Source organism: Ranitomeya variabilis, chromosome 4 (genome assembly GCF_051348905.1).
Source record: "Ranitomeya variabilis isolate aRanVar5 chromosome 4, aRanVar5.hap1, whole genome shotgun sequence".
Classification (NCBI taxonomy): Eukaryota; Metazoa; Chordata; class Amphibia; order Anura; family Dendrobatidae; genus Ranitomeya; species Ranitomeya variabilis.
This window is the reverse complement of record NC_135235.1, coordinates 606,332,949-606,476,412: the sequence shown is the minus strand read 5'-3', so window position 1 is coordinate 606,476,412 and position 143,464 is coordinate 606,332,949. Positions and strand designations below refer to the sequence as shown.

The following is a 143,464-nucleotide window of genomic DNA, read 5'->3' as shown; positions in this document are numbered from 1 at the left end:
TGATAGAAAATACCCATGTGTGACACCATTCTAAAAACTGCACCCCTCAACGTGCTCAAAACCATATTCAAGAAGTTTATTAACCCTTCTGGTGCTTCACAGGAATTTTTGGAATGTTTAAATAAAAATGAACATTTAACTTTTTTTCACAAAAAATTTACTTCAGCTCCAATTTGTTTTATTTTACCAAGGGTAACAGGAGAAAATGGACCCCAAAAGTTGTTGTACAATTTGTCCTGAGTATGCCGATACCCCATATGTGGGGGTAAACCACTGTTTGGGCGCATGACAGAGCTCGGAAGCGAAGGAGCGCCATTTGACTTTTCAATGCAAAATTGACTGGAATTGAGATGGGACGCCATGTTGCGTTTGGGGAGCCCCTGATGTGCCTAAACATTGAAACCCCCCACAAGTGATACCATTTTGGAAAGTAGACCCCCTAAGGAACTTATCTAGAGGTGTGGTGAGCACTTTGACCCACCAAGTACTTCACAGAAGTTTATAATGCAGAACCGTAAAAATAAAAAATCATATTTTTTCACAAAAATTATTTTTCGCCCCCAATTTTTTATTTTCCCAAGGGTAAGAGAAGAAATTGGACCCCAACAGTTGTTGTACAATTTGTCCTGAGTACGCTGATACCCCATATGTGGCGATAAACCACTGTTTGGGCGCATGGGAGAGCTCGGAAGGGAAGTAGCACCGTTTGACTTTTCAATGCAAAATTGACAGGAATTGAGATGGGACGCCATGTTGCGTTTGGAGAGCCACTGATGTGCCTAAACATTGAAACCCCCCACAAGTGACACCATTTTGGAAAGTAGACCCCCTAAGGAACTTATCTAGATGTGTTTTGAGCGCTTTGACCCACCAAGGGCTTCACAGAAGTTAATAATGCAGAGCCGTAAAAATAAAACAAAAATTTTTTCCCACAAAAATTATTTTTTTAGCCCCCAGTTTTGTATTTTCCCGAGGGTAGCAGGAGAAATTGGACCCCAAAATCTGTTGTCCAAGTTGTCCTGAGTGCGATGATATACCATATGTGGGGAGAACCACTGTTTGGGCGCATGGGAGGGCTCGGAAAGGAAGGAGCGCCATTTGGAATGCAGACTTAGATGGAATGGTCTGCAGGCGTCACATTGCGTTTGCAGAGCCCCTAATGTACCTAAACAGTAGAAACCCCCCACAAGTGACACCATGTTGGAAAGTAGACCCCCTAAGGAACTTATCTAGATGTGTGGTGAGCGCTTTGACCCACCAAGGGCTTCACAGAAGTTTATAATGCAGAGCCGTAAAAATAAAACAAAAATTTTTTACCACAAAAATTATTTTTCAGCCCCCAGTTTTGTATTTTCCCGAGGGTAACAGGAGAAATTGGACCCCAAAAGTTGTTGTCCAATTTGTCCTGAGTGCGCTGATACCCCATATGTGGGGGGAAACCACCGTTTGGACGCATGGAAGGGCTCGGAAGTGAAGGAGCGCCATTTGGAATGCAGACTTAGATGGAATGGTCTGCAGGCGTCACATTGCGTTTGCAGAGCCCCTAATGTACCTAAACAGTAGAAACCCCCCACAAGTGACACCATGTTAGAAAGTAGACCCCCTAAGGAACTTATCTAGATGTGTGGTGAGCGCTTTGACCCACCAAGGGCTTCACAGAAGTTTATAATGCAGAGCCGTAAAAATAAAACAAAATTTTTTTCCCACAAAAATTATTTTTCAGCCCCCAGTTTTGTATTTTCCCGAGGGTAACAGGAGAAATTGGACCCCAAAAGTTGTTGTCCAATTTGTCCTGAGTGCGCTGATACCCCATATGTGGGGGGAAACCACCGTTTGGACGCATGGAAGGGCTCGGAAGTGAAGGAGCGCCATTTGGAATGCAGACTTAGATGGAATGGTCTGCAGGCGTCACATTGCGTTTGCAGAGCCCCTAATGTACCTAAACAGTAGAAGCCCCGCACAAGTGACCCCATTTTGGAAACTAGACCCCCCAAGGAACTTATCTAGATGTGTTGTAAGAACTTTGAACCCCCAAGTGTTTCACTACAGTTTATAACGCAGAGCCGTGAAAATAAAAAATCTTTTTTTTTCCCACAAAAATTATTTTTTAGCCCCCAGTTTTGTATTTTCCTAGGGGTAACAGGAGAAATTGGACCCCAAAGGTTGTTGTCCTATTTGTCCTGAGTACGCTGATACCCCATATGTTGGGGTAAACCCCTGTTTGGGCACACGGGAGAGCTCGGAAGGGAAGGAGCACTGTTTTACTTTTTCAACGCAGAATTGGCTGGAATTGAGATCGGACGCCATGTCGCGTTTGGAGAGCCCCTGATGTGCCGAAACAGTGGAAACCCCCCAATTATAACTGAAACCCTAATCCAAACACACCCCTAACCCTAATCCCAACAGTAACCCTAACCACACCCCTAACCCTGACACACCCCTAACCCTAATCCCAACCCTATTCCCAACCGTAAATGTAATCTAAACCCTAACCGTAACTTTAGCCCCAACCCTAACCCTAACTTTAGCCCCAACCCTAACTGTAGCCTTAACCCTAGCCCCAACCCTAGCCCTAACCCTAGCCCTAATGGGAAAATGGAAATAAATACATTTTTTTTATTTTTCCCTAACTAAGGGGGTGATGAAGGGGGGTTTGATTTACTTTTATAGCGAGTTTTTTAGCGGATTTTTATGATTGGCAGCCGTCACACACTGAAAGACGCTTTTTATTGCAAAAAATATTTTTTGCGTTACCACATTTTGAGAGCTATAAATTTTCCATATTTTGGTCCACAGAGTCATGTGAGGTCTTGTTTTTTGCGGGACAAGTTGACGTTTTTATTGGTAACATTTTTGGGCACGTCACATTTTTTGATCGCTTTTTATTCCGATTTTTGTGAGGCAGAATGACCAAAAACCAGCTATTCATGAATTTCTTTTGGGGGAGGCGTTTATACCGTTCCGCGTTTGGTAAAATTGATAAAGCAGTTTTATTCTTCAGGTCAGTACGATTACAGCGATATCTCATTTATATTATTTTTTTTATGCTTTGGCGCTTTTATACGATAAAAACTATTTTATAGAAAAAATAATTATTTTGGTATCGCTTTATTCTCAAGACTATAACTTTTTTATTTTTTTGCTGATGATGCTGTATGGCGACTTGTTTTTTGCGGGACAAGATGACGTTTTCAGCGGTACCATGGTTATTTATATCTGTCTTTTTGATCGCGTGTTATTCCACTTTTTGTTCGGCGGTATGATAATAAAGCGTTGTTTTTTGCCTCGTTTTTTTTTTTTTTTTTCTTACGGTGTTTACTGAAGGGGTTAACTAGTGGGCCAGTTTTATAGGTCGGGTCGTTACGGACGCGGCGATACTAAATATGTGTACTTTTATTGTTTGTTTTTTTTTCTTAGATAAAGAAATGTATTTATGGGAATAATATTTTATTTTTTTTTTCATTATTTTGGAATATTTTTTTTTTTTTTTTTTTTACACATTTGGAAAATTTTTTTTTTACTTTTTTACTTTGCCCCAGGGGGGGACAATACAGATCGGTGATCTGTCAGTTTGCATAGCACTCTGACAGATCACCGATCTGCGAGAAGTGCAGGCTGCTTCACAGTGCCTGCTCTGAGCAGGCTTCTGTGAAGCCACCTCCCTCCCTGCAGGACCCGGATCCGCGGCCATCTTGGATCCAGGTCTGGAGCAGGCAGGGAGGGAGGTAAGACCCTCGCAGCAACGCGATCACATCGCGTTGCTGCGGGGGGCTCAGGGAAGCCCGCAGGGAGCCCTCTCCCTGCGCGATGCTTCCCTGCATCGCCGGCACATCGCGATCATGTTTGATCGCGGTGTGCCGGGGGTTAGTGTGCTGGGGGCGGTCCGTGACCGCTCCTGGCACATAGTGCCGGATGTCAGCTGCGATAGTCAGCTGACACCCGGCCGCGATCGGCCGCGCTCCCCCCGTGAGCGCGGCCGATCGGCTATGACGTACTATCCCGTCAAGGGTCAGATAGGCCCAGGTCACCTCGACGGGATAGTACGTCAAAGGTCACAGAGGGGTTAATCTAGCTAATGTAGGAAAAGATATTTTAATTAATCATAGGAAAATTTTAAGTTTTTTGGAGAATAACAGGTTGACGAGTACAATAGATCGTTTTTCATCCCAAGTATCGAAAGAAATATGGCTGCGTGTTAATGTGCCCTTTGTGCTAAACGAGCAGAAAGATTTGTTATGGGGTATTGTTAAAAAGTGTCTTCCCACTAAGGACTTTAATCATAGGAGAGGGCTAGTGAGAAATGCTCAGTGTCCGAGATATGGATGTATAGAGGATGAGACATGTGTACATATCTTTTGGAATTGCGATTTTGCACAACAAGTATGGAGGAAGATTAGTACTTTGGTGGGTGTTTTAAGTGGCCTTAGGTCTTTTGATTTTAACCTAGTATTTTATGGAATTGGGATAAGAAATATTGATTTTAAAATTGTGTGGTTAATAATCTCTGTGACTAAAATGGCATTATGGAAATGTAGGAATATTTTATTGTTTAAGAGGACCGTATTATCTGTAAATGATTGTATCCAGCTTGGTCTTAGTTATTTATTTACATACTATTGGAAGGATAGGAAAGATCAAGGAGTAGAGGAAGCAGATCGAATATGGAGACAGAAAGAATGGAATAGGATTCTTAATTTGTAATATGTCGGTCTTAATGTTTTTTGCATATTCCTACTTACTTTTGTTTCACGATGATGATTTCTTGGTTTTTGGTCTTAATCCTATGAAATATGGAAGACATAAAACTTTTTAATTAGAAATCTGAGTGGAAAAAAAAAAAAAAAAAAAAAAATCTGTTCTTATCAGTTTAATATCTGATACGTCCCCTATTTGGGGACCATATATTAAATGGATTTTTGGAACAGGGAGATGGAAGAAGAGCTTGCTCTGTCCACTCCACGCATTGACCCGTTATTGCAGTATCTCCGGGACCAGTGCACTCCTTCTCTGATCCAGTTTCTAAAAACAGATTGAATTGAAATCAGCGCAAGTTGTCTTTTAACCCTTTATGTGAATTGATTTCAGGGTCAAAGAAGCACTTTTCTCAGGCCAAGTGTAGCATTTTGTTTGATTTCTCCTGGCCAATTGCAACATTTTCTGTGCCTTGCCTGGCCTTGCTTTCACCTATGTCTGTCAAACATTGCATTGCATTCAATATGCAATCAATCAATCAATCAATCAATCAATCAATTTGTCTTTACTGGTTGCTGCAACAGGTGTGTTAAGATATAGGCCTCTATTAGGCCTTTCTTACAGTGTTGCAAATATACTGTGTCGGCTACCAAACTAGGCCCCTGCTGTCTGTCAGCACTTGCTATTTAAATTGAAGTATCCAATGAGTAGTTCTGCCATACATACTGCATTTCTGACCGCAGGAATTCTTTTTTGAAACATTGTCTCCCTCTTGTGGACCACCGGCTTTTCAATGCGTTGTATTATATGCATTTTTAAAAGAAAAAAATAAGTAAAAATGGTGCCTGTGCTGATCTTGAATAGGCTTGTCTTGTCCATCTACACCTGTGTGTGTGAGCATTCTAATGCTTTTCACCAACCAGGTGCGCTGCCTGCAGTAGATAGAATCTTAGCACGGAACATTCATGTGCTGTCACAATGGGGCTGGCTGGAGGGTGTGGTCAAAGTAGGCGGAGTTATGCAGATTCAAAACGCGTCGTGCACAGCTTGAACAAACACTCACACACAGACAGACAGACAGACAGACACACACACTCACTCTCCGTCTCTCACACACAGACACACATACACAGCAGAACTGTCATTGACAGCAGAACTGTCATTGAGAAGGCCTCCAGAGTTTCTGAAAATGTCCTCCCTGCGGCAATCTTTTGCTCTGTCTCCACAATGGGTATTGGTGGTAGGCCTTGGTGCGGCGCACGGGGCACAGCGGGTTCAGGATTGCTTCTCGGCCTTTTGGCTACGACCAAGTGTTGTGGCTGGAAGTCTCTAAAGCCTATCGCACCTTCGGCCTTGAGGCATCGGCAGTTTAACTGTCTTAAGCCTCCTGCTGCTATAGGAGGTGTGCGTGCTCAGGAGAACCAAGAAGGCGATCGACCCGCTTGAATATGGCGATGGCGACATCGGCTACTCTCCGTTCCGCTGGAGCTGACGAATTGAAGATCAAGAACTCCTTCAAGATTGAAGTTGAAGAGCGAGCCCGTGACAAGTTTTCCCTGTCTTTCTTCGTGAGGAAGGTCCTGTTTGAGATCCTGCAGGTGAAAAGGGAGAATATTCTGGCACTTCAAGATGCTCCAGGACGCTTTGTTCTCACCCTGACCTCTGAAGTGGCATCTCAGAATTTTTACCATCAGATCAAGCTGAGGCTGCAAGAGGAAGAACTTAGAGGACTCCACTTTGTGACCCTCTGTCTGGCAGAAGAGAAATCTGTTGTGGTTCATATGAACAATCCCCATGTCTCTCAAGGAGATGTGGCAGCTTTTCTGTGGATCTATTGCTCTGAGGTTCGCTTCTCTCACAAAATCATGAATGCTGAGAAATTGTGGACTGGAAAATATAAGTTCACCGTGAAATTAAGAGAAGGTCTGGGAATTGGTGGACTGTGTCATCCGCCTCAGAACTTCCTAATTGGCAGAGAGAGAGGAAGACTCTTCTATCCTGGGATGCCTATCTTCTGCAGGAAGTGTATGGACTTTGGGCACTCTTTCGAGAGCTGCAAAGAGGAAAACGCTCTTTGCAAGAAATGCTATCAGAAGGGACATGCCACTCTAAACTGCCCAAATGAGATGATCTGCAATATGTGTCGTGTTTCTGGACATTCTTTCAGGGATTGTCCATTAAGAAAGACTTTCAGTTATGCAGATGCCGCTCGGGGGGAACCCTTTACGAAGCGGACTAACTCTGATGAGCAAAAAGGCAAGCCCAAAGACTCTTCTAAGGACCCTCCCGGGAACCCTCCAGGGGATCCCCCAGCGGAGAGTAAGGTTCCCAGTGACTTGTCAGGCAGTCCAGTTGGTCAAGTGGTGGAGGTGGAGCCAGCTGGGACTGTGGTTGAAATGGAGTCCAAGGAGGCAGGTGATAAAGATGAAGAGGAGGACATGGACATGGAGGCTTTGAGGAAAAGGAAAAAGGAGCAAGACTCAAGTGTGCAAAAAGGGGAGAGCGTAAAAAAAAAACCTGCTGGGCGCCCTAAAATAACCCTCCCTAAGTACTCACCAAGACCTTTGGAGCCTGTTCCTCAACTTGTAAACCCTTCGGATCCAGTAAACATCAAGGAGTTCTCGGACACTGATGTTTCTGAGGGTCCTCCTACTCCTGTGGGATTCATGTCAGATACGGACTCAAGCTCTGCCTAAATGACCTATGGCATTGCTTAAAATTGCCTCACTGAATGTGAGGAGCTTGAAGGGCTCTGTCAAGAGAGCTGCTTTATTTTCTTATTTGAGAACTTTAGATGCTGACATTTTTCTACTACAAGAATGCGGTATTGACCATGACCCCAATTATAACAAACTAAGGAATGATTGGGCGAACGGACCTTCCATCTGGTCTGGTGAAAATGGATCACGTGCTACTGGAGTTGGAATCCTGTTCAAAAACAATGACTTTAAAGTTGTATCGTTTACTGAAGTCGAACCTGGACGTGCACTGGTGGTGAATGTGAATTACTGCGGATCTGAGTTTAAGCTTCTTAATGTTTATGCATCTCCGATTAAAGAAGAAAGATTTTGTCTGTTTGACACTATAAAACTTTTTATACCTGGGCCTACACCAACTGTGGTTGGCGGCGACTTCAATTGTATCCTGGCCAATGAAAATAGGGCATCAGGTACTAAAAGAAAAGATAAAACAGAGATGCAGTTAAAAAACCTGATTGAGGATACTCATCTGAAAGACGTTTGGAGAGAGAAGAATACTTCAGATCCAGGATATACTTGGGAGAACAATCTCATAAAATCAAGGATTGACTTTGTGCTGACATCACGGAGTCTCAATGTTAATTATGTGGGTCTAACAGGTAACATCTTTTCTGACCACAAAACTTTCATTACTCATTTGCAATTGCCCTCTCTGGAGAAAGGGCGAGGAGTCTGGAAGTTGAACACTCTGCTGCTAGAAGATGAAAGCATAAAAGTAGAATTTTTAAGATTTTACAAAAAACTACAAGGGAAAAAATATAACTACAAAACAATTCTAGAATGGTGGGAGTTTGTGAAGACTCGAATTAGATTTTTTTTTCTCTTGGCTGGTAGGAAAAAAGCCAGACAGAATCAAAAATGGTTTAAAGACCTGAACACAAAACTGCAAACAGGTTACAAACTCAGGAATGCTGGAATAGATATGGATGATGTTATTTTACAAGTTAAAGAAGATATCAGAAAAGCAATAGAACGGAAAGGCAAAGAAATAATTTTTAATGCCAAGGTAGAACAAATGGAAAAAAATGAAACATGTTCCAGGTTCTTTTTAAAAAAATCTTTTGAACATAAAGAATTGATTAAGGAACTTGACGGTGAAACAACAAAAGATGGACTGTTAGACAAAGCGCAACAATTTTATCATAACCTTTTTAGTGAAAAAAAAATTGATAATGACTTTTTACCTGATGTTTTAAATTCTTTGCAGAGTCACCTTGAGAAGGAAGACCAAGACTTGTTAGTTGAAGATATCTGCGAAGCTGAAATAGTAAGTGCAATTAAAAGCTTTTCTAGAGGAAAAACGCCGGGTGCTGATGGTTTACAAATTGAATTTTATTTAACTTTTTGGGAGATTTTAAAGGATGACCTGTTTGAAATTTTTAAAGCTGCCTTTCAATGTGATAAACTGCCAGAGTCTTGGAGAAGTGGTGTGGTCACTCTACTTTTTAAAAAAGGTGACAAGACGAATCTTGAAAACTGGAGACCAATTACATTGCTCAATGTGGACTATAAAATTATGGCAAAAATTATTGTTAATAGAATGAAGAAAGTCATCGGAAAGGTCGTGCATCCTGACCAGGTATGTGGTGTGCCTGGTCGTACAATTGCTGAAAACTTAAATATAATACGGGACGCAATATGGTACCAGCAAGAGCGGAAGCAAAAATTAGCTCTTTTGTCCTTAGACTTTCAGAAAGCATATGACAGAGTCTCCCATAAGTACTTGTATTCTGTTTTAAAGAAAATGAAATTCCCAGCTGTTTTTATTAAGCACATTGCACTTTTGTACGAAGGAAGTTTTAGCAAGATTTTAATTAATGGCTTTTTATCTGCAGAAGTTTTTTTAAAGTCTGGCGTTAAACAAGGATGCCCTCTCTCACCTTTGCTTTTTATCTGCGCAATTGAGCCCTTATTGGCGATGCTGAGGAAGGAGAAAATGGTGAAAGGTGTGCCTATACCAGGCGGAAATGGTCTGAGTACAAAATCTTTAGGCTACATGGATGATATCACAATCCTGTGTGACTCAGAACAGTCGCTAAGAAGAGCGGTAAGAATTACTGACTTCTTTTGTTTAGCATCGGCCTTCAAACTGAACCTAGAGAAGAGTGAATGTCTTGGCTTTGGTGATTGGTCAGATGCGCAGATCCCTCAACTTAAAATCAGAAATGACCAAATTAAAATCCTAGGTGTAGTGTTTACTAAGAAAAATGATGGAGAAGAAAGCTGCCAGTCGGTGAAAGAGAGAATACAGAAGAAGATAAGTCTATGGAAACTAAGAAAATTATCAATGGAAGGTAAAAATCTAATAATTAAGTCTCTATTGCTGCCGATAATGTTGTTTTTAAATATGGTGTACCCCCCGAATGAGAATACAGTGAAGTTTCTGCAGAGACAAATTTTTCTTTTTTTGTGGGGATCTAAAATGGAGAAGGTCCGAAGAGAAATAATGTACAAACAACACAAGTATGGTGGAAAGAATATCCCAAATATAAAAAAATTTTTGTACTTGAAATTCTTCAGTTTTTGCTTTAAAATGATTAACATAAGGACTCATTGGTCTTTTTATTGAAAGTATGCAGCTGGAGATATCTTCAGAAAGAGAAAGTGGATAACTTTGTCACAAAATTCTCCAGTCTTAATTACACCACCTAAACAATATGTTCTGTTAGAGAAAATAATAAGAATTTTTAACTTACCTGAAATAGACATTGAGATGTTGTCAAATTCAAGAAGGCTGGCTCTAGAAACAAGGAGAAAAGAAACAATGACTGCAGTGGCAAATTTTACATACAGTAAAAGTGGAAGAATTTGGAGAATGACTTATGCACCTTATCTAACAAATGAATATAAAGACTTGGCTTGGGCTATAGTGCAAGAATGTGTTCCTGTTAGGTTTTTTCAACACAGAAGGGGACTGTGCAATACTGCAAGATGTCCTAGGACAGGCTGTGCTCAAGAAGAGACTGTTTTACACACTTTCTGGAACTGTTTTTATGCCCAAAATATATGGAGAGAAGTTGGAAGTCTTTTAAAGTTTGTTACTGGTCTTAAGTTTTTAAATCATGAAGTGGTTTTATATGGAAATTTTACATGTCAGTCCAAAGAAAAAGAAAGAGTCATCTGGATAATGATAAATGGAATAAAAAATGCGCTTTGGAAAGTCCGAAATATATTGCTTTTCAAACAAGATCACATAAGTGAAAATGAGTGTATAAAATTAGCACTAAGTGAAATATATATTTATTACCTGTTAGACCTGAAGAGAATTGGAAAAAAGAAGGCAAAGAGTCTATGGAACTTTCATCTGTGGAACCTTGTAACATGAACAGATTATAAACAAGAGAAATACAAGAAAGAATGCAAACTGAAATAATAGAACAAATAAAAAAGAAAAAATCTGTTCTTATCAGTTTAATATCTGATACGTCCCCTATTTGGGGACCATATATTAAATGGATTTTTGGAACAGGGAGATGGAAGAAGAGCTTGCTCTGTCCACTCCACGCATTGACCCGTTATTGCAGTATCTCCGGGACCAGTGCACTCCTTCTCTGATCCAGTTTCTAAAAACAGATTGAATTGAAATCAGCGCAAGTTGTCTTTTAACCCTTTATGTGAATTGATTTCAGGGTCAAAGAAGCACTTTTCTCAGGCCAAGTGTAGCATTTTGTTTGATTTCTCCTGGCCAATTGCAACATTTTCTGTGCCTTGCCTGGCCTTGCTTTCACCTATGTCTGTCAAACATTGCATTGCATTCAATATGCAATCAATCAATCAATCAATCAATTTGTCTTTACTGGTTGCTGCAACAGGTGTGTTAAGATATAGGCCTCTATTAGGCCTTTCTTACAGTGTTGCAAATATACTGTGTCGGCTACCAAACTAGGCCCCTGCTGTCTGTCAGCACTTGCTATTTAAATTGAAGTATCCAATGAGTAGTTCTGCCATACATACTGCATTTCTGACCGCAGGAATTCTTTTTTGAAACATTGTCTCCCTCTTGTGGACCACCGGCTTTTCAATGCGTTGTATTATATGCATTTTTAAAAGAAAAAAATAAGTAAAAATGGTGCCTGTGCTGATCTTGAATAGGCTTGTCTTGTCCATCTACACCTGTGTGTGTGAGCATTCTAATGCTTTTCACCAACCAGGTGCGCTGCCTGCAGTAGATAGAATCTTAGCACGGAACATTCATGTGCTGTCACAATGGGGCTGGCTGGAGGGTGTGGTCAAAGTAGGCGGAGTTATGCAGATTCAAAACGCGTCGTGCACAGCTTGAACAAACACTCACACACAGACAGACAGACACACACACTCACTCTCCGTCTCTCACACACAGACACACATACACAGCAGAACTGTCATTGACAGCAGAACTGTCATTGAGAAGGCCTCCAGAGTTTCTGAAAATGTCCTCCCTGCGGCAATCTTTTGCTCTGTCTCCACAATGGGTATTGGTGGTAGGCCTTGGTGCGGCCCACGGGGCACAGCGGGTTCAGGATCGCTTCTCGGCCTTTTGGCTAAGATCAAGTGTAGTGGCTTGACTGTTGCTGCACTTGGTCTGGCCTAAGGTGTCTGGGGTACCCGGTTCGTCGGCCTTGGGGGATCGTCCTCACTTAACGGTGGGGACTTCACCCCCTTGCTGCTATAGGCGTCCGGCTTAGTCCCCAGACAACGAGAGGCGATCACCTACCTGACACTTTGGTGTTGAAGGGTCCTTTTGAGGAGGAGTGGAGACTTTTCGTGAGGAAAATGGCTGCAACTTCGCAGGATAGAGGATCGGAGGATGTTCCTGGATTTTCTAAAGTGCAGAATTCCATTCGGCTGTATGTGCAAGAGAACTTTCGTGTTCAGAAGGACTTCCAGTATGTGATGCGGGAGATTCTGCTGGATCTTTTTAAGGTAAAAACAGAAGATGTGTTGGCGATTATGGATTATCCTAAGAGAGGAGTGTATGACATTGTTTTGGTGGATAGAGACTTATTTGAAGATTATCTAAGAAGAATGGTTGCAACTCAGGATAAAAGAATGGAGGGAGTGAAGGTTATACCTCACTTTCCTCCTAAAGAGAAATGGGTGATAATTAAAATGTACTCTCCATTAGTAGATGAGGAGGATATAATTACTTTTTTGAAGTTTTATTGTACCTCTGTAGTGCCAAATGGGAAGATTTTCAATGAATTTGGTTTTTGGACTTCTAAGTGGAAATTTTTGGTTCGTTTTAAAGAGGATCATCAGGGAAGACTTGTGTTTCCACCAGCTAGGTTTAAGTTGGGCAATGTAAATGGAGACTTTTTTTTCAGTGGTATGCCTAGGTTTTGTCGAAATTGTGGAAGATACGGGCATGAAAAAGAAGATTGCACAGGTGGCATATGTGGTTTTTGTAAAGGAGAAGATCATGAGTCAAAGGATTGTAAAAATCGCAGGAAGTGTAATTTGTGTCATGATATTACGCATATTTTTAAGGATTGTCCAAGTAGGAAGAAAAATCAGGAAAAGGTGGAAGTAAAAGTGATTACTGTTTCTAAGGATAAAGAGAGGAAAGGTGAAGAAAAAGTGTTGGTGCCAGAAAAAAAGGTGAAAATAAGTGAACAAAAACTAGAAGAAAAAAAGGAGAAGCCTGAAGGTAAAATAGGATCTCCATTGGATTGGGGGTCAGAGGTAGAAAGTGAGATAGAAGAAGTAAGTCAAATCGAGGAAATTATGGAGGAAGAGCAAGTGGTAAAGATGAAGAGAAAGGTTGGTGTGTTTCTTGTTCGGGAGAATAGTGAAGATAAAGTAGAGGAAAAAAAGCCGGTAATTGTTACAGAATCTTCAATGGATTGTGGATCAGAGGTAGAAAGTAATGAGGGAGGGGTTAGTCAAATGGAAGGGACTATACAGGGAGGAGAAGTACATGTGGAAAAGGAGAAGAAAGAAGAAAGAAAGGTTAGGGATATGAAATATTTTGATAAAATAGTACAGAAGTTACGTAAGGAAAAACGTTTGTCATATTTAGTGGAAAGTGTTAAGAAAGAATTAAGTAGAGATAAGGTTTCTTTTATTAAGAAATATAGGGTATCAAAATCTTTATATGAAAGGTTGGATGTACCCAGTTTGTATGAAGAGACTTTAAACTATGTTGCGGCTATAGCTTTTGATGGAGGTTACAAGTATTATACTTGAGTATTATGTAAAGATGTGAACAGTCTTGTTATGTTAATATGTATTTTGGAAAAAAGAGAGAAAATTTTCCGATGATGATGGGAACGGCTTTTTGTGTTTGAATTTTGACACAGCTATTTGGGTATGTTTCTTCGGTTATGGTTTTCTAGACTGTGAAATTCCCCATCTGAGGGAGAAAAAAAAAAAAAAAAAAAAAAAAATCTGTTCTTATCAGTTTAATATCTGATACGTCCCCTATTTGGGGACCATATATTAAATGGATTTTTGGAACAAGGAGATGGAAGAAGAGCTTGCTCTGTCCACTCCACGCATTGACCCGTTATTGCAGTATCTCCGGGACCAGTGCACTCCTTCTCTGATCCAGTTTCTAAAAACAGATTGAATTGAAATCAGCGCAAGTTGTCTTTTAACCCTTTATGTGAATTGATTTCAGGGTCAAAGAAGCACTTTTCTCAGGCCAAGTGTAGCATTTTGTTTGATTTCTCCTGGCCAATTGCAACATTTTCTGTGCCTTGCCTGGCCTTGCTTTCACCTATGTCTGTCAAACATTGCATTGCATTCAATATGCAATCAATCAATCAATCAATCAATCAATTTGTCTTTACTGGTTGCTGCAACAGGTGTGTTAAGATATAGGCCTCTATTAGGCCTTTCTTACAGTGTTGCAAATATACTGTGTCGGCTACCAAACTAGGCCCCTGCTGTCTGTCAGCACTTGCTATTTAAATTGAAGTATCCAATGAGTAGTTCTGCCATACATACTGCATTTCTGACCGCAGGAATTCTTTTTTGAAACATTGTCTCCCTCTTGTGGACCACCGGCTTTTCAATGCGTTGTATTATATGCATTTTTAAAAGAAAAAAATAAGTAAAAATGGTGCCTGTGCTGATCTTGAATAGGCTTGTCTTGTCCATCTACACCTGTGTGTGTGAGCATTCTAATGCTTTTCACCAACCAGGTGCAGTAGATAGAATCTTAGCACGGAACATTCATGTGCTGTCACAATGGGGCTGGCTGGAGGGTGTGGTCAAAGTAGGCGGAGTTATGCAGATTCAAAACGCGTCGTGCACAGCTTGAACAAACACACACAGACAGACAGACAGACAGACACACACACTCTCTGTCTCTCACACACAGACACACATACACAGCAGAACTGTCATTGACAGCAGAACTGTCATTGAGAAGGCCTCCAGAGTTTCTGAAAATGTCCTCCCTGCGGCAATCTTTTGCTCTGTCTCCACAATGGGTATTGGTGGTAGGCCTTGGTGCGGCCAACGGGGCACAGCGGGTTCAGGATCGCTTCTCGGCCTTTTGGCTAAGATCAAGTGCAGTGACCTTACAGTCGCTGCCTTGGTCTTGGCTGAGAGGTGCTTGGGGTACCCGGCTCCTTGGCCTGGGGGGATTGTCTCACCTCTGGTGGGACTTCACCCCCCTGCTGCTATTAGGGAGTCGGATTAGTCCCCTGGCATCCGGCTGCGATCCCCGGCTATAGGCCGTGTCCGAGTGACGTCCCTCGTGGGAAGTTTTCTTCTTTTGCTGTGGTAGGATATACCGACAGTCCTGCATCATGAGCTTCGTAAAGAACACCATCCGGTTGACCGTGGACCCGAGCAATTCAGCAAAGAACAACGTTGTCTTCATCATCCGGGATCTTATTGAAGGAAAGGCTGGAGCAAGGCGTGCGGAGATCTTCAGTTGTAATGAATTTCCTCGACAAGGTAACTACGATGTGACTTTTGTGGACCAAAACATCTGCCTGAATGTGTTCGAGTGGCTTCGGGGTAATGCTGAGGATCCTCTTCTGGAAGGAGTTGGCTGAATACCGTTGTTTGGTTTGCAAGAAAAGGAGGTAACGGTAACTGTATATAATCCTTTCACAGAGCCTGCCTTATTGCAGAGTTTTCTTTCGCAGTATTGTGACTACGTGAAAGTAGGAGAGCGACAGGTAAACATTTTAGGAATCTTCAACTGCAAATATGTTTTTCGAGTGAAGTTGAAGAGGGATCCTGACTGTGTGGGTGGCTTCAGGCACCCTCCTGCAAATTTCTCTGTGGCAGGTCACCGGGGTTTTTTGACCTACCCAGGACAGCCTCGTTTTTGCAGGAGATGTTTTTGTTTTGGTCATGTACAGGCAGAATGTACTAAGGGTCAGTGCTGTCGAAATTGCAGGGAAGAGGGGCATGCTGCAAATCAATGCCCTTTGCCAAAGACCTGTGATGTCTGTGGGAGTAGTACGCATATGTACAAGGACTGTCCCATGAGTGCTCCTAGGCGGTCCGACAAGGAGCAAATGGAGGAAGAGTTGGCTAGGAGGGAAAGGGCAAGAGTTGTAAAAGTGCTTGCAAAATTGAAGAGGGAGGAGGAAGAGGAAAGGAGGCGGAGTGCGAGTGGAGCCATGCCCCCTCCAGAGAGTGTGAGCCTAAGGCCGAGTTGTTCGGTAGAGAGAGAGGAGAAGAAGAAGGAGGAAAAGAAGAAGAAGAAGGAGAGGAGGGAAGACAAGGAGTTTTGGAGGGAAGTTGCACGGGTGGAGGCGCAGCTTCCTGAGATGGAAGTGCAGGTGTCTGATGTAAAGGGGCAGATGCCTGAAATGATGGCCTTGAGTGAGGCAATGGATGCCGTAGAAAGTGATGTGCGAATTTCTGGGGTTGATAGTCCTGAACATTTATCAAATCCTGAGCATATTGAGGAGTTTGAGTCTGAAGACGATAGAGCTGCAAAGAAGAGCCGGCGGGAGGGTGATGAAGGTGATGAGGAGGCGGAAAATAGTGCTCCTCAGAGAAAGATTGGCCCTGCAAGAAGAAGGAATGAGGGTGGTGAGATTAGCGGGTCAGATACTTGTTGTTCTGTCCAGATGGCGGAGGAGGATAGTGGTGATAGTGGATAAGGGTTTGCCATATAGTACACTGAATGTGTTATTTTGTGAGCTTTGGCTTAGGCCAAAGGCTTTTATTTTTTTGTATAGTTAGTTGAAGTGTTTGTAATATGGGGTTTATTATAATTTCTCAAAATGTGAGAGTGTTTAAAAGTAGGTACAGAAGGGCTGCAATTTTTGACTTTTTAGCTTTGAAAAACGCATCAATTTTTTGTTTGCAAGAGTGTGGGGTGGTGGATGGTGTGAAAGGGGATGAATGGCCTTATGGAGCATCTGTATGGTCTGGGAGTGCATGTAATAAGAATGATGGTGTGGGATTTTTGGTTAAGGGGCGGGAGGTTGTTTTGAATGATTATGTGGTTATTGAGGTGGGTAGGTGTATATTAGCAAATTTTGTGTATAGAAATGTTAAATTTTGCGTTATTAATGTTTATGCACCGGTGGATAAGAATGAGCGGAAAAATCTATTTGAAAAAATTAAGTTTTTTGTGCCGGGGAGAATGCCTGTGGTGATTGTGGGTGATATGAATTGTGATGTGGGGAAAGCGAATGTGGATGCGTCTGGGAAGGTTTTATTAGATTTGGTTGGTGATTTTGGGTTGAGAGATATGCAGCGCTTGTGTAAGGTGAACCCTTTGTTAAATACTTTTTTTTCTGAGAGTGGTAAAATACAGTCTAGGTTGGATTATTGTTTTGTTTCCAAAAATATGGCTTCTATTAGTTATAAGCAGGAGAGTGTTTTGTTTTCAGATCATGTGTGCGTGTCATGTGAGGTGGATATAGATGTAAATGGGGTGTTTGGTAGAGGCTTATGGAAATTAAATAGTAGCTTGTTGGAGAATGTGGAAGTGAGAAAGATGTATGCAAGACAATATAAGGAGTGGTGTAAGGGTAAGAGTGGTTTTCGGGATGTGTGTGATTGGTGGGATTGGGTTAAAAAACAGACAAAATCTTTCTTTAAAGATTTAGGTTATAAGGTTGCTGCAAGTAAAAGAGGAAAATTTGCAGGTTTAAATGCGCGTTCAAATTTATTATATAAATTAAGGGAAGGTGGAGTGGTGGTGGAGGAGGAAATTTTGTCGGTTAAAAAGGAAATTCATGAATTTTTGATGGAGAGGGGAAGGAGTATTGTTTTTAGGTCTAAGGTTGATAAATTGGAGCATGATGAGAAATGCTCATGGTTTTTTTTCAAAAAGGTTTTTGGGGAGAAACAAAGTATGAATGTGCTGTGTGGGGCTGATGGGAGGGAAGTATGTGGGGAGGATATGTGTGAGGAAGTAGCAAAGTTTTATGAGGATCTGTATGCGGTGAAGTGGAGGGATGGAAATTTGGAAAATGAAGTGTTGAGTGTGCTAGAAAATAAGTTGAGTGAGGTAGAGAAAGGGAGTGTGATGAGTGAGTTGACTGATGATGAGGTATGGAAGGTGATGAATAGTATGGCGTTAAATAAAACGCCAGGGGAAGATGGTCTTCCGGTAGAGTTTTATCGAGTGATGTGGGAGGTGATTGGTAAGGATTTTGTGGAAGTTTGTAAATATATGTGGGCAAATGTGAAGGTAGCTGAGAGTATGCGTGCGGGAATGGTTGTGTTAATACCAAAGAAAGGTGATCTGAGAAATATAAAGAATTGGAGACCGATAACGTTATTAAACTGCGATTATAAGATCTATGCAAAAATAATGGCAAATAGAATGCGTGATGTGATAGGGAGTGTGATTGGGGATGAACAGTGTTGTGCGGTGCCTGGAAGACGTATACATGAGTGTGTGTGCATGTTGAGGGATTGTTTGTGGGATTGTAAGAGTCGCAAGAGAGGCGTGTTTTTGTTAAGTTTAGATTTTGAAAAAGCGTATGATAGGTTGTCGCATAGTTTTTTGTTTAGAGTGTTGTTAAAAATGGGTTTTCCGGCTGAGTTTGTTGGGAGAGTGAGAAGTCTATATAAGAATACTTATAGCTGTGTTTTGATGAATGGTTCTGTTGGGAGGAGAGTGAATGTTTTTTCGGGTGTGCGTCAGGGGTGCCCTTTGTCCCCTGTGGCTTTTATTTGTGCTATTGAGCCATTGCTGTGTATGTTGAGAAAGGATAAGGTGATTCGGGGTGTACAAGTGCCGGGTGGAGGGGGTAGGGAATGGAAGGTTAGTGGCTATATGGATGACGTGTGTGTATTATGTGATTTGGAATGTTCAGTGGGGCGGGTAAAATTGTTAGTGTCTATTTTTTGTGGTGCGTCTGCTTTTAAAGTTAATTGGGAGAAGAGTGAATGTAAGAGTTTTGGGGGAGGATCTTTGAGTAAGGATGTTGGTGTGAATGAAGTAAAAGGGCCTATCAAGGTGTTGGGTGTAAAGTTTTCTGAGAGTCTGGATGGGAAGGAATGTTGGGATGATGCGAAAGAGAAAGTTGAAAGGAAGTTGTGTTTTTGGAGGTTGAGAAACCTTACCTTTTTTGGGAAAATTTTGATTATAAAGAGTGTGGTGTGGCTATTTTTTTGTATATCGCTCTGGTTTTTCCACCAGGGCATATGTGTCTGAGGGGGTTAAATAGGGTATTGTTTGTTTTTTTATGGAATTCTAGAATGGAGAGGGCTAAGAGAGAAACTTTGATGAAGCATTTGGAGAAAGGTGGTTTGAATTTTCCTAACCTTGAAGTGTTTTTTGGTGTAAATAGCGTGGTGTATGTGTTGAGGATGATTAGGGCGGATGGAAAATATTCATGTATGTGTAGATATTTGTTTGGGGTTTATTTGTTTCGTTTAAAGTGGTGGGAGAGAGATTTGCGGTGTCCGGTGGCTTTTGAAGTGCCTGTATGGTATGTGTGGGTTTATAAATTCTTGGTGAAGTATGAGCTGTGTGATGTGGATATTAGGTTGTTGAGTAATAAGAAGGCTGTGTATAGGATGATTGGGTGTAGAGAGATGGAGTGTGGAATAAATATGGTTAGAGGGTCGGATGTACAGGAGGTGTGGAAGAGGGTACGAATGGATGGTATGACAAACAGACAGAGTGAGATTGTGTGGCAGTCATTGCATGGAGTGTTACCTGTTAGAGAATTTCAAAGGAACCGTGGTTTGGTGAGAAGTGAGATGTGTCCGAGAGAGGGTTGTGGTGGAAGTGAGAGTGTGATACATGTTTTTTGGAATTGTAAGTATGCTAGGAATGTGATTGCAAGAATGGGGCCTTTATGTAAAGAATTGGGTGGTGTGAGTCTGTTAACTTTTGAGGTGTTCATGTTTGGTTTGGGAATGTGTGATGGGGAGAGAGGAAGAGTGTTGTGGTTAATGCTTGTGTGTATAAAGGAAGTGTTATGGGATGTAAGGAATGTGTATGTTTTCAAGAGAAAAGCTATTTTAGTTAAGGATTGTGTGAAGGTGATTTTGGGGAAATTGTATGTTTGTTATTTGTGGGAGGTGAAGAAGAGAGGAGAGCTTGATGCTGAGGGCATTTGGAAGGTAAAGAAGTGGAGATATTTTGTTAATACTTCTTGATTTGTTTTTTCTGTTTTGTGTAAATATGTATTTTGTAAAAGAAAGAATTTTTCCGATGATGATGGGAACGGTTTTTTGTGTTTGTTTTTTGACACAGCTGTTTGGGTATGTTTCTTCGGTTATGGTTTTCTAGACCGTGAAATTCCCCATCTGAGGGAGATATAAAAAAAAAAAAAAAAAAAAATCTGTTCTTATCAGTTTAATATCTGATACGTCCCCTATTTGGGGACCATATATTAAATGGATTTTTGGAACAGGGAGATGGAAGAAGAGCTTGCTCTGTCCACTCCACGCATTGACCCGTTATTGCAGTATCTCCGGGACCAGTGCACTCCTTCTCTGATCCAGTTTCTAAAAACAGATTGAATTGAAATCAGCGCAAGTTGTCTTTTAACCCTTTATGGGAATTGATTTCAGGGTCAAAGAAGCACTTTTCTCAGGCCAAGTGTAGCATTTTGTTTGATTTCTCCTGGCCAATTGCAACATTTTCTGTGCCTTGCCTGGCCTTGCTTTCACCTATGTCTGTCAAACATTGCATTGCATTCAATATGCAATCAATCAATCAATCAATTTGTCTTTACTGGTTGCTGCAACAGGTGTGTTAAGATATAGGCCTCTATTAGGCCTTTCTTACAGTGTTGCAAATATACTGTGTCGGCTACCAAACTAGGCCCCTGCTGTCTGTCAGCCCTTGCTATTTAAATTGAAGTATCCAATGAGTAGTTCTGCCATACATACTGCATTTCTGACCGCAGGAATTCTTTTTTGAAACATTGTCTCCCTCTTGTGGACCACCGGCTTTTCAATGCGTTGTATTATATGCATTTTTAAAAGAAAAAAATAAGTAAAAATGGTGCCTGTGCTGATCTTGAATAGGCTTGTCTTGTCCATCTACACCTGTGTGTGTGAGCATTCTAATGCTTTTCAACAACCAGGTGCGCTGCCTGCAGTAGATAGAATCTTAGCACGGAACATTCATGTGCTGTCACAATGGGGCTGGCTGGAGGGTGTGGTCAAAGTAGGCGGAGTTATGCAGATTCAAAACGCGTCTTGCACAGCTTGAACAAACACACACAGACAGACAGACACACACACTCTCTGTCTCTCACACACAGACACACATACACAGCAGAACTGTCATTGAGAAGGCCTCCAGAGTTTCTGAAAATGTCCTCCCTGCGGCAATCTTTTGCTCTGTCTCCACAATGGGTATTGGTGGTAGGCCTTGGTGCGGCCCACGGGGCACAGCGGGTTCAGGATCGCTTCTCGGCCTTTTGGCTAAGATCAAGTGTAGTGGCTTGATTGTTGCTGCACTTGGTCTGGCCTGAGGTGCCCAGGGTACCCGACTCCTTGGCCTGGGGGGATCGTTGCATGTAACAGTGTGGCTTCACCCCCCTGCTGCTATTGGGGAGTTGGCTTAGTCCCTGGGCAACGAGGAGCGATCAACCTACCTGCAATTTTTTCCTGTGGGTGAGGTTTTGCTGGAGTTCTTGGAGGAGAAGATGGAAGAGCAGAGGTCGTATGATGTGCCGCCCTATGCAAGGGTGAAGAATGGTGTCCGTTTTTTGTTTGAAGATCCAGGAAAGAGAGGAATTGGATTATCTTTTTTGGTGGAGAAAATTTTTTTTGTCCTTTTAGGTGTGCAGAAGGAGGATGTCCTGTCTATGCTGGAGTTTCCAAAGCGAGGTTTTTTTGATGTTTTTTTTTGTTCTGAAGATAAATACTCTGATTTTTGGAGAAGAGTGGACCTGGTAAAAGGTGATCCTATTTTGGAGGGTGTGAGGATAGTGCCACACTTTCCCAGAAGGGAGAGACTGGTAATTATAAGGATGTACAGTCCCATGGTACCAGAGGAGGAGATTCTTTATTTTTTGTCTCGTTTTTTTGATGAAGTATCCGCAGTGGGGAAGATTTTTAATGATTATGGATTTTGGACAACAAAATGGAAGTTTGTGGTGAAGATCAGAGTAAGGCCAGATGGAGAGATGATCCTTCCACCTAGTCGGTTTAAGATTGGTTTTGTGAACGGTGATATGTTTTTTTCAGGAATGCCTGATTTTTGCAGGAATTGCAAGCAGTACGGTCACTGTAAAGATGAATGTTCTTTATTATGGTGTTCCAGATGTGAGAAGAGAGGTCATACACAAGAAGGTTGTAAGAATAAGAAATTATGTAACCTGTGTGGAAAAGATGATCATATATATGAACATTGTCCAGAGAGGAAAAAGGGTAAGAGAAAGAATAGTAAAGCTGGGAGTCCTGGTGTGGATCTTCGGGCTAAAGACACTGCGGTGAAAAAGAAAAAAATTGTGGAAGACAATTCTGAAAGTGTTGAGGTTTCTATTGAGAAAATGGACGAGGAGTCTTTGCAGGGAAAGAAGGAAAAAGAAGAAATGGCAAAAAAAGAAGAACTTGAAAGGAAAAAGGAAGAAGAGCGGAAGAAGGACTTAGTGGAGTATGAAAATAGGTTGAGATATGGGAAAGCTAACCCTTTGCCAAGAGATATGATACCTAGAGAGGAGTTGAGAAAAATTGTCTATATGGATTATGAGAAAGAAACAGAAAATGAGGAGGCTATTTGTCAGCAGAGATTGATTAAAGTGGTTGAAGAGCTGAAGAAAATAGACGATCTAAAAGTGTTGCGTATAAAGGTGTGGAATCATTTGGCACGTGACAACAGGAGATTTATAGAGACATATAAAGTTCCGCCATGGTTGGCAGAAATAGTAAAGAAAAAATGGACTGGTAGTTTCTTGGAAGAGAAGCTGCTGAATTGGTTGGGTGTATATGGTGTTATGGGTGGTATGCTTATTGCAGGATAAATAATAATTATTTTGATGCACGATGATGGATTCTAGGGTCTAATATTGAGTTTCTTGGACTTAATATTTTGGATCATAGTTCTTAATCTTAAGCATTATGAATCTGAGTGCAAAAAGAAAAAAAAATCTGTTCTTATCAGTTTAATATCTGATACGTCTGATACGTTTATTTTTATTAATTTTAGTAAAAGCTTTTATTGATGGTATTAGATGGCAGTTTTTAAATTTTTATGGGTCACCAGAGAAAAATATAAGAGCCGAAATGCTTGATCTTTTACCTTTATTTATTAATAACTCTGAACCTTTTATTTTAGCAGGAGCATTTTAATTGTATTTTAAAAGGTGAAAACCGGCGGGCCAGCTCTGTAAGCAGAAACTATGATAAAACCTCAGGTATGCTGCATGATATAGTTAAAGACGCTAAATTGATAGATATATATAAAGAGTGTAATAGAGGCAGCCCAGAGGACGCCGGTTTCACTTGGAGTAATGCTAATTGTAGCTCTAGAATTGATTTTATTTTTGGTTCAGATAAAATAATACCCGCAAAATGTGAAGTTTTAACTAATATATTTTCCGACCATAAGCTTTTATCTTTTACCATAAAAATTAATGACAACAAAAAATGTGGTAAGAAAAGCTGGAAAATGAACGTATCCCTTTTAACTGATCCGCAGATTTTATCAGATTTTATTGAGTTTTATAGAAAATGTAGAAAAAGGAAGAGTCCAAATGTGACTATGAGTGTATGGTGGGATAAAATGAAAGTAAAAATAAAAGATTTTTTTATTAAAAAGAGTATATGTAAAGCCAAAGAAAAATATGAGGAGTATAGGATTTTAAATACCCGCCTACAAACATTATTTAAACTCAGAGACAATGGGATAGATGTACAACTCGATATTTTAAACCTAAAAAAAGAGATTTCAAAATGGCTAGAGCAAAAAGGAAAAGAGATAATTTTTCGTTCCAGAATACAGCATATAGAAGAAAACGAAAAGTGTTCTAGATATTTTTTCAGAAAAAATAAAAAAGAAAAAGTGATAATTGACCATATAGATGGGGAGAATAATATAAAAAATATGCTGGGTAAAGTTGAGAATTTTTTCTCTAATCTTTTTAACGAGAAAAATATAGATAATAAATTAATGGAAGATTCACTAAAAGAAATAACAGTTGGTTTAGATCTCGCATCCCAAGAGTTTTTATCCCAAGTTTTAACAGAACAAGAAATTTTAAAAACTATTAAAAGTTTTAAAAATGGAAAGGTTCCTGGTCCTGATGGTATCCCAATAGAATTTTATGTATGCTTTTATGATGTTTTAAAAGATGATTTATTTTATTTGTTTACCGAGGTTTTTAATAACAAGATTTTATTGAATTCTTGGAAACAAAGTGAAGTCTCCCTTCTATATAAAAAAGGTGATAAGTCAAAATTAGAAAACTGGAGACCAATCACACTTTTAAATTGCGACTACAAAATAATGGCTAAAATATGTGCAAATCGTCTAAAAGAAGTCATCAGCAAAGTTATCCATTCTAATCAAGTGTGTGGGGTGCCGGGGCGCAGTATATGGGACAATCTGAATTTAATAAAGGACTGTATTGAGGATGTGAAAGATAGAAAAGGGAAAATGGCGATTTTATCTATTGATTTTGAAAAAGCTTTTGACCGTGTATCACATTTTTATCTTTTTAAAGTTTTAGAGAAATTAGGCATACCAGAAGGGTTTTTATTATCTCTTAAAGCTTTTTATAAGGATTGTACTAGTAAGATTTTAGTTAACGGTTTTAAGACACAAGACATATTTTTACGGTCAGGGGTGAAACAGGGATGTCCTCTGTCCCCCCTGCTTTCTATCTGTGCACTGGAACCAATGTTATGTGCAATACGTCGAAATAAACAAATATGTGGTGTCCCTCTGCCAGGAGGTGGTGGTTTGGAGGCCAAGGTTGTGGGATACATGGATGACGTGGCAGTCTTATGTACAGATGCGCCCTCACTTGTGACCACACTCCGTCAAATACAATCCTTTTGTTTAGCTTCTGGTTTTAAAATTAATTTTAATAAGTGTAATATTTTAAGTATTGGGGGGATGATTTTACGTGAGGTGCCCATTAATGTGTCTGAATCCATTACCATTTTAGGTATATCATTCACTGAAAATAATGATGGTTTCAATAGTTGGGAAATAGTCACACAAAGAATAAATACGAAAATATGTATGTGGAATATGAGGAAACTCACAATGGAGGGTAAAGTTTTAATTTTAAAGATGGTGATTTTACCTTTGTTACTGTATCTTAACATGGTTTTCCCCCCACCTGTTAATGTTTTAAAAAAGATAACCAAGACCTGTTTTACTTTTTTTTGGAACTCAAAAATGGAAAAGCTGAAAAGAGAAATTGTGATGAAACCAAAAGAAAAAGGCGGTAAAGACTTTCCAGACTTAAATAGGTTTCTTTTAATTCATCTATTCGTTTACTGTTTTAATGCCCTTTTTAAGAATCACTATTGGTCCTTTTTTAATACAGGTTTTTTTATGAGAAAGTTTGGATGGTATAAAATTAACATATCTGTTCCCCATGCTTTTAATTTGCCGAAGCATTACGAGATTTTAAGGAAAATAGTATCTGATTTTAATTTAGGGACTAAGAAAATAGAAGAATTAAAAAATAGTAAGAAATTAATTAAAGAAATACGTAAAAGTGAGGAAATATGTAATGTTGACAGATATGATGATGACGACTCTAAATCTATCTGGAAAAAGATTAATGATTCTTCCCTTTTTAATGAACAGAGAGATCTGGCTTGGAGCTGCACGCACTGCTGTCTTCCTTGCCGGGCATTCCAATACAGGAGAGGATTTGTGAGGTCAGCCACCTGCCCAAGAGCCGGATGCCAGGAAGAGGAAACGGTAGAACATCTTTTATGGACATGTAATTTTGCAAAGGATCTTTGGAAAAGACTGTTCCCTCTACTGAGAAGAGTGGCAGACCTCACGGACTTAACATATAAAACAGTTTTGTATGGACTCATGGAATGCCCCACAATGGATCAGTGCACAATGGCTTGGAAGATAGTGAGCTGCGCCAAGTCAGCTCTCTGGAAAGCGCGAAACATTGCTGTTTTTAAACAAGATGTTTTATCACTAAATGATGTTTTAGATTTATGTTTGTATGAAATGTACACCTATTATTTAATCGACAAAAAGAAGAATGTACATATTTCCAGAAAATGGCTTGTCGACCAATGGAACTTAATTATTTAAGGAAATCTTTGTAAAAGTTTCTTTAGTTTATATGGTTTGATATTTGTTGTTTTTTGCTTGTAATTTGTTAAAAGTTTTTAAATAAACGGTTTTATCCCCTTGTAAGGGATAGCCAAATTAAAAAAAATCTGTTCTTATCAGTTTAATATCTGATACGTCCCCTATTTGGGGACCATATATTAAATGGATTTTTGGAACAGGGAGATGGAAGAAGAGCTTGCTCTGTCCACTCCACGCATTGACCCGTTATTGCAGTATCTCCGGGACCAGTGCACTCCTTCTCTGATCCAGTTTCTAAAAACAGAATGAATTGAAATCAGTGCAAGTTGTCTTTTAACCCTTTATGTGAATTGATTTCAGGGTCAAAGAAGCACTTTTCTCAGGCCAACTGTAGCATTTTGTTTGATTTCTCTTGGCCAATTGCAACATTTTCTGTGCCTTGCCTGGCCTTGCTTTCACCTATGTATGTCAAACATTGCATTGCATTCAATATGCAATCAATCAATCAATTTGTCTTTACTGGTTGCTGCAACAGGTGTGTTAAGATATAGGCCTCTATTAGGCCTTTCTTACAGTGTTGCAAATATACTGTGTCGGCTACAAAACTAGGCCCCTGCCGCCCCTGCTGTCAGCACTTGCTATTTAAATTGAAGTATCCAATGAGTAGTTCTGCCATACATACTGCATTTCTGACCGCAGGAATTCTTTTTTGAAACATTGTCTCCCTCTTGTGGACCACCGGCTTTTCAATGCGGTGTATTATATGCATTTAAAAAAATTAATAAATAAGTAAAAATGGTGCCTGTGCTGACCTTCAATATGCTTGTCTTATCCATCTACACCTGTGTGAGTATTCTAATGCTTTTCACCAACCAGGTGCGCTGCCTGCAGTAGATAGAATCTTAGCACGGAACATTCATGTGCTGTCACAATGGGGCTGGCTGGAGGGTGTGGTCAAAGTAGGCGGAGTTATGCAGATTCAAAACGCGTCGTGCACAGCTTGAACAAACACACACACAGACAGACAGGCAGACACACTCTCTGTGTCTCTCACACACAAACACACATACACAGCAGAACTGTCATTGACAGCAGAACTGTCATTGAGAAGGCCTCCAGAGTTTCTGAAAATGTCCTCCCTGCGGCAATCTTTTGCTCTGTCTCCACAATGGGTATTGGTGGCAGGCCTTGGTGCGGCCCACGTGGCACAGCGGGTTCAGGATCGCTTCTCGGCCTTTTGGCTCAGATATCACGTCTGGCCAGAAGGATTCTAAGCCAATCGTGCCCTTGGCCTTGAGGCATCGGCGGTTTAAAAGCCGTCTTAAGCCTCATGCTGCTTTAGGGGGCAGATACGCTAAGAAACCAGGAAGGCGATCGACCCATTTATCCCTTTGAAGATGGCATCAGCAGTAGCGGCCTCAGTGCGCTATGCCAGAGCTGGTGACCTTCGCATTAAGAACTCGTTCAAGATCGAAGTGGACGATGCATCTAAGGAAAAGATGACCTTGAAGTTTTTCGTGAGGAGAGTACTGCTGGAGATCCTGGGAGTAAGGAGGGAGGACATCCTGGCTCTTCAGGATCGCCCGGGGTCTTTCACTTTGACCTTGGAGTCGGAGCATGCGTGCCAGAACCTCTTCCTCCAGATTCATCAGCACCTTACAGATGAAGACCTAAAAGGACTCACCTTTGTCATCCTATACTCCGGTGGAGAGAAGCCACTTGTTGTTCAAATGAGCAATCCTCACGTTCCTTTAGTTAATATTATTTGCTTTCTTCAGAGTTATTTTCCGGATCTGCGGTATTCCCACAAGGTCATGAATGAAGAGAACCTTTGGACGGGAAAGCATAAATTTTTTGTTAAATTTTGTGAGGATGCAAGTGGTATTGGTGGTCAACGGCACCCCCCATCGAGTTTCCTGATTGGCAGAGAGCGGGGGCGGCTCTTCTATCCGGACATGCCCCTCTTCTGTCGAAAATGCATGAGGTTCGGTCACACCTATGAGAACTGTACTGAAGAGGTGGCAATTTGTAAGAAGTGCTACCAGCACGGACATGCTACAATGGACTGCACTAATGAGATGGTGTGTAACATCTGTCGGGTCCCAGGTCATTCCTTCCGGGAGTGTCCCTTGAAGAAAAGGGCCCAAACTTATGCTGAAACGCTGAAGCAGCCACCCATAGGGCAGAGGCGTTCCACCACTGCTCCCGCAGCTGCGTTCTCAACGCGGGGGCAGTCTTCCAGTATTCCAGTACCAGTTCCACGGGAAAAAACTGAACCTGCTGCTGATACATCTGCACCTGTTGCACGGGAGAAGCCTGCCAGTTCGCCTGCACCTGCTGCACAGTGGTGTTCTACTGGTGCTCCTGTGACTGCGGTACGAGCACAATCCTCTGGTATTCCTGCAAGTAAGTCTATCAGCGTTCCGGCACTTTCTGCTCAGGGAAAACCTCCTGCTGCACAAGAACTTCCAGCTGAGAAATCTGACCCTACTGAAAAGGGGGGTGCTTCACCTGATTGGTCTGCTGACCCTGATCCGGAGGGTATGATGGTGATAGCAGAGGGAGGACCCTCTGCTGAAGCCGCAAACTCTGACTCGGAGGATGAGGCAATGGAGCTGGAAACGCGGAGAAAAAGGAAGTCAGAGGACAGGTCTGAAGGAAATGTGGCCAAGGAGGCTTCCAAGAAGTGTCCTTTGAGGCCAAGTGTTCTGCAATATAGTCCTAAGCCTCCTGCTGCTCCTCCTGAGGAGCCGAGGCCTTCAGATCCTGTAAACATCCTTTTTTCGGATTCTGAGGTGCAGAGCCCATTAACACCTGTGGGCTTTATGTCCGATTCTGACAGCAGTGTGACCTGAACTGTCTCATCATGACTTCTTCCATTAAAATCGCCTCACTCAATGTGAGGGGTATAAAGAGCCCTACCAGAAGGGCTGCTTTGTTGTCCTACCTGTCAACAGTGGACTGTGATATTTTTTGTTTACAAGAATGTAACATTGGCTTTGACATAAATTATGCAGACTTACGGAATTGATTGGACTCATGGGCCCTCCATCTGGTCCGGGGATAATGAAAATCGTTCCTCTGGCATCGGGGTGCTTTTTAAGTCGCATGATTTTAAAATCAACTCTTTTGTGGATGTTTTTTCTGGACGTGCTCTTTTTTTAAATGTCAGTTTTAAAGGTGCAGATTTTAGACTCTTAAATATTTATGCTTCCCCTGAGGAAGAAGAGAGGCACCAGTTGTTTGAGGATGTGCAATATTACTTACCTGGTTCGTCGCCCCTGATGTTCTGTGGTGACTTTAATTGCATTCTGCCTGGTGAAGGGAGAGGTGGGAGTTCCAGTGCACCTAAAAAAGATAAAACAGAGAAACAACTGAAAGATATATTAACTGACTTTTGTCTTAGAGATTCCTGGAAAGAGCTGCATAGTAATGACCCCGGTTATACTTGGGGGAATCTTTCTTCCAAGTCTCGTATTGATTTTATTTTTCTGTCCCAATATGTGAATGTTAAATCTGTTGTCTTAATCCCAAACATTTTTTCAGATCACAAAATGCTGCTATCAGAGTTGGAGTTGCCTGGGCTTGTTAAAGCAAGAGGAGTCTGGAGGCTAAATACGACATTGCTACAAGACCCTACGGTAAGAACAGATTTTAAAGCGTTTTTTAATCATTTAAGAACAAAACAAACAAATTTTTCAACTCTGCTAGACTGGTGGGAATATTGCAAAACAAAGATAAAAACCTTCTTTGTAAAGGTCAGCATAGCCAAAGCGAGGGAAAAAGCTGCTTGGCATAAGAGACTTATTACTAAGCTGCAGACCTGTTATCAACTAAGAAGTGTGGGACTTGAGATGGACGATTTAATTGACAAAACAAAGAAAGAAATTAAGAAAAGTATAGAGTCAAAGGGCAAAGAGATAATTTATAACTCAAAAATTGAAGTAATGGAGAAAAACGAAAAATGCTCAAGATTCTTTTTTAAAAAAGTAGTTGCTGCTAAGGATATGCTAACAGAATTAGAAGGTGAAGTTACAACAGAAGGAATGCTTAGCCAAGCTCAACGTTTTTATCAACAGCTTTTTAATGAAAAAACTATAGACCAGTCTTTTATTAAGGATGCCTTAAATTCTTTGAAATACAGCCTAGACCGTGAAGACCAAGAACAGTTATGCACTGAAGTCACTTTGCCAGAAATTGATGCTGCTATCAAGAGTTTCTCTTATGGAAAAACCCCTGGTTCTGATGGTTTGCCTGCAGAATTTTATCGTGAATTTTGGAGTGTTTTAAGACTTGACTTGTTTTTAGTTTTTAAAGAAGCTTTTAAGTGTGATGTCCTGCCGTTATCATGGAGAAGCGGTCTAGTATCTTTGATCTTTAAAAAAGGAGCCAAATCCCACCTGGCCAATTGGAGGCCGATCACACTGTTAAATGTAGACTACAAGTTGATGTCCAAAGTTCTGGTGAATCGTTTTAAAGGGGTTTTATCTAAAGTAATTTATGAAGACCAAGTATGTGGAGTGCCGGGAAGAGGGGTTGCTGAGCACCTCAATACCATCCGAGATGTGATCTGGTATCAGCAGTCTAGAAGTCAAGACTTGGCAATTTTATCATTGGATTTTCAAAAGGCCTTTGATCGTGTGTCTCATCAGTTTTTATGGTTGGTTTTAAGAAAAATGGGCTTCCCTGAAATTTTTATTAAGCAAGTGGCACTTTTGTATAAGGACTCTTTTAGTAAAATTTTAATTAATGTTTTTTTATCAAAAGAAGTTTTTTTGCACTCGGGTGTAAAACAAGGTTGCCCATTATCTCCAGTGCTGTTTATATGTGCAATAGAGCCTCTCCTATCTATGCTGAGAGAAGATAAGGTGGTCAAAGGTGTACCTATCCCTGGTGGCCATGGTCGTCATGTTAAAGTATTGGGCTATATGGATGACATCACTATTTTTTGTTCGTCCCCTGCTGCATTAAGGAGAGCTATAAGAACCACACATTTTTTTTGTGAAGCCTCAGCATTTAAGTTAAACATCGAGAAATGTGATTGCTTTGCCCGAGGAAGCTGGTCTGATGTGTCCATCCCTGACTTACCAATTCAGTCAGAAAAGATAAAAATTTTAGGAGTTGTTTTTGACCAACAAAATAATGGCACAAAGAGCTGGGATGTGGTAAGAGAGAAAGTTCAGAAGAAAATAGACTTCTGGAAGTTGAGAAAGTTGACAATTGAAGGCAAAATCTTAATTATCAAAGCCCTTTTGTTACCTATTATGCTTTATCTCAGCTATGTTTACCCTCCAAGTGATCTTGCTGCAAAAAAGCTGCAGAGAATGCTGTTTGAATTTATATGGAGCTCTAAATTTGAAAAAGTCAAGCGAGAAACCATGCACAAGCCGCACCACCTAGGTGGTAAAGACGTTCCTAATATTAAATTGTTTTTATATTCTAAGTTTTTTAGTCTCTGTTTTAAGAATATATCTCTTTTTAGCCCTTGGGCGCATTTTTTAAGATATGCCGCTGGTCATATTTTTAGAAGACAAAAATGGTTATCTATCTCTCTAACGTGCCCAGTGTTGCTGTCTCCTCCGAAGCAATATGTCATCCTGGAGAAAGTTGTTAGGATGTATGACTTGGAATCCTTTGATATAATAACATTGAAAAATCCAAGGAAATTGCTTCAACAAATAAGAAAGCGAGAAGTCATGACGCCCATAAGCTACTATTCATTCAACAGAGTGGCGGAAGTCTGGAAAATAGTTAATGCACCTTATGTAACTAACCAACATAAAGACTTAGCCTGGATGATTGTGCAGGAATGTCTACCAACCCGTGACTTTCAGTATAAACGAAGACTGAGCAATATTCAGAATTGTCCTAGGCATCAGTGCAATAATGATGAAACTACTATGCACCTTATCTGGAACTGCGACTTTGCACAGCAAGTTTGGAAGCAATGTGGTGAGCTTTTAAAATTTTTATCTGGTCTTAATTTTTTGAGTCATGAAGTGGTTTTATATGGAATTTTTTTAAATATGGCCAAAGAAAAAGAAAGAGTTTTATGGTGCACACTAAATTGTATTAAAAATGCTTTGTGGAAGACCCGAAACATATTGGTGTTCAAAAAAGACCACATAGAAGTGAAAGATTGCGTCAGGCTGGCACTAAGTGAACTGTATATGTACTATCTTCTTGACGTAAAGAAGCTTGGTAAGAAGAGAGCCCTAAGTACATGGAACTATCACCTATGGAAGATGTTATTTTAAAGTTTTGAAGAAAAGCTAAAGACTACGACATAGTAAAATATAAACGCAAAAATCTGTTCTTATCAGTTTAATATCTGATACGTCCCCTATTTGGGGACCATATATTAAATGGATTTTTGGAACAGGGAGATGGAAGAAGAGCTTGCTCTGTCCACTCCACGCATTGACCCGTTATTGCAGTATCTCCGGGACCAGTGCACTCCTTCTCTGATCCAGTTTCTAAAAACAGAATGAATTGAAATCAGTGCAAGTTGTCTTTTAACCCTTTATGTGAATTGATTTCAGGGTCAAAGAAGCACTTTTCTCAGGCCAACTGTAGCATTTTGTTTGATTTCTCTTGGCCAATTGCAACATTTTCTGTGCCTTGCCTGGCCTTGCTTTCACCTATGTATGTCAAACATTGCATTGCATTCAATATGCAATCAATCAATCAATCAATCAATTTGTCTTTACTGGTTGCTGCAACAGGTGTGTTAAGATATAGGCCTCTATTAGGCCTTTCTTACAGTGTTGCAAATATACTGTGTCGGCTACAAAACTAGGCCCCTGCCGCCCCTGCTGTCAGCACTTGCTATTTAAATTGAAGTATCCAATGAGTAGTTCTGCCATACATACTGCATTTCTGACCGCAGGAATTCTTTTTTGAAACATTGTCTCCCTCTTGTGGACCACCGGCTTTTCAATGCGGTGTATTATATGCATTTAAAAAAATTAATAAATAAGTAAAAATGGTGCCTGTGCTGACCTTCAATATGCTTGTCTTATCCATCTACACCTGTGTGAGTATTCTAATGCTTTTCACCAACCAGGTGCGCTGCCTGCAGTAGATAGAATCTTAGCACGGAACATTCATGTGCTGTCACAATGGGGCTGGCTGGAGGGTGTGGTCAAAGTAGGCGGAGTTATGCAGATTCAAAATGCGTCGTGCACAGCTTTAACAAACACACAGACAGACAGACAGACACACTCTCTGTGTCTCTCACACACAAACACACATACACAGCAGAACTGTCATTGACAGCAGAACTGTCATTGAGAAGGCCTCCAGAGTTTCTGAAAATGTCCTCCCTGCGGCAATCTTTTGCTCTGTCTCCACAATGGGTATTGGTGGCAGGCCTTGGTGCAGCCCACGTGGCACAGCGGGTTCAGGATCGCTTCTCGGCCTTTTGGCACGATCTGTAGTGGATTGTGGCATTAGGCTAAAGGTGTGTGTAGTGAAAGTTCTGACTCTTGGCCTCTTGGAGATATCCATTGCTGCTATTGGGAGTCAGTTTGGCAGCTGCAGTACCTTTTTCCCAGAGGACGGTGTGTTTGGAGGTGGACCCAATCTGTGGAGGCTGCGATCGAATTGCTTGTTCCAGTGTAATCTGTGACAAAGAAGGATGGAGTCGAGGAGGTATGGCGGAGGAGGGAGGTTCGAGAGAAACGAAGAAAACCTGGATTTTTTTTCGGAGGACTATCCCTTGAAGGATACTATTCGTTTTTTTGTTTCTCCTGGATACCGGCAGGTAAGGGATTCCGGTTTTATTTATGAAAATATCTTTTCCCAGGTTTTGAAGGTAGAGAAAAGTATTTTTCTGCTTTCAGTCTTTTTACTCAAGGGGCATTTATGATGTGACTCTAGTGAGCAATGCCCTGTGTGAGACAGTGTTTTCTCTTTATGAAGCAAATAAGGAGAATTAAGTTTTTGAGGGGGTAAAAGTAATTCCCTCTTTTCAGTTTTCAATGAAGTTACTGACAATACATATGTTTAGTCCGTTCATCTCTGAGCAGGAGGTGGAGTGTTACTTGTTTCGTTTTTGTGATAAGGTGATCATGAAAAATACGGTAAAGACAAACTTTGGAGTCTGGAATGGTAAAAGGGTTTACCGTGTGTCATTTAAAAAGGACCCAGAAGAAGAAGGTGGAGTTATCAGGCCCCCGCCGTCGGTATTCATCAATCGATGTCGTGGCTATCTTTTTTTCTCAGGCATGCCTGATTACTGCAGGAAATGTCGGAAATATGGACATGGTGAAAGCAAGTGTAATCGGTGTCAGAGATGCCCGACAGCTCATCAGGAGTCCGAATGTCCAAAAAATAAGGATAACGCTGAGAAAATGGATACATCTGCAGAGGAAGGAAAAACTAAAGCGGGTGAGGAGGAGAAAGAAGAAACAAAGGAGCAGGAAGTGGTGATTGAGATGAGTGATAAGGAAAATGAAGAAAAACAAAGGAAAGAAGAAGAGGAAAAAAAGAATCTGGAGGAAAAAGGAAAATTAGAAGAGGAGATCGAGAAGAGAGAGGAAGAGAAGGAGACAGAAGAAGAAGAGAAGATGGAAGATAAGAAGATTCTAGAAGACAAGAAGAAAGAAGAGAGAAGAAGAAAGGAGGAAGAAAGAAGAAGGAAGAGGGAAGAGGAAAGAATTAAGGGAGAGGAAGAAAGAAAGAGAACAGCAGAAAAAGTTAAAAAGAGGATGGAAGAGAATATAAGGAAGGGAGACGGTAAACAGATGATAGAAGGCATTGGAAGAATTGTGCAGAAGGCATTAGGAGTAGGTCCAAAGGAGGCGAGTAAGTTGCAGGCCTCTTTAAAAACCAAGGACCCTAAAGAAGAAAAGAGCGCTGAAGAAAAAAGAATAAGTGAGGGGACTGAAGGAAAACCTTTACTTACAGTAGATCCTTCGCCTTCATCTTCCTTGTCACAGAGCTTTCCAGGTGCACAGGAGGAGATGGAGTGTGAAGCAAGGTCTTTAAAGAGAGGAGTAGAAAAAGACGTTGTGGAGGAGGTGCCCCATTGGGGAAAAATTAAAGCAGTAGAAGCAAAGAGTTCAGAGTTGATTGGAGAATTGTCATCGTCGGAAACATCAGCTGCTGAGGATTTGTTGATAGACTCAACTTCTCCAGCAGAAAATGAGGGCAAGGGGTTTAGCCCTATGTTGAAAACTAAAAGATGATCCGTATGGTTTCCCTGAATGTTCAGGGGCTTAATGACTTGTACAAAAGGACAGCATTGTATGATTATTTTAATAATGAAAATCTCGATTTTATATTTCTACATGAGTGCAATCTGACAAAGAAACTAAGTTATGATTATTTACGGGGGATATGGAATGGTAATTTTTGCTTCTCGGGGGTAATGAATCAAAGAGTGATGGGGTGGGTTTTTTATGCTCTCGAGAGTGGGAAATTACCAACTATGAAGAAATATACCCAGGAAGGATCTTAAGAGTAGACGTGGAAAAAGAGGGGAAGAAATTAAGGTGTTTTAATGTGTATGCTAATACTGATAAGGCTTTAAGATTACATTTGTTTGAGATTTTGCAATTATTTTTACCTGGAGTAGATCCCATAATTCTAGGTGGAGATTTTAATTGCCGAGTAAAGAATATGAAGGATGGATCGTCTTCGTGCTTAAGAGGTATTTTATCTGCTTTTAATCTTAAAGATGTTTGGTGGCTTGATGGACATAAAAGTGAATATGAAGTTACTTGGGTAGGGAGAGGTTTTACCTCTAGGATAGATTATGTTTTTATATCCGAGGCTTTTACATGGTCAGATTTTAAAACACATGAAACACCTTTTTCTGACCATAAAATTTTAGACTGTACATTAGCGTTTGATTTAGATGAGAATAGAAGATCTACTCATTGGAAATTAAATGTGTCTCTGTTAAAAGAGGATGGGGTGAGGGAGGATTTTAAAAGGTTTTATGGAAAGCTAAAATTAAAAAAGAAACAATTTGATTCCATTTTTAAATGGTGGGATTTTACAAAGAAAGAGATAAAACTGTTTTTCATAAAAGTAGGGAAGAAAAAAGCGGCTGATAAACGACGGTTTTATATGAACCTTAATGCAAATTTACAGTGTTTCTACCATTTGAAGAGTAATGGGGTCAATGTGGAGGAGGAGATTTTAGCGGTAAAAGAAAAGATACAGAAATGTCTTAGAGAAAAAGGGAAGGAAATTATCTTTAATTCTCGCGTTAAAATATTGGAAGAAGATGAGAAATGCACTAAGTTCTTTTTTAAGAAAATTTGTGATAAAAAAGATTTCATGAAGGTGTTGGAGGGAGAAAGAAATTTGGAAGGGAAAAAGAGGAAAGCTAAAGAATTTTATGATGACTTATTCTCAGAAAAAAATATGGATACATCTTTAAAAATGCATTTTTTAGAAGGGTTAGATAAAAATTTTAGTATGGATGACAAATTTTTATTATTAGAAGATTTTACAAAAGAGGAGATATTTAATACGATTCACACATTACAAAATGGTAAGACGCCAGGAATAGATGGGTTACCTATTGAGTTCTATAAAGATTTATGGGATATTATTGGTGATGAGTTTTATGAAGTGATTTTAGAAGCTGCTCTGTCTTTTAAAGTCCCAGAGTCATGGTTGGAAGGTGTGATAGTTTTATTATTCAAGAAAGGAAAGAGGGAATTGATCAAAAATTGGAGACCTATCACACTTTTAAATGCGGATTACAAAATTTACGCAAAATTTTTAGCAAACAGGTTAAAAAAAGTAATCAGTTCAGTGATTGGTGTAGAACAAACTTGTGCAGTACCGTGCCGTAAAATAAGTGACTCGTTGATCCTGATTCGAGATGTAATATGGGACGTGGCAGATAGGAAACAAAAATTGGCGCTAATCACAATAGACTTTGAAAAAGCCTATGATAGAGTGGCTCACGATTTTTTATTTGCAGTTTTGGAGAGAATGGGGTGTCCTGGAGTTTTTAGAAAACGTATTGAATCATTATATAAATTATGTTCTAGTAAAATATCTATTAATGGTTTTTTATCGGAGAAGGTAAGAATAAATTGTGGAGTGAAACAGGGGTGCCCTTTATCCCCGATACTTTTTATTTGTGTAATTGAACCACTTTTAACTGCTTTTAGGAAGGATAAGGTAATCAATGGTTTTTTTATTCCTGGGAGTAGTAGTGACCAAGTTAAAGTTGTGGCCTATATGGATGACGTTACGGTTTTAGTGAGTGATACTAAAAGCATGAACAGGGTTTTAAGAACAGTTGAATGGTTTGGTGGGGCATCAGGTTTTAAAATTAATATGGAGAAATCTGGTGTTTTAACTGTTGGTAATTTTATCCTTGATTCTAACTGTAAACTGGCAAGATTATCTGAAACTAAGATTTTAGGTATTTATTTTTCAGAATCAGGTTGCAATGTAAAAAATTGGGAGTCTCTGTTGGAGAGAGTGAGAAAAAAGGTATCATTTTGGCAGCTGAGAGACTTAACCCTTGAAGGAAAGATTTTAATTATCAAACAGGTTTTACTCCCAATGTTCTTATATGTTTCTACTGTTTTTATGCCACATAATAATATGATGAAAAAAATTATTAAAGTATGTTTTAATTTCTTATGGAAATCAAAAATGGAGAGAGTGAAGAGGGAAGAATTATATAAACCCAAAAGGAAAGGTGGTAAAGGGTTTCCAGATATAAGATCCTTCTTATATGCAAAGTACATGGCCAGTTGTATCAGCACTTTATTGGGGCCTGAGTCTAAGTTAAAATCCTTTTCTATTTATAATCTAGGTTTTTACATAAGGAATTATAAGTGGATGGACATGGTTTTAAATAGGCCATATAGGTTTTTACCCCCGGAAAATTACATTATTTTGGAGAAAATTTTGAGAGATTTTAAGTTAAAAGAGGTCAATTTTAGTATTCTTAAAAATCATAAAAAAATCTTACAAATTTTGGAGGAAAAAATAACTAGCCCAGTGGAACGGTTCTCATCAAAAATAGTAGACAACATCTGGATGAATGTAAATTATGGGTTTTTATCAAATGAGCATAGAGATTTGCTGTGGTGCATAGTTAAAGACGGTTTGGCGACTCGTGATTTTCAGTACAGGCGTGGGCTAGTCCGGTCTGAGCAATGCCCTAGACAGAGATGCACAGAAGGAGAGACACCAATGCATGTGTTTTGGAATTGTAGTTTTGCACAGAGAATATGGCGGAAAGTGTGCAATCTGATAAAAGCTATAAGTTCAGTGGATTTTTTAGATTTTAACAGAGTATTTTATGGGATGGGAATAAAGGACGAGGATTTTAAGGTAGTATGGACAATTATCACATGTATAAAAATGGCACTTTGGAAAGTAAGAAATATTTTAATTTTTAAACAAATTATAGTTCCAGAAGAAAAATGTATGAAGTTATGTTTAAGTTATTTATTTGTATACTTCTGGAAAGACAAAGTATCATTGGGAATAAGAAAGGCAAATGAAATTTGGAAACAAAGTGAATGGAATGTACTTATCTTGTAACTGTGGCTGTTCTCGTAAAAATCAGTATTTTGGAAAAAGAAAACTAAAAATAAATGAAAAACAACAAAGAAAAGATAAATTATACACAATGATGGATTTAAGTCTTTAAGTCTTTGCTTATGAAATTGGATTTAAGACTTTGTAATCTGAGTGTTAAGAACAGATTTTTTTTTTTTTATCAGTTTAACCCCTTCATGACCCAGCCTATTTTGGCCTTAATGACCTTGCCATTTTTTGCAATTCTGACCAGTGTCCCTTTATGAGGTAATAACTCAGGAACGCTTCAACGGATCCTTGCGGTTCTGAGATTGTTTTTTCGTGACATATTGGGCTTCATGTTAGTGGTAAATTTAGGTCGATAATTTCTGAGTTTATTTGTGAAAAAAACGGAAATTTGGTGAAAATTTTGAAAATTTTGCAATTTTCACATTTTGAATTTTTATTCTGTTAAACCAGAGAGTTATGTGACACAAAATAGTTAATAAATAACATTTCCCACATGTCTACTTTACATCAGCACAATTTTGGAAAGAAATTTTTTTTTTGCTAGGAAGTTATAAGGGTTAAAATTTGACCAGTGATTTCTCATTTTTACAACAAAATTTACAAAACCATTTTTTTTAGGGACCACCTCACATTTGAAGTCAGTTTGAGGGTTCTATATGGCTGAAAATACCCAAAAGTGACACCATTCTAAAAACTGCACCCCTCAAGGTGCTCAAAACCACATTCAAGAAGTTTATTAACCCTTCAGGTGTTTCACAACAGCAGAAGCAACATGGAAGGAAAAAGTGAACATTTAACTTTTTAGTCACAAAAATGATCTTTTAGCAACAATTTTTTTATTTTCCCAAGGGTAAAAGGAGAAACTGGACCACAAAAGTTGTTGTCCAATTTGTCCTGAGTACGTTGATACCTCATATGTGGGGGTAAACCACTGTTTGTGGGCACGGCAGGGCTCGGAAGCGAAGGAGCGCCATTTGACTTTTTCAATGAAAAATTGGCTCCAATCTTTAGCGGACACCATGTCGCGTTTGGAGAGCCCCCGTGTGCCTAAACATTGGAGCTCCCCCACAAGTGACCCCATTTTGGAAACTAGACGCCCCAAGGAACTTATCTAGATGCATAGTGAGCACTTTAATCCCCCAGGTGCTTCACAAATTGATCCGTAAAAATGAAAAAGTACTTTTTTTTCACAAAAAAATTTTTTTAACCTCAATTTTTTCATTTTCACATGGGCAACAGGATAAAATGGATCCTAAAATTTGTTGGGCAATTTCTCTTGAGTACGCCGATACCTCATATGTGGGGGTAAACCACTGTTTGGGTGCACGGCAAGGCTTGGAAGGGAAGGCGCGCCATTTGACTTTTTCAATGGAAAATTAGCTCCAATCGTTAGTGGACACCATGTTGCGTTCGGAGAGCCCCTGTGTGCCTAAACATTAGAGCTCCCCTACAAGTGACCCCATTTTGGAAACTAGACCCCCCCAAGGAACTAATCTAGATGTATAGTGAGCACTTAAAACCCCCAGGTGCTTCACAGAAGTTTATAACGCAGAGCCATGAAAATAAAAAAATATTTTTCTTTCCTCAAAAATGATTTTTAGCCCGGAGTTTTTTATTTTCCCAAGGATAATAGGAGAAATTGGACCCCAAATGTTGTTGTCCAGTTTGTCCTGAGTACGATGATACCCCATATGTGGGGGTAAACCACTGTTTGGGCGCACAGCAGGGCTCGGAAGGGAAGGCACGCCATTTGGCTTTTTGAATGGAAAATTAGCTCCAATCATTAGCGGACACCATGTCGCGTTTGGAGAGCCCCTGTGTGCCTAAACATTGGAGCTCCCACACAAGTGACCCCATTTTGGAAACTAGACCTCCCAAGGAACTAATCTAGATGTGTGGTGAGCACTTTGAACCCTCAAGTGCTTCACAGAAGTTTATAACGCAGAGCCATGAAAATATAAAATTATTTTTCTTTCCTCAAAAATTATTTTTTAACCCACAATTTTTTATTTTCCCAAGGGTAACAGGAGAAATTGGACCCCAAAAGTCGTTGTGCAGTTTCTCCTGAGTACGCTGATACCCCATATGTGGGGGTAAACCCCTGTTTTGGCACACGTCGGGGAGCGGAAGGGAAGTAGTGACGTTTTGAAATGCAGACTTTAATGGAATTCTCTGCGGGCGTCACGTTGCGTTTGCAGAGCCCCTGATGTGCCTAAACAGTAGGAACTCCCCACAATTGACCCCACTTTGGAAACTAGACCCCCAAGGGAACTTATCTAGATGTGTGGTGAGCACTTTGAACCCCCAAGTGCTTCACAGAAGTTTATAACGCAGAGACGTGAAAATAAAAAATGTGTTTTCTTTCCTCAAAAATATTTTTTTAGCCCAGAATTTTTTAATTTTCCCAAGGGTAACAGGAAAAATTTGACCCCAAACGTTGTTGTCCAGTTTCTCCTGAGTACGCTGATACCCCATATGTGGGGGTAAACCACTGTTTGGGCACATGGCGGGGCTCGGAAGGGAAGTAGTGACGATTTGGAATGCAGACTTTGATGGAATGGTCTGCGGGAATCATGTTATGTTTGCAGAGCCCCTGATGTGCCTAAACAGTAGAAACCCCCCACAAGTGACCCCATTTTGGAAACTAGACCCCCCAAGGAACTTATCTAGATGTGTGGTGAGCACGTTCAACCCCCAAGTGCTTCACAGAAGTTTACAACGCAGAGCCGTGAAAATAAAAAATCATTTTTCTTTCCTCAAAAAAGATGTTTTAGCAAGCAATTGTTTATTTTCACAAGGGTAACAGGAGAAATTGGACCCCAATATTTGTTGCCCAGTTTGTTGTGAGTACGCTGGTACCCCATATGTGGGGGTAAACCACTGTTTGGGCGCACGTCAGGGCTCGGAAGGGAAGTAGTGACATTTGAAATGCAGACTTTGATGGAATGGTCTGCGGGCGTCACGTTGCATTTGCAGAGCCCCTGATGTGCCTAAACAGTAGAAACACCCCACAAGTGACCCCATTTTGGAAACTAGACCCCAAAAGGATCTTATCTAGATGTGTGGCGAGCACTTTCAACCCCCAAGTGTTTCACATAAGTTTATAACGTAGAGCCGTGAAAATAAAAAATCATTTTTCTTTCCTCAAAAAAGATGTTTTAGCAAGCAATTGTTTATTTTCACAAGGGTAACAGGAGAAATTGGACCCCAATATTTGTTGCCCAGTTTGTTGTGAGTACGCTGGTACCCCATATGTGGGGGTAAACCACTGTTTGGGCGCACGTCAGGGCTCGGAAGGGAAGTAGTGACATTTGAAATGCAGACTTTGATGGAATGGTCTGCGGGCGTCACGTTGCATTTGCAGAGCCCCTGATGTGCCTAAACAGTAGAAACACCCCACAAGTGACCCCATTTTGGAAACTAGACCCCAAAAGGATCTTATCTAGATGTGTGGTGAGCACTTTCAACCCCCAAGTGTTTCACATAAGTTTATAACGTAGAGCCGTGAAAATAAAAAATAATTGTTCTTTCCTCAAAATTATGTTTTAGCAAGTAATTTTTTATTTTTGCAAGGGTAACAGGAGAAATTGGACCCCAATAGTTGTTGCCCAGTTTGTCCTGAGTACGCTGGTATCCCATATGTGGGGGTAAACCACTGTTTGGGCGCACGTCGGGGCTTGGAAGGGAGGGCGCACCATTTGACTTTTTGAACGCAAGATTGGCTGGAATCATTGGTGGCGCCATGTTGCGTTTGGAGACCCCTGATGTGCCTAAACAGTGGAAACCCCTCAATTCTAACTTCAACACTAACCCCAACACACCCCTAACCCTAATCCCAACTGTAGCCATAACCCTAATCACAACCCTAACCTGTTGTGAATTTGGTTTCTGGGCTCCCCCGGTGGTTACTGGTGGTACTGAACTTGTGTGCTTCATCTCCTCTGTTCACCTGTTTCCATCAGGATGTGGGAGTTTCTATTTAGCCTTGCTCCTCAGTCATTTCTATGCCGGCCAACAATGTTACCAGAAGCCTTTCTGTTGCATGTTCCTGCTCCTAGACTACTATCAGCTAAGTTGGACTTGTAGTCCTAAGATTGTTTTGCATTTTTGTTCCAGTTCTCTGTTTTTGAATATTTCTGAGGCTGGAAGCTCTTGTGAGCTGAAATTGCCACTCTGGTGTCATGAGTTGATATTAGAGTCTTAAAGTAATTTCTGGATGGTGTTTTGAAAGGGTTTTCAGCTGACTGTGAAGTTCCCTTTTCTGTCTTCCTACTATCTAGTAAGCGGACCTCAATTTGCTAAACCTATCTTCATACTTCGTATGTCATTTTCCTCTAAAATCACCGACAATATATGTGGGGGCTACTGTCTGCCTTTTGGGGAAAATTTCTCTAGAGGTAAGCCAGGTCTGTATTTTCCTCTGCTAGGGTCAGTCAGTCCTCCGGCTGGCGCTGGGCGTCTAGGGATAAAACGTAGGCACGCTACCCGGCCACTGTTAGTTGTGCGGTAGGTTTAGCTCACAGTCAGCTCGAGTTCCCATCTTCCAAGAGCTAGTCCTTTTGTATGCTTTACTACGGTCTCTTGCCATTGAGAACCATGACACTAACCCCAACACACCCCTAACCACAACCCTAACCCCAACACACCCGTAACCCTAAATCCAACCCTAATCCTAACCCTAATCCCAACCCTACCCACAACTGTAACCCCAACACAACCCTAACCCTATCCTTAACCCTAACCACAAGCCTAATCTTAACCCTATTTCCAACCCTAGCCCTAATTCCAACCCTAAGGGTACCGTCTCACATAACGATTTACCAACGATCACGACCAGCGATACGACCTGGCCGTGATCGTTGGAAAGTCATTGTGTGGTCGCTGGGGAGCTGTCACACAGACCGCTCTCCAGCGACCAACGATGCCAAGGTCCCGGGTAACCAGGGTAAACATCGGGTTACTAAGCGCAGGGCTGCGCTTAGTAACCCGATGTTTACCGTGGTTACCAGCGTAAAAGTAAAAAATAAAAACGTACATACTCACATTTTGGTGTCCTTCAGGTCCCTTGCCGTCTGCTTCCCGCTCTGACTGAGCGCCGCCGTACAGTGAGAGCACAGCACAGCAGTGACGTCACCGCTGCGCTCTGCTCTCACTTGCCGGCCGGCAGACAGTCAGAGCGGGAAGCAGACGGCAAGGGACCTGAAGGACACCGAAATGTGAGTATGTACGTTTTTTTTTTTTTTTTTTAACTTTTACGCTGGTAACCACGGTAAACATCGAGTTACTAAGCGCGGCCCTGCGCTTAGTAACCCGATGTTTACCCTGGTTACAAGTGAACGCATCGCTGGATAGCTGTCACACACAACGATCCAGCGATGACAGCGGGAGATCCAGCGACGAAAGAAAGTTCCAAACGATCTGCTACGACATACGATTCTCAGCAGGGTCCCTGATCGCTGCTGCGTGTCAGACACAGCGATATCGTATGGATATCCCTGGAACGTCACAGATCGTACCGTCGTAGCGATCAAAGTGCCACTGTGAGACGGTACCCTAACTCTAATTCCAACCCTAACCCTAAGGCTATGTGCCCACTTTGCGGATTCGTGTGAGATTTTTCCGCACCATTTTTGAAAAATCCGCAGGTAAAAGGCACTGCGTTTTACCTACGGATTTACAGCGGATTTCCAGTGTTTTTTTGTGCGGATTTCAACTGCGGATTCCTATTGAGGAACAGGTGCAAAACGCTGCGGAATCCGCACAAAATTGACATGCTGCGGAAAATACACAGCGTTTCCGCACGGCATTTTCCGCACCATGGGCACAGCAGATTTGGTTTTCCATAGGTGTACATGGTACTGTAAACCTGATGGAAAACTGCTACGAATTCGCAGCGGCCAATCCGCTGCGGATCCGCGGCCAATCCGCTGCGGATCCGCTGCGGATCCGCGGCCAATCCGCTGAGGATCCGCTGCGGATCCGCGGCCGATCCGCTGCGGATCCGCGGCCGATCCGCTGCGGATCCGCGGCCGATCCGCTGCGGATCCGCGGCCGATCCGCTGCGGATTCGCAGCCAAATCCGCACTGTGTGCACATGCCCTAACCCTACCCCTAACCCTAACCCTAATTCTAACCCTAATTCTAACCCTAGTTCTAACCCTAACCCTAGCAGAAAAAAAAAATAAATATTTTATTTATTTTTATTATTGTCCCTATGGGGGTGATAAAGGGGGGTCATTTACTTTTTTTTCATTTTGATCACTGCGATAGGCTATATCGCAGTGATCAAAATACTTCTGAAATGAATCTGCCAGCCGGCAGACTCTGCGGGCGCAGTGCGCATGCGCCCGCCATATTGGAAGATGGCGGCGCCCATGGAGAAGCCGGACGGACATCGGGAGGCCCGGTAAGTATGAAGGGGGGGTGATCGGATCATGGGGGGGGACCGGAGCACAGGGGGGGGGACCAGAGCACAGGGAGGGGGCACCGGAGCACGGGGGCAACGGACAGGAGGACGGAGGAGCAGACAGAACGAATTAGGGGGGCGGACCGCGCACCGGAGCACTGGGGGGGCGATCGGTGGGGTGGGGTGGGGGCAGATTAGGTTTTCCAGCCATGGCCGATGATATTGCAGCATCGGCCATGGCTGGATTGTAATATTTCACCGTTTTTTTTGGTGAAATATTACAAATCGCTCTGATTGGCAGTTTCACTTTCAACAGCCAATCAGAGCGATCGTAGCCACGGGGGGGTGAAGCCATCCCCCCTGGGCTGAAGCACCACTCCCCCTGTTCCTGGAGATCGGGTGAAATTGGAGTTAACCCTTTCACCCGATCTGCAGGAGCGCGATCCCTCCATGACGCATACGCTGCGTCACAGGTCGGGAAGGCACCGACTTTCATGACACAGCGTATGCGTCAAAGGTCGGGAAGGGGTTAATATCTGATACGTCCCCTATTTGGGGACCATATATTAAATGGATTTTTGGAACAGGGAGATGGAAGAAGAGCTTGCTCTGTCCACTCCACGCATTGACCCGTTATTGCAGTATCTCCGGGACCAGTGCACTCCTTCTCTGATCCAGTTTCTAAAAACAGATTGAATTGAAATCAGCGCAAGTTGTCTTTTAACCCTTTATGTGAATTGATTTCAGGGTCAAAGAAGCACTTTTCTCAGGCCAAATGTAGCATTTTGTTTGATTTCTCTTGGCCAATTGCAACATTTTCTGTGCCTTGCCTGGCCTTGCTTTCACCTATGTCTGTCAAACATTGCATTGCATTCAATATGCAATCAATCAATCAATCAATTTGTCTTTACTGGTTGCTGCAACAGGTGTGTTAAGATATAGGCCTCTATTAGGCCTTTCTTACAGTGTTGCAAATATACTGTGTCGGCTACCAAACTAGGCCCCTGCTGTCAGCACTTGCTATTTAAATTGAAGTATCCAATGAGTAGTTCTGCCATACATACTGCATTTCTGACCGCAGGAATTCTTTTTTGAAACATTGTCTCCCTCTTGTGGACCACCGGCTTTTCAATGCGGTGTATTATATGCATTTAAAAAAATTAATAAATAAGTAAAAATGGTGCCTGTGCTGACCTTCAATATGCTTGTCTTATCCATCTACACCTGTGTGAGTATTCTAATGCTTTTCACCAACCAGGTGCGCTGCCTGCAGTAGATAGAATCTTAGCACGGAACATTCATGTGCTGTCACAATGGGGCTGGCTGGAGGGTGTGGTCAAAGTAGGCGGAGTTATGCAGATTCAAAACGCGTCGTGCACAGCTTTAACAAACACACACACAGACAGACAGACACACACACACACACACTCTGTCTCTCACACACAGACACACATACACAGCAGAACTGTCATTGACAGCAGAACTGTCATTGAGAAGGCCTCCAGAGTTTCTGAAAATGTCCTCCCTGCGGCAAACTTTTGCTCTGTCTCCACAATGGGTATTGGTGGCAGGCCTTGGTGCGGCCCACGGGGCACAGCGGGTTCAGGATAGCTTCTCGGCCTTTTGGCTGCGATCAATCAGTTCAACTGTGAGATTGTAGTCAGGTCGGCTGCTTTCGGTACCCTCTCTCTCGGCCTGGGGGGATCGTTCCTCTTCGGAGGGGCTTCACCCCCCTGCTGCTATAGGGAGAGAGATATTAGTCCGGAGCAACGAGTTGCGATCGCCTTAAAAGGGCGCTAGCCTTTTTTTGTGTGTTTACAGCTGGAGTTCTTTTTCGGAAGGATGCCGGCTGCACTTACCTTTGCATCGGGAGAACCCCGGATGAGGAACACGGTCCGTATCGAGGTCTTGGAGAGATACAGGAAGGAGAAAGAAATCCGCTACGTTTGCAACACCGTCCTTCTTGGGATCCTGGAGTTCGGCAGAGAGGACATCTTCTGTTTTCAGGACAATGAGCAGAAAGGTACTTATACTATTACCTTTAGGAGCCATGGTTGTTGTCAGCAGTTGGTCCAAAAGGTGAATGACAACATCTGTGCTGATTAACTGGAGGGCCTGGTCTTCTCCCTGCTTTTCGTCCAAGAGGAGGTACAAATGATTGTTTTCTTTCCAAATCCTTTTGTTGAAGTGTTGGACATTTTAACCTGTTTGCGTCGCTATTGCGATGAAGTAACCTTTCAAGGGAATGTTAAAAAAGCCGTTGGTTTCTGGTGTGGCAAGCGGAAATTCCTAGTGCGGCTGAAGAAAAATCCTGAGGGCTTTGGAGGAACAGAACATCCCCCCTCTACCATCACCATTGGGAAGAGCCGTGGCTACTTATTCTACACAGGTATGCCTATGTATTGCAGGAACTGTGGCAAGATGGGGCATACCCAAGGTAATTGTGTGGAAAGAAGGGCATTCCGCTGCAGTAATTGTGGCCAATTCGGACACTTAATGAAGGATTGCCCTCAAAAGAAGGCTTGTAACCTATGCGGGGAGGATGGACATATGTTCCGAGGATGCCCACACAGGACCAAAGTCCGTACGTATGCAGAGGCGGCTGAGAGACCCGTGCCAAGGCAGGAACCAGCTATTGTCCCGGTCCATGCTGTGCTGAATATCCCGGAGACCGGAGTAAGGCCTGAGCCAAGTCCCACTGTTCCTACAGCAGAGGAGGCGGCTGAGAAGGCCAAGGGCGCAGAGGAGAAGGTGGGGACGGAGCAGGAGTGTGGTGGCCCTCAGGGAGGCCCTCCTGTGTCGAAGTCCCGGAAAAAGGGCGGAGGGCGGACCACCCAGAGACTGGAGCAGGGGGACTCTCCCGTTGGGGGGGTAACCCTTGTGTCGAAGGTCTCGAATGAGGCTGGTGTGTTGGAGCAGAGCGCCCCCACTATGTTGGCGGTGGGGGGCACTGTGGCGAAGACCCCAGTCATTCCCAGGGACTCGAGCCAGCAGACCGCAGTCTTTTCTCTTACAGGTGATGGTCTGGATAAGGTCATCGTGTCAGATTTGGAGGTCCCCCAGGAAGTAAGAGGCCATGTAGCTATCTCAGAGGACGACTGTACGAGTGAGCTGCCTGAGCCTTCTGGAAAGAAGCTGTGAGGGGATACTCTTCTGGAGGCCAATCCAGAGTCTCCGGATGTGTGTTTTCCCAGCGGAGACATGTGGCTGAACACGGACTCTTCTGGGTATCCATTACCTGGTTCCTCGGATCCCCAGAACATTGACTCTTTTCCTCCACTGCCAGATGTGATTGATGAGTTCATGGAAACCATTGAGGATAGCTCTCCTCCCCCATGACATAAATGCCATCCATGAGGTGTCTCTCACTTAATGTGAGATCTCTAAAGAGCCCTGTCCGCAGGGCTGCTCTTTTTGATTTTTTTGAAACATTAGACTTTGACATATGTTTTTTACAGGAGTGTGGTCTGCAGCATGGAATCCGGTATAACGAGATAAAAAAGGACTGGAAACTAGGGCCCTCTGTATGGTCGGGCTCGAACGAGAACAAGTCTGCTGGTGTGGGTCTGCTCTGCCGAGGTAATAACATCATCATCTCCTCTGTTACTGAGATTGTACCCGGCAGAGCTATCCTAGTACATTTGTGTTTTAATAATTTTAATTTCCGTGTCATTAATGTGTACGCTCCACCAGATAAACAGGAGCGTATACGTTTGTTTGAAATTTTACCGGTTTTCTGTGTAGGGTCATCTCCTCTCTTGATAGCTGGGGACTTTAATTGCCTGAATGTGAATGAGCGCCGAGGAGGGGGTGACCCAATCCGTAAGATAGATAAGTCGTGTTTTTTACTAAATAGCTTGCAGACTGATTTTAAGTTATGCGATGCCTGGAGGTCGCTTTCGCCGACGGACCCAGGATTTACATGGTCCGGTCGGGGAGTGGCTTCCAGGATCGATTTTATGTTTTTATCTGAGGATTTTAGCCCTGTACAATTTGTTTTAATGCCTAATTTATTCTCTGATCATAACATTTTAAGCTTAAAGATAGAGTATCAAGGAGAGCTGAGGATAAATAGAGGTTTATGGCGCCTGGGAGTCCATTTGCTGGAAGACCCTCAGGTGAGGTCAGACTTCTGTAATGCCTACCAGGAATGGAGACAGCTAAGGCCTCCATATATTAAAATCCTATCCTGGTGGGAAGTGATCAAAGATAAAATAAGGTTTTTTTTTATCAGGGCTGGAAAGAGGAAGGCGCGGCTGAAAAAGCAGATTTATGTAAATTTAAATATGAGACTGCAAACTCTCCATAAATTTAAAGAGATAGGACTGGAGGTGGAAGATGATATTGCAAGCCTAAAAACTGAAATACAATTGTGCCTAGATCAAAAAGGTAAAGAAATAATTTTTAATTCCAAAGTGAAACATTTAGAAGAAGGTGAGAAGTGTGCACGTTTGTTTTTTAAAAAAGTGATGGAGAAAAAGGAGACGATCACCTGTCTTGATGGAGAAACAACTGTGGAAGGTATGAAGAAGGTGGCTTTTAATTTTTATAGAGACCTTTTTAGTAAAAAAAGTGTAAATAATGTGTTTTTACAAGATGCTCTTAATATCCTGGATTTTAAGCTAAGTTCTGTAGACCAGGGGTTTTTAATAGAAGATGTTAGCATGGAAGAACTTTTTAGTGTTTTTAAAAGTTTTTCAAAAGGGAAAGCCCCAGGTGCAGATGGTCTACCTGTTGAATTTTATTTGATTTTTTGGGATGTTTTAAAGGAGGATCTTTTAGCACTTTTTAAAGAGGTTTTTATGTGTTCAGAGCTGCCTAAGTCATGGAGGAGGGGGATAGTGTCCTTAATTTATAAGAAAAAGGGCGCTCGTGATGACCTCAAGAACTGGAGGCCTATCACCCTCCTCAACATGGACTATAAAGTTTTAGCTAAAATTATTGCTTGTCGTTTTAAAACTGTGATTAATAAATTGATACAACCCGAACAAGTATGTGGAGTACCAGGGAGGAATATTGCTGAGATATTAAATGTTATTAGAGATGCAATATGGTACTCTAGGGATAGAAGTCAGAGCCTGGCCCTGTTGGCGCTGGACTTTGAAAAGGCGTTTGACAGGGTCTCGCATGAGTATCTTTTTAAAGTTTTAAAACAAATGGCGATCCCCGACATGTTTTTATCTCGTATTATGATTTTATATAATAATGTGTTTTCTCAAATTTCTGTCAATGGTTTTTTAACAGATTTTATCCCGTTGGAATCCGGAGTGAAGCAGGGGTGTCCATTATCCCCAATTCTTTTTATTTGTGCTATGGAACCCCTGCTGTGTATGATCCGGAGAGACAAAGTGGTCCGAGGGGTTCCTATTCCGGGTGGAGGAGGGGCCCAAGTCAAAGTATTTGCCTACATGGATGATGTTACTGCCATCTGTACAGATCCTGCTTCACTCCGGAGAGTGGTAATGTGCACCAATTTTTTTAGTCAGGCTTCAGGTTTTAAAATTAATTTTAATAAAACTGAATGTTTGATTTTGGGCTCCTGGGACATAAATGACCTACCAGCAGTAAAATTGAAGCACGACAATGTTAAAATCTTGGGAATTGTATTTGACGCTGAAAATGATGGACACGTGAGCTGGGAGGAGGTGCAGCATAAAATAGTGAAAAAACTCTCCTTCTGGAATTTGAGAAGCTTGTCAATTGAGGGAAAAATTTTAATCATTAAATCTGTTTTGTTGCCAAAGATGCTTTATATTGCCATGGTCTATCCTCCTTCTGAGTTGATGCTAAAAAAACTAACTCGATGTATCTTTATGTTCATTTGGGGATCAAAAATGGAAAAGCTGAGGCGAACGGAGATGTATAAAAAACAACAAAATGGAGGAAAAGATGTCCCTGACTTGCATCTGTATTTGTATGTAAATTTCTTTTGTTTTTGTTTTAAAGTTTTTAACACTAATTCTACTTTTAGTCTGTTTTTAAAATATACTTGTGGTTTTATTTTTAAAAAATGGTTCAGACCATGTTTATCAGCACCCATTTTATTATGCCCGCCCAAGCATTTTATTGTTTTAGAAAAGGTGATAAGGACTCATAAATTAAAGGACTTGGATGCCGATCTCCTTCTGGACAGAAGAAAATTGATGGTTCATCTGAGAAGAGAAGAAGGAGTGTCCCCTGTGAGCAACTTCTCATGGAGTAGATCCAAGCGTGTGTGGAGGAACGTCTTTGGAAAATTCTTGGCCAACATTCACAAAGACCTTGCATGGATGGCTGCCCACCAGTGCCTCCCAACCAGAGACTTCCAGCATAGGAGAGGCCTGGTGGCGCGGGCAAAGTGCCCAAGAGACTCTTGCCGAGAGGATGAGACTGTTTTACACCTTTTTTGGAACTGCTGTTTTGCACAAGAACTTTGGGGGAGATTTGGGATACTTTTAAAATGGGTTTGTGGTCTTAAAGATTTTAGCTATGAGTATGTTTTATATGGACTTTTTAATTGCCCCACTACACACCAGTTCAAAATATGCTGGTGTATAATAAACTGTGCCAAAAATGCAATCTGGAAAGTGAGAAACATTCTACTTTTTAACCGTGATTTTATCTCTGTTAATGATTGTATTAAATTGGCTTTTAGCGAAATGTTTATTTATTTTTTAAAATATGTTAAAGATGTGGGGAAGAAAGAAGCGAATCGTAGATGGTGTTTTTATATGTGGAATACTGTTTTATATTAAGTTGTTTCATGTTGTATTTTATTATTGTAATTGTTTATGTTTCTTTTGCACAAAAGGTTTCAATTTTTCTTGTTCTATGTCTTATGACTAAATAAAATTTTGTTGAAACCTTATCTGTTCTTATCAGTTTAATATCTGATACGTCCCCTATTTGGGGACCATATATTAAATGGATTTTTGGAACAGGGAGATGGAAGAAGAGCTTGCTCTGTCCACTCCACGCATTGACCCGTTATTGCAGTATCTCCGGGACCAGTGCACTCCTTCTCTGATCCAGTTTCTAAAAACAGATTGAATTGAAATCAGCGCAAGTTGTCTTTTAACCCTTTATGTCAATTGATTTCAGGGTCAAAGAAGCACTTTTCTCAGGCCAAATGTAGCATTTTGTTTGATTTCTCTTGGCCAATTGCAACATTTTCTGTGCCTTGCCTGGCCTTGCTTTCACCTATGTCTGTCAAACATTGCATTGCATTCAATATGCAATCAATCAATCAATTTGTCTTTACTGGTTGCTGCAACAGGTGTGTTAAGATATAGGCCTCTATTAGGCCTTTCTTACAGTGTTGCAAATATACTGTGTCGGCTACCAAACTAGGCCCCTGCTGTCAGCACTTGCTATTTAAATTGAAGTATCCAATGAGTAGTTCTGCCATACATACTGCATTTCTGACCGCAGGAATTCTTTTTTGAAACATTGTCTCCCTCTTGTGGACCACCGGCTTTTCAATGCGGTGTATTATATGCATTTTTAAAAGAAAAAAATAAGTAAAAATGGTGCCTGTGCTGATCTTGAATATGCTTGTCTTGTCCATCTACACCTGTGTGAGTATTCTAATGCTTTTCACCAACCAGGTGCGCTGCCTGCAGTAGATAGAATCTTAACACGGAACATTCATGTGCTGTCACAATGGGGCTGGCTGGAGGGTGTGGTCAAAGTAGGCGGAGTTATGCAGATTCAAAACGCATCGTGCACAGCTTGAACAAACACACACACACACAGAGACAGACAGACACACACACTCTCTGTCTCTCACACACAAACACACATACACAGCAGAACTGTCATTGACAGCAGAACTGTCATTGAGAAGGCCTCCAGAGTTTCTGAAAATGTCCTCCCTGCGGCAATCTTTTAATCTTTTGCTCTGTCTCCACAATGGGTATTGGTGGTAGGCCATGGTGCGGCCCACGGGGCACAGCGGGTTCAGGATCGCTTCTCAGCCTTTTGGCTAGGATCAAGTGCAGTGACCTTACAGTCGCTGCCTTGGTCTTGGCTGAGAGGTGCTTGGGGTACCCGGCTCCTTGGCCTGGGGGGATTGTCTCACCTCTGGTGGGACTTCACCCCCTGCTGCTATTAGGGAGTAGGATTAGTCCCCTGGCATCCGGCTGCGATCCCCGGCTATAGGCCGTGTCTGAGTGACGTCCCTCGTGGGAAGTTTTCTTCTTTTTGCTGTGGTAGGATATACCGACAGTCCTGCATCATGAATTTCGTAAAGAACACCATCCGGTTGACCGTGGACCCGAGCAATTCAGCAAAGAACAACGTTGTCTTCATCATCCGGGATCTTATTGAAGGAAAGGCTGGAGCAAGGCGTGCGGAGATCTTCAGTTGTAATGAATTTCCTCGACAAGGTAACTACGATGTGACTTTTGTGGACCAAAACATCTGCCTGAATGTGTTCGAGTGGCTTCGGGGTAATGCTGAGGATCCTCTTCTGGAAGGAGTTGGCTGGATACCGTTGTTTGGTTTGCAAGAAAAGGAGGTAACGGTAACTGTATATAATCCTTTCACAGAGCCTGCCTTATTGCAGAGTTTTCTTTCGCAGTATTGTGACTACGTGAAAGTAGGAGAGCGACAGGTAAACATTTTAGGAATCTTCAACTGCAAATATGTTTTTCGTGTGAAGTTGAAGAGGGATCCTGACTGTGTGGGTGGCTTCAGGCACCCTCCTGCAAATTTCTCTGTGGCAGGTCACCGGGGTTTTTTGACCTACCCAGGACAGCCTCGTTTTTGCAGGAGATGTTTTTGTTTTGGACATGTACAGGCAGAATGTACTAAGGGTCAGTGCTGTCGAAATTGCAGGGAAGAGGGGCATGCTGCAAATCAATGCCCTTTGCCAAAGACCTGTGATGTCTGTGGGAGTAGTACGCATATGTACAAGGACTGTCCCATGAGTGCTCCTAGGCGGTCCGACAAGGAGCAAATGGAGGAAGAGTTGGCTAGGAGGGAAAGGGCAAGAGTTGTAAAAGTGCTTGCAAAATTGAAGAGGGAGGAGGAAGAGGAAAGGAGGCGGAGTGCGAGTGGAGCCATGCCCCCTCCAGAGAGTGTGAGCCTAAGGCCGAGTTGTTCGGTAGAGAGAGAGGAGAAGAAGAAGGAGGAAAAGAAGAAGAAGGAGGAGAGGAGGGAAGACAAGGAGTTTTGGAGGGAAGTTGCACGGGTGGAGGCGCAGCTTCCTGAGATGGAAGTGCAGGTGTCTGATGTAAAGGGGCAGATGCCTGAAATGATGGCCTTGAGTGAGGCAATGGACGCCGTAGAGAGTGATGCGCGAATTTCTGGGGTTGGTAGTCCTGAACATTTGTCAAATCCTGAGCATATTGAGGAGTTTGAGTCTGAAGACGATAGAGCTGCAAAAAAGAGCCGGCGGGAGGGTGATGAAGATGATGAGGAGGCGGGAAATAGTGCTCCTCAGAGAAAGATTGGCCCTGCAAGAAGAAGGAATGAGGGTGGTGAGATCAGCGGGTCAGACACTTGTTGTTCAATCCAGATGGTGGAGGAGGATAGTGGTGATAGTGGATAAGTGTTTGCCATATAATACACTAAATGTGTTATTGTTTGTGAGCTTTGGCTTAGGCCAAAGGCTTTTATTTTTTTGTATAGTTAGTTGAAGTGTTTGTAATATGGGGTTTATTATAATTTCTCAAAATGTGAGAGTGTTTAAAAGTAGGTACAGAAGGGCTGCAATTTTTGACTTTTTAGCTTTGAAAAACGCATCAATTTTTTGTTTACAAGAGTGTGGGGTAGTGGATGGTGTGAAAGGGGATGAATGGCCTTATGTAGCATCTGTATGGTCTGGGAGTGCATGTAATAAGAATGATGGTGTGGGATTTTTGGTAAAGGGGCGGGAGGTTGTTTTGAATGATTATGTGGTTATTGAGGTGGGTAGGTGTATTTTAGCAAATTTTTTGTATAGGAATGTTAAATTTTGCGTCTATTTTTTGTGGTGCGTCTGCTTTTAAAGTTAATTGGGAGAAAAGTGAATGTAAGAGTTTTGGGGGAGGATCTTTGAGTAAGGATGTTGGTGTGAATGAAGTAAAGGGGCCTATTAAGGTGTTGGGTGTAAAGTTTTCTGAGAGTCTGGATGGGAAGGAATGTTGGGATGATGCGAAAGAGAAAGTTGAAAGGAAGTTGTGTTTTTGGAGATTGAGAAACCTTACTTTTTTTGGGAAAATTTTGATTATAAAGAGTGTGGTGTTGCCTATTTTTTTGTATATTGCTCTGGTTTTTCCACCAGAGTATATGTGTCTGAGAGGGCTAAATAGGGTATTGTTTGTTTTTTTATGGAATTCTAGAATGGAGAGGGCTAAGAGAGAAACTTTGATGAAGCATTTGGAGAAAGGTGGTTTGAATTTTCCTAGCCTTGAAGTGTTCTTTGGTGTAAATAGTGTGGTGTATGTGTTGAGGATGATTAGGGCGGATGGAAAATATTCATGTATGTGTAGGTATTTGTTTGGGGCTTATTTGTTTCGTTTAAAGTGGTGGGAGAGAGATTTGCGGTGTCCGGTGGCTTTTGAAGTGCCTGTATGGTATGTGTGGGTTTATAAATTTTTGGTGAAGTATGATGAGCTGTGTGAGGTGGATATTAGGTTGTTGAGTAATAAGAAGGCTGTGTATAGGATGATTGAGTGTAGAGAGATGGAGTGTAGAATAAATATGGTTAGAGGGTCGGATGTACAGGAAGTGTGGAAGAGGGTACGAATGGATGGTATGACAAACAGACAGAGTGAGATTGTGTGGCAGTCATTGCATGGAGTGTTACCTGTTAGAGAATTTCAAAGGAACCGTGGTTTGGTGAGAAGTGAGATGTGTCCGAGAGAGGGTTGTGGTGGAAGTGAGAGTGTGATACATGTTTTTTGGAATTGTAAGTATGCTAGGAATGTGATTGCAAGAATGGGGCCTTTATGTAATGAATTGGGTGGTGTGAGTCTGTTAACTTTTGAGGTGTTCATGTTTGGTTTGGGAATGTGTGATGGGGAGAGAGGAAGAGTGTTGTGGTTAATGCTTGTGTGTATAAAGGAAGTGTTATGGGATGTAAGGAATGTGTATGTTTTCAAGAGAAAAGCTATTTTAGTTAAGGATTGTGTGAAGGTGATGTTGGGGAAATTGTATGTTTGTTATTTGTGGGAGGTGAAGAAGAGAGGAGAGCTTGATGCTGAGGGCATTTGGAAGGTAAAGAAGTGGAGATATTTTGTTAATACTTCTTGATTTGTTTTTTTTCTGTTTTGTGTAAATATGTATTTTGTAAAAGAAAGAATTTTTCCGATGATGATGGGAACGGCTTTTTGTGTTTGTTTTTTGACACAGCTGTTTGGGTATGTTTCTTCGGTTATGGTTTTCTAGACCGTGAAATTCCCCATCTGAGGGAGATAAAAAGAAAAAAAAAAAATCTGTTCTTATCAGTTTAATATCTGATACGTCCCCTATTTGGGGACCATATATTAAATGGATTTTTGGAACAGGGAGATGGAAGAAGAGCTTGCTCTGTCCACTCCACGCATTGACCCGTTATTGCAGTATCTCCGGGACCAGTGCACTCCTCCTCTGATCCAGTTTCTAAAAACAGATTGAATTGAAATCAGCGCAAGTTGTCTTTTAACCCTTTATGTGAATTGATTTCAGGGTCAAAGAAGCACTTTTCTCAGGCCAAATGTAGCATTTTGTTTGATTTCTCTTGGCCAATTGCAACATTTTCTGTGCCTTGCCTGGCCTTGCTTTCACCTATGTCTGTCAAACATTGCATTGCATTCAATATGCAATCAATCAATCAATCAATTTGTCTTTACTGGTTGCTGCAACAGGTGTGTTAAGATATAGGCCTCTATTAGGCCTTTCTTACAGTGTTGCAAATATACTGTGTCGGCTACCAAACTAGGCCCCTGCTGTCAGCACTTGCTATTTAAATTGAAGTATCCAATGAGTAGTTCTGCCATACATACTGCATTTCTGACCGCAGGAATTCTTTTTTGAAACATTGTCTCCCTCTTGTGGACCACCGGCTTTTCAATGCGGTGTATTATATGCATTTTTAAAAGAAAAAAATAAGTAAAAATGGTGCCTGTGCTGATCTTGAATATGCTTGTCTTGTCCATCTACACCTGTGTGAGTATTCTAATGCTTTTCACCAACCAGGTGCGCTGCCCGCAGTAGATAGAATCTTAGCACGGAACATTCATGTGCTGTCACAATGGGGCTGGCTGGAGGGTGTGGTCAAAGTAGGCGGAGTTATGCAGATTCAAAACGCGTCGTGCACAGCTTGAACAAACACACACACACACACACACACACACACACAGACAGACAGACAGACAGACACACACTCTGTCTCTCACACACAAACACACATACACAGCAGAACTGTCATTGACAGCAGAACTGTCATTGAGAAGGCCTCCAGAGTTTCTGAAAATGTCCTCCCTGCGGCAATCTTTTGCTCTGTCTCCACAATGGGTATTGGTGGTAGGCCTTGGTGCGGCCCACGGGGCACAGCGGGTTCAGGATCGCTTCTCGGCCTTTTGGCTCAGATCAAGTGTCTGTCCAGGAGGTTCTTTGAGTGCTGTCCTTCGGCCTTCTGGCATCGCCACTTTGGTGGCTTAAGCCAGATGCTGCTATAGGGGGATAGCGAGGAAGAAACGGGAAGGCGATCCTTGAGGCGTGACTATGGGAGTCAAGCTGAAATTTGCTGGGACCGGGGACCGGATCAAGAATGGATTCCGAATTGAGATCGCTGAAGAGAAGAAGGGACACTTCTCCCTGTCCTACCTGGTGAATGCCATCTTCTATGAAGCCCTGAAGGTAAAAAAGATGGATATCGTTTGCCTGCAAGAATTTAGAAAAGATGGAAGGTACGTGCTGGTTCTTTCTACTATGGCTGCTTGCCAAAACCTCTTCAGAACCTTGACTGGCTTTAAAGAGAGCACCCTTTTAGATGGTCTTACTTTCACCGTTCTTTACTCTAAAGGGGATGTCCCAGTGGTTGTGTTCATGCACAATCCTTTTTGCTCCCAGGATAGTATTACTGCTTTCCTGAGGAGGCATTGTACCTTTGTGCAGTTTTCTCACAGGATCAATAATGAGGAGGGCTTGTGGACAGGTAAATACAAGTACTTTGTCAGGTTTGCGGTGGATCCCCAGGGTCCAGGTGGTCTTCACTATCCGCCTATGAACTTTTCAATTGGAAGAGATACTGGCTTTCTGTATTTTCCTGATGCTCCTTTCTTCTGTAGAAGGTGTAGTACATATGGCCACGTCCAAGAGTCCTGCAGTAATCAGCCAACCTGCAGGAGGTGTAACGAGACCGGTCACATGGCCAGAGACTGCAAGAACCAGGTAAAATGTGATGCTTGTGGTGAGGATGGACATGTCCTTCGGGAGTGTCGGGCCAGAATCCCATCTAGGTCCTTTGCACAAGTGACCGCGGTCAGGCCTGCTGCTCCATCTATTGTTGCTGAAACTCCTTTGAGCCCCCTAGCAGATGTCGGGGAGGAGGCAGTCGCTTCCAGTGAGGAAGGGGACGACTCGGAGATTGAGGACATAATTGAGGATATACTTGAGGATGCCCAGGTCCAGCCTCGTGGGCCAGATGGTTTTGGTATGGAAATTTTGGAGGTGGTGTCACCTCTCCCTCTCCAGTCTGGTGTCTGTGGAGAGGGGGAAATGGATTTGTCTAAATCCCCAGCTATATCTTGGAGTGATACTGTCGCGGAGGAACCTGAAGGTGGTGGCCAAGGAGACTTGTCTGCTGCCAGGTCCTCTGATGAGGAAAAACCTACTGTTTCCAAGAAGAAGCCAAGGACTGAGTGCCCCTCTGTTGCTCCTGTGTGTGATAGTCCGATGGGTTCTCGTGTTTACCCGTCAGATGTCTTTTCTCCTGAAGAGGTGACATTTGGCATCCCGCCAAGTGCCAATAACTTTGATGTGCTTGATATGGGCTGAACTTTGTTCTTTTTTTTTTTTGTAGGTCTTGCGTGATTCCCCTTTTATGCCAAATCATTCTGGTTGGGACATTGTGTCCCTTAATGTTAGGCAAATTAGATCTGTCACCCATAGAACTACTGTTCTGGACTACCTTAAGGGTCTGAGTGCAGATGTCTACTGTCTGCAAGAATGCGGGATTTTTGAATCTCCAGGGGATAAAGACTGGCCATATGGCCAGCACGTCTGGTCAGGATCAAGTACAAATAAAAATGATGGGGTGGGAATCCTGGTTGGTAACAAAAATATCGCTATTGACAGTTATATGGTTTTGGAGGTGGGTCGGTGTATTATTGTTTTTTTAAGTTATCGGGGGTGGAAGGTTAGGATTATTAATTTATATTGTTCTGCAAAAAAAGAAGAGCGACTTGCTCTTCTTGAGAAATTGAGTTTTTTTCTTCCAGGGAAAATACCTACTGTTTTCGTTGGTGATTTTAATTGTGCCACAGAAGGGAATGTGGACATTACTGGGAAAAAGTTGTCCCAATTAATCTTTGATTTTTCTTTCTCAGATGCTGCAATTTTTGGGTATGGCATCCCACCACCGCCAACATATTATGCTGACCGAGGTAATATTACATCTAGAATAGATAGGATGTTATTTTCTAAAAATATGTTTTGTTCAAGTTTTGCTCAACATAGGGTTCCTTTTTCTGATCATGAATGCCTGCGTGGAGTGTTGAGTGCGAATGGGGACATAGTGTATGGGGGAGGGGTGTGGAAGTTGAATTTGAGGTTGTTGGAGGATGAAGAGGTGATGAATGAGTTGGAGAGAAGGTATGCAAGTTGGAGGTGGCGTAAGTGTGATTTTGATAGTGTACTTGAATGGTGGGATTGGGTGAAGTTGCAGATTAAAAATTTCTTTAAAAAATGGGGCTACAGGAAAGCTGCCAGATATCGTAATAGATTTAATGATTTAAGCAGAAAGATTGACTGGTTGCGTGGGTGTGTTGCAAGTGGGATGGATATGTCTGATCAGCTTGTGGTTGTAAGGAATGAGTTAAAATGTCTTATAGATAAAAAAGGTAAGGAAATTATTTACCGTACCAAAATAGAGCATTTGGAAAAAAATGAAAAGTGCACGAGGTATTTTTTCAAAAAAATGAATGGAAGGAAGTTGGATCTGAGTGAAATTGTTGGTGAAGACGGATCTTGTGTAACTAGGAAGAATGTTTTGAAAGGAGTGAATGAGTTTTATAGTAAGTTGTATGATGAGAAATGGATTGATTCTGGGCTTGTGTCGCATGTATTGAATGGTGTGGATAAGAGTCTTGGTTCAGATGAGTGTGATATTTTGTGTGATGATGTTATCCTGGATGAGGTGAAGAAAGTAGTTATGAGTGCTAAAAAGAATAAGACGCCTGGGAATGATGGGCTGCCTGTGGAACTGTATGTGAAAGCTTGGGAGTTTTTGGGTGGTGATCTGACTGAGGTTTGTAGGTATATGTGGATGAATGGTGTTTTGTGTAAATCTATGAAAGAAGGTGTTGTGGTACTTGTGTTTAAGAAGGGTGAGAGAAAGCATCTGGAAAACTGGAGACCTATAACGTTGCTTAATGCTGATTATAAGGTCTATAGCAAGATGTTAGCAAATCGTATGCGTGAGGTGATTGGGTGTGTGGTGGATGATGATCAAGTGTGTGCCGTGCCTGGTAGGAGTATGAGTGATAATTTACTGTTGTTAAGGGATATGCTTGGTGACTGTAATGTAAGAAAGCAGAAGTGTATGGTTCTAGCGATTGATTTTGAAAAGGCTTTCGATAGAGTTTCACATGTGTTCCTGTTTAAGGTTTTGGAGAATTTTGGGTTTCCTATGGTTTTTCTGAATGCTGTTAGGTCTTTATATGATTGTGTGTCAAGTGAGTTCTTAGTGAATGGCTGGCTAAGTGAGAAGGTGATGATTAAGTCAGGTGTTAGACAGGGGTGTCCTATGTCCCCTGTCTTGTTTGTATGTGTGATTGAGCCTTTGTTGTGTTTAGTGAGACGTGAGAAAATGATGAGAGGATTGTTAGTGCCAGGGAGTGGTGGTAAGCATGTGAAGGTGTTCGGCTATATGGATGATGTGGTGATTGTGAGTGAGAGTATGGCATCAATGAGTAGGGTGAGGCTGCTTTTGGATTTTTTCTGTGGTGCGTCTGGGTTTAGGGTCAACTGGAATAAGTGTAGTTTCAAATGTTTTGGAGATGATAGTATTCGCATGGATGGAGTTAAGTATGAAGAGGGTGTAATGAAGATTTTAGGGGTATTCTTCAATGATGATCTGAAAGGTAATGAGAGTTGGGATGAGTGTGGCACGCGTGTTGAGCGAAAGCTGAATTTTTGGAGGATGAGAGAGCTTTCTTTGCGTGGCAAAGTTTTGATTATCAAAGCAGTGGTTTTGCCTATCCTGCTTTTTGTGGCTACAATTTTTCCATCTCCTCATAGGAATGTTAAGAGAGTAGAGAAACTTATTTTTACTTTTTTCTGGTGTAGCAAGATGGAGAAACTGAAGAGGGATAGCCTTTATAAGGCCTGCCAGCATGGTGGGTTGGCTTTTCCTAATATTGAGGTTTTTTTAGGACTCCATTATATTAAGACAGTTGTGGTTCTGTTGAGTAAAAGTAATAAGGGTGCATGTATGGCAAGTTATTCAGCAGGTTGGATGTTGTATGGTTTACGTTGGAGGAAGAGGGATGCAAGAGTGCCTGTTTCTTTTAAGTGTCCAGTGTGGTTTGAAGTGATTTAGAAGTTTGTTAGGAAGCATGATTTGTTGAGTGTGCCAATGAATGAGTTTAGAATGGTTAGGAGTGTGTATAGGAAAATCTATGCAAGTGAGGTCGAGTGTGATATAGTTGGGTTGAGAGGGAATGAGGTTGCAGATGCATGGAGGATGGTGGACACGTTTGGGATGTCAAACAAGCAGAAGGATGTTGTATGGATGGCGTTTCATAATATCCTTCCAGTGAGAGAGGTGCAAAAGAAGAGAGATTTGGTCAGATCAGATGTGTGTCCAAGAGATGGATGTGGTGGACGTGAGACGGTTATGCATGTGATGTGGAACTGTGGTTTTGCTTATAATGTGTGGAAGTGTGTAAGAGGATTGTGTAAGAGTTTGGCTGGAGTGAATTTTGTGGATTGGCGTGTGACTATGTTTGGGATTGGTGCATGTGGACGGGTGAAACAGAGAGTGTTATGGTTAATCATGGCTTGTGTCTTGGAGAGTTTGTGGGATGTGAGGAATCTGTGTGTTTAAGAGAAAAGTTATTACTGTAAATGAATGTGTTAGGATTATTCTTTCTAGGTTGTTCTTAGTATATAAGTTAGATTGTAGAGGCGGTGGTGGAACGGATGCCGAGGGAATATGGAAGTTCAAAAAGTGGCGTTATATTGTGAAATATCAGTGATTTATTTGGAGTTTTGTATCTTATGACTGTAATAAGATTATTTTTTTCTGATAAATAAAGAAAAATATGAGGCCATGATGATGAGAAGTTTTTAGCAAGTAAGTTTTGGTATATCTTACTGATTGCTTTTAAAACTAACCTGAATGGTTGAAAAAAAAAAAAAAAATCTGTTCTTATCAGTTTAATATCTGATACGTCCCCTATTTGGGGACCATATATTAAATGGATTTTTGGAACAGGGAGATGGAAGAAGAGCTTGCTCTGTCCACTCCACGCATTGACCCGTTATTGCAGTATCTCCGGGACCAGTGCACTCCTTCTCTGATCCAGTTTCTAAAAACAGATTGAATTGAAATCAGCGCAAGTTGTCTTTTAACCCTTTATGTGAATTGATTTCAGGGTCAAAGAAGCACTTTTCTCATGCCAAATGTAGCATTTTGTTTGATTTCTCTTGGCCAATTGCAACATTTTCTGTTGGCAAGGCCTTGCCTGGCCTTGCTTTCACCTATGTCTGTCAAACATTGCATTGCATTCAATATGCAATCAATCAATCAATCAATTTGTCTTTACTGGTTGCTGCAACAGGTGTGTTAAGATATAGGCCTCTATTAGGCCTTTCTTACAGTGTTGCAAATATACTGTGTCGGCTACCAAACTAGGCCCCTGCTGTCAGCACTTGCTATTTTAATTGAAGTATCCAATGAGTAGTTCTGCCATACATACTGCATTTCTGACCGCAGGAATTCTTTTTTGAAACATTGTCTCCCTCTTGTGGACCACCGGCTTTTCAATGCGGTGTATTATATGCATTTTTAAAAGAAAAAAATAAGTAAAAATGGTGCCTGTGCTGATCTTGAATATGCTTGTCTTGTCCAGCTACACCTGTGTGAGTATTCTAATGCTTTTCACCAACCAGGTGCGCTGCCTGCAGTAGATAGAATCTTAGCACGGAACATTCATGTGCTGTCACAATGGGGCTGGCTGGAGGGTGTGGTCAAAGTAGGCGGAGTTATGCAGATTCAAAACGCGTCGTGCACAGCTTGAACAAACACACACACAGACAGACAGACAGAGAGACAGACACACACACTCTCTGTCTCTCACACACAAACACACATACACAGCAGAACTGTCATTGACAGCAGAACTGTCATTGAGAAGGCCTCCAGAGTTTCTGAAAATGTCCTCCCTGCGGCAATCTTTTGCTCTGTCTCCACAATGGGTATTGGTGGTAGGCCTTGGTGCGGCCCACGGGGCACAGCGGGTTCAGGATCGCTTCTCGGCCTTTTGGCTAAGATCAAGTGTCTTGCCAAAGAGGTTCCTGTAGTGTCTCCCCCTCGGCCTTGCAGCATCGCCACTTAGGTGGCTTAAGCTGCCTGCTGCTATTGGGGGGGGGGTCCGAAGAAAACGAGTAACGATGGGTGTGAGTATACGCTACGCTGGGACCGACGATGTTCAGGTCAAGAATGCTTTCCGCATTGATATCGAGGAATCGAGGAGGAACCATTTCAGCCTTCGTTATTTGGTGGAAGAAGTCATCTTCAAAATCCTGGGAGTGGCTCGTGAGTCTATCATCTGTCTACAGGAGTTTCCTAGGAATGGCCGGTATGTTTTGGTGCTGGATTATGTGGTTGCTTGCCAGAATCTATTCAGCAACCTGAAGCAGCAAGAGGCTTTGCAGAATTCGGCCTTGGATGGACTCACATTCACGGTATTGTATTCAAGAGGGGATGTGCCAGTCGTGGTTTTTATGCATAACCCTTTTGTGAGTATTGAGGACATTGAAAATTTCCTGCTTCGCCACTGCAGCCATGTGGTTTATTCACATAGGGTGCGGAACGAGGTAGGATTGTGGACCGGTAAACATAAGTTTTTTGTACGGTTCCATGAAGACCCTCAGGGACCTGGTGGTATCTGTTATCCTCCCCTCAGTTTTGCCATCGGGAAGGATAAGGGTTTTATGTATTTTCCCGGTGCTCCACGGTTTTGTCGTAAGTGCAAGTCCTTTGGGCATTTCCAGGAGGACTGCAAAGTGGAGAAGTTCTGCGGGAAATGTAATTCTGTGGGCCATCTTGCAAAGGAGTGCACTAACTCCATGGTCTGCAATGTGTGTGGAGGAGAGGGGCATGCTTTTAAGAACTGTCCCTTCCGTACCAGGTCCTATGCAGAGGCTGCGTCATCAGGTCCAAGTGCTGCCACCACCCTTGGTGAAGAGAATGAGGCAGTAAGGGACCTTATGGATCTTCTGGAAGAGCCAGTTGATGTTGTCAGTGGTGAGGGTGTGGTGATGGAGTGTGCCGATCCTCCGCCCCTCTTGGATGTGCGTGGTGAGGGAGAAGTGAGCGGTTCACTCTCCACAACGCCAGTGTTGGCTTTGGAAAGTCCGGAGGCAAAATGTGAAGGTGATGGTGGTCAGGGTGACTTCACTGATGGTGTGGTGAGGACCCCTGACGAGGACTGTGAGGTATCCTCTGCAAAGAAGTTTCGGCCTGATTCTTCATCTGTTGGTGTTGCGAGTGTTAGCCCTTGTAGTGACAGGGTTTTTCCGGATGGATATAGCTCCTCTCCTGGATGTCCTTTTTTGGAAGAAGATGTCAACTTTCCTTTTTTAACATCAGGGATGGAGGTTCAAGATGAGAAAGGTTGAGACCGTAATGGGGTAGTATGCTCTTATCTACTTAATATGGCTAAAAATGGGCTCTAACTTGAAATGCAATGTATTGTCACTAAATGTGAGACTGTTAAAATCTAAGCCAAGGAGATTAGCCATATTAGAAGAATTAAAAAACCTTGGAGCTAATATTTATTGCCTGCAGGAATGTGGGATTGAAGAGTCGCCTCCTGAAAAGGATTGGGTATATGGACAAAGTATATGGTCTGGTTCGGTGACAAATAGGAATGATGGGGTGGGGATTTTGTTAGGTAATAGGGATTTAAGTTTTGAAAATTATACTGTGGTGGAACCAGGGCGGTGTATTATGGCAGTGGTTAAGGGGAGGGGGTGGAGGGTGAAAATTCTAAATGTATATTGCTCTACTAATAAGGGGGAAAGATTAGTCTTGTTAGAGAAGATACGTCTTTTTTTGCCTGGAAGAATCCCAGTAATTTTAGTTGGGGACTTTAATTGTACTACCGAAGGGGACATTGATGCCTCAGGTAAAGCCCTTATTTCAATTGCTTCTGATTTTTCTTTTTTAGATGCTGCTGAACTTTTGGGTAAGCCACCACCGGCCACATATAGGGCTGACAGGGGTGGAATAGAAACCAGGATTGATCATATGCTGTTCACAAGTAGAGGTTTGGAGTGTAAGTCCTTTAAACAAAATGTACTTTCTTTCACAGATCATGAGTGTTTGTGGGGTAGTTTTGAAGGTGATAAAAAATGGTGTATGGTGGTGGTGTATGGAAACTAAATGTTAGGCTGTTAGAGGATGCTAGCGTTATGAGAGATTTTGAATGTAAATATGGATGGTGGAGGACTCAGAAAAATAATTTTGTGAATGTGACCGTATGGTGGGATTGGGTAAAAGTGGAAATTAAGAGGTTTTTTAAGAGATGGGGCTACAAGAAAGCCGCCATTGAAAGAAGCAGATTTAAGGATTTGAATATGAGGATTGAGTGGTTACAGAAAATGAGTATGAAAGGGATTGATGTAGGTGACCTACTTAGGGATGCGAGAGATGAGATGAAGCGTGTCTTGGTAAAACGCGGGAAAGAAATTATTTTTAGGACAAGAGTTGAGCATTTGGATATGGATGAAAAGTGTACAAGATATTTTTTTAAGAAAATGTGTAGTAAGAGAGATGATATGGATGAGGTGGTAAATGATAATGGTGTGACTGTGAGTGGAAAGGATGTGTTGGATGAAGTGCATAGTTTCTATAGTAGTCTTTTTGAGTCAAAATGGGTGGATGGAAGACTGAAGGAACATGTGTTAGGTATGTTGGAAAATAAACTTGATTCAGGTGAACGTGAGTGTTTGAGTGAGGATGTTATTTTGGATGAGGTTAAAAATGCAGTGGACGGTGCGAAAAAGAATAAAACGCCTGGAAAAGATGGTTTGCCTGTTGAGTTTTATGTGAAAGTATGGGATTTGATTGGAGGTGATTTTGTGGATGTGTGTCAGTATATGTGGAGGAATGGTGTACTATGTGATTCTATGAAGGAAGGAGTGGTAGTTTTATTATATAAGAAGGGTGATAAGAAGTGTCTGCGTAATTGGAGGCCAATTACATTGCTTAATACAGATTACAAAGTTTTTAGCAAGATTCTTGCTAATCGGATGCGTGTAGTAGTTGGTAGTGTGGTTGGTGAAGATCAAGTGTGTGCGGTGCCGGGTAGATGTATGTCTGATAATCTTTTGTTGTTGCGAGATGTAATAGGTGATTGTATGTTCAGGGAAAGGAAATGTATGGTGTTTAGTGTGGATTTTGAGAAAGCTTTTGATCGAGTGTCGCATGCTTTTATGTTTGAGGTATTGGAAAGGATGGGCTATCCTGGGAATTTTGTGAATGCGGTGAAATGTTTGTATGATGGTGTGGTGAGTGAGGTGTTAGTGAATGGATGTTTGAGCAAGAAGGTGCTTATTAATTCAGGGGTCAGGCAGGGGTGCCCTTTGTCCCCTGTTCTGTTTATAAGTGTGATAGAACCCCTTTTGTGTATGATTCGGAGAGAGAAGGTGATGAATGGTCTCTTGATTCCAGGGAGTAGTGGTAAGAATGTAAAGGTATTAGGTTATATGGATGACGTGGTGGTGGTGGGTGATAGAATGGCTACAATGAATCGCGCAAGGTTGTTATTAGATTTCTTTTGTGGGGCGTCTGGTTTTAAGATAAATTGGGGGAAGTGTAGCTTTAAGTGTTTTGGGGATGCGAGTGTTAGGATGGATGGAGTGATGTGTGAGGAAGGTGCGATTAAGGTGTTGTGTGTATGTTTTAATAAAGATTTAAAAGGGAGTGAGAGTTGGGACGAATGTGGGAAGCGGATAGAACAAAAATTAAATTTTTGGAGGTTGAGGGACCTGACATTGTCAGGCAAAGTACTCATTATAAAATCTGTTATTCTTCCTATGTTACTTTTTGTATCAGTTGTTTTTCCAGCCCCTTATAGGGGTTTTAAGAGGATTGAAAAGTTAATTTTTACTTTTTATTGGGGGAGTAAAATGGAGAAACTGAAAAGGGAATATTTGTGTAGATTACGGGAAAATGGGGGTATGGATTTCCCTAATTTTGAATTATGTCTCGGTTTGAATTATATCAAGACAGTGGTTGTTTTGCTAGGAAGGAATAATAAAACGTCATTTATGGTTAGATATATGGCCGGGTGGATGTTATTTGGTTTGAAGTGGATGAGGAGGGATGCGAGAGTGCCGGTGTCGTTTAAATGTCCAGTATGGTATGAGTTTGTGGAAAAGTTTATTATTAAGCATGATTTGTTGGATGTTCCCATGAGCGAATTTAAGGTGATAAGGAATGTAAAGAGAAGGATGCGTGTGAGAGAGTTCGAATGTAATATTAGTGGTTTGAGATCGAGCGAAGCGTCAGATGTATGGAGGAAGATGAGTATAAAAGGGATATCTAATAGGCAGCGTGATATTGTATGGATGTGTCTGCATGAGATTTTGCCTGTGAGAGTAGTGCAAAAGAGGAGGGACCTGATTAGGACCGAAGTGTGTCCGAGGGATGGATGTGGAGGGAGCAAATCTGTTATGCATTTGGTATGGAATTGTGATTATGCTCAGAGTGTTTGGAAGGGAGTGGGTGGTTTATGCAAGGGACTGGCGGATGTGAGTTTCATAAATTGGAGAGTGGTAATGTTTGGGATGGGTGCAAGTAGTCGTGTGAAGGAGAGATTGATGTGGCTGATAATGGCATGTGTAATAGAAAGTCTGTGGGATGTTAGAAATTTGTGTGTATTCAAGAGGAATGTGATTTCAGTTAATAATTGTATTAGAATGGTTCTTTCTAGGTTATATGTAGTTTATTTATGGGACAGCCGTGGCGGTGGTGGCTCCGATTCAGAAGGTTTTTGGAAAGTTAAAAAATGGAGGTCACTGGTAAAGTTCCAGTAAGTCCTTGTTTGTGTTTTCTGTACTGTTATGTTATTATGTTAAAAATGTTCATAAGGTTGTTAAGGAAAGTAATATGTTTTGTAATTGCTTTAAGTTACAAAAGATGGAATAAAGAAGATACCATGATGATGAGAGTTTTTGGCAACGTATTTTGAGTTTTTATACTTTTGTTTGTTGCTATAAAACTTTACTGAATGGTATAAAAAAAAAAAAAAAAAAAAATCTGTTCTTATCAGTTTAATATCTGATACGTCCCCTATTTGGGGACCATATATTAAATGGATTTTTGGAACAGGGAGATGGAAGAAGAGCTTGCTCTGTCCACTCCACGCATTGACCCGTTATTGCAGTATCTCCGGGACCAGTGCACTCCTTCTCTGATCCAGTTTCTAAAAACAGATTGAATTGAAATCAGCGCAAGTTGTCTTTTAACCCTTTATGTGAATTGATTTCAGGGTCAAAGAAGCACTTTTCTCAGGCCAAATGTAGCATTTTGTTTGATTTCTCTTGGCCAATTGCAACATTTTCTGTGCCTTGCCTGGCCTTGCTTTCACCTATGTCTGTCAAACATTGCATTGCATTCAATATGCAATCAATCAATCAATCAATCAATTTGTCTTTACTGGTTGCTGCAACAGATGTGTTAAGATATAGGCCTCTATTAGGCCTTTCTTACAGTGTTGCAAATATACTGTGTCGGCTACCAAACTAGGCCCCTGCTGTCAGCCCTTGCTATTTAAATTGAAGTATCCAATGAGTAGTTCTGCCATACATACTGCATTTCTGACCGCAGGAATTCTTTTTTGAAACATTGTCTCCCTCTTGTGGACCACCGGCTTTTCAATGCGGTGTATTATATGCATTTTTAAAAGAAAAAAATAAGTAAAAATGGTGCCTGTGCTGATCTTGAATAGGCTTGTCTTGTCCATCTACACCTGTGTGTGTGAGCATTCTAATGCTTTTCACCAACCAGGTGCGCTGCCTGCAGTTGCAGTAGGTAGAATCTTAGCACGGAACATTCATGTGCTGTCACAATGGGGCTGGCTGGAGGGTGTGGTCAAAGTAGGCGGAGTTACGCAGATTCAAAACGAGTCGTGCACAGCTTGAACAAACACACACACAGAGAGACAGACACACTCTCTGTCTCTCACACACAAACACACATACACAGCAGAACGGTCATTGACAGCAGAACTGTCATTGAGAAGGCCTCCAGAGTTTCTGAAAATGTCCTCCCTGCGGCAATCTTTTGCTCTGTCTCCACAATGGGTATTGGTGGTAGGCCTTGGTGCGGCCCACGGGGCACAGCGGGTTCAGGATCGCTTCTCGGCCTTTTGGCTAAGATCTGGTTGGGGGAGCCCGACTGGGTCTTTGCTGGGAGGTTTCTCTGGGGTCCTCCTTTGTGGGGACCCTGAGTAAAACGATTGGCGATTGTTCGGAGTGCGGCGGACCAGTGCTATAATGGCGGGACGTGGCATGAAGGATACTGTTGTGAATTTGGATTCTGGGCTCCCCCGGTGGCCGCTTGTGGAATTGGACTTGTCATCCTCTTTCCTGTTTCACCTGGTTCCATCAGTAGTGGGTGTCGCTATTTAAGCTCATTTCTCTGGTGGTTTCTTGCCGGTCAACAATGTTATCTGATGCCTCTCAGTGCTTGTTCCTGCTTCTAGACTACTACTAGATAAGTTGGACTTTTGTCCATGTTTTGTTTTGCCTATTTGTTCCAGTTCACAGCTGAAGTTTTGTTACTGTGTCTGGAAAGCTCTCGTTGATCAGGGATTGCTACTCTGGCGTTATGAGTTAATGCCAGAGTTTAAGGTAATCTCTGGATGGTGTTTTGTTAGTGTTTTTCTGCTGACCATGAAAGTATACTATCTGTCTTCTGCTATCTAGTAAGCGGACCTCAAATTTGCTAAGACTATTTTCCTGCTGCGTTTGTTGTTTCATCTGAACTCACCGTCATTATATGTGGGGGGCTACTGTCTTCTTTGGAATATTTCTCTAGAGGTGAGCCAGGTCTTATATTTCCCTCTGCTAGCTATTTAGGTCTTAGGCCAGAGCTGGGCATCTAGCGATAAATAGGAAATGCTACCTGGCTATTTCTAGTTGCGCGGCAGGCTTAGTTCATGGTCAGTATAGTTCCATCTTCCGAGAGCTTGTCCCTCTATAGGCTTGCTATGATCTCTGCTTGCAGAGATCATGACAGTTTGACCGGCCAATAAAGTGTTAAAGACCCAGGTTGAGAAAGGAGAGTTATAAGAAGTCTGCTGGAATTTTTTTTTTTTTTTTTTTCCTCCAGTCTGCCTTGCTGCAGTCTTTTTTCTCTCTCTCCTCCTAATCTCTGTATGGCTCTGTGTGCACCTGACAATAATGGATCTCCAGAGTGTAACTGCGGGTTTGAATAATCTCATCACGAAAGTACAAAATTTACAAGATTTTGTGGTACATGCTCCGGTATCTGAGCCGAGAATTCCTTTGCCGGAGTTCTTCACAGGGAATAGAGCTAGCTTCCAGAATTTCCGAAATAATTGTAAGCTTTATTTGTCCCTGAAGTCTCGTTCAGCTGGAGACCCTGCTCAGCAGGTTAGGATTGTGATTTCCTTGCTCAGGGGTGACCCTCAAGATTGGGCCTTCTCATTGCCAGCAGGGGATCCTGCGTTATGCGATGTGGATGCGTTTTTTCTGGCCTTGGGCTTGCTTTATGAGGAACCTCATTTGGAACTTCAGGCAGAAAAAACTTTGATGGCACTATCTCAGGGGCAAGACGAAGCTGAAGTTTTCTGCCAAAAATTCCGTAAATGGTCTGTGCTTACTCAGTGGAATGAGTGCGCCTTGGCGGCAACTTTCAGAGAAGGTCTCTCTGATGCCGTTAAGGATGTTATGGTGGGGTTCCCTGTGCCTGCAGGTCTGAATGAGTCCATGACAATGGCTATTCAGATTGATAGGCGTCTGCGGGAGCGCAAACCGGTGCACCATCTGGCGGTGTCTATGGAAAAGACGCCAGAAAGTATGCAGTGTGATAGAATTCTGTCCAGGAGCGAGCGACAGAATTTTAGACGGAAGAATGGATTGTGTTTCTATTGTGGGGATTCTACTCATGTTATATCAGCATGCTCTAGGCGTACAAAGAAGCTTGATAAGTCTGTTTCCATTGGCACCATTCAGTCTAAGTTTATTTTGTCTGTAACCCTGATTTGCTCTTTGTCATCCATTGCCACGGACGCCTATGTTGACTCTGGCGCCGCTCTGAGTCTTATGGATTGGTCCTTTGCCAATCGTTGTGGTTTTGATTTAGAGCCTTTGGAGACTCTTATTCCTCTGAAGGGGATTGACTCCACCCCATTGGCTAATAATAAACCACAATACTGGACACAAGTAACCATGCGTATCAATCCGGATCACCAGGAGATTATTCGTTTCCTGGTGCTGTATAATTTACATGACGATTTGGTACTGGGATTGCCATGGTTGCAGTCTCACAACCCAGTCTTGGACTGGAGAGCAATGTCTGTGTTGAGCTGGGGATGTAAGGGTATTCATGGGGACTTACCTTTGGTTTCTATTTCGTCGTCCATTCCCTCTGAAGTCCCTGAGTTCCTCTCTGATTATCAAGATGTCTTTGACGAACCCAAGCTTGGGTCGTTACCTCCGCACCGTGAGTGCGATTGTGCCATAGATTTGATACCGGGTTGTAAATATCCCAAGGGTCGTTTGTTTAATCTGTCTGTGCCGGAACATGCTGCTATGCGGGAATATATAAAGGAGTCTTTGGAAAAGGGACATATTCGTCCATCTTCTTCTCCCTTGGGAGCTGGGTTTTTCTTTGTCTCAAAAAAAGACGGCTCTTTGAGACCATGTATTGATTATCGGCTTCTGAATAAGATCACTGTTAAGTATCAATACCCATTGCCATTGCTTACTGATTTGTTTGCTCGTATAGAGGGTGCTAAGTGGTTCTCTAAAATTGATCTTCGTGGGGCGTATAATTTGGTGCGGATCAGGCAGGGGGATGAGTGGAAGACCGCATTTAATACGCCCGAGGGCCACTTTGAGTATTTGGTCATGCCTTTTGGTCTTTCTAATGCCCCTTCAGTTTTCCAGTCTTTTATGCATGATATTTTCCGCGATTTTCTGGATAAATTTATGATAATATATCTGGATGATATTCTGATTTTTTCTGATGACTGGGACTCTCATGTCCAGCAGGTCAGGAGAGTTTTTCAGGTTCTGCGGTCTAATTCTTTATGTGTGAAGGGGTCTAAGTGCGTTTTTGGGGTCCAGAAAATTTCCTTTTTGGGGTATATTTTTTCTCCCTCTTCCATTGAGATGGATCCCGTCAAGGTGCAAGCTATTTGTGACTGGACTCAGCCCTCCTCTCTTAAGGGTCTTCAGAGATTTTTGGGCTTTGCCAACTTTTACCGCCGATTTATTGCTGGTTTTTCGGATGTCGTTAAACCACTGACTGATTTGACCAGACAAGGCGCTGATGTTGCTAATTGGTCCCCTCATGCTGTAGAGGCCTTTCAGGAGCTTAAGCGCCGTTTTGCCTCTGCCCCTGTGTTGCGTCAGCCTGATGTGAATCTGCCTTTTCAGGTTGAGGTTGACGCTTCGGAGATCGGAGCTGGGGCAGTGTTGTCGCAGAAAGGTTCCGACTGCTCCGTCATTAGGCCTTGTGCCTTCTTTTCTCGCAAATTTTCGCCCGCAGAGCGGAATTATGATGTTGGGAATCGGGAGCTTTTGGCCATGAAGTGGGCGTTTGAGGAGTGGCGCCATTGGCTCGAGGGGGCTAGGCATCAGGTGGTGGTATTGACTGACCACAAAAATTTGATTTATCTTGAGACTGCCAGACGCCTGAATCCTAGACAGGCGCGCTGGTCTTTATTTTTTTCTCGCTTTAATTTTGTGGTGTCGTACCTACCGGGTTCTAAGAATGTTAAGGCAGATGCCCTTTCTAGGAGTTTTGACCCGGACTCTCCTGGTAATTCTGAACCCACAGGTATCCTTAGGGAGGGAGTAATTTTGTCGGCCGTTTCTCCTGATCTGCGGCGGTCCTTGCAAGAGTTTCAGGCGGATAGACCGGATCGTTGTCCGCCTGATAGACTGTTTGTTCCGGATGATTGGACCAGCAGAGTCATCTCTGAGGTACATTCTTCTGCATTGGCAGGTCATCCCGGAATTTTTGGTACCAGGGATTTGGTGGCAAGATCCTTCTGGTGGCCTTCCCTGTCACGAGATGTGCGAGTCTTTGTGCAGTCATGTGACGTTTGTGCTCGGGCCAAGTCTTGTAGTTCTCGGGCTAGCGGACTGCTGTTGCCCTTGCCTATTCCTAAGAGGCCTTGGACACACATCTCGATGGATTTTATTTCAGATCTGCCTGTTTCCCAGAAGATGTCTGTCATCTGGGTGGTCTGTGACCGTTTCTCTAAAATGGTCCATTTGGTTCCTCTGCCCAAGTTGCCTTCTTCTTCTGAGTTGGTTCCTCTGTTTTTTCAGAATGTTGTCCGATTGCACGGTATTCCTGAGAATATTGTTTCTGACAGAGGTACCCAATTTGTGTCTAGATTTTGGCGGGCATTCTGTGCTAGGATGGGCATAGATTTGTCTTTTTCATCTGCTTTTCACCCTCAGACTAATGGCCAGACCGAGCGGACTAATCAGACCCTGGAGACATATCTGAGGTGTTTTGTCTCTGCTGACCAGGATGATTGGGTTGCTTTTTTGCCATTGGCAGAGTTCGCCCTCAATAATCGGGCCAGCTCTTCCACCTTGGTGTCCCCGTTTTTCTGTAATTCGGGGTTTCACCCTCGATTTTCCTCCGGTCAGGTGGAATCCTCGGATTGTCCTGGAGTGGATGCGGTGGTGGAGAGATTGCATCACATCTGGGGGCAGGTTATGGACAATTTGAAGTTGTCCCAGGAGAAGACTCAGCGTTTTGCCAACCGTCATCGTCGTGTTGGTTCTCGGCTTTGTGTTGGAGATTTGGTGTGGTTGTCTTCTCGTTTTGTCCCTATGAGGGTCTCTTCTCCTAAGTTTAAACCTCGGTTCATCGGCCCTTATAGAATATTGGAGATTCTTAATCCTGTTTCTTTCCGTTTGGACCTCCCTGCGTCCTTTTCCATTCATAACGTTTTTCATCGGTCGTTATTGCGCAGGTATGAGGTACCTGTGGTACCTTCAGTTGAGCCTCCTGCTCCGGTGTTGGTTGAGGGTGAGTTGGAGTACGTTGTGGAGAAAATTTTGGACTCTCGTGTTTCCAGACGGAGACTCCAGTATCTGGTCAACTGGAAGGGTTACGGCCAGGAGGATAATTCTTGGGTCAATGCATCTGATGTTCATGCTTCTGATCTTGTTCGTGCCTTCCATAGGGCTCATCCTGGTCGCCCTGGTGGATCTGGTGAGGGTTCGGTGCCCCCTCCTTGAGGGGGGGGTACTGTTGTGAATTTGGATTCTGGGCTCCCCCGGTGGCCGCTTGTGGAATTGGACTTGTCATCCTCTTTCCTGTTTCACCTGGTTCCATCAGTAGTGGGTGTCGCTATTTAAGCTCATTTCTCTGGTGGTTTCTTGCCGGTCAACAATGTTATCTGATGCCTCTCAGTGCTTGTTCCTGCTTCTAGACTACTACTAGATAAGTTGGACTTTTGTCCATGTTTTGTTTTGCCTATTTGTTCCAGTTCACAGCTGAAGTTTTGTTACTGTGTCTGGAAAGCTCTCGTTGATCAGGGATTGCTACTCTGGCGTTATGAGTTAATGCCAGAGTTTAAGGTAATCTCTGGATGGTGTTTTGTTAGTGTTTTTCTGCTGACCATGAAAGTATACTATCTGTCTTCTGCTATCTAGTAAGCGGACCTCAAATTTGCTAAGACTATTTTCCTGCTGCGTTTGTTGTTTCATCTGAACTCACCGTCATTATATGTGGGGGGCTACTGTCTTCTTTGGAATATTTCTCTAGAGGTGAGCCAGGTCTTATATTTCCCTCTGCTAGCTATTTAGGTCTTAGGCCAGAGCTGGGCATCTAGCGATAAATAGGAAATGCTACCTGGCTATTTCTAGTTGCGCGGCAGGCTTAGTTCATGGTCAGTATAGTTCCATCTTCCGAGAGCTTGTCCCTCTATAGGCTTGCTATGATCTCTGCTTGCAGAGATCATGACAGGATACTATACGGTTCCAAGTGAAGCCGGATTTCCTGAAAGAGTTATCAATGAAAGTTTTCGTGGAGGAGATTCTCTTTAAGGTGTTGAAACTCACCGTGGAAGATGTGGATGTGCTTCAAGACTTTCCAAATCAAGGTACTTATGACTTGACTCTTTATGGCTATAATGCATGTGTGAATGCGGTGGATCGGTGGATAAGAAGTACTAACCCTTTCTTGGAGAAGATCAGAGTGTTGGCTTTGTTTAAAGATATAAGAAGAATGTTGGTGGTGCACATGTACAACCCAAGGGTTAAAGATGAAGTCATAACAGCCTATTTGAGTCGTTTTTGTGAGCAAATTCATGGTGGCGAGAGACTTAAAAACTCTTGGGGGATGAGGAATGGTAAACGGAGGTTTTTTGTTGTTTTTAAGCAAGAAGAAGGAAGTTTGCATGGTTTCAAGTGCCCCCCCTGCCACTTTTTCTATTGGTGGAGAGAGAGGGTTTTGCTATTTTGAAGGACAATTGCAGTATTGCCGCAATTGCTGGCAATATGGACATGTGAAGGAGGAATGTGGTAAGGGCAAAGTCTGCAGGATCTGTGGCAGGCCTGAACACCCTGACGCCAAATGTACTGTTAGCAGGGTATGTGACTTATGCGGTGTGGCCGGACATATGGCGAGGAACTGCCGCACCAAAGATGGACGCCGGCTTTTTACACAGGTGGTGAGAGCGGATGAAGGGAGAAGAAAGGTGGTGACTGAAGAGGAGTCTTGTGTTACACAGCAGCAGACGGTTATGATTGCCGGTGAAACATCAGCTGATGTTGGTAAAGAGGGAGACTTCCTGCAAGTGATACAGAAAGGGGTAGTGGATGGAGCTACAGTGGCGCTCCCCATCGACTCTGAGTGGGGGGATGTAGACCAAATGGATACTGTTCCAGCAATGGAGCAGGTACAGAGTTCCCCAGGGGAGTCATCGGGTGGGATGGAGGAGGCTGGGTCTGTTGTTTTGCCTCAGCAAATAAGTAATCTGGAAGATATGATAAATACTGTGGTTGATGAGTTGGAGGTTGAGGTGGTGAGCCCTATAAGTGGGTGTTCAGATGATGATTTAACACCGGCTCAGAGGCAGGTGACAAGCTCATATATGGAGGCAGTGCCGGGGGGCTCGGACTCTAAGCGGTTATGTTTGGAGACTGAGAACCGTTATAGTGTACTGTCTGGGGAGGGCGAGTTGGAGTTTTCAGGGAGCGCTGGGGAGGATGGATCCCAGGGTTCGCCTGCAATAGAATTTTTGGAGAGTGATCGGGTGGATAGTTTTATCAAGGTTAGTGGTTATAAGTAGTAGTCTTCAAAATGGTCATGATGGATAGGAGAATTGTGTTGTTTTTTTTCCTTTTTATCATGAGTTTAACTGTTGCTTCTATTAATGTTAGGAGTATTTGCTCAGAGATTAGAAGAGCTACTGTTTTTGATTATTTGCAAGGAATCTATGCGGATATTTTTTGTCTTCAGGAGTGTGCACTGAAGAGCACACCCCATGAGAGTGAATGGAGCCATGGTAAGTGTTTTTGGTCCCCTGCGTGCAGTAATAAGAATGAAGGCGTTGGGATTTTATTAAAAAATAGCAGTATTAATGTGTATGATTTTAAGGTTATTGTTCCTGGGCGTTTTATTATCTTAGAATTTGAGTTTTTAGGGAAGAGGAGTCGAATTTTTAATGTGTATGCTCCAGCGGAGAAACAAGCCCGTGTAAGTTTTATGGAGAACTTAAAATTATATATGCCAGGGCGTATTTTTACAATAATAGCGGGTGATTTTAATTGTATATGCAATGTTTTGGATCGTGAAAGTGGGGGGGAGGTTAAATTGGATGCCACTTCTAATGTTCTAAATAATATTATACAAGATGTGCGCTACCAGGATGCAGGGTTGTTGGTGGACGCTAAAGATAAATTTACATATGTGGCTGAGAGTGGTCTTTGTAAGTCCAGAATTGATTTTATATTAGTATCTGAAGGGGTTAAAATTAGCAGATGCCGTCACTTGGCAAATGTGTTTTCTGACCATAGAATGGTGTGCGCTGAAGTATGTGTCTCAGAATCTATTGCCTTTGGCAGGGGAATGTGGAAATTGAACACCGTTTTGCTGCAAGAAGAATCTGTGTTGCAGGAATTTAAGACTCTTTTTAACTCCTGTGTGAACAAGCAGGAGGATTTTAGTAATGTAGCAATCTGGTGGGATTGGGTTAAAGAAAGGATAGCATGTTTTTTTAGGAGGGTGGGGTGTCAGAGGGCTATGCAAAAGAGGGAAAGAGATGCATTATTGGTAAAAAGGCTGGAGACCTTGAATAAATTCAGAAGTGTTGGAGTAGATGTAGAGACGGATCTGAATAATGTTAAGATGGAAATTAAGAAGGGATTGGAGGAACGTGGGAAAAAGATTTTGTATCAGTCTAAAGTGCTGCATTTAGAGGAAAATGAACAATGCTCAAGGTACTTTTTTAAGAAAAATTTTAATGCAAAAGGGATTTTTACTTCAGTCCTGGCCTCTGACGGGGAGAAATTTGGGGAGGATATGGTTAGTGAAATCAGTAGATTTTATGGGGATTTGTTTGGAGCAGATGGAGCTGCCACGGATAAGGAAATCAAAGAGTATGTTGATGTTTTAAAAAATAATATTCCTGAGGAGGAGGTGGGGTTTTTGGAAATGGATGTTACGGAGGAGGAGGTGAAGCGGGTGGTGGATAGTATGGCCAGGGGAAGGACCCCTGGTTGTGACGGACTTCCAGTGGAATTTTATTCTTTATATTGGCCGATTTTAAAGGAACATTTTATGAAAGTGATGGGTTATATTTTTAATACTGGGGTTTTGTCCGATTCTATGAGGAAAGGGGTGGTTACTCTGATTTATAAAAAAGGAGATAGGAGGGAGATTAAGAATTGGAGGCCTATCACACTATTAAACTGCGATTACAAGATTTTTTCCAAGATTTTGGCTAGCAGAATTAACAAAGTTATTCATTATATGGTGGGTGAATATCAGACTTGTGCGGTCCCAGGAAGAAGAATGACTGATAACTTATTGCTTTTACGAGATATGATATTTTATGCAAAGTCTGCAAATTTTCCCTTGCTTTTAGAGTCTATAGATTTAGAGAAAGCATTTGATAAAGTGTCTCATCGGTTTATGTTTATGGTGTTAGCTAAAATGGGAATACCTGAAAATTTTTTTTGGGCTTATAAAATGTTTGTACACTAACGTTAGCAGTCAGATAATCGTTAATGGCAATATAAGTCCCTCAATTGCAGTAAGGTCGGGGGTAAGGCAGGGGTGCCCTTTGTCACCCATTTTATTTATATGTGTCATGGAACCTTTTTTATTGAGTTTGCAAAAAGATAAACATGTGGGTGGGTGCTTTATTCCGGGGAGTGGTGGTCAAAGGGTTAAGTCCCTGGGCTATATGGATGATGTGGTTTTAATCGGAGGGTCTCAGGCTGATTTTAATAGAGCAAACTTACATTTGAGGATCTTTTGTGCAGTGGCGGGCATGTCTGTCAATTGGGGCAAATGTCAATTGTGCAATTTTGGGAAGAAGGTTCCGGTTAAAGTGGATGGAGTTATACAGAGGGAACATATTGAAGTGTTGGGAACAGTTTTTGAGGAGGATTTAAAAGGAAAACAGAATTTTGAAAACTTGGAAAGTAAAATTGAGAAGAAGCTCTCTTTTTGGAAACTACGCAACTTATCTTTAAAAGGTAAGGTGTTAATAATTAAGTCTGTGTTGTTACCTTTATTTTTATATTTTTGTACTATTTTTCCGCCTGGGAAACTCTGGCTCAAAAGGATGACAAGGAAAATTTTTGTTTTTTTTTGGGCATCAAAGATGGAAAGGATTAGGAGAGTAGTAGTAATGAGCAGACATGAGTTGGGGGGCTATGATTTTCCAAATTTGGAGTTTTTTTTGAGCTTGCACTATTTATTGTTAACTTTTAGAGCATTTAAAGGGGGTGGAAGGGTAGCAGATTTAATGTTTTATCTGGCGGGTGGAATGATGGCTAAATGGGAATGGTGCACTTTAACTTTAAATCGACCTAGATCTCATGTGATACCATCTTTTTACGTTGTAATTAAGTTGTTCTATGAATCAAGAGGCTTTAATAGTTTGGGACTACCTGACAAAAAGAAAATGGTAAAGCACTTTAGGCAGGGGGAAGTGCAATGTGAGGTTCCGTTTCTGAATAAAGCTCATTCGGTTGCTATATGGAAGCTGTTTAAAATCCCAGGGGTAACAGGAAGACAGTTGGACATTGTATGGTTGGCTATACACGGAGCTTTGCCAACAAAGGCCTTTTTACAGAGAAGAGGGATGAAGATTGCTGAAGTGTGTCCAAGGGAGGGATGCAAAGGGATTGAAGATTTACCTCATTTATTTTGGTCTTGCGGGTATATGTGTCAGGTTTTAAAAATATTAAGAGGTTTTATGATGAAATTGTTTGGGTTTAATGAACTGACTTATGAGGTTATTCTTACCGGGCAGGATTTTGACAGGCAACAAAATGCAAGAGTGGTGTGGGTTTTCCTAACAAGGAAGTAATATGGGATGTGCGGAATCTATTAGTCTTTAAAAAAACTGATGTATTGCCAAATGATACTGTCAAACTTCTTTTATCTAGGCTTTTTCTTGTGTATTTATATGACAAGAAGAGACTAGGAGAGGATAAAGCGGAGCAGGTATGGCACTTCTCTGTATGGAATATTTTAGTATGAAATGTATATGATGGTATAATAGGTGTACTGTATATATGTATGCAAATAAAGATACATGCCCAGATGATGAAGTTTACTCTAGACATAACTTTTATGCAAGTGATAAGACAAGCTGATCTTATAGAGTAAATTGACTGATGGGAAAAAAAAATAAAAAAAAATAAATAAAAAATCTGTTCTTATCAGTTTAATATCTGATACGTCCCCTATTTGGGGACCATATATTAAATGGATTTTTGGAACAGGGAGATGGAAGAAGAGCTTGCTCTGTCCACTCCACGCATTGACCCATTATTGCAGTATCTCCGGGACCAGTGCACTCCTTCTCTGATCCAGTTTCTAAAAACAGATTGAATTGAAATCAGTGCAAGTTGTCTTTTAACCCTTTATGTCAATTGATTTCAGGGTCAAAGAAGCACTTTTCTCAGGCCAAATGTCGCATTTTGTTTGATTTATCTTGGCCAATTGCAACATTTTGTGTGCCTTGCCTGGCCTGGCCTTGCTTTCACCTATGTATGTCAAACATTGCATTGCATTCAATATGCAATCAATCAATCAATTTGTCTTTACTGGTTGCTGCAACAGGTGTATTAAGATATAGGCCTCTATTAGGCCTTTCTTACAGTGTTGCAAATATACTGTGTCGTCTACAAACCTAGGCCCCTGCTGTCAGCACTTGGTATTTAAATTGAAGTATCCAATAAGTAGTTCTGCCATACATACTGCATTTGTGACTGCAGGAATTCTTTTTTGAAACATTGTCTCCCTCTTGTGGACCACTGACTTTTCAATGCGGTGTATTATATGCATTTGAAAAAAAAAAAAAAAAAATTAGTAAAAATGGTGCCTGTGCTGATCTTGAATATGCTTGTCTTGTCCATCTACACCTGTATGAGTATTCTAATGCATTTTCACCAACCAGGTGCGCTGCCTGCAGTTGCAGTAGATAGAATTTTGGCCTGGAACATTCATGTGCTGTCACAATGGGGCTGGCTGGAGGGTGTGGTCAAAGTAGGCGGAGTTATGCAGATTCAAAACGCGTCGTGCACAGCTTGAACGAACACACAGACACAGACAGACAGACAGACGCACACACACTCTCTGTCTCTGTAACACACACAGACACACATACACAGCAGAACTGTCATTGACAGCAGAACTGTCATTGAGAAGGCCTCCAGAGTTTCAGAAAATGTCCTCCCTGCGGCAATCTTTAGCTCTGTCTCCACAATGGGTTTTGGTTGTAGGCCTTGGTGCGGCCCACGTGGCACAGCGGGTTCAGCATCGCTTCTCGGCCTCTTGGCTAAGATCAAGTGTAGGATTTTCTTGCATTTAGTCGAAGTTCTTTAGGTGCCTGGGGTACCCCGCCTCTCGGCCTTGGGTGCGGGTCCCACTCTTGTAGTGGTATCCAATCCCCTGTCGCTATTGGGAGGTGGGCTTAGTCCCTAGGCAACGAGTTGCGATCGCCCTAGCCAGGTAGTCCTTGGATTACTTGGTGCCCTTCATTGTTGCGGAACACCCCCGTTTGTTGTTGCGGAACACCCCCGTTTTGTTTCCCTGTAGCCATGGATCCAGATCCTGGTGATGTTCCGGCCTATGCTCTTCTGAAGCATACGGTCCGGATCTATTTTGAGAAAGGTGGAGGAGATGGCCGTGGACTGAAATTCGTGGTTGGCAATATTCTTGAGAAGGCTCTTTCAGTCCGGAAACACGAAATCCTGGCCATCCAGGACTATCCGAGACGCGGCGTCTATGATGTTACTTTTACCGGAGAAGGTATCCACCAGCATGTTTGCGACCAGGTTATCTCCCCTGATGCGATTATCCGGAAAAACCCAGAGCTTAAAGGGGTTAAATTTGCCATCCACGATTTAGAAGAGACCAGGCTCTTAATTGTTAAAATTTATTCACCCCATATGCAAGAGAGCGAAATCGGAAGATACCTGTTGGGTTTCTTTAAAAAAGTCACTTGTTTGGGGAAGATTTTAAATGAATGCGGCATTTGGACCTCCAAATGGAGATACGTTGTAACATGTATTAAAAATGCCACAAAACCAGGAGGAGTAGATTTACCACCAGCTCGTTTTAAAATTGGCAAAACGAATGGCGACCTTTATTTTAATGGCATGCCTCCCTTCTGTAGGAAATGTAAACTATATGGGCATTCAAATTGTGACCCTACCTGCGCAAAATGTGGAAGCCAGGAACATAAGACTGAGCAGTGTCAGACAGAGAGTATGTGTACAATTTGTCTTGCAAAAGATCATTCTTTTTCCTTTTGTCCTAACAGGAAAAACACAAAAGGAGCACAACCTGAGAAGGAACAGCCTCCGGCCCCCCGCCAACCCTCGGCTGGTTCTGCCGTCCCCGAGACAAAGGAGGACGAGGAGGAGTCGATGGACGAGTCTGAGGTTCCTGGTACAGGTGAGGGTGGCTTTACTGAAGTGAGGAACGAGAAAGCAAGACGTAGGAGGGAACGGCAGAAGGAGAGCAGGCAGCAGAAAGGGGACCCCGCAGAGGGTACAACTGCTTCTGCCAAAAGCCAACCCTCGTCTCTGCGATCTTCCGGGACGGCTCATGGGCGCGAAAAATCGGACTCCAAAAGGCGGAAAGTCCAGGAGAAAACAGGTGATGCATTAAGGGAAGTACCCCCACAGGAACCCCCTGATGGAGGTGGGAAACCCGACGAGATACCCATGGAGGAGCGGTCGACCCCACCCTCTTCAGAGATGGAGAGGGGGACTGGGGCGACTGCCTCATTTGTGCCTGGAACTCCAGCCAGAGGACAGCCGGCCCCTGAGCTCGATCTGACCCCTCCGATTGGTTCCCCGGAGGGGGGACCAGTGGGAGATCAGGAGCAGGGATGGGAGTCGGTTTACCTGGCATCTAGAGGAAATGAGCTTGTCCCGGACAGTGTAATGCCACCCGAAACCCTGTCTGATGGGGGGTCCTCCGAGGTCTCCTCTCTCATGACCGTCAAAGACAAGACCGAATCCTCCGATGAGGACTTATAACCAGCTGAGGTAAGAGTTTTTGAATTCCATGCCTCTTATTTTCTCTTATGGCGGGGATTTCCGGAATTTCCCTCAATGCTAGAGGGATTAAAACAAAACCCAGGAGGTTGGCGCTCTTTGAGTTCTTGTACACCTTGTCTGCATCAGTCTTTTTCTTACAGGAATGCAATATTCCACATTCGCTAAATTATAATAAGTATGAAACAGATTGGTCACATGGACCCTCAGTGTGGTCAAGTTCAAATGAATCCAGGTCAGCAGGGGTCGCCATTCTTTTTAAAGGTAATGTTTTTATTGACTCTGTGCAGGAGGTTTTACCAGGCCGGATTTTATTGGTTAAAGCTTTTATTAATGGTTTTAAATGGCAGTTTTTAAATTTTTATGGATCTACTGAGAAAAATGAAAGAGCAAAAATGTTAGAAATGTTACCCCTTTTTATTAATGACTCTGATCCTCTAATTTTAGCAGGTGATTTTAATTGTATTATGGGTGGGGAGAAAAGATTCTCCAATGCGGTAAGCAGCAACTATGATAAAACCTCTTTTATGCTCAGAAATGTTGTGCAGGATTTTAAACTTACCGATTGTTTTAAAGAATGCAATATGAACCTCCCTGCTGAAGAGTGGGTAACCTGGAGCAATGTGAACTGCAGCTCCAGAATTGATTTTATTTTTTGTTCTAACTCCATACTGCCTTTTAAATGTGAGCTTTTAACCAATGTTTTTTCAGACCACAAACTTTTACTTTTTAATGTTAAATATGATGATTTTAAGAAAAAAGGTAAAAGTGCCTGGAAGCTAAATATCTCTCTTTTAGATGATCCAGAAATTTTAACCGGTTTTAAGGAATTTTATACAAATTGCAAGCAAGCTAGAAATCCCCATACCCCTATTAGTAGGTGGTGGGAAAAAATGAAGAAAAATATTAAAGATTTCTTCATTAAAGCCGGAATACAAAAAGCTAAAGAGAAAAGAGAGATTTACAACCTCCTAAATACCCGACTGCAAACCCTCTATAAACTAAGAGAACACGACATAGATGTGGATAAAGATATTAACAATCTTAAAACTGAAATATCAAGATGCTTGGAACAAAGGGGGAAGCAATTAATCTTCCACTCCAAAGTCCAGCATGTATAAGAAAATGAAACCTGTTCCCTGTATTTCTTTAAAAATATGGTAGGAAAAAGGGTATTTATTAATTCTATGGAGGGAGAAAATGAAATAGAGGGTATTTTAAATAAAGTCCACCAATTTTATGCCGACCTTTTTAATACAAAAATTATAGACAAAAGTTTTATGGAAAGCTCTATGGAAGAAATCACTACCATTTTAGACCCAGTGTCACAAAATTTTTTATTGCAGGATCTGAGCGAGGAAGAGGTGGCTGAAACAATTAAAAGTTTTAAAACAGGAAAAGTCCCCGGGCCAGACGGTATTCCTATAGAATTTTATTCCACATTTTATGAGCTTTTACAAGAAGATCTTTTAAATATTTTAAGTGAGGTTTTTAATACAAAAACTCTCCCCACCTCTTGGAAAAAGGGTGAGGTCTCCCTTATACATAAGAAAGGGGACAAATCGGACATAAAAAATTGGAGACCAATAACCCTTTTAAATTGTGACTACAAAATGATGGCTAAAATTTGTGCAAACAGACTCAAAAAAGTGGTGGGAAACATAATACATCCTAACCAGGTCTGTGGTATACCGGAGAGAAGCACATGGGAAAACCTAAATCTTATCAAAGACATAATTGATGACACTAAATCAAGGGGAGGTGGATTGGCGGTTTTATCCCTTGATTTTGAAAAAGCCTTTGATAGAGTATCTCACGAGTTCCTTTTTAATGTTTTAAGTAAAATGGGTATACCAGAGGGGTTTTTATTGTCACTTAAGGCATTTTATAAAGACTGCACAAGTAAAATTGTTGTAAATGGTTTTAAAACTAAAGACGTGGTTTTAAAATCTGGGGTTAAACAGGGCTGTCCCCTGTCCCCACTTTTATTTATTTGTGCTCTTGAGCCCCTGCTCTGTACCCTGAGGAGGGATAAACAAATCCGGGGAATCCCACTGCCTGGTGGAGGGGGTCTGGAGGCAAAAGTCACAGGTTATATGGATGATGTAGCCATAATATGCAGGGATTCCCCTTCTATACAAAAAGCCTTAAGGCAGGTGGAGTTTTTCTGCTGTGGGTCTGGTTTTAAGTTAAATTTTAACAAAAGTTCTATTTTAAAGGTTGGCAATATGGTTTTAACAGATATTCAAGTCCCTGAGAGGGACTCTGTTCAAATTTTAGGTGTAATTTTTAATGAAGAAAATAAAGGCACAGAAAGCTGGAATATGGTGGCTCAAAAGGTAAACCAGAAATTATGTATGTGGAATCTGAGAAAATTGACCATGGAGGGGAAAATTTTAATTATTAAAATGGTCGTATTGCCGCTTTTATTATATTTAAGCCTGGTCTTCCCTCCTCCAAACGGCATTTTTAACAAAATAATTAAAGCTTGTTTTACCTTTTATTGGAGTTCCAAGATGGAAAAACTAAAGAGAGAGCTGGTGGTAAAATCCAAAGGTAATGGTGGCAAAGATTTCCCAGATTTTAGAGCTTTTGTTTTAATCCGTTTCTTTGTCCTGTGTTTTAATTCCCTTTTTAAAAATAGTTATTGGTCATATTTTATCCGTTTTAACATTGTTTTTTTTATGAGGCGCCTTGGGTGGTTCGAAACAGTTTTAAATTCCCCATATGCTTTTAATACACCCGAAAATTATAAAATTTTAGGTACCATTGTTAATACATATGACCTAAAGGGTATAAACACAGAGGCCCTAGGGGATAGCAAAAAAATCTTAAAGGGCCTCAAAGGAAAAGAACAAGTGACGCAGATTGGAAATTTTAATGACCCTAAGTGTTTAAAAATATGGAAAAATGTTAATGCCTCGTATCTTTTTAATTCTCAGAAGGACCTGGCCTGGAGCTGTGTGCATGATTGTCTTCCATGCCGGGCATTCCAACACCGAAGGGGACTCGTGAGATCCGCCAAATGCCCAAGAGAGGACTGCCAAGGAGAAGAAACAGTGCGGCACATTCTCTGGACTTGTCAATTCACAAGACAAATATGGACAAAAATGTTCCCCTTGCTCCAGAAAGTGACTGGTTTAAAAGACTTAAGTTTTGAAACTGTTTTATTTGGTGACATGGAATGCCCCAACGCAAATAAGAGGATCATTGCATGGAAGACAATCAGCACCATCAAAGAAGCTCTGTGGAAGGCCAGGAACATCCTTCTTTTTAAACATGATGTTTTATCTGTGAAAGACGTTTTATCATTGGCTTTTAGTGAAATGTATATTTATTATTTATTGGACAAGAAAAAGAATCTTTTACTGTCAAAGCAATGGTTGGTAGAGGAGTGGAATACCATAATTTGAATGCCACCATTAATGCATATTATTGGCAGATGCTTGTACATTACTTGTCTTGTTTGCATGTAACATTATAAAAAAAAAATAAAAATAAAAAAAAAATCTGGTTTTGATCAATATGTTACAAATGCCTCAAAAATGTAAAATACTGTACATATACGTCTTTTATCTGTAATTGCTTTTAAAACTTTAATAAACGGGTGTACCTAAAGTTGGGTACTTCCAAGTTAAAAAAAATCTGTTCTTATCAGTTTAATATCTGATACGTCCCCTATTTGGGGACCATATATTAAATGGATTTTTGGAACAGGGAGATGGAAGAAGAGCTTGCTCTGTCCACTCCACGCATTGACCCGTTATTGCAGTATCTCCGGGACCAGTGCACTCCTTCTCTGATTCAGTTTCTAAAAACAGATTGAATTGAAATCAGCGCAAGTTGTCTTTTAACCCTTTATGTCAATTGATTTCAGGGTCAAAGAAGCACTTTTCTCAGGCCAAATGTAGCATTTTGTTTGATTTCTCTTGGCCAATTGCAACATTTTCTGTGCCTTGCCTGGCCTTGCTTTCACCTATGTCTGTCAAACATTGCATTGCATTCAATATGCAATCAATCAATCAATCAATCAATCAATTTGTCTTTACTGGTTGCTGCAACAGGTGTGTTAAGATATAGGCCTCTATTAGGCCTTTCTTACAGTGTTGCAAATATACTGTGTCGGCTACCAAACTAGGCCCCTGCTGTCAGCACTTGCTATTTAAATTGAAGTATCCAATGAGTAGTTCTGCCATACATACTGCATTTCTGACCGCAGGAATTCTTTTTTGAAACATTGTCTCCCTCTTGTGGACCACCGGCTTTTCAATGCGGTGTATTATATGCATTTTTAAAAGAAAAAAATAAGTAAAAATGGTGCCTGTGCTGATCTTGAATATGCTTGTCTTGTCCATCTACACCTGTGTGAGTATTCTAATGCTTTTCACCAACCAGGTGCGCTGCCTGCAGTAGATAGAATCTTAGCACGGAACATTCATGTGCTGTCACAATGGGGCTGGCTGGAGGGTGTGGTCAAAGTAGGCGGAGTTATGCAGATTCAAAACGCGTCGTGCACAGTTTGAACAAACACACACAGACAGACAGACACACACACACACACACACACTCTCTGTCTCTCACACACACAGACACACATACACAGCAGAACTGTCATTGACAGCAGAACTGTCATTGAGAAGGCCTCCAGAGTTTCTGAAAATGTCCTCCCTGCGGCAATCTTTGGCTCTGTCTCCACAATGGGTTTTGGTTGTAGGCCTTGGTGCGGCCCACGTGGCACAGCGGGTTCAGCATCGCTTCTCGGCCTTTTGGCTACGACCAAGTGTTGTGGCTGGAAGTCTGTAAAGCCTATTGCACCTTTGGCCTTGAGGCATCGGCAGTTTAACTGTCTTAAGCCTCCTGCTGCTATAGGAGGTGTGCATGCTCAGGAGAACCAAGAAGGCGATCGACCCGCTTGAATATGGCGATGGCGACATCGGCTACTCTCCGTTCCGCTGGAGCTGACGAATTGAAGATCAAGAACTCCTTCAAGATTGAAGTTGAAGAGCGAGCCCGTGACAAGTTTTCCCTGTCTTTCTTCGTGAGGAAGGTCCTGTTTGAGATCCTGCAGGTGAAAAGGGAGAATATTCTGGCACTTCAAGATGCTCCAGGACGCTTTGTTCTCACCCTGACCTCTGAAGTGGCATCTCAGAATTTTTACCATCAGATCAAGCTGAGGCTGCAAGAGGAAGAACTTAGAGGACTCCACTTTGTGACCCTCTGTCTGGCAGAAGAGAAATCTGTCGTGGTTCATATGAACAATCCCCATGTCTCTCAAGGAGATGTGGCAGCTTTTCTGTGGATCTATTGCTCTGAGGTTCGCTTCTCTCACAAAATCATGAATGCTGAGAAATTGTGGACTGGAAAATATAAGTTCACCGTGAAATTAAGAGAAGGTCTGGGAATTGGTGGACTGTGTCATCCGCCTCAGAACTTCCTAATTGGCAGAGAGAGAGGAAGACTCTTCTATCCTGGGATGCCTATCTTCTGCAGGAAGTGTATGGACTTAGGGCACTCTTTCGAGAGCTGCAAAGAGGAAAACGCTCTTTGCAAGAAATGCTATCAGAAGGGACATGCCACTCTAAACTGCCCAAATGAGATGATCTGCAATATGTGTCGTGTTTCTGGACATTCTTTCAGGGATTGTCCATTAAGAAAGACTTTCAGTTATGCAGATGCCGCTCGGGGGGAACCCTTTACGAAGCGGACTAACTCTGATGAGCAAAAAGGCAAGCCCAAAGACTCTTCTAAGGACCCTCCCGGGAACCCTCCAGGGGATCCCCCAGCGGAGAGTAAGGTTCCCAGTGACTTGTCAGGCAGTCCAGTTGGTCAAGTGGTGGAGGTGGAGCCAGCTGGGACTGTGGTTGAAATGGAGTCCAAGGAGGCAGGTGATAAAGATGAAGAGGAGGACATGGACATGGAGGCTTTGAGGAAAAGGAAAAAGGAGCAAGACTCAAGTGTGCAAAAAGGGGAGAGCGTCAAAAAAAAACCTGCTGGGCGCCCTAAAATAACCCTCCCTAAGTACTCACCAAGACCTTTGGAGCCTGTTCCTCAACTTGTAAACCCTTCGGATCCAGTAAACATCAAGGAGTTCTCGGACACTGATGTTTCTGAGGGTCCTCCTACTCCTGTGGGATTCATGTCAGATACGGACTCAAGCTCTGCCTAAATGACCTATGGCATTGCTTAAAATTGCCTCACTGAATGTGAGGAGCTTGAAGGGCTCTGTCAAGAGAGCTGCTTTATTTTCTTATTTCAGAACTTTAGATGCTGACATTTTTCTACTACAAGAATGCGGTATTGACCATGACCCCAATTATAACAAACTAAGGAATGATTGGGCGAACGGACCTTCCATCTGGTCCGGTGAAAATGGATCACGTGCTACTGGAGTTGGAATCCTGTTTAAAAACAATGACTTTAAAGTTGTATCGTTTACTGAAGTCGAACCTGGACGTGCACTGGTGGTGAATGTGAATTACTGCGGATCTGAGTTTAAGCTTCTTAATGTTTATGCATCTCCGATTAAAGAAGAAAGATCTTGTCTGTTTGACACTATAAAACTTTTTATACCTGGGCCTACACCAACTGTGGTTGGCGGCGACTTCAATTGTATCCTGGCCAATGAAAATAGGGCATCAGGTACTAAAAGAAAAGATAAAACAGAGATGCAGTTAAAAAACCTGATTGAGGATACTCACCTGAAAGATGTTTGGAGAGAGAAGAATACTTCAGATCCAGGATATACTTGGGAGAACAATCTCATAAAATCAAGGATTGACTTTGTGCTGACATCACGGAGTCTCAATGTTAATTATGTGGGTCTAACAGGTAACATCTTTTCTGACCACAAAACTTTCATTACTCATCTGCAATTGCCCTCTCTGGAGAAAGGGCGAGGAGTCTGGAAGTTGAACACTCTGCTGCTAGAAGATGAAAGCATAAAAGTAGAATTTTTAAGATTTTACAAAAAACTACAAGGAAAAAAATATAACTACAAAACAATTCTAGAATGGTGGGAGTTTGTGAAGACTCGAATTAGATTTTTTTTTCTCTTGGCTGGTAGGAAAAAAGCCAGACAGAATCAAAAATGGTTTAAAGACCTGAACACAAAACTGCAAACAGGTTACAAACTCAGGAATGCTGGAATAGATATGGATGATGTTATTTTACAAGTTAAGGAAGATATCAGAAAAGCAATAGAACGGAAAGGCAAAGAAATAATTTTTAATGCCAAAGTAGAACAAATGGAAAAAAATGAAACATGCTCCAGGTTCTTTTTTAAAAAATCTTTTGAACATAAAGAATTGATTAAGGAACTTGACGGTGAAACAACAAAAGATGGACTGTTAGACAAAGCGCAACAATTTTATCATAACCTTTTTAGTGAAAAAAAAATTGATAATGACTTTTTACCTGATGTTTTAAATTCTTTGCAGAGTCACCTTGAGAAGGAAGATCAAGACATGTTAGTTGAAGATATCTGCGAAGCTGAAATAGTAAGTGCAATTAAAAGCTTTTCTAGAGGAAAAACACCGGGTGCTGATGGTTTACAAATTGAATTTTATTTAACTTTTTGGGAGATTTTAAAGGATGACCTGTTTGAAATTTTTAAAGCTGCCTTTCAATGTGATAAACTGCCAGAGTCTTGGAGAAGTGGTGTGGTCACTCTACTTTTTAAAAAAGGTGACAAGACGAATCTTGAAAACTGGAGACCAATTACATTACTCAATGTGGACTATAAAATTATGGCAAAAATTATTGTTAATAGAATGAAGAAAGTCATCGGAAAGGTCGTGCATCCTGACCAGGTATGTGGTGTGCCTGGTCGTACAATTGCTGAAAACTTAAATATAATACGGGACGCAATATGGTACCAGCAAGAGCGGAAGCAAAAACTAGCTCTTTTGTCCTTAGACTTTCAGAAAGCATATGACAGAGTCTCCCATAAGTACTTGTATTCTGTTTTAAAGAAAATGAAATTCCCAGCTTTTTTTATTAAGCACATTGCACTTTTGTACGAAGGAAGTTTTAGCAAGATTTTAATTAATGGCTTTTTATCTGCAGAAGTTTTTTTACAGTCTGGCGTTAAACAAGGATGCCCTCTCTCACCTTTGCTTTTTATCTGCGCAATTGAGCCCTTATTGGCGATGCTGAGGAAGGAGAAAATGGTGAAAGGTGTACCTATACCAGGCGGAAATGGTCTGAGTACAAAATCTTTAGGCTACATGGATGATATCACAATCCTGTGTGACTCAGAACAGTCGCTAAGAAGAGCGGTAAGAATTACTGACTTCTTTTGTTTAGCATCGGCCTTCAAACTGAACCTAGAGAAGAGTGAATGTCTTGGCTTTGGTGATTGGTCAGATGCGCAGATCCCTCAACTTAAAATCAGAAATGACCAAATTAAAATCCTAGGTGTAGTGTTTACTAAGAAAAATGATGGAGAAGAAAGCTGGCAGTCGGTGAAAGAGAGAATACAGAAGAAGATAAGTCTATGGAAACTAAGAAAATTATCAATGGAAGGTAAAAATCTAATAATTAAGTCTCTATTGTTGCCGATAATGTTGTTTTTAAATATGGTGTATCCCCCGAATGAGAATACAGTGAAGTTTCTGCAGAGACAAATTTTTCTTTTTTTGTGGGGATCTAAAATGGAGAAGGTCCGAAGAGAAATAATGTACAAACAACACAAGTATGGTGGAAAGAATATCCCAAATATAAAAAGTTTTTTGTACTTGAAATTCTTCAGTTTTTGCTTTAAAATGATTAACATAAGGACTCATTGGTCTTTTTATTTAAAGTATGCAGCTGGAGATATCTTCAGAAAGAGAAAGTGGATAACTTTGTCACAAAATTCTCCAGTCTTAATTACACCGCCTAAACAATATGTTCTGTTAGAGAAAATAATAAGAATTTTTAACTTACCTGAAATAGACATTGAGATGTTGTCAAATTCAAGAAGGCTGGCTCTAGAAACAAGGAGAAAAGAAACAATGACTGCAGTGGCAAATTTTACATATAGTAAAAGTGGAAGAATTTGGAGAATGACTTATGCACCTTATCTAACAAATGAATATAAAGACTTGGCTTGGGCTATAGTGCAAGAATGTGTTCCTGTTAGGTTTTTTCAACACAGAAGGGGACTGTGCAATACTGCAAGATGTCCTAGGACAGGCTGTGCTCAAGAAAAGACTGTTTTACACACTTTCTGGAACTGTTTTTATGCCCAAAATGTATGGAGAGAAGTTGGAAGTCTTTTAAAGTTTGTTACTAGTCTTAAGTTTTTAAATCATGAAGTGGTTTTATATGGAAATTTTACATGTCAGTCCAAAGAAAAAGAAAGAGTCATCTGGATAATGATAAATGGAATAAAAAATGTGCTTTGGAAAGTCCGAAATATATTGCTTTTCAAAAAAATCACATAAGTGAAAATGAGTGTATAAAATTAGCACTAAGTGAAATATATATTTATTACCTGTTAGACCTGAAGAGAATTGGAAAAAAGAAGGCAAAGAGTCTATGGAACTTTCATCTGTGGAACCTTGTAACATGAACAGATTATAAACAAGAGAAATACAAGAAAGAATGCAAACTGAAATAATAGAACAAAAAAAAGAAAAAAATCTGTTCTTATCAGTTTAATATCTGATACGTCCCCTATTTGGGGACCATATATTAAATGGATTTTTGGAACAGGGAGATGGAAGAAGAGCTTGCTCTGTCCACTCCACGCATTGACCCGTTATTGCAGTATCTCCGGGACCAGTGCACTCCTTCTCTGATCCAGTTTCTAAAAACAGATTGAATAGAAATCAGCGCAAGTTGTCTTTTAACCCTTTATGTCAATTGATTTCAGGGTCAAAGAAGCACTTTTCTCATGCCAAATGTAGCATTTTGTTTGATTTCTCTTGGCCAATTGCAACATTTTGTGTGCCTTGCCTGGCCTTGCTTTCACCTATGTCTGTCAAACATTGCATTGCATTCAATATGCAATCAATCAATCAATTTGTCTTTACTGGTTGCTGCAACAGGTGGGTTAAGATATAGGCCTCTCTTAGGCCTTTCTTACAGTGTTGCAAATATACTGTGTCGGCTACAAAACTAGGCCCCTGCAGGAATTCTTTTTTGAAACATTGTCTCCCTCCTGTGGACCACCGACTTTTCAATGCGGTGTATTATATGCATTTAAAAAACAAAAAAAAATAAGTAAAAATGGTGCCTGTGCTGATCTTGAATATGCTTGTCTTGTCCATCTACACCTGTGTGAGTATTCTAATGCTTTTCACCAACCAGGTGCGCTGCCTGCAGTAGATAGATTCTTAGCACGGAACATTCATGTGCTGTCACAATGGGGCTGGCTGGAGGGTGTGGTCAAAGTAGGCGGAGTTATGCAGATTCAAAACACGTCGTGCACAGCTTGAACAAACACACAGACAGACAGACAGACAGACACACACACTCTCTGTCTCTCACACACACAGACACACATACACAGCAGAACTGTCATTGACAGCAGAACTGTCATTGAGAAGGCCTCCAGAGTTTCTGAAAATGTCCTCCCTGCGGCAATCTTTGGCTCTGTCTCCACAATGGGTTTTGGCTGTAGGCCTTGGTGCGGCCCACGTGGCACAGCGGGTTCAGCATCGCTTCTCAGCCTCTTGGCTAAGATCAAGTGTAGGATTTTCTTGCATTTGTTCGAAGTTCTTTAGGTGCCTGGGGTACCCCGCCTCTAGGCCTTGGGTGCAGGTCCCACTCTTGTAGTGGGATCCAATCCCTTTTCGCTATTGGGAAATGGGCTTAGTCCCTAGGCAACGAGTTGCGATCGCCCTAGCCAGGTAGTCCTTGGATTACTTGGTGCCCTTGTTGTGGAACACCCCCGTTTGTTGTTGTGGAACACCCCCGTTTGATTCCCTGCAGCCATGGATTCTGATTCTGGCGATGTTCCAGCCTATGCCCTTTTAAAGCATACGGTTCGGATCTTTTTTGAAAAAGGTGGAGGAGATGGCCGTGGACTGAAATTCGTGGTTGGCAATGTTCTCGAGAAGGCTCTTTCAGTCCGGAAGCACGAAATCCTGGCCATCCAGGACTATCCGAGGTGTGGTGTCTATGACGTTACTTTCACCGGAGAAGGTATACACCAGCATGTTTGCGACCAGGTCATCTCCCCTGATGCGATTATCCGGAAAAACCCTGAGCTTAAAGGGGTTAAATTTGCCATCCACGATTTAGAAGAGACCAGGCTCTTAATTGTTAAAATTTATTCACCCCATATGCAAGAGAGCGAAATTGGAAGATACCTGTTGGGTTTCTTTAAAAAAGTTACTTGTTTGGGGAAGATTTTAAATGAATGCGGCATTTGGACCTCCAAATGGAGGTACATTGTAACCTGTGTTAAAAATGCCTCAAAACCAGGAGGAGTAGATTTACCACCAGCTCGTTTTAAAATTGGCAAAACGCATGGCGACCTCTATTTTAATGGCATGCCTCCCTTCTGTAGGAAATGTAAGATATATGGGCATTCAAATTGTGACCCTACCTGTCATGATTCCCAATGGCAGGGAATTTGTCAACATAACACGGGCAAAAACAGGACGAGCTCTAGGGTGATGGAACCTGAGCTGACCGCGATCCTGAACCTCAACACTCAACTAACAGTAGCCGGGGGACGTTCCTGGGGGGCCCCTAGACGTCTCGCGACAGCCGGAGATCTAGCTTCCCCTATCAGAAGAATAACAGACCTCACTTGCCTCCAGAGAAATATTCCCACAGAGATAGCAGCCTCCCACATATAATGACGGTGAAATGAGAGGAAGGCACAAACGTAGTTATGAAAACAGATTCAGCAAAATGAGGCCCGCTTAAGCTAGATAGCAGAGGATACAAAAGGTGAACTGCGCGGTCAGCTGAAAAACCCTTCAAAATACCATCCTGAAATTACTTAAACTCATGTGCCAACTCATGGTACATGAGTGGTAATTTCAGCCCACTAGAGCAACCAGCAGCAGAGAATTACATATCTGCAAGCTGGACTAAAAAACATGAAAGCAAACATGAAACAGGGAAATCCAGACTTAGCTTGTCTTGAAGGCCTAGGAGCAGGTAACAGAGACACACACTGATACATTGATAGCCGGCAAGGGAATGACAGGAAAGCCAGGTTAAATAGGAAACACCCAGCCACTGATGGACAGGTGGAAACCAGAGACCGCAACCCACCAAAGTCACCCAGTACCAGTTGTAACCACCAGAGGGAGCCCAAAAACAGAATCCACAACAGTACCCCCCCCTTGAGGAGGGGTCACCGAACCCTCATGAGAACCCCCAGGGCGATCAGGATGAGCTCTATGGAAGGCGCGGACCAAATCAGTCGCATGAACATCAGAGGCGACCACCCAGGAATTATCCTCCTGACCATAACCCTTCCACTTAACCAAATACTGGAGTTTACGTCTGGAAACACGAGAATCCAAGATCTTCTCAACAACATACTCCAATTCTCCCTCCACCAGCACCGGAGCAGGAGGCTCAACCGAAGGAACAACGGGCACCTCATACCTCCGCAATAACGACCGATGGAACACATTATGAATAGCAAACGATGCTGGGAGATCCAAACGAAAAGATACAGGGTTAAGAATCTCCAAGATCTTATAAGGACCGATGAACCGAGGCTTAAACTTGGGAGAAGAGACCTTCATAGGGACAAAACGAGAAGACAACCATACTAAGTCCCCAACACGAAGTCGGGGACCCACGCGGCGACGACGATTAGCAAACTGCTGAGCCTTCTCCTGAGATAACTTCAAATTGTCCACCACCTGATTCCAAATCTGATGTAGTTTATCCACCACCACGTCCACTCCAGGACAATCCGAAGGCTCCACCTGACCAGAGGAAAAACGAGGATGAAACCCCGAATTACAAAAGAAAGGAGAAACCAAAGTAGCAGAACTAGCCCGATTATTAAGGGCAAATTCGGCCAGTGGCAAAAAGGCAACCCAGTCATCTTGATCAGCAGAAACAAAACACCTCAAATAAGTTTCCAAGGTCTGATTAGTTCGCTCCGTCTGGCCATTCGTCTGAGGATGGAATGCAGACGAGAACGACAAATTAATGCCCATCTTAGCACAAAACGTCCAACAAAATCTAGACACAAACTGGGATCCCCTGTCCGAAACGATATTCTCCGGAATCCCATGCAAACGAACCACGTTCTGAAAAAACAAAGTGACCAACTCAGAGGAGGAAGGCAACTTAGGCAAGGGTACCAAATGAACCATCTTAGAAAAGCGGTCACACACAACCCAGATAACGGACATTTTCTGTGAGACAGGGAGATCTGAAATAAAATCCATGGAAATGTGCGTCCAAGGCCTCTTCGGAATAGGCAAGGATAACAACAACCCACTGGCCCGAGAACAGCAAGGCTTAGCCCGAGCACACACTTCACAAGACTGCACAAAGGTGCGCACATCCCTTGACAAGGAAGGCCACCAAAAAGACCTGGCCACCAAGTCTCTAGTACCAAATATTCCAGGATGACCAGCCAACACAGAAGAATGGACCTCGGAGATGACTCAACTGGTCCAATCATCCGGAACAAACAGTCTTTCTGGTGGACACCGATCAGGTTTATCCGCCTGAAACTCCTGCAATGCACGTCGCAAGTCTGGGGAGACGGCGGACAATATTACCCCATCCCTAAGGATGCCAGTAGGCCCAGAGTCTCCAGGAGAGTCAGGCACAAAACTCCTGGAAAGAGCATCTGCCTTCACATTCTTTGAACCTGGCAAGTATGAAACCACAAAATTGAAACGAGAAAAAAACAACGACCAACGAGCCTGTCTAGGATTCAAACGCCTGGCAGACTCAAGGTAAATCAGATTTTTGTGATCAGTCAAGACCACCACACGATGTCTAGCACCCTCAAGCCAATGACGCCACTCCTCAAATGCCCACTTCATGGCCAAAAGCTCCCGATTACCCACATCATAATTGCGGTCGGCAGGCGAGAATTTTCTAGAAAAGAACGCACATGGCTTCATCACCGAGCCATCGGAACTTCTCTGTGACAAAACCGCCCCCGCTCCAATCTCGGAAGCATCAACCTCAACCTGAAAAGGAAGTGAAACATCTGGTTGACATAACACAGGAGCAGAAGAAAACCGGCGCTTAAGTTCCTGAAAGGCCTCCACAGCCGCAGGAGACCAATTAGCAACATCAGCACCCTTTTTAGTCAAATCAGTCAAAGGTTTAACAACACTGGAAAAATTAGAAATGAACTGACGATAAAAATTAGCAAAACCCAAGAACTTCTGAAGACTCTTAACAGATGTAGGTTGTGTCCAGTCACAAATCGCCTGAACCTTGACGGGATCCATCTCAATAGTAGAAGGAGAAAAAATGTACCCCAAAAAAGAAATCTTCTGGACTCCGAAGAGACATTTTGAGCCCTTCACAAACAGAGAATTGGCCCGCATAACTTGAAACACCTTCCTGACCTGTAGAACATGAGACTCCCAGTCATCAGAAAACACCAAAATATCATCCAAATACACAATCATAAACTTATCCAGATATTCACGGAAAATATTGTGCATAAAGGACTGAAAGACTGAAGGAGCATTAGAAAGTCCAAAAGGCATTACCAAATACTCAAAATGGCCCTCAGGCGTATTAAATGCGGTTTTCCACTCATCACCCTGCTTTATCCGCACAAGATTATACGCACCGCGAAGATCTATCTTAGTGAACCACCTAGCCCCCTTAATGCGAGCAAACAAATCAGTCAATAATGGCAATGGATACTGATATTTGACTGTAATCTTATTCAGAAGGCGATAATCTATACAAGGCCTCAGGGAACCATCTTTTTTAGCCACGAAAAAAAACCCTGCTCCCAGAGGGGACGAAGATGGACGAATATGTCCCTTTTCCAAGGACTCCTTAATATAATTCCGCATAGCAGTATGCTCTGGCACTGACAGATTAAATAAACGACCCTTAGGGAACTTACTGCCAGGAATTAATTCTATAGCACAGTCACAATCCCTATGAGGAGGGAGCGAATTGAGCTTAGGCTCCTCAAAAACATCCCGATAGTCAGACAAAAACGCAGGGACCTCAGAAGGAGTAGATGAAGCAATTGAAATCATAGGTGCATCATCATGAACCCCCTGACATCCCCAGCTTAACACAGACATTGTTTTCCAATCCAGGACTGGATTATGAGTTTGTAACCATGGCAGACCAAGCACTAGTACATCATGTAAATTATACAGTACAAGGAAGCGAATCACCTCCTGATGAACGGGAGTCATGCGCATGGTCACTTGTGTCCAGTACTGCGGTTTATTCATAGCCAATGGTGTAGAATCAATTCCCTTCAAAGGAATAGGAACTTCCAGAGGCTCCAGACTAAAACCGCAGCGTTTGGTAAAAGACCAATCCATAAGACTCAGGGCAGCGCCCGAATCCACATAGGCATCGACGGAAATGGATGACAGTGAACAAATCAGAGTTACAGACAAAATGAACTTAGACTGCAGAGTACTAATGGCAAAAGATTTATCAACCTTTTTTGTGCGTTTAGAGCATGCTGATATAACATGAGCTGAATCACCACAATAAAAACACAATCCATTTTTCCGCCTATAATTTTGCCGTTCACTTCTGGACTGAATTCTATAACATTGCATAGTCTCAGGTGCCTGTTCAGAAGACACTGCCAACTGGTGCACAGGTTTGCGCTCCCGTAAACGCCGATCAATCTGAATGGCCATAGTCATAGACTCATTCAGACCTGTAGGCGCAGGGAACCCCACCATAATATCCTTAATGGCCTCAGAAAGACCATCTCTGAAGTTTGCAGCCAGGGCGCACTCATTCCACTGAGTAAGCACCGACCATTTCCGAAATTTTTGACAATATACTTCCGCTTCATCATGCCCCTGAGAGAGGGCTAATAAAGCCTTTTCAGCCTGAATCTCCAGGTTAGGTTCCTCATAGAGCAATCCCAGTGCCAGAAAAAACGCATCCACACTGAGCAATGCAGGATCCCCTGGTGCCAATGCAAATGCCCAATTCTGAGGGTCGCCCCGCAGGAAAGATATTACAATCTTGACCTGCTGAGCAGGGTCTCCAGAGGAGCGAGATTTCAAAGAAAGAAACAATTTACAATTGTTCCTGAAATTCAGGAAGGTAGATCTATCTCCAGAAAAAAAACTCTGGAATAGGAATTCTAGGTTCAGACATAGGAGTGTGAACAACAAAATCCTGTATATTTTGAACTTTTACAGCAAGATTATTCAGGCTGGAAGCCAAACTCTGGACATCCATGATAAACAGCTAAGGTCAGAGCCATTCAAGGGTTAAGAGGAGGTAAGAAGCAGCTAGACAGCAATTAAGGGCTAGGCAGCAAAACTCTGAGGGGAAAAAAAAAAAAATTTCCCTTCAACACTTCTTTTTCTCCTGTTTCAGCCCAAACAATTAACACTTTGTGGGCCGGCTATACTGTCATGATTCCCAATGGCAGGGAATTTGTCAACATAACACGGGCAAAAACAGGACGAGCTCTAGGGTGATGGAACCTGAGCTGACCGCGATCCTGAACCTCAACACTCAACTAACAGTAGCCGGGGGACGTTCCTGGGGGGCCCCTAGACGTCTCGCGACAGCCGGAGATCTAGCTTCCCCTATCAGAAGAATAACAGACCTCACTTGCCTCCAGAGAAATATTCCCACAGAGATAGCAGCCTCCCACATATAATGACGGTGAAATGAGAGGAAGGCACAAACGTAGTTATGAAAACAGATTCAGCAAAATGAGGCCCGCTTAAGCTAGATAGCAGAGGATACAAAAGGTGAACTGCGCGGTCAGCTGAAAAACCCTTTAAAATACCATCCTGAAATTACTTAAACTCATGTGCCAACTCATGGTACATGAGTGGTAATTTCAGCCCACTAGAGCAACCAGCAGCAGAGAATTACATATCTGCAAGCTGGACTAAAAAACATGAAAGCAAACATGAAACAGGGAAATCCAGACTTAGCTTGTCTTGAAGGCCTAGGAGCAGGTAACAGAGACACACACTGATACATTGATAGCCGGCAAGGGAATGACAGGAAAGCCAGGTTAAATAGGAAACACCCAGCCACTGATGGACAGGTGGAAACCAGAGACCGCAACCCACCAAAGTCACCCAGTACCAGTTGTAACCACCAGAGGGAGCCCAAAAACAGAATCCACAACACCTACCTGTGCAAAATGTGGAAGCCAGGAACATAGAACTGAGCAATGCCAGACAGAGTGTGTGTACAAATTGTCTTGTAAAAGGTCATTCTTTTTCCTTCTGTCCTAACAGAAACAAGTCAAAAGGAGCGCAACCAGAGCAGGAGCAGCCTCCGGCCCCCCGCCAACCCTCGGCTGGTTCTGCTGTCCCCGAGTCAAAGGAGGGTGAGGAGGAGTCGATGGACGAGTCAAACGAGGTACCTGGTACAGGTGAGGATGGCTATTCTGAAGTGAGAAACGAGAAAGCGAGACGCAGGAGGGAACGGCAGAAGGAGAGCAGGCAGCAGAAAGGGGACCCCGCAGAGGGTACAGCTGCTTCTGCCAAAAGCCAACCCTCGTCTCTGCGATCTTCCGGGACGGCTCATGGGCGAGAAAAATCTGACTCAAAAAGGCGGAAAATCCAGGAGAAAACAGGTGGCGCATCAAGGGAAGTACCCCCACAGGAACCCCCTGATGGAGGTGGGAAACCCGAAGAGATGCCCATGGAGGAGCAGGAAACCCCACCCTCTTCAGAGATGGAGAGGGGGACTGGGGTGACTGCGTCAGTCGTTCCTGTGACTCCGGTCAGAGAACAGCCGGCCCCTGAGCTCGATCTGACTCCTCCGATTGGTTCCCCGGAGGGGGGGGCCAGTGGGAGATCAGGAGCAGGGATGGGAGCTGGCTTACCTGACAAAGGAGACAGTACCTATGGAAAATGAGTTCGTCCCGGAAAGTATATTGCCATCCATAGCCCTGTCGGATGGGGAGTCCTCCGTGGTCTCTTCCCTCGTGACCGTCGAGGACAAGACCGAACCCTCCGATGATGACTTATAACCAGCTGAGGTAAGAGTTTTTTTGACGTCCGTACTTTTTCATTTCTTCTCTTATGGCGGGGATTTCCGGAATTTCCCTCAACGCTAGAGGGATCAAAACAAAACCCAGGAGGTTGGCGCTCTTTGAGTTTTTATACACCTTGTCGGCATCAGTTTTTTTCTTACAGGAATGCAATATTCCACATTCCTTAAATTATAAAAAGTATGAAACAGATTGGTCACATGGACCCTCAGTGTGGTCAGGATCTAATGAATCCAGGTCAGCAGGGGTCGCCATTCTTTTTAAAGGTAATGTTTTTATTGACTCTGTGCAGGAGGTTTTACCAGGCAGGATTTTATTGGTTAAAGCTTTTATTGATGGTTTTAAATGGCAGTTTTTAAATTTTTATGGATCTACTGAGAAAAATGAAAGAGCAAAAATGTTAGAAATGTTACCCCTTTTTATTAATGACTCTGATCCTCTTATTTTAGCAGGTGATTTTAATTGTATTATGGGTGGGGAGAAAAGATTCTCCAATGCGGTAAGCAGCAACTATGATAAAACCTCTTTTATGCTCAGAAATGTTGTGCAGGATTTTAAACTTACCGATTGTTTTAAGGAATGCAATATGAACCTCCCTGCTGAAGAGTGGGTAACCTGGAGCAATGTGAACTGTAGCTCCAGAATTGATTTTATTTTTTGTTCTAATTCCATACTGCCTTTTAAATGTGAGCTTTTAACCAATGTTTTTTCAGACCATAAACTTTTACTTTTTAATGTTAAATATGATGATTTTAAGAAAAAAGGTAAAAGTGCCTGGAAGCTAAATATCTCTCTTTTAGATGATCCAGAAATTTTAACCAGTTTTACGAAATTTTATACAAATTGCAAACAAATTAGAAACCCGCATACCCCTATTAGTAGGTGGTGGGAAAAAATGAAGAAAAATATTAAAGAATTTTTTATAAAAGCTGGAGTTCAAAAAGCTAAAGAAAAGAGAGAGATGTACAACCTCCTAAATACCCGACTGCAAACCCTCTATAAATTAAGAGAGCACGACATAGATGTAGATAAAGATATTATCAATCTTAAAATTGAAATATCAAAATGCTTGGAGCAAAGGGGGAAGCAATTAATCTTCCACTCCAAAGTCAAGCATGTGGAAGAAAATGAAACCTGCTCTCGCTATTTTTTAAAAAATATGGTTGGGAAAAGGGTATTTATTAATTCTTTGGAGGGAGAAAATGGAATAGAGGGAATTTTAAATAAAGTCCACCAATTTTATGCTGACCTTTTTAACACAAAAATTATAGACAGTAGTTTTATGGAAAGCTCTATGGAGGAAATCACAACCATTTTAGACCCTGTGTCACAAAACTTCTTGTTGCAGGACCTGAGCAAGGAAGAGGTGGCTGAAACAGTTAAAAGTTTTAAAACAGGAAAAGTCCCCGGGCCAGACGGTATCCCTATTGAATTTTATTCCACTTTTTATGAGCTTTTACAAGAAGATCTTTTAAATATTTTAAGCGAGGTTTTTAATACAAAAACTCTCCCCACCTCTTGGAAAAAGGGTGAGGTCTCCCTTATATATAACAAAGGGGACAAAACGGACATAAAAAATTGGAGACCAATAACCCTTCTAAATTGTGACTATAAAATATTGGCCAAAATTTGTGCAAATCGACTCAAAAAAGTGGTTGGAAACATAATACACCCTAACCAGGTATGTGGTATACCAGAAAGAAGCATATGGGAAAACCTAAATCTTATCAAAGACATAATCGATGACACTAAATCAAGGGGAAGTGGAGTGGCGGTCTTATCCCTTGATTTTGAGAAAGCCTTTGATAGAGTATCTCACGAGTTCCTTTTTAATGTTTTAAGTAAAATGGGTATACCAGAGGGGTTTTTATTGTAACTTAAGGCATTTTATAAAGACTGCACAAGCAAGATCGTCGTAAATGGTTTTAAAACAAAAGACGTGGTTTTAAAATCTGGGGTTAAGCAGGGTTGTCCCCTGTCCCCACTTTTATTTATTTGTGCTCTTGAGCCCCTGCTATGTACCCTGAGGAGGGATAAACAAATCCGGGGAATCCCACTGCCTGGTGGAGGGGGTCTGGAGGCAAAAGTCACAGGGTATATGGATGATGTAGCCATAATATGCAGGGATTCCCCTTCTGTACAAAAAGCCTTAAGGCAGGTGGAGTCCTTTTGCTGTGGGTCTGGTTTTAAGTTAAATTTTTACAAAAGTTCTATTTTAAAGGTTGGCAATGTGGTTTTAACAGATATTCAAGTCCCTGAGAGGGACTCTGTTCAAATTTTAGGTATAATTTTTAATGAAGAAAATAAAGGCACAGAAAGCTGGAATATGGTGGCTCAAAAGGTAAATCAGAAATTGTGCATGTGGAATTTGAGAAAAATGACTATGGAGGGGAAAATTTTAATTATTAAAATGGTCGTTCTGCCGCTTTTATTATATTTAAGCCTTGTCTTCCCTCCTCCAAACGGCATTTTTAACAAAATAATCAAAGCTTGTTTTACCTTTTATTGGAGTTCCAAGATGGAAAAACTAAAGAGAGAGCTGGTGGTAAAATCCAAAGGTAATGGTGGCAAAGATTTCCCAGATTTTAGAGCCTTTGTTTTAATCCGTTTCTTTGTCCTGTGTTTTAATTCCCTTTTTAAAAATAGTTATTGGTCATATTTTATCCGTTTTAACATTGGTTTTTTTATGAGGCGACTTGGGTGGTTTGAAACAGTTTTAAATTCCCCATATGCTTTTAATACACCCGAAAATTATAAAATTTTAGGTACCATTGTTAATACATATGACCTAAAGGGTATAAACACAGAGGCCCTAGGGGATAGCAAAAAGATCTTAAAGGGCCTCAAAGGAAAAGAACAAGTGACGGAGATTGGAAATTTTAATGATCCTAAGTGTTTAGAGATTTGGAAAAATGTTAATGCCTCTTACCTTTTTAATTCTCAGAAGGACCTGGCCTGGAGCTGTGTGCATGATTGTCTTCCATGCCGGGCATTCCAGCACAGAAGAGGACTCGTGAGATCCGCCAAATGCCCAAGAGAACAGTGCCAAGGAGAAGAAACAGTGCGGCACATTCTTTGGACTTGTCAATTCACAAGACAAATAACGACAAAAATGTTTCCCTTGCTCCAGAAAGTGACTGGTTTAAGAGACTTAAGTTTTGAGACTGTTTTATTTGGTGACGTGGAATGCCCCAACGCAAGTAAGAGGATCATTGCATGGAAGACAATCAGCACCATCAAAGAAGCTCTGTGGAAGGCCAGGAACATCCTTCTTTTTAAACTTGATGTTTTATCTGTGAAAGACGTTTTATCATTGGCTTTTAGTGAGATGTATATTTATTATTTATTGGACAAGAAAAAGAATCTTTTACTGTCAAAGCAATGGATGGTAGAGGAGTGGAATACCATAATTTGAATGCCACCATTAATGCATATTATTGGCAGATGCTTGTACATTACTTGTCTTGTTTGCATGTAACATGAAAAAAAAAAAAAAAAAAAAAATTCCGTTTTTGATCAATATGTTACAAATGCCTCAAAAATGTAAAATACTGTACATATACGTCTTTTATCTGTAATTGCTTTTAAACTTTAATAAACGGGTGTACCTAAAGTTGGGTACTTCCAAGTTAAAAAAAAATCTGTTCTTATCAGTTTAATATCTGATACGTCCCCTATTTGGGGACCATATATTAAATGGATTTTTGGAACAGGGAGATGGCAGAAGAGCTTGCTCTGTCCACTCCACGCATTGACCCGTTATTGCAGTATCTCCGGGACCAGTGCACTCCTTCTCTGATCCAGTTTCTAAAAACAGATTGAATTGAAATCAGCGCAAGTTGTCTTTTAACCCTTTATGTGAATTGATTTCAGGGTCAAAGAAGCACTTTTCTCAGGCCAAATGTAGCATTTTGTTTGATTTCTCTTGGCCAATTGCAACGTTTTGTGTGCCTTGCCTGGCCTTGCTTTCACCTATGTCTGTCAAACGTTGCATTGCATTCAATATGCAATCAATCAATCAATTTGTCTTTACTGGTTGCTGCAACAGGTGTGTTAAGATAGAGGCCTCTATTAGGCCTTTCTTACAGTGTTGCAAATATACTGTGTCGGCTACAAAACTAGGCCCCTGCTGTCAGCACTTGCTATTTAAATTGAAGTATCCAATGAGTAGTTCTGCCATACATACTGCATTTCTGACCGCAGGAATTCTTTTTTGAAACATTGTCTCCCTCTTGTGGACCACCGACTTTTCAATGCGGTGTATTACATGCATTTAAAAAAAAAAAAACATTAGGAAAAATGGTGCCTGTGCTGATCTTGAATATGCTTGTCTAGTCCATCTACACCTGTGTGAGTATTCTAATGCATTTTCACCAACCAGGTGCGCTGCATGCAGTTGCAGTAGATAGAATCTTGGCCTGGAACATTCATGTGCTGTCACAATGGGGCTGGCTGGAGGGTGTGGTCAAAGTAGGCGGAGTTATGCAGATTCAAAACACGTCGTGCACAGCTTCAACGGACACACAGACACAGACAGACAGACACACACACTCTCTGTCTCTCTAACACACACACACACATACACAGCAGAACTGTCATTGACAGCAGAACTGTCATTGAGAAGGCCTCCAGAGTTTCTGAAAATGTCCTCCCTGCGGCAATCTTTAGCTCTGTCTCCACAATGGGTTTTGGTTGTAGACCTTGGTGCGGCCCACGTGGCACAGCGTGTTCAGAATCGCTTCTCGGCCTTTTGGCTGCGATCAATCAGTTTAAACTGTGAGATTGTAGTCAGGTCGGGTGCTTTCGGTACCCTCTCTCTCAACCTGGGGGGATCGCTCCTCTTCGGAGGGGCTTCACCCCCCTGCTGCTATAGGGAGAGAGGATTAGTCCGGAGCAACGAGTTGCGATCGCCTTAAAAAGGGCGCTAGCCTTTTTTTTCTTGTGTGTTTACAGCTGGAGTTCTTTTTTGGAAGGATGCCGGCTGCACTTTCTTTTGCATTGGGGGAACCCCGGATGAGGAACACGGTCCATATCGAGGTCTTGGAGAGCTTCAGGAAGGAGAAAGAAATACATTACGTCTGCAACACCGTCCTTCTTGGGATCCTGGAGTTCAGCAGAGAAGACATCTTCTGTTTTCAGGACAATGAGCAGAAAGGTATTTATACTATTACCTTTAGGAGCCATGGTTGCTGCCAGCAGTTAGTCCAAAAAGTGAATGAACACATCTTTGCTGATGAACTGGAGGGCCTGGTCTTCTCTCTGCTTTTCGTCCAAGAGGAGGTACAAATGATTGTTTACTTTCCAAATCCTTTTGTTGAAGTATTGGACATTTTAACCTGTTTGTGTCGCTATTGCGATGAAGTAACTTTTCAAGGAAATGTTAAAAACACCGTTGGTTTCTGGTGTGGCAAGCAGAAATTCCTGGTACGGCTGAAGAAAGATCCTGAGGGCTTTGGAGGAACAGAACATCCCCCCTCTACCATCACCATTGGGAAGAGCCGTGGCTACTTATTCTACACAGGTATGCCTATGTATTGCAGGAACTGTGGCAAGATGGGGCATACCCAAGGGAATTGTGTGGAAAGAAGGGCTTTTCGCTGCAATAATTGTGGCCAATTCGGACACTTAATGAAGGATTGCCCTCAGAAGAGGCATTGTAACCTATGCGGGGAGGATGGACATATGTTCCGAGGATGCCCACATAGGACCAAAGTCCGTACGTATGCAGAGGCGGCTGAGGGACCCGTGCCAAGGCGGGAACCAGCTATTGCCCCGGTCCATGCTGAGCCAAGTATCCCGGTGACCGGAGTAAGGCCTGAGCCAAGTCCCACGGTTCCTACAACAGGGGAGGCGGCTGAGAAGGCCAAGGGCGTAGAGGAGAAGGTGGGGACGGAGCAGGAGTGTGGTGGCCCTCAGGGAGGCCCTCCTGTGTCGATGTCCCGGAAAAAGGGCGGAGGGCGGACCACCCAAAGACCGGAGCAGGGGGACTCTCCCGTTGGGGGGGTAACCCTTGTGTCGATGGTCTCGAATGAGTCTGGTGTGTTGGAGCAGAGCGCCCCCACTACGTTGGCGGTGGGGGGCACTGTGGCGAAGACCCCAGTCATTCCCAGGGACTCGAGCCAGCAGACCGCAGTTTTTTTTCCTACAGGTGTTGGTGTGGATGAGGCCGTTGTGTCAGATCTGGAGGTCCTCCAGGAAGTGAGAGGCCACATGGCTATTACAGAGGATGACTGTACGAGTGAGCTGCCTGAGCCTTCTGGGAAGAAGATGAAAGCGGATAATCTTCTGGAGCCCAATCCGGAGTCTCCAGATGTGTGTCTTGCCAGCGGAGATGTGTGGCTGAATTCGGACTCCTCTGGGTATCCACTACCTGGCTCCTCGGATCCCCGGAACATTGTCTCCTATCCCTCACTACAAGAGGAGCTTGAGGAGTTGGTGGACATTATGGAAGTCTCTCCTCCCCCATGACATAAATGCCATCCATGAGGTGTCTCTCACTTATCGTGAGATCTCTAAAGAGCCCTGTTCGCAGGGCTGCTCTTTTTGATTTTTTTGAGACATTAGACTTTGACATATGTTTTTTACAGGAGTGTGGTCTGCAGCATGGAATCCGGTATAACGAGCTAAAAAAGGACTGGAAATTAGGGCCCTCTGTATGGTCGGGCTCGAACGAGAACAAGTCTGCTGGTGTGGGTCTGCTCTGCCGAGGTAATATCATCATCTCCTCTGTTACTGAGATTGTACCCGGCAGAGCTATCCTAGTGCATTTGTGTTTTAATAATTTTAATTTCCGTGTCATTAATGTGTACGCTCCACCAGACAAACAGGAGCGTATACGGTTGTTTGAAATTTTACCGGTTTTCTGTGTAGGGTCATCTCCTCTCTTGATAGCTGGGGACTTTAATTGCCTGAATGTGAATGAGTGCCGAGGAGGGGGTGACCCAATCCGTAAGATAGATAAGTCGTGTTTTTTACTAAATAGCTTGCAGACTGATTTTAAGTTATGCGATGCCTGGAGGTCGCTTTCGCCGACGGACCCAGGATTTACATGGTCCGGTCAGGGAGTGGCTTCCAGGATCTATTTTATGTTTTTATCTGAGGATTTTAGCCCTGTACAATTTGTTTTAGTGCCTAATTTATTCTCTGATCATAAAATTTTAAGCTTAAAGATAGAGTATCAAGGGGAGCTGAAGATAAATAAAGGTTTGTGGCGTCTGGGAGTACATTTGCTGGAAGACCCTCAGGTGAGGTCAGATTTCTGCAATGCCTACCAGGAATGGAGACAGCTAAAGCCTCCATATATTAAAATCCTATCCTGGTGGGAAGTGATTAAAGATAAAATAAGGTGTTTTTTTTATCAGGGCTGGAAGGAGGAAGGCGCGGCTGAAAAAGCAGATTTATGTAAATTTAAATACGAGACTGCAGACTCTCCATAAGTTTAAAGAGATAGGACTAGAGGTGGAGGATGATATTGCAAGCCTTAAAAATGAAATACAATTGTGCCTAGATCAAAAAGGTAAAGAAATAATTTTTAATTCTAAAGTGCAACATTTAGAAGAAGGTGAGAAGTGCACACGTTTCTTTTTTAAAAAGGTGATGGAGGGAAAAGAGGCGATCACCTGTCTTGATGGAGAGAAAACTATGCAAGGTATGAAGAAGGTGGCTTTTAATTTTTATAGAGACCTTTTTAGTAAAAAAAAGTGTAAATAATGATTTTTTACAAGATGCTCTTAATATCCTAGATTTTAAGTTAAGTTCTGTAGACCAGGGGTTTATAATAGATGATGTTAGCATGGAAGAACTTTTTAGTGTTTTTAAAAGTTTTTCAAAAGGGAAAGCCCCAGGAGCAGATGGTCTACCTGTTGAATTTTATTTGACTTTTTGGGATGTTTTAAAGGAGGATCTTTTAGCACTTTTTAAAGAGGTTTTTATGTGTTCAGAGCTACCTAAGTCATGGAGGAGGGGGATAGTGTCCTTAATTTATAAGAAAAAGGTGATGACCTCAGGAATTGGAGGCCTATCACCCTCCTCAACATGGATTATAAAGTTTTTGCCAAAATTATTGCTTGTCATTTTAAAACTGTGATTAATAAATTGATACAACCCGAACAAGTATGTGGAGTACCAGGGAGGAATATTGCTGAGATTTTAAATGTTATTAGAGATGCAATATGGTACTCTAGGGATAGAAATCAAAGCCTGGCCCTGTTGGCGCTGGATTTTGAAAAGGCATTTGACAGGGTCTCGCATGAGTATCTTTTTAAAGTTTTAAAACAAATGGCGATCCCCGACATGTTTTTATCTCGTATTATGAGTTTATATAATAATGTGTTTTCTCAAGTTTCTGTCAATGGCTTTTTAACAGATTTTATCCCGTTGGAATCCGGAGTGAAGCAGGGGTGTTCATTATCCCCAAATCTTTTTATTTGCGCTATGGAACCCCTACTGTGTAGGATCCGGAAAGATAAAGTAGTCCGAGGGGTTCCTATTCCGGGTGGAGGAGGGGCCCAAGTCAAAGTATTTGGCTACATGGATGATGTTACTGCCATCTGTACAGATCCTGCTTCACTTCGGAGAGTGGTAATGTGCACCAATTTTTTTTTAGTCAGGCTTCAGGTTTTAAAATGAATTTTAATAAAACTGAATGTTTGTTTTTGGGCTCCTGGGATACAAATGACCTACCAGCAGTAAAATTGAAGCACGACAATGTTAAAATCTTGGGAATTGTATTTGACGCTAAAAATGATGGACACGTGAGCTGGGAGGAGGTACAGCATAAAATAGTGAAAAAACTCTCCTTCTGGAATTTGAGATGCTTGTCAATTGAGGGGAAAATTTTAATCATTAAATCTGTTTTGTTGCCTATGATGCTTTATATTGCCATGGTCTATCCTCCTTCTGAGTTGATGCTAAGAAAACTAACTCGATGTATTTTTATGTTCATTTGGGGATCAAAAATGGAAAAGCTGAGGCAAACGGAAATGTACAAGAAACCACAAAATGGAGGAAAAGATGTCCCTGATTTGCATTTGTATTTGTATGTAAATTTCTTTTGTTTCTGTTTTAAAGTTTTTAACACTAATTCTACTTTTAGTCTGTTTTTAAGATATACTTGTGGTTTTATCTTTAAAAGATGGTTTAGGCCATGTTTATCAGCACCTATTTTATTATGCCCGTCAAAGCATTTTATGGTTCTAGAGAAGGTAATAAGGACTCATAATTTAAAAGACTTGGATGCAGATCTCCTTCTAGACAGGAAAAAACTGATGGTTTATCTGAGAAGAGAAGAAGGAGTGTCCCCTGTGAGCAACTTCTCATGGAGTAGATCCAAGCGTGTGTGGAGGAACGTTTTGGGGAAGTTCTTGGCCAACATTCATAAAGACCTTGCATGGATGGCTGCCCACCAGTGCCTCCCAACCAGAGACTTCCAGCATAGGAGAGGCCTGGTGGCGCGGGCAAAGTGCCCAAGAGACTCTTGCCGAGAGGATGAGACTGTTTTGCACCTTTTTTGGAACTGTTGTTTTGCACAAGAACTTTGGGTGAGATTGGGGATACTTTTAAAATGGGTTTGCGGTCTTAAAGATTTTAGCTACGAGTATGTTTTATATGGACTTTTTAATTGCCCCACTACACACCAGTTCAAAATATGCTGGTGTATAATAAACTGTGCTAAAAATGCAATCTGGAAAGTGAGAAACATTTTACTTTTTAACCATGATCTTATCTCTGTAATTGATTGTATTAAATTGGCTTTTAGTGAAATGTTTATTTATTTTTTAAAGGATGTTAAAGATGTGGGGAAGAAAGAAGCAAACCGTAGATGGTGTTTTTATATGTGGAATACTGTTTTATATTAAGTTGTTCATGTTGTTGTAATTTATTATTGAAATTGTCTATGTTCTTTTTTGAACAAAAGGTTTAATTCTAACTTTCTTGTTACATGTCTTATGACAAAATAAAATTTTGTTGAAACCTTATCTGTTCTTATCAGTTTAATATCTGATACGTCCCCTATTTGGGGACCATATATTAAATGGATTTTTGGAACAGGGAGATGGAAGAAGAGCTTGCTCTGTCCACTCCACGCATTGACCCGTTATTGCAGTATCTCCGGGACCAGTGCACTCCTTCTCTGATCCAGTTTCTAAAAACAGATTGAATTGAAATCAGCGCAAGTTGTCTTTTAACCCTTTATGTGAATTGATTTCAGGGTCAAAGAAGCACTTTTCTCAGGCCAAATGTAGCATTTTGTTTGATTTCTCTTGGCCAAGTGCAACATTTTCTGGGCCTTGCCTGGCCTTGCTTTCACCTATGTATGTCAAACGTTGCATTGCATTCAATATGCAATCAATCAATCAATCAATTTGTCTTTACTGGTTGCTGCAACAGGTGTGTTAAGATAGAGGCCTCTATTAGGCCTTTCTTACAGTGTTGCAAATATACTGTGTCGGCTACAAAACTAGGCCCCTGCTGTCAGCACTTGCTATTTAAATTGAAGTATCCAATGAGTAGTTCTGCCATACATACTGCATTTCTGACCGCAGGAATTCTTTTTTGAAACATTGTCTCCCTCTTGTGGACCACCGACTTTTCAATGCGGTGTATTACATGCATTTAAAAAAAAAAAAACATTAGTAAAAATGGTGCCTGTGCTGATCTTGAATATGCTTGTCTAGTCCATCTACACCTGTGTGAGTATTCTAATGCATTTTCACCAACCAGGTGCGCTGCCTGCAGTTGCAGTAGATAGAATCTTGGCCTGGAACATTCATGTGCTGTCACAATGGGGCTGGCTGGAGGGTGTGGTCAAAGTAGGCAGAGTTATGCAGATTCAAAACGCATCGTGCACAGCTTCAACGGACACACAGACAGACAGACACACACACACACTCTCTGTCTCTCTAACACACACACACACACACATACACAGCAGAACTGTCATTGACAGCAGAACTGTCATTGAGAAGGCCACCAGAGTTTCTGAAAATGTCCTCCCTGCGGCAATCTTTAGCTCTGTCTCCACAATGGGTTTTGGTTGTAGGCCTTGGTGCGGCCCACGTGGCACAGTGTGTTCAGAATCGCTTCTCGGCCTTTTGGCTAAGATCAGCTTTGGGAAACCTTTGCTGGTCTGGTTGAGAGGGTTGTGATCGGGGTCCCTGTAAGGGGGCCCCGGGTCGTGATTTGGGTTGCGATTGTGGGTTGGCCGTTATTGGAGAACCTGCTACCATGGATTCATCAGTGTCTCGTGGTGTCGAGGACACGGTTCGGTTGGTCGTGAAGAAGGAGTTTCTGGAGAAGATTGGATTGGATGACATCGTGATGGAGTTACTGAAGCCTCTACCTTGTGCACAGGTAAAAAATGTATTAGCGCTACAAGAGTTTCCAAGGAAGGGAATTTATGATGTTACCTTTTCTTCTGAGGGTCTATGCCAGGAGTTTTATATGACTTTGGAAGAATGGAAAAGAGAGAGGAGTAAGCCGATTTTGGAGAAGATTGATGTGGACCCACTGTTTATGAGAAATTTTAAAGTGGTTATTGTACACATGTATAACACCAGAGTGTCGGATAGTACGGTGCGTACTTTTCTGGACAGATACTGTGAAGAAGTAAGATTTTTGCACAGAATGGTTAACAAGTATGGACATCTAAATGGAAAGAGAAAATTTTTGGTGCGTTTTAAGATTGGAAGCAATATGGCAGAAGGAGTAAAGTCAATTCCTGCTGTTTTCTCAATTGGTGGGGAGAGAGGATTTTGTTTTTATGAGGGGCAGCTTGAATTTTGCAGGAACTGTAACAAGTATGGACATGAGTGGAGTTGCTGTCCTCAGGAGGGGGAGGTGTGTAAAAATTGTGGTAGGACAGGACATAAAGTGAATGAATGTGCTGCAAAGAAGGTTTGTGATTTATGTGGAAGGGAGGGCCACTTTGCCAAGAAATGTGTGCTCTGGAAGACGGACAGATCCTTTGCTGATGTGGTGGGAGTTGGTCGGGAGTTTACACGTGCAAAAGGGGTTTATAGGAGCAGTATGAATAAGTCTGAGGGGAAACCGGGCGGGAGTGAGGTTAACAAAGCTGAGGGGGTTAAAACTCAGACTGTGACTCCCAGTGTGATTGTTGAGAATGTGGTGAAAGGTTTGGAGGAGGATGGGAGTGGTAGTAAGACTAAAGAGGAAGGCTGGCAGGTGGTGGGGAATAAAAAGCCAAGAAGGAGTCAGGGTGGATTACGAAAAGGGTCTTCGGTGGCTTCTCAGAAGGTTGGGAGTGATAGTGTGACTGAGACAATATTTGGGGAAGTTTTGAATAGCTTCAATGATGGGGGTGATTGTCCTGACCCTGTTTCTAATGCAGATAAGATGGAATGCCAGGGGGAGGAAGATTCAGATGGTGACCACACAATTACACCTGGACAAAGAGGAGATTCTAGTGAGGAGTGTTCAGATATGGAAGAAGTGGCTGAGTGGGATGATGTGGAGTCTTCCTCTAGTAAAAAATGCAAATGGGAAGAGGGAGATGTAGGTGCCCTGGGGAATTCTGGGACATCTGCTGATTTGCATGTTAACAGGGATTCTGGTTCAGAATCGCCTGACGTTGGTTTGGTATTGCAGAGAAAGGTGCTGGGTAGTCAAGGACAATCATAGGTTATTATGATGGCGTGTCTAAGTGTACTGCACCTTTTTGTGCTGATGAGTGTAATAGTTGCATCATGTAATGTCAGAGGAATTGGGTCAGTAGTAAGAAGAGCAGCAGTATTGGATGAGCTGAGGTCTGTGAAGGCTGATGTCATTTGTTTACAGGAATGTGCAATAAAGTCAGCACCTTGTGAGGAGGAGTGGGCAGTGGGAAAAGCTTTTTGGTCTGTTTGCACTGATAATAAGAATGAGGGGATTGGAATTTTACTTAAAAATAGTTATTTTAATGTCATAGAGTGTAAGGTTTTAGTTCCTGGCAGATGCATGGTTTTGGTCCTGGAGTTCCTGGGACACAGGATAAGAGTTTTTAATGTGTATGCTCCAAGTGAGAGGCGGGCACGTGCAACCTTTTTAGAAACTCTTAAGTATTTAATGCCGGGGCGAGATTTTACAGTGGTGGCCGGGGATTTTAACTGTATTAGGAATGTCAAGGATCGTGAGAGCTCTTCAGACGTAAAGTTGGATGTCACTTCCAATATGATAAATGAGATTGTGCAGGATTTGCATTTTACTGATGCTGGACTTATGGTGGACGCTGATGAACGTTTCACATATGTAGCGGATAGTGGGCGGTGGCAGTCCCGTTTGGATTATGTTTTTGTGTCCGAGGGAATGAAGGTGGTCCAGTGTGAACATGTGAGGAGAAGTTTCTCTGATCATAAGATGGTCATAACAGAGGTGAGCGTCACGGATTCAGTGAGTTTTGGTAGAGGAGTATGGAAGCTAAATATAAGCTTACTGGAGGATGAGGAAGTGACTGAGGGCTTTAAAAAATTGTTTGGAGATTGTGTGGCAAAACAAAATGGCTTTAAGAATATTCTGGAGTGGTGGGACTGGGCAAAGGAAAGGTTTGCTGTTTTTTTTAAGCATATTTGCTATCAGAAAGTGCGTGAAAGGAAGGAAAGAGAAGCCAAGATGTTGAGTAGGTTGAATGTATTGTATAAATTTAAGAAAGCAGGGATGGAGGTGGAGAAGGAAATATGTAGGCTGAAAGAGGAACATAGGAAGTCATTATTGGAGAAGGGCAGAGCTATTGTGTATAATGCTAAAATTAAGCATATGGAGGAAGATGAAAAATGCACACGGTATTTTTTTAAAAAAGTTTTTTCTTCAAAAGGTTTTTTTAAATCTGTTTTAACGCCTGATGGGAGTGAGGTGGAGGGTACTGAAATGATGGAACAGATCTGTGAGTTTTATAAAAATCTTTTCAATAATGATAGTACAGCCACACAAGAAGAGATGGTGGATTATTGCAGGGTTCTAAGTAATGACATTCCTGAGTGCAATGCTGTTTTTTTATCTGATGATGTTAAGGAGGAGGAAGTCAAATGTGCGATGGATGGTATGGCAAAAGGGAAAACTCCAGGGGGAGATGGGCTGCCTGTTGAGTTTTACATGGCGTATTGGCACATTCTATGTAAAGATTTTTTTCGGGTTGTGCAATATGTTTTTGATACTGGGATCATGTCTCCCTCTATGTGTAAAGGGGTGGTAACTCTGATACACAAGAGGGGGAATAGACGAGATATTAAGAATTGGCGGCCGATTTCTTTGTTGAATGTGGATTACAAAATAATTGCAAAAATAGTTGCTAAACGGTTGAGTGAAGTAATTGGTTTTATGGTGGGTGACTATCAGGTCTGTGCAGTTCCTGGACGTAAAATCTCAGATAATTTAATTTTGTTAAGAGATTTGATTTGTCATGCTAATCTAAATAAGCAGGCATTGTTTGTAGAGTCAGTGGACTTTGAGAAGGCCTATGACAAGATCTCGCATCGTTACATGTTTTTAGTACTTGAGAGGCTGGGGGTTCCTAAGAAAATACTGAGAGTAATTAAAGGACTGTACAATGGGGCAAGTAGTCAGATTCTGGTGAATGGTCATGTGAGCCCTGGGTTTGGCATCCATTCGGGTGTTAGGCAGGGTTGTCCTCTCTCCCCATTGATTTTTATTTGTATGATTGAGCCTCTGCTGAAGTATGTACAGAAGGACAAACATGTGAGTGGAGCCTTTGTGCCTGGTGGAAATGGGAAGAATGTGAAGTCCTTAGGCTACATGGACGACGTGGCTTTTGTCTGTAGTTCTCAAGTGGATTTGAGAAGGAATAACTTGCACCTTAGAATTTTTTGTAGTATATCAGGGATGAGTATAAACTGGAACAAGTGCCAGCTATGCAATTTTGGAAGACAAGAAGATGTGGTGGTGGATGGAATCCGGGAAACAGAATGTGTGGAAATATTGGGGATGATTTTTGAGAAGGATCTGAGAGGAAAGGCGAGCTACAAAAAATTGGATAAAAGAGTGGAAACAAAGTTGAATTTTTGGAAGCTGAGGAGACTGTCTTTAAAAGGGAAAATTTTAATAATCAAGTCCGTTGTACTTCCACTGCTGCTATACACCACAGTGATTTTTCCCCCTGGAGTTTTGTGGATTAGGAGGATGACAAGGAAGCTTTTTGTTTTCTTTTGGGGATCCAAGATGGAGAAGATAAGGAGGACGGTTGTCATGAGTAAAAAAGGCCTTGGAGGATATGACTTCCCCAATATTGAGACTTTTATTCGTTTACAGTATTTTTTAACAGTTTTTAAGATTTTACAGTGTAATAACCGGACAGCTGACATGTGCAGATATTTTGCAGGTTGGATGTTTGTCAAATGGGGCTGTTGTGAAAAAGACCTGAGGAGACCAGTGTCACAGATATTACCTTCATTTTATGTGTTTTTGAGGTCTTTTTATGATCAGAATAATTTGGGCCCCTTAGGCAAGCCTGATAAAAAGAGGATTATGCAGCATTTGAGAGACAAAGAAGTTTTAAGTGATGTGCCATACTGCAATTCTGCACAGTCGCTGGAAGTATGGAAATTTTTTTGTGTACCTGGAGTTACCAACAGGCAAAAGGACATTGTGTGGCTCTCATTGCATCATTGTTTTACCTACAAAGTCCTTTTTGTGTGGAAGGGGGATTAAAGTGACGGAGCGGTGCCCAAGAGAAGGATGTGGAGGAAGTGAAAATATTTACCATGTTTTTTGGGAATGTTTTTTTGCAAAATAATTTTTTATGCATTTAAAGCGTTTTTTTATTACACTGTGCGGGTTTAATGGCTTTGATTTTGAGCAAGTTTTATTGGGACGAAATTTTAATGGACCCTCTAATGAGCGAGTAACTTGGATACTGTGTGCAGTTTTTAAAGAAGTTTTATGGGATGTGAGGAACTTACTTATTTTTAAGACTGTTATTATTACTCCTGAAGAAGCTAAAAAGATCTTTTTATCCAGAGTTTTTTTGTGCTATCTGTGGGATAAGGATCGGTTGGGAGAAGAAGATGCTGAACGTTTTTGGATTTTTTCAAGATGGCAACAGCTGATGTAAGTACCCTCACTTGTTTTTATTAGTTTTTGGTTTTGTTTTTGTTTTTGAGGGTTTTTCCGCATGATGATTAATTGATCCTTGTGAGTCACAATACGTGAAATGATTAAGTATTACGCTTGTATATAAGGATCTTTTATCTGAGGAAAAAGAAAAAAAAAAAAATCTGTTCTTATCAGTTTAATATCTGATACGTCCCCTATTTGGGGACCATATATTAAATGGATTTTTGGAACAGGGAGATGGAAGAAGAGCTTGCTCTGTCCACTCCACGCATTGACCCGTTATTGCAGTATCTCCGGGACCAGTGCACTCCTCTGATCCAGTTTCTAAAAACAGATTGAATTGAAATCAGTGCAAGTTGTCTTTTAACCCTTTATGTGAATTGATTTCAGGGTCAAAGAAGCACTTTTCTCAGGCCAAATGTAGCATTTTGTTTGATTTCTCTTGGCCAATTGCAACATTTTCTGTGCCTTGCCTGGCCTTGCTTTCACCTATGTATGTCAAACATTGCATTGCATTCAATATGCAATCAATCAATCAATCAATCAATTTGTCTTTACTGGTTGCTGCAACAGGTGTGTTAAGATATCGGCCTCTATTAGGCCTTTCTTACAGTGTTGCAAATATACTGTGTCGGCTACAAAACTAGGCCCCTGCTGTCAGCACTTGCTATTTAAATTGAAGTATCCAATGAGTAGTTCTGCCATACATACTGCATTTCTGACCGCAGGAATTCTTTTTTGAAACATTGTCTCCCTCTTGTGGACCACCGGCTTTTCAATGCGGTGTATTATATGCATTTCAAAAAAAAAAAAAATAAGTAAAAATGGTGCCTGTGCTGATCTTGAATATGCTTGTCTTATCCATCTGTTATGACCCCAATGGCAGAGGGTCTCAAAAGTACATACCAAGTCTGCAAACACAAAACACCAGCTCATAGGGCAGTGGTAACTGGGCTGACCATATATCTAATCCTAGCACCACAAATAGCAGCAGCCGGGGAACGTGCCTACGTTGGTTCTAGACGTCTCGTGCCAGCCGGAGAACTAACTAACCCTAGAAGGGAAAAGATAGACCTTTCTTGCCTCCAGAGAAAAGACCCCAAAAGTAGGATACAAGCCCCCAACAAATAATAACGGTGAGGTAAGGAGAAAAGACAAACGTAAGAATGAACTAGATATTTAGCAAAGAGAGGCCCACTGACTAATAGCAGAATATAGTAAGATGACTTATATGGTCAGCAAAAACCCTATCAAAATTTCCACGCTGGATATTCAAGAACCCCCGAACCGTCTAACGGCCCGGGGGGAGAACACCAGCCCCCTAGAGCTTCCAGCAAAATCAGGAATCACATTTAGTACAAGCTGGACTAAAAATAAGAGCAAAGCAAATAACCAAAAAACAAGGAAGCAGGACTTAGCTTAATTTTGCAAGATCCAAGACCAGCAGACAGGAGCAAACAGAAAGGAACTGATTACAACGATGCCAGGCACTGGACTGAGAAACCAGGAAGTTTATATAGCAACACCCCTGGACTAACGACCCAGGTGGGTGCCAAACTGAGGAAAGACAATCCCAGAGTCCTATCACTAGTGACCACAAGAGGGAGCCAAAAAAGTCTAATTCACAACATCCATCTACACCTGTGTGAGTATTCTAATGCTTTTCACCAACCAGGTGCGCTGCCTGCAGTAGATAGAATCTTAGCACGGAACATTAATGTGCTGTCACAATGGGGCTGGCTGGAGGCTGTGGTCAAAGTAGGCGGAGTTATGCAGATTCAAAACGCGTCATGCACAGCTTGAACAAACACACACACACACACACACACACACACAGACAGACAGACACACACACTCTCTGTCTCTCACACGCACAGACACACATACACAGCAGAACTGTCATTGACAGCAGAACTGTCATTGAGAAGGCCTCCAGAGTTTCTGAAAATGTCCTCCCTGCGGCAATCTTTGGCTCTGTCTCCACAATGGGTTTTGGTTGTAGGCCTTGATGCGGCCCCCGTGGCACAGCGGGTTCAGGATCGCTTCTCGGCCTTTTGGCTAAGATCTGTTGTGGGTCGTGTCTTTAGGCTAAAGGTGTATGTAGTGGAAGTTCTGACTCTTGGCCTCTTGGAGATATCCATTGCTGCTATTGGGAGTCGGTTCAGAAGCTGCAGTACCTTTTTTCGCTGGTGGATGGTTTTTCTTCGTGGAGTGGTGGTCGGTTTGAAGGAGGATTGGAATCCAGGGAAGTTTGGCGATCCAAGGAGTATTTTCTTCTTTTTTTCTTATTTCATCTGTGGAAAGAAGAGAAGAATCGGAGATGGAGTTCAGGAGGAATACTGGAGGTAGGATGAGTGGGGGGACCTCAAACCCCAATGACTATTTTTATGAGGAGTATCCACTCAAGGACACAATTCGGTTTGTGGTGTCTGCTGCATACAGACAAGAGAAGGATACTAGTTTTATTTATGACAAACTTTGCAGTTTTTTGAAAATTGAGAGAGATGAGTACTATTGTTTTCAAAGTTTTTTTTCACGGGGCTTTTACGACGTCACATTATTGAAAAGTTACCAGTGTGAGCGGGTTTTTTCTCTCTATGAAGAAAATAGAGAGAATGCGCTGTTTGAGGGAGTTAAAGTAATTCCCTCTTTTCAATTCTCAATGAGACTTCTGACTATCCATATGTTCAACCCATTCATCTCTGAGATGGAAATTTCGACCTTTCTTTATAAATATTGTGAGAAAGTGATCGAGAGAGCAAGAGTTAGAACTGATTTTGGGGTATGGAATGGTAAGCGGACTTATTTGGTGTCTTTCAAGAAGGACCCACGGGAGGAGGGTGGTGTGGCCAGGCCCCCGCCTGTCGTGTTTATAAATCGTAGCCGTGGGTACCTATTTTTTTCAGGAATGCCTGCCTATTGTAGAGCATGTCGGAAGTATGGTCATGCTAATGATGGATGTAGGAGATGTTCAGAATGTTCAGAATCTGATCATTTGGGGAAGGATTGCCCAAAAAAGAAACAGAAGGTTGATGAAGAAATGGATATAGCACCTGAGGGTCAGCAGCAGGAGGCTGATGAGGGTGTGGAAGAGACAAGAATGAATGTAGAAGAAGAAGAGGAGGAAAAGGAAAAGAAAAGAAAGGAGGAGAAGGAAAGAAAAGAGGAGGAGAGAAGGAAGAAGGAAGAGAGGTATAAGAAGATGGAGGAGGAAGAAAAAAGGAAAAAGGAGGAGAGGAACCGATTAGAGTTATTAGAAGAAGAGAGGAAGAGAGAAGAAAAGAAGAGAGAAGAAAAGAAGAAAGAAGAAACGAAGAAAGAAAATCAGAAGAAAGAAGATCAGAAGAAGGATGTTTTGGAGGAAGGAGCAAAGGGGAGTGAGGAGAAGGAGAGTTGTCCCCCAGGAAGTGAAACAGCGAATGTGCAAAGCGATGCTAAATTAGATGATATGAAAATACAAGCAGGGGATGTTGTTGAGGGGAAAGATGGAACCTTACCTTTAGGTGAGCCTTTGACTTCTGGGTCTCTGGCCGCGGATCTGTTGGGTGTTGGCAACCCGATGGATTGTTCGGGGGTGACTCTGAAAAGAAGAGTAGTGGAAGAAGGTGATGAAAATACGATATGTGGAGGGAAAGTGATAGCCATTGAAAAAAAAGAAGAAGTAGATGTAGCAAAAGACATTGAGGTCTCCTGTTCGTCATCGGATGAGCTGGAGATTGCGGCCTTTACTACTTCAGATGAGGGCGAGGGGGAGTGCCCTAAGATTAATACACGAAGATGATTCACTTTGCTTCCCTGAATGTTCAGGGGTTAAATAATGAACATAAAAGAGTTGCTTTATATAATTTTTTAGAATTGGAAAATATGGACTTTATTTTTTTGCAGGAATGTAATTTAAGAAAGTCTGTTAATTATGATTTTCTTAAAGAGCATTGGAGTGGGAAGGCTATTTTTTCAGGAGGAAATGAACATAAGAGTGATGGTGTTGGTTTTTTGTGTAGTCAACAATGGGAGATTGTCGACTATGAGGAAATATACCCGGGGCGGATTTTAAAAGTGGTGGTTAAAAAATCAAATCTGACAATTAAGTGCTTTTGTGTGTATGCTTATCCTGCTAAAAGTAGAAGGTGTGAACTATTTGAAATTTTACAGTTGTTTTTAACTGGGTCAGAACCGATTATTGTTAGTGGGGATTTTAATTGTCATATAAATAACAAAAAGGACAGTTCAGTTGCTTTTTTAAATGGGGTTTTATCTGCTTGCAATTTACAAGATGTCTGGGTTGCTTGTGGGAAAAACAAGGATGAAGAAGTAACATGGGCAAGTAATAGAGCCCGGTCTAGAATTGATTATTTTTTTGTATCTACCCATTTTAAATGTGACTCTTTTAAATCAGAAACAAGCTGCTTTTCAGATCATAAATTAATAAGATGTGTTGCTGGTTGAAAGGAATTAGAAAATAGGCAATCCACACATTGGAAATTAAACACTTCTCTTTTAGATGACAGAAGGGTAATTTTAGAGTTTCATACTTTTTATAAGAAGCTGAGTTTGAAGAAGAGGTGTTTTAAAGATTTGTTTAAGTGGTGGGATTTTTTTTAAAAGAGAAACTAAACTTTTTTTTGTTAAGGTGGGTAGAAGGAAAGCCAGAGAGAAGAGAGAACAATATCGGTTACTAAATGCAAAATTACATTGTTTTTATACTTTTAGGAATAATGGGGATAGTCTGGATGAAGAAATTGAGTGTGTGAAAAGTCAAATAGAAAAAATTTTACATGAGAAAGGTAAAGAGATAATCTTCAATGCTAGGGTGAGAACTTTGGAAGAAGACGAAAAATGTTCTAATTTTTTCTTTAAAAAAATAGTAGGGAAGAAAGATTTTATGGAGAATATAGAAGGTGAAGTTGTGTTGGAGGGGAAGATTAAGAAAGTGGAAGATTTTTATACGGACTTATTTTCTGAGAAAACAAGTGATGATTCTTTAAAGGATTATTTTTTGAATAATTTGAAGTGTTCTTTTTCTGAGGAGGGGAAGAAGTTTTTAAATAGTGTTTTTACGGTAAATGAGCTATGGGAAACAATTAAAAGCTGTGCGAACTCTAAAACCCCAGGTATGGACGGTTTGCCTATAGAATTTTATAAGACTTTTTGGAGTGTTTTAAAATAAGATTTGTTTGAGTTGTTTTCTAAAGTGATGTCTACATGTTGTATTCCAGGGTCGTGGGCAGAGGGTTTGATTGTGTTGCTTTTTAAAAAGGGGGAGAAGAGTCTTATTAAAAAGTGGAGGCCTATAACTCTTCTTAATACTGATTACAAGATTTATGCAAAAGTCCTTGCGAATCGTCTGAAAAAGGTGATTGCAATGGTTATTGGGGAGGATCAATCCTGTGCTGTTCCTGGGAGGAAAATTACTGACTCGCTTTTAATGGTTAGAGATGTGATATGGGATTTTAAGGAGAGGGGACAGGAATTAGCATTAATTACATTTGATTTTGAAAAGGCCTATGATAGAGTGTCGCATTGCTTTTTATTTGAAGTTTTAAAGAAAATTGGTTGCCCGGGTGATTTTATTAGCCGTAATTAAGTGTTTGTGTGATTCGTCGTTTAGTAAGGTGTCTGTAAATGGGTTTTTATCTGGGAATATTAAGGTGTGTTGTGGGGTTAAACAGGGCTGCCCGCTGTCTCCTATTTTATTTATATGTGCAATAGAGCCTCTTTTAAGTACTATTAGAAATGATAAAGTGGTGGATGGTGTGTTTTTACCGGGTAATAATAAAGTGCCTGTGAAACTTGTTGCATATATGGATGATGTTACAATATTTGTGAGGAGTATGAGGAGTTTTAACAGAGTTTTAAGGATGGCGGAATGGTTTGGTGGTGCTTCAGGCTTTAACCCCTTCACCCCAAAGCCTGTTTTCACCTAAGTGACACGGCCAATTTTTACAATTCTGACCACTGTCATTTTATGAGGTCATAACTCTGAAACGCTTCAACGGATCCTGGTGATTCTGAGATTCTTTTCTCGTGACATATTGTACTTTATGATAGTGGTAAAACTTCTTCGATATGACTTGCATTTATTTGTGAAAAAAACAGAAATTTGTCGAAAATTATGAAAATTTAGCAATTTTCAAATTTTTCTTTTTTATGCCCTTAAATTAGAGAGTTATATCACATAATATAGTTAATAAACAACATTTCCCACATGTCTGCTTTACATCAGCACAATTTTGGAAACATAATTTTTTTTTGTTAGGGAGTTATAAGGGTTAAAAGTTGACCAGCGGTTTCTCATTTTTGCAACAAAATTTGCAAAACCATTTTTTTTATGGACCACCTCACACTTGAAGTGACTTTGAGGGGTCTATATGACAGAAAATGCCCAAAAGTGACACCATTCTAAAAACTGCACCCCTCAAGGTACTCAAAACCACATTCAAAAAGTTTATTAACCCTTCAAGTGCTTCACAGGAATTTTTGGAATGTTTAAAAAAAATTGAACATTCAACTTTTTTTTCACAAACTTTTTACTTCAGATCTAATTTGTTTTACTTTACCAAGGGTAACAGGAGAAATTGGACCAAAAAAGTTGTTGTACAATTTGTCCTGAGTACGCCGATACCCCACATGTTGGGGTAAACCATTGATTGGGCACATGGCAGAGCTCGGAAGGGAAGGAGCGCCATTTGACTTTTCAATGCAAAATTGGCTGGAATTGAGATCGGAACCCATGTCGTGTTTGGAGAGCCCCTGACATGCCTAAACAGTGGAAACCCCCACAAGTGACACCATTTTGGAAAGAAGACCACCTAAGGAACTTATCTAGATGTGTGGTGAGCATTTTGAACCTCCAAGTGCTTCACAGAAGTTTATAATGTAGAGCCGTAAAAAAATTAATATTAATTTTCACAAAAAATGATCTTTTTGCCCAAAATTTTTTATTTTCCCAAGGGTAGCAGGATAAATTGGACCAAAAAAGTTGTTGTGCAATTTGTCCTGAGTACGCTGATACTTCATATATGGGGATAAACCACTGTTTGGGCGCATGGCAGAGCTCGGAAGGGAAGGAGCGCCATTTGACTTTTCAATGCAAAATTGGCTGGAATTGAGATCGGAACCCATGTCGTGTTTGGAGAGCCCCTGACGTGCCTAAACAGTGGAAACCCCCACAAGTGACACCATTTTGGAAAGAAGACCCCCTAAGGAACTTATCTAGATGTGTGGTGAGCACTTTTAACCCCCAGTTGTTTCACTAAAGTTTAGAATGTAGCACTGTGAAAATTAAAAAATCATTTTTTCTTTCCACAAAATGATGTTTTAGCCCGCAATTTTTTTTCCCCAAGGGTAACAGGAGAAATTGGACCACAAACGTTATTGTCCAATTTGTCCTGAGTACGCTGATACCCCATACATTGAGGGGAACCAATGTTTGGGCACACGGCAGAGCTCGGAAGGGAAGGAGCGCCGTTTGAAATGCAGACTTAGATGGATTGGTCTGCAGGTGTCATGTTGCATTTGCAGAGCCCCTGATGTACCTAAACAGTAGAAACCCCCCACAAGTGACCCCATATTGGAAACTAGACCCCCCACGGAACTTATCTAGATGTGTTGTGAGAACTTTGAACCAACAAGTGTTTCACTACAGTTTATCACGCAGAGCCGTGAAAATAAAAAATATTTTTTTTTCCACGAAAATTATATTTTAGCCCCCACGTTTTTATTTTCTCAAGGGTAACAGGAGAAATTGGACAACAAAAGTTGTTGTCCAATTTGTCCTGAGTACGCTGATACCCCATATATGGGGGGGAACCAATGTTTGTGCGCACGGCAGAGCTCGGAAGGGAAGGAGCGCCGTTTGAAATGCAGACTTAGATGGATTGGTCTGCAGGTGTCATGTTGCATTTGCAGAGCCCCTGATGTACCTAAACAGTAGAAACCCCCCACAAGTGACCCCATATTGGAAACTAGACCCCCCACAGAACTTATCTAGATGTGTTGTGAGAACTTTGAACCCCCAAGTGCTTCACTACGTGGCACTGAAAGACGTGGCACTGAAAGACGTGGCACTGAAAGACGTGGCACTGAAATATCGTGGCACTGAAATACGTGGCACTGAAATACGTGGCACTATGACTGTCAGAAAATGTTCATTAAACGGTTAGGGGTGAGTTTAGGGGTAGGGTTAGGGTTTGGATCCCTTTATCACCTTGGTGGTGGGTGACTTTTCAGTGTGTGTTCTGGTTTTTTTCTATAAAAACGCATGCGTTTTTTACGCAAACAAACGCGTTGAGATCGGATGCCATGTCGCGTTTGGAGAGCCCCTGATGTGCCTAAACAGTGAAAACTCCCCAATTCTAACTGAAACCCTAACCCCAACCCTAGCCCTAACCCTAGTCCTAACCCTAGCGCTACTTTCACACTAGCGTTTTTTTGCATACATCGCAATGCGTCGTTTCGGCGAAAAAACGCATCCTGCAAAGTCATCTGCAGGATGCGTTTTTTCCCCATAGACTAACATTAGCGACGTATTGACACACGTCGCAAGCGTCGTGCGACGGTTGCGTCGTGTTGTGGCGGACCGCCGGCAGCAAAAAACGTTACATGTAACTTTTTTTGTGCCGACGGTCCACCATTTCCGACCACGCATGCGCGACTGGAACTCCACCCCCACCTCCCCGCACCTCACAATGGGGCAGCGGATGCGTGGAAAAACAGCATCCGCTGCCCCCGTTGTGCAGCGCTTGCACAGTATGCGTCAGTATGTCGGGCCGACGCAGCGCGACGGCCCCGTACCGACGCTAGTGTGAAAGTAGCCTAACGGGAAAATGGAAATAAATATATTTTTTTAAATTTTATTATTTTTCCCTAACTAAGGGGGTGAAGAAGGGGGATTTGATTTACTTATATAGCATTTTTTTGGCGGATTTTTATGGTTGGCAGCCATCACACACTAAAAGACGCTTTTTATTGCAAAAAATAGTTTTTGCATCACCACATTTTGAGAGCTATAATTTTTCCATATTTTGGTCCACAGAGTCATGTGAGATCTTGTTTTTTGCGGGACGAGTTGACGTTTTTATTGTTACCATTTTCAGGTACATGACATTTTTTGATCGCTTTTTATTCCGATTTATTCCGATTTAGGCGGAATGAACAAAAACCAGCAATTCCTGAAATTCTTTTAGGGGGGGCGTTTATACCGTTCCACGTTTGGTAAAAAGGATAAAGCAGTTTTATTCTTCGGGTCAGTACGATTACAGCGATAACTCATTTATGTAATTTTTTTATGTTTTGGCGCTTTTACACAATAAAAACTATTTTATATAAAAAAATAATTGTTTTTGCATCGCTTTATTCTGAGAGCTATAACTTTTTTATTTTTCTGCTGATGATGCTGTATGGTGGCTTTTTTTTTGCGGGACAACATGACGTTTTCAGCGGTACCATGCTTATTTATATCAGTCTTTTTGATCGCGTGTTATTCCACTTTTTGTTTGGCGGTATGAGAATACAGCGTTGTTTTTTTTTTTTGTTTTTTTTTACGGTGTTCACTGAAAGGGTTAACTAGTGATATAATTTTATAGGTGGGGTCGTTACGGATGCGGCGATACAAAATATGTGTACTTTTATTGTGTGATTTTTTTAAAATTTAGATAAAGAAATGTATTTATGGGAATTTTTTTTTTTTTTCTTTATTTAGGAATTTTTTTTTTTTTTTTTTTTACACATGTGGAAATTTTTTTTTTTTACTTTTTTACTTTGTCCCAGGAGGGGACATCACAGATCGGTGATCTGATAGTGTGCACAGCACTCTGTCAGATCACCAATCTGACAGGCACTTTGCAGAGGCTTGCCGGCACCTGCTATGAGGAATTCTCAGCAGACGCCGGCAAGCAGGGTCATCTCATGACCCGGAAGGAGTCCCGCGGCCATTCTCCGGTGGGAGAGCGCAGGGAGCCCCCGTCCCTGCGCGATCCCCCTCTATCCCGCTGTCACTATTGACAGCGGCATCAGAGGGGTTAAATGCCCGCGATCGGCGACAGCGCCGATCGTGGGCATTGCTGCGGGGTGTCAGCTGTCATATACAGCTGACACCCGCACCCGATCACCGCGGCGCTCAGCGTGAGACCGCAGTGATCGGCACGCCGTACTAGTACTGCGGCTGGCATTAATGCAGTGCCGGCAGCGCAGTACTAGTACGGCGCATGTCGCGAAGGGGTTAAGGTTAACTTTGAAAAATCAGGGGCATTATTAATTGGAGGTTTTAACATTGATGGGTGCTGTAGACTTGTAGTGGTCTCGGAGTTGAAAATTTGAGGGGTGTTTTTTTCATCAAATTGTGGAAATGTAAAGAATTGGGAGTCACTCTTGGAGCGTGTAAGAAAAAAGATTAGTCTGTGGAAATTAAGATGCCTATCGATGGAGGGGAAGATTTTAGTGATAAGACAAGTTCTTTTACCCTTGATTTTATATGTTGCCGTTATTTTTATGCCTCCAAACTCTGTGATGAAGAAGATTATTAAGGAGTGTTTTAATTTTTTCTGGGGCGCAAAGATGGAAAGGGTTAGAAGAGAGGAGTTATATAAAAAGAAGGAGGATGGAGGGAAAAATTTCCCAGATATTAGAAGATTTTTATTTTGTAAATATTTATCCTTGTGTCTTAATGTTCTGGTTGGGGGGAATTCAAATTTAAAGGCTATCATGACATATAATTGTGGTTTTTTCATTAGAAAATACAAATGGTGTGTGTTGGATCTGAAGAGACTAGTGTTGAGCGATACCGTCCGATACTTGAAAGTATCGGTATCGGAAAGTATCGGCCGATACCGGCAAAGTATCGGATCCAATCCGATACCGATACCCGATACCAATACAAGTCAATGGGACTCAAGTATCGGACGGTATTCCTGATGGTTCCCAGGGTCTGAAGGAGAGGAAACTCTCCTTCAGGCCCTGGGATCCATATAAATGTGTAAAAGAAAGAATTAAAATAAAAAATATCGCTATACTCACCCTCCGACGCAGCCTGGACCTCAGCGAGGGAACCGGCAGCGTTGTTTGTTTAAAATTCGCGCTTTTACTTGGTTACGTGAAGTCCCGGCTTGTGATTGGTCAGGGCGGCCATGTTGCCGGGACGCGGACCAATCACAGCAAGCCGTGACGAAATTACGTCACGGCTTGCTGTGATTGGTCCGCGTCCCGGCAACATGGCCGCCATTAACCAATCACAAGCCGGGACGTCATGGGAGGCTGGACACGCGCCCATTTTAAAAAGCGCGCGTGTCCAGCCTCCAGTGACGTCCCGGCTTATGATTGGTCACGGCGCCATGTTGCCGGGACGCGGACCAATCACAGCAAGCCGTGACGAAATTACGTCACGGCTTGCTGTGATTGGTTAATGGCGGCCATGTTGCCGGGACGCGGACCAATCACAAGCCGTGACGTCATGGGAGGCTGGACACGCGCCCATTTTAAAAAGCGCGCGTGTCCAGCCTCCAGTGACGTCCCGGCTTATGATTGGTCACGGCGCCATGTTGCCGGGACGCGGACCAATCACAGCAAGCCGTGACGAAATTACGTCACGGCTTGCTGTGATTGGTCCGCGTCCCGGCAACATGGCCGCCATTAACCAATCACAAGCCGTGACGTCACGGGAGGCTGGACACGCGCGCTTTTTAAAATGGGCGCGTGTCCAGCCTCCCGTGACGTCCCGGCTTGTGATTGGTTGCGCCGCGGTCAACCAATCACAAGCCGGGAGGCTGGACACGCGCGCATTTTAAAATTTTAAAATGGGCGCGTGTCCAGCCTCCCGGCTTGTGATTGGTTGATCGCGGCGCAACCAATCACAAGCCGGGACGTCACGGGAGGCTGGACAAGCGCCCATTTTAAAATGCGCGCGTGTCCAGCCTCCCGTGACGTCACGGCTTGTGATTGGTTGCGTCTCCCATGTGACTGCGACGCAACCAATCACAAAGCCGGGACGTAATTTTAAAATCCTTAAGGACCTGAAATTACGTCACGGCTTGCTGTGATTGGTTGCGTCGCCCATGTGACTGCGACGCAACCAATCACAACGCCGGAACGTAATTTTAAAATCCTGAAGGACCTGAAATTACGTCACGGTTTGCTGTGATTGGTTGCGTCCCGGTCACATGGGCGGCACGCAACCAATCACAAGCCGGGACTCACGTAAAGGAAAGAAAAGCGCGAATTTTAAACAAAGAACGCTGCCGCTTCCCTCGGTAAGGTGCAGGCTGCGTCGGAGAGGTGAGTATAGCAATATTTTTTATTTTAATTCTCTCTTTTACACATTTTTACATTAATGTTGTTTCGATACCGATACCCGATATCACAAAAATATCGGATCTCGGTATCGGAATTCCGATACAGCAAGTATCGGCCGATACCCGATACTTGCAGTATCGGAATGCTCAACACTAGAAGAGACCCCATAGATGGATACCACCAGAACATTATTTAATTTTAGAAAGGATTATAAGAGAGTTTAATCTAGCTAATGTAGGAAAAGATATTTTAATTAATCATAGGAAAATTTTACGTTTTTTGGAGAATAACAGGTTGATGTGTACAATAGAATTTTTTTCATCCCAAGTATCGAAAGAAATATGGCTGTGTGTTAATGTGCCTTTTGTGCTAAATGAGCAGAAAGATTTGTTATGGGGTATTGTTAAAAAGTGTCTTCCCACTAAGGACTTTAATCATAGGAGAGGGCTAGTGAGAAATGCTCAGTGTCCGAGATATGGATGTATAGAGGATGAGACGTGTACATATCTTTTGGAATTGCGATTTTGCACAACAAGTATGGAGGAAGATTAGTACTTTGGTGGGTGTTTTAAGTGGCCTTAGGTCTTTTGACTTTAACCTGGTATTTTATGGGATTGGGATAAGAAATATTGATTTTAAAATTGTTTGGTTAATAATCTCTGTGACTAAAATGGCATTATGGAAATGTAGGAATATTTTATTGTTTAAGAGGACCGTATTATCTGTAAATGATTGTATTAAGCTTGGTCTTAGTTATTTATTTACATATTATTGGAAGGATAGAAAAGATGAAGGAGTAGAGGAAGCAGATCGAATATGGAGACAGAAAGAATGGAATAAGATTCTTAATTTGTAATATGTCGGTCTTAATGTTTTTTGCGTATTCCTACTTATTTTTGTTTCACGATGATGATTTCTTGGTTTTTGGTCTTAATCCTATGGAATATGGAATGACATAAAAAACATTTTAATTACAAATCTGAGTGAAATAATAAAAAAAAAGAAAAAAGAAAAGAAAAATTAAAAAAAAAAATCTGTTCTTATCAGTTTAATATCTGATACGTCCCCTATTTGGGGACCATATATTAAATGGATTTTTTGAACAGGGAGATGGAAGAAGAGCTTGCTCTGTCCACTCCATGCATTGACCCGTTATTGCAGTATCTCCGGGAACAGTGCACTCCTCCTCTGATCCAGTTTCTAAAAACAGATTGATTTGAAATCAGCGCAAGTTGTCTTTTAACCCTTTATGTGAATTGATTTCAGGGTCAAAGAAACACTTTTCTCATGCCAAATGTAGCATTTTGTTTGATTTCTCTTGACCAGTTGCAACATTTTCTGTGCCTTGCCTGGCCTTGCGTTCACCTATGTATGTCAAACATTGCATTGCATTCAATATGCAATCAATCAATCAATTTGTCTTTACTGGTTGCTGCAACAGGTGTGTTAAGATGTAGGCCTCTATTAGGCCTTTCTTACAGTGTTGCAAATATACTGTGTCGTCTACACAACTAGGCCCCTGCTGTCAGCACTTGCTATTAAAATTGAAGTATCTAATGAGTAGTTCTGCCATACATACTGCATTTGTGACCGCATGAATTCTTTTTTGAAACATTGTCTCCCTCTTGTGGACCACCGACTTTTCAATGCGGTGTATTATATGCATTTAAAAAAAAAAAAAATTAGTAAAAATGATGCCTGTGCTGGTCTTGAATATGCTTGTCTTGTCCATCTACACCTGTGTGAGTATTCTAATGCATTTTCACCAACCAGGTGCGCTGCCTGCAGTAGATAGAATCTTAGCCCGGAACATTCATGTGCTGTCACAATGGGGCTGGCTGGAGGGTGTTGTCAAAGTAGGCGGAGTTATGCAGATTCAAAACGCGTCGTGCACAGCTTGAACGAACACACACACACAGACACAGCAGAACTGTCATTGAGAAGGCCTCCAGAGTTTCTGAAAATGTCCTCCCTGTGGCAATCTTTGGCTCTGTCTCCACAATGGGTTTTGGTTGTAGGCCCTGGTGCGGCCCACGTGGCACAGCGTGTTCAGGATCGCTTCTCGGCCTTTTGGCTAAGATCAAGTGCAGTGGCTTGATTGTTGCTGTACTTGGTCTGGTCTGAGGTGCCCAGGGTACCCGGCTCCTTGGCCTGGGGGGATCGCTGCATCTAGCGGTGTGGCTTCACCCCCCTGCTGCTATTGGGGAGTCGGATTAGTCCCTGGGCAACGAGGAGTGATCAAATAGGCGGATGTCTGTGTCTTCTGGCCGGAGATTGCTAGAAAGATAAGACAAGATGCCGGCTGAAATCAACTACGCATCGGGTGAGACCCGGATGAGAAATACCATTCGTATTGAGGTGGACGAAGAACATCAGGAGCTGAAGAATCGGATGTACATCACCAACACCGTCCTTTTGGGATTCCTCTGTGTGAAGCCTGACGAGATCTTTTGCTTCCAGGATCAAGAACAAAAGGGTATTTATACGCTAACCTTCTCTAATGCCTCTGTTTGCAAGACAGTTCAACACTATGCCCGACTACATGCCAACGAGGAGAGCCTGGACGGTCTGAGGTTCTGCCTTCTCTACACTGGAGCAGAGGTCCAGATAACGGTACACTGTTATAACTCTTTTGTTTCTTTGGAAGACATAGAGACTTTCCTTAAGAAGTATTGTACTGTTGTTACCTATACCGGACCAGTCTTTAACAAGGTTGGTTATTGGAACGGGAAGAGGAAATTTCTGGTGCAATTTAAAAAGGATGAAGAGGGCTATGGTGGTGAGGCGCACCCCCCTTCCAGCTTCCTTATCGGGAAAAGTAGAGGGTACCTTTTCTATGCTGCCATGCCTTTCCTTTGCAGGAAGTGTGGTGTTTTTGGCCATGTCCAGGCCGACTGCAAGGAAACCCGACCCCGATGTAAGAACTGTAACCAACTGGGTCATGAGACCAAGGACTGTGAGGCAGAACGGACCTGCAATTTGTGTGGAGGAAAAGGTCATGTCTTCAAGGGGTGTCCCAGCCGGGCCCCACCTAAAAGTTGGGCAGATGTGGTTTGACAGGTGAGGTCTCAGCGGCCCCCTTCTTCGGAGGGAGTTGGTTTTAAGACCTCTGTCTCCCAGGCTGTCCCGAAAGGGGCACCTGGATTGAGGTTGCCTGTAACCCCGACAGGGACCTCAGGAAGGGCGAGCGAAAACAGTGGGCATAGCTCATCTCCGGATGGTCCAGGACAAAATCCCCTTGCAATACCACCCGCAAGTCCTGGTAATGCTCACTGTAGGCCAAGCCTTGGGGATGGGCTAGAGCCACCAATGTTAACCCAAGGGAAACCCGGTACAGGCTCCAAGGGGATAGATGGCACAGCATGCACTCCGTCGAGTGTTAAAAAGAAGGGCGAGACAAAAGGCATGGATGACGGGCCCAAAAATGTGCCTGAAAAAGGGCCCATCATCCAGGCCGCCAAATTGTTTCACAGGATTTCGCAGGATAAGATGGAGCAGGCGAGTCCGGCAAAGTTCCAGGAGAGTCCTGACCAGAGTATCTCGGAGGTGATGGATATGTCAGAAGTAAGGAAACGGACGGCCTCGCAGAGCCAGGAGGAGGAGCCATCAACGATAGTCCAGGATCCAGTGTCCCACCTGCAGGGTCCATCTGCCAAGGGTTCCAGAGGTCCAGAGGATACTGCTTGCAGCCACGATGACGGCGCCAAGGGCCGAGAACCAAAGGGGAAAAATGTCAAGAGCGGAGGCCTCAACGTGAAAAGGAGGGCAGCCTACACAAGCTCTGGAGAAGATTCTGCCAGTGGGGGGCACGCCGTGCTTCTGTCCCCCTAACGGCCGTTATAGGGGAATTCAAGTCCCCGGAGGAGGTGGTGAGGGATTCCAATCTTATTCAAGACTATAACAGTGATAATGATAAGATGCCACCTTGACTTTAAAAAATGGTCCCGCTTCGTATACTCTCACTTAACGTGAGATCCTTAAAGAGTCCAAGTAGAAGGGCTGCTTTATTAAATTATATTGGTTCATTATCATTTGACTTTTGTCTTCTGCAGGAATGTGGCATAAAAAATAGCGTGGACTATAGCAGCCTTAAAAGGGACTGGCATTACGGTCAGTCCATTTGGTCAGGTGCTAATGACAACCGCTCTGCAGGAGTGGGGTTATTGTGTAAGGGTCATAGCACCACTATTATATCAGTGACTGAAATAATGCCCGGTAGAGCAATTTTAGTTCATGTGAATTTTAATGGTCATGTATTGCGTATTTTAAATGTGTATGCTTCTCCTTCTAAACAAGAAAGATCTGAACTGTTGGAAATCCTGCCCTTGTTCTGTGTGGGGTCGTCTCCTCTGCTGGTAGGTGGTGATTTCAATTGTGTTATTGCAGGAGAGCACCAGCGGGGAGGTGACCCCAACAGGAAAAATGATAAGACTGCTTACCAGCTTAAAATTTTTTTAATTGATTTTAAATTAAAAGATGCCTGGAGGGATCTCAGTTCTGGAGACCAGGGTGATACATGGTCTGGGCGGGGAGTGAACTCCAGGATTGATTATATCTTTTTATCAGAGGGTTTTAAACTGGCAGATTTTAAACTTTTTACCAATGTTTTCTCAGATCACAAGCTCTTATCTATAGATTTAGAAATAATTGGTGAAGCCAGAACAAAAAGAGGTGAGTGGAGACTTAACGCCACTCTACTAGATGACCCTCAAATTTGTCAAAGCTTTGTGCATACCTACCAGCACTGGCAGAAAAATAGAAACCCCCACGAGTCTGAGCTGTGCTGGTGGGAGGACACAAAGGGAAAAATTAAACATTTTTTTGTCAAAGCTGGTAGGCAAAAAGCCAGGGAAAGGAGGTGGTATTATGCAAATATGAAAACTAGATTACATGCTCTCCTCAAGTTAAAGGGCTTGGGGATAGATGTGGAGGTATATGTAACTGAGCTTAAAGCTGAGATCCAGAAATGCCTGGAACAAAAGGGGAAGGAAATAATATTCCAGTCCCGTGTCCAGGCGCTGGAGCAAGATGAAAAGTGCTCCAGGTTCTTCTTTAAGAAGGTTAATGACAGAAAAGACCTAATGTCAGATTTAAATGGTGAAACCACTATAAGTGGGATGTTGGGTGTTGCTTTTAATTTTTATCAGGATCTTTTTAGTGAAAAACAGATTGATGCTGCCTTTTTATCCAGTTGTCTTAATGTTCTAAATTTTAAACTTGATCTTTTAGACCAGGAAGTTTTATCCCGTGATGTAAATATGGAAGAGCTTTTTACTGTTTTTAAAAGTTTTTCTGCAGCAAAAGCACCTGGATCTGATGGGTTACCGGTCGAGTTTTATACAAAATTTTGGAACGTGCTAAAAGAGGATATGCTGGTTTTATTTACGGAAGCTTTTAAGGTTGATGTGTTGCCCCCCTCATGGGGAAAGGGGAGGGTCACGTTGCTCTTTAAAAAAGGGGAGCGCAATAATACTAAAAACTGGAGGCCTATTCCCCTGACTTAATGTCGATTATAAAGTGTTGGCGAAAATAATAGCATCTCGATTAAGATCTGTGATAGATAAACTGATACACCCAGACCAAGTTTGTGGGGTGCCAGGTAGGAGCATGGCGGAGTCCCTTAATACTCTCAGGGACGCTATCTGGTACTCCAAGGTAAGAGAACAAAAACTTGGGATATTGTCATTAGATTTTGAGAAAGCTTTTGACAGAGTGTCACATGAATATTTATTTGCTGTGTTAAAGGTAATGAATATCCCTGAATTTTTATTAAGCTGTGTTAAATTATTGTATAGGTCTTGTTTTAACCAAATTTTAATTAATGGTTTTTAACAGATGCTGTGGAGTTAAAATCGGGAGTGAAACAGGGCTGCCCGCTGTCCCCCCTCCTGTTCATATGTGCAATGGAGCCCCTTTTGTGTTCGATTCATAATGACAAAGTGGTAAGAGGGGTTCCGGTTCCAGGAGGGGGGGGCAGGCAGGTCAAAATATTAAGTTATATGGATGATGTTACGGTTTTATGTGAATCTCCTGCCTCCCTGAGAAGAGCTCTGCTACACACCGCCTTCTGTCAGGCATCTGGGTTTAAACTTAATATGGAAAAAAGTTAATGCCTGCACATGGGAGAATGGGACTATGCTCCCACCCCAAACATATGTTTTAAACAAGACCATATTAAAGTATTAGGGGTTGTTTTTAATGCGGATCTCAAGAATGATGCCAACTGGGATAATGTGATAGTAAAAATGGAGAAAAAAATCTCATTTTGGATGTTGAGGAACTTGACCATGGAAGGCAAGGTATTAATTATAAAAATGATTCTGTTACCAATTATGCTGCACATTGCCATGGTTTTCCCACCCTCTGATCTGTATATCAAACGTCTTACCCGTGTATGTTTTACATTTTTATGGGGGTCTAAGATGGAAAAACTGAAACGTGATTTTATGTACAGAGATTGTCTTAATGGGGGAAAAGGGGTTCCTAACCTTTTTATGTATTTTTATGTGAAATTTTTCTGTTTCTGTTTTAATATGATGCAAAAAAATGGCGTTTTTAGTTGTTTTTTTAAAATATGCTGTTGGGATGTTATTTAAAAAATGGTTTAGATGTCCATTGAATACACCTGTATTGTTGTGTCCGCCAAAACACTATGTTTGTATTGAAAAAGTAATCAGGGTTTACCATCTAAAGGAAGAGGACCCTGCTATCTTAAAGGACCAGAAAGTCTTGTCTGCCTTCATTAAAAGGAAAGAAGGTGTGATTCCGGTTCCAACTTTTCTCATGCCAGGTCTAAAAAGGTATGGAGGAACGTGTATGGAAAATACCTTGCAAATAGCCACAAAGACTTGACTTGGGCCATAGTCCACCAGTGCCTCCCCACAAGAGACTTTCAGCATAGGAGAGGCCTGGTGAGACAATCCATATGCCCAAGATCCTCCTGTACTATTGATGAGAATGTTTTGCATATTTTTTGGAACTGTCCATTTGCACAGGAGGTATGGAGGAAAATAGGACTCTTGTTAAAATGGATTTGTGGACTCAAAGATTTTAACTATTTATATGTATTTTATGGACTTTTTACTTGCCCCTCAGCTAAACAACAAATTGTATGTTGGAAAATAATAAACTGTATCAAAAGCGCCTTATGGAAAATAAGAAACATCTTACTGTTCAAACGTGAAATTGTTGATGCCACAAATTGTGTAAAACTTGCTTTGTCAGAAATGTATGTATATTACCTAAAAGATAAAAAAGACTTCGGTCTAAAAGAAGCTAATACAATGTGGGGTTTTTACATGTGGAATGTTTTAATTTTATGATGGTTTTACTTGTAATGTTATATAATGTCTTTCTGTAACTGTATTGTTCATTATTTTTTTTCTAAGAAAAGTAACGGTTTCTTTGTAAAAATATTTAATCGTTAATAAAATTTGTTGTAACCGTATCTGTTCTTATCAGAACACAGAGCTATGATCTGCACTTGACGAGAACGATCGAACTCGACACTGAAGAGCTGCGGAGACCTGCTGACATCGGGAGGAGGAGAGATCGGATATCGGTTGGAAGACGAAGCTCTGCAAGAAAAGACTTGGAGAAGAATCGGGCTGCCCTGAGGAATCTTCAAGAAAGAAAACCAGCGAGACAGGGACCTTTCGGGGAATCTGTCCAGGAAAAGACAGGAGAAGAATCTGCACTGCTCCACCCCTTCCGGGAAGAGTTCCAGATCCGGCTCCAAGAGACACCTGCAGGAGGAATCATGGCAAGCACGGGGAAGAAAGCCGGAAAGAACCTGGAGCAAGGGACCACCACGAAGGCCCAGCCGGGGGCCTCTTCTGCCCCCAAGGACTCTGCCTCCACTGCCGGCCAGCAGAAGGGAACCCAGAAGCCTCGCCGGGAAGCTCCAACTCTGGAGCCCTGGATGAGGCAGACGGTGGCCCTGAAGCTCAAGGAAGTGGATGGGAGGGTGCCGGACATGTCCCCGGACGTGTTCAGCCAGAAGATGCTGCTGGAACGAGGCTTCTCGAGGTCGGAAACCCTCTGCGTCCAGACCTTCTTGACGGGGATCTTCTTCGTCACCTTTGCCACGGTGAATGCCTGCAGGAGATTCTGGGAAATGGTAAGTGCAGAGGGTTCGGACCCATCTCTCTCTGCTTTCACAGGTAGCTGCCCTATCCAGAGGGAGGAGAGGAGGATCACCATCTCAACGCGCAACCCGCATACCCCAGGTAAAGACATCTGCACCTTCCTGAGACGCTTCTGTTTAGTCGTGAGGGAACCAACCCACATCCTGAATGGCTGCGGCTTCTGGACAGGTAAGTGGTCAGTGACTGTTAGGCTTCACAGGGACCCGGCTTCCTCGGACAGACTTCAGCACCTACCCCCAACATTCTCCTTGGGCAACTCCTATGGCCTCATCTACTACCCGGACATGCCACGCAACTGCAGGAGATGCGGCAAGAAAGGGCACGAGATGAAGGACTGCAAGGAAGATGCCTGTAGGACTTGTCGTGTGATGGGACACAGCTCGAAGGACTGCCCGAGGAGGATGTCCTGCAACTTGTGCGGACTGGCGGATCACATGTACAAAGACTGCCCCAAGCGACAGAGATCCTGGGCATCGGTGGCTGCGGGGATCAATATCTGGGGGACTGTGTTCCCGACGCCCGTGGTGGCCAAGGTCGCTACGGCCAAGGCCCCAGTGGCCATAGCCCAGGCGACCAAATCCAGGGCGGGCAAGGTGTCGGTGACCGGGCCCCCAGCGGTGGTCCCAGTGGCCCCAAAGCCCAAGGAAAAGAAAAAGACAAAGAAGGGTAAGAATACCGCCACCCCTCTCCTAACCCCCCACCTGTCACCCCCATCCCATCCCTCCCCACTCCGACCACCCCTACTGAGGCCTCCACCTCCACTTCCTTTCCCTACTCCTCAGCAGGTGTCCTTTCCCCTGCCCCGGCAGCCACACTACCCCCCCAGACCATGGTTGAGGCGGAACTAACATTTTCTCCAGCTGCCTCAACCTCCTACGAGGAGAACTTTCCCCCTCTTGTCTCCCCAGGTCCAATCCAGAGAAAGAGGAAAGTGGAGATCAGCCCCACCGCTGAAACCTCCACCAAAAAGATGATAATCGGGTACAAAGGCGTGGAGGAAGACACCCTCTCAGAACAAGAGGAGATGGAGCACATGGTTGAAACCCTGGTGGCTGACTTAGAGGAGGAGGAGCTGACGGTCACCGAGTTGGAAGCCACGCTGCTCGATCGGATGGAGGAACAGGGCCTGGTGGAGATTCCATCACCGGCAGTAGTCATAGAAGAGGACCCACCCGACCAGAGTGGTAACTAAGGTGTATCACCTGCACTAACTTTTTCACTTTTTCCCTTCAATGATGGCTAATATTAACTTATTTTCCATTAATGTTAGGAGCATCAGGGACAAGTTCAGACGCCAGACTGTTTATGCTTTTCTTACAGCTCAGTTGTGTGATGTTTATATGTTACAGGAATGTTCCCTTCCCTCCTCTAGGTCCTTCAAACATCTGGCCCGGGAGTGGTCCCTGTTGTGGATTCTGTTTGTGGGCTCCCTCTGGTGGTTACTGCTGGTACTGGGTGACTTTGGTGGGTTGCGGCCTTTGGTTTCCACCTGTCCATCAGTGGCTGGGTGTTTCCTATTTTACCTGGCCTTTCTGTCATTTCCCTTGCCGGCTATCAATGTATTCAGATGTGCTCTGTTTGGTTCCTGCCTACCTGCTCCCAGATCTTTCAGGATAAGCTAAGTGCTGATTTTCAGTTGTTCGGTTTTTTGTCCAGCTTGCTTATTATGTCTCTATGCTAGCTGGTAGCTCTAGTGGACTGAGGTTCTCCCCATGTGCCATGAGTTGGCACATGGGTTCTTGTAATCTCAGGATGGTTTTTTTGATTAGGGTTTTTTGCTGACCGCTCAGTCCCCTTTTGTATCGTTCTGCTTTCTAGTTTACAGCGGGCCTCAATTTGCTAAAACTATATATATCATCTCTATGTGTGTGCCTTCCTCTCATTTCACCATCAATACATGTGGGGGGCAACTATATCTTTTGGGGTTCATTCCGCTGGAGGCAAGTGAGGTCTTTATTTTCTCTGCAGTGCTAGTTAGCTCTTAGGCTGGTGCGTGGCGTCTAGAACCAACGTAGGCACGCTCCCTGGCTATCTCTAGTTGCGTTTGTCAGGCGTAGGGCAGCGGTCAGCCCAGGTTCCATCACCCTAGAGCTCGTCCGTAATATATTTGTACTTTGCTTGTCCTGTGCTATCCCTAGCCATTGGGATTCATGACAGTATAGCCGGCCCACAAAGTGTTAATTGTTTGGGCTGAAGCAGGAGAAAGAGAAGTGTTTAAGGGAAATTTTTTTTTTTTTTTTTTTTTCCCTTCAGAGTTTTGCTGCCTAGCCCTTAATTGCTGTCTAGCTGCTTCTTACCTCCTCTTAACCCTTGAATGGCTCTGATCTTAGCTGTTTAACATGGATGTCCAGAGTTTGGCTTCCAGCCTGAGTAATCTCGCGGCAAAAGTTCAAAACATACAGGATTTTGTTGTTCACACTCCCATGTCTGAACCTAGAATTCCTATTCCAGAGTTCTTTTCTGGAGATAGATCTACCTTCCTGAATTTCAGGAACAATTGTAAATTGTTTCTTTCTTTAAAATCTCGCTCCTCTGGAGACCCTGCTCAACAGGTCAAGATTGTAATATCTTTCCTGCGGGGCGACCCTCAGAATTGGGCATTTGCATTGGCACCAGGGGATCCTGCATTGCTCAGTGTGGATGCGTTTTTTCTGGCATTGGGATTGCTCTATGAGGAACCTAACCTGAAGATTCAGGCTGAAAAGGCTTTATTAGCCCTCTCTCAGGGGCATGATGAAGCGGAGATATATTGTCAGAAGTTTCGGAAATGGTCGGTGCTTACTCAGTGGAATGAGTGCGCCCTGGCTGCAAACTTCAGAAATGGTCTTTCTGAGGCCATTAAGGATATTATGGTGGGGTTCCCTACGCCTACAGGTCTGAATGAGTCTATGGCTATGGCCATTCAGATTGATCAGCGTTTACGGGAGCGCAAACCCGTGCACCAGTTGGCGGTGTCTTCTGAACAGGCACCTGAGACTATGCAATGTGATAGAATTCAGTCCAGAAGTGAACGGCAAAATTATAGGCGGAAAAATGGATTGTGTTTCTATTGTGGTGATTCAGCTCATGTTATATCAGCATGCTCTAAACGCACAAAAAGGGTTGATAAATCTTTTGCCATTGGTACTCTGCAGCCTAAGTTCATTTTGTCTGTGACTGATTTTTTCACTGTCTTCCATTTCCGTCGATGCCTATGTGGATTCGGGCGCTGCCCTGAGTCTTATGGATTGGTCATTTGCTAAACGCTGCGGTTTTAGTCTGGAACCTCTGGAAGTTCCTATTCCTCTGAAGGGAATTGACTCTACACCATTGGCTATGAATAAACCGCAGTATTGGACACAAGTGACCATGCGCATGACTCCCGTTCATCAGGAGGTGATTCGCTTCCTTGTACTTTATAATTTACTTGATGTACTAGTGCTTGGTCTGCCATGGTTACAAACTCATAATCCTGTCCTGGACTGGAAAACAATGTCTGTGTTAAGCTGGGGATGTCAGGGGGTTCATGATGATGCACCTCCGATTTCAATCGCTTCATCTACTCCTTCTGAGATCCCTGCGTTTTTGTCTGACTATAGGGATGTTTTTGAGGAGCCTAAGCTCAATTCGCTCCCTCCGCATAGAGATTGTGACTGTGCTATAGAATTGATTCCTGGCAGTAAGTTCCCTAAGGGTCGTTTATTTAATCTGTCACTGCCAGAGCATACTGCTATGCGGAATTATATTAAGGAGCCCTTGGAAAAGGGACATATTCGTCCATCTTCGTCCCCTCTGGGAGCAGGTTTTTTTTTTGTGGCAAAAAAAGATGGTTCCCTGAGGCCTTGTATAGATTATCGCCTTCTGAATAAGATTACAGTCAAGTATCAGTATCCATTGCCATTATTGACTGATTTGTTTGCTCGCATTAAGGGGGCTAGGTGGTTCACTAAGATAGATCTTCGCGGTGCGTATAATCTGGTGCGGATAAAACAGGGTGATGAGTGGAAAACCGCATTTAATACGCCTGAGGGCCATTTTGAGTATTTGGTAATGCCTTTTGGACTCTCCAATGCTCCATCAGTCTTTCAGTCCTTTATGCACAATATTTTCCGTGAATATCTGGATAAGTTTATGATTGTGTATTTGGATGATATTTTGGTGTTTTCTGATGACTGGGAGTCTCATGTTCTACAGGTCAGGAAGGTGTTTCAGGTTCTGCGGGCCAGTTCTCTGTTTGTGAAGGGCTCAAAGTGTCTCTTCGGAGTCCAGAAGATTTCTTTTTTGGGGTACATTTTTTCTCCTTCTACTATTGAGATGGATCCCGTCAAGGTTCAGGCGATTTGTGACTGGACACAACCTACATCTGTTAAGAGCCTTCAGAAGTTCTTGGGGTTTGCTAATTTTTATCGTCGGTTCATTGCTAATTTTTCCAGTATTGTTAAACCTTTGACTGATTTGACTAAAAAGGGTGCTGATGTTGCTGATTGGTCTCCTGCGGCCGTGGAGGCCTTTCAGGAACTTAAGCACCGGTTTTCTTCTGCTCCTGTGTTGTGTCAACCAGATGTTTCACTTCCTTTTCAGGTTGAGGTTGATGCTTCCGAGATTGGAGCGGGGGCGGTTTTGTCACAGAGAAGTTCTAATGGCTCGGTGATGAAGCCATGTGCATTCTTCTCTAGAAAATTCTCGCCCGCCGAGCGCAATTATGATGTGGGTAATCGGGAGCTTTTGGCCATGAAGTGGGCATTTGAGGAGTGGCGTCATTGGCTTGAGGGTGCTAAACATCGTGTGGTGGTCTTGACTGATCACAAGAATCTCATTTACCTTGAGTCTGCCAGGCGTTTGAATCCTAGACAGGCTCGTTGGTCGTTGTTTTTTTCTCGTTTCAATTTCGTGGTTTCATACCTGCCAGGTTCAAAGAATGTGAAGGCAGATGCTCTTTCCAGGAGTTTTGTGCCTGACTCTCCTGGAGACTCTGGGCCTACTGGTATCCTTAGGGATGGGGTAATATTGTCCGCCGTATCCCCAGACTTGCGACGTGCATTGCAGGAGTTTCAGGTGGATAAACCGGATCGTTGTCCACCAGAAAGACTGTTTGTTCCGGATGATTGGACCAGTAGAGTCATCTCCGAGGTCCATTCTTCTGTGTTGGCTGGTCATCCTGGAATATTTGGTACTAGAGACTTGGTGGCCAGGTCTTTTTGGTGGCCTTCCTTGTCTAGGGATGTGCGTACCTTTGTGCAGTCTTGTGAAGTGTGTGCTCGAGCTAAGCCTTGCTGTTCTCGGGCCAGTGGGTTGTTGTTATCCTTGCCCATCCCGAAGAGGCCTTGGACGCACATTTCCATGGATTTTATTTCTGATCTCCCGGTTTCACAGAAAATGTCCGTTATCTGGGTTGTGTGTGACCGCTTTTCTAAGATGGTTCATTTGGTGCCCTTGCCTAAGTTGCCTTCCTCCTCTGAGTTGGTCCCTTTATTTTTTCAGAACGTG

At 42.3% G+C, this 143,464-nt stretch overlaps 1 protein-coding gene, 4 non-coding genes and 15 pseudogenes across 5 annotated transcripts; all 20 read left to right on the top strand.

The window, feature by feature from the left end:
- The first annotated feature begins 4,801 nt into the window (after positions 1-4,801).
- LOC143771290 (U2 spliceosomal RNA) lies at positions 4,802-5,005 on the top strand (annotated as a pseudogene).
- A 5,813-nt stretch (positions 5,006-10,818) lies between these two features.
- LOC143770693 (U2 spliceosomal RNA) lies at positions 10,819-11,000 on the top strand. The gene has a single exon (XR_013214704.1). It is a non-coding gene; the product is annotated as a U2 spliceosomal RNA (small nuclear RNA).
- A 2,753-nt stretch (positions 11,001-13,753) lies between these two features.
- LOC143771357 (U2 spliceosomal RNA) lies at positions 13,754-13,969 on the top strand (annotated as a pseudogene).
- Positions 13,970-20,094: 6,125 nt separating this feature from the next.
- Positions 20,095-20,310, top strand: LOC143771359 (U2 spliceosomal RNA; annotated as a pseudogene).
- Positions 20,311-26,160: 5,850 nt separating this feature from the next.
- On the top strand, positions 26,161-26,347 carry LOC143771285 (U2 spliceosomal RNA). Its single transcript, XR_013215061.1, has one exon. It is a non-coding gene; the product is annotated as a U2 spliceosomal RNA (small nuclear RNA).
- Positions 26,348-32,353: 6,006 nt separating this feature from the next.
- On the top strand, positions 32,354-32,529 carry LOC143770666 (U2 spliceosomal RNA; annotated as a pseudogene).
- A 12,975-nt stretch (positions 32,530-45,504) lies between these two features.
- Positions 45,505-45,677, top strand: LOC143770781 (U2 spliceosomal RNA; annotated as a pseudogene).
- A 6,132-nt stretch (positions 45,678-51,809) lies between these two features.
- LOC143771271 (U2 spliceosomal RNA) lies at positions 51,810-52,010 on the top strand (annotated as a pseudogene).
- A 4,340-nt stretch (positions 52,011-56,350) lies between these two features.
- On the top strand, positions 56,351-56,561 carry LOC143771351 (U2 spliceosomal RNA; annotated as a pseudogene).
- A 5,936-nt stretch (positions 56,562-62,497) lies between these two features.
- LOC143771252 (U2 spliceosomal RNA) lies at positions 62,498-62,695 on the top strand. Its single transcript, XR_013215053.1, has one exon. It is a non-coding gene; the product is annotated as a U2 spliceosomal RNA (small nuclear RNA).
- Positions 62,696-68,607: 5,912 nt separating this feature from the next.
- Positions 68,608-68,821, top strand: LOC143771315 (U2 spliceosomal RNA; annotated as a pseudogene).
- An 11,642-nt stretch (positions 68,822-80,463) lies between these two features.
- Positions 80,464-80,673, top strand: LOC143770698 (U2 spliceosomal RNA; annotated as a pseudogene).
- A 6,288-nt stretch (positions 80,674-86,961) lies between these two features.
- On the top strand, positions 86,962-87,177 carry LOC143771259 (U2 spliceosomal RNA; annotated as a pseudogene).
- Positions 87,178-92,977: 5,800 nt separating this feature from the next.
- LOC143771358 (U2 spliceosomal RNA) lies at positions 92,978-93,156 on the top strand (annotated as a pseudogene).
- An 866-nt stretch (positions 93,157-94,022) lies between these two features.
- LOC143770820 (U2 spliceosomal RNA) lies at positions 94,023-94,158 on the top strand (annotated as a pseudogene).
- Positions 94,159-105,081: 10,923 nt separating this feature from the next.
- On the top strand, positions 105,082-105,297 carry LOC143771224 (U2 spliceosomal RNA; annotated as a pseudogene).
- Positions 105,298-111,459: 6,162 nt separating this feature from the next.
- LOC143771286 (U2 spliceosomal RNA) lies at positions 111,460-111,634 on the top strand (annotated as a pseudogene).
- Positions 111,635-117,692: 6,058 nt separating this feature from the next.
- Positions 117,693-117,879, top strand: LOC143771293 (U2 spliceosomal RNA). Its single transcript, XR_013215065.1, has one exon. It is a non-coding gene; the product is annotated as a U2 spliceosomal RNA (small nuclear RNA).
- Positions 117,880-130,866: 12,987 nt separating this feature from the next.
- LOC143770691 (U2 spliceosomal RNA) lies at positions 130,867-131,037 on the top strand (annotated as a pseudogene).
- Positions 131,038-137,301: 6,264 nt separating this feature from the next.
- On the top strand, positions 137,302-139,190 carry LOC143768131 (uncharacterized). The gene is made up of 2 exons (XM_077256817.1): positions 137,302-138,664; positions 138,781-139,190. Exons 1-2 carry the CDS (start codon positions 137,611-137,613, stop codon positions 139,188-139,190), a joined length of 1,464 nt encoding a protein of 487 aa, XP_077112932.1. The 5' UTR covers positions 137,302-137,610.
- Positions 139,191-143,464: the final 4,274 nt, after the last annotated feature.

Excerpts from the sequence above, each read along its gene's own strand:
- LOC143768131 (XM_077256817.1), top strand. The coding sequence starts at position 137,611 with ATGGCAAGCACGGGGAAGAAAGCCGGAAAGAACCTGGAGCAAGGGACC. Across the intron at positions 138,665-138,780 it reads AAAGAAAAAGACAAAGAAGG|CAGGTGTCCTTTCCCCTGCC; the intron begins GTAAGAATACCG and ends CCTACTCCTCAG.